The 101030-nt window shown below is 43.2% G+C and overlaps 1 long non-coding RNA gene across 8 annotated transcripts; it reads left to right on the top strand.

The window, feature by feature from the left end:
* Positions 1–977: 977 nt before the first annotated feature.
* Positions 978–56051, top strand: LOC132208381 (uncharacterized). 8 transcript variants are annotated; one of them, XR_009444462.1, is made up of 9 exons: positions 978–1094; positions 5616–5735; positions 6477–6570; positions 7045–8950; positions 24835–24893; positions 31028–31113; positions 36700–36857; positions 54374–54480; positions 54902–56051. It is a non-coding gene; the product is annotated as an uncharacterized LOC132208381 (long non-coding RNA). The 8 variants fall into 8 exon arrangements; XR_009444459.1 differs by having other exon boundaries at positions 5616–5933; XR_009444463.1 differs by lacking the exon at positions 6477–6570.
* The last annotated feature ends 44979 nt before the right edge of the window (positions 56052–101030 follow it).

Raw genomic sequence — 101030 nt, 5'->3', positions numbered from 1 at the left:
CCATTACTTCTTGGTCTATCGACTGTATGCTATCCTGGACTGTATCTTCTGTCAGGGGATCTATGAATCTGAAACTGTCACAGCTGTGACTTCTTTCCTTTGCTGTTCCTTATCTCTACCCAAACTGATTGCCTATTTTGCCTGGGAGCCAGTTGGCTGGTTTGTAATTCAGAGTGATACCAACAGCCTGGGATCCGACACTGTCTGAAGTTAATGAAGGAATCTTCTTCTCAACCTCTCTCCTCATCTGAGGTGCGGTAACCTTCAATTTAAACCACCTCCAGTTATATCTCTCGACTGTGAGAGCAGACCTGTGGTCTCATCTGGGACTATAGTGACTTTGAATCTCCAAACCAAGATAATTTCTCACCAATGTATTGATCTCATCTTTGACACAAGACAAAAAAACAAACAAATTAAACCCAATGAGATGAATTTTGGATCACTGGATTACATGGCATAATTGGACAACGAAATGCACTATTGTTAAAATAATTAGGAATTCAACCAGAAAGGCCACTAATGTGAATCCTGGATCTGTGTATCATTTGAAATTATTTAATTGGATAGTTTCAGTATTTGGCCACAAGATGGAGAAATCTGCTGAGGTGATGTACCCAGAAGATAGAAAGATGATAGAAATGTTTGGAGAGATATGGGCCAAGCACAGGCAGGTGGAACTAGTTCAGTTTGGGATTGTGATCAGCAAAGGCTGGTTGGACCAAAGGATCTGTTTTCATGCTGTATGACTCTATGAAACTCAAGCTTAATTGTCCGAAACTCACATTCAGACATATCTAACCTTGATCATAATCTTACAGAAAGATAGCCGACTTTATCCCTCAGAGTTGCAGACTCTTCAATTTTACATCCTCAAAGACATTTAGCAGGAATAGCATGGATTATAGAGTGAGTTGAGTAGATTGGTTCATTATTAATTCTTAACTAAATTTGATTTATTTTACATTTTTAGACAACATCAGGTGAAGATGTGCGTGATTTCACCAAGGTGCTGAAAAATAACTTCAGATCAAAGAAATACTTTGCCAAACATCCTCGCTTGGGTTATTTACCACTACAAACAGTCCTAGAAGGTGAGAACCTTGAGATGTAAGTTTATTGATGTGAGATTTACTAATGTATCAATGCCCATTTGGGAGTTGACAAATATTGCAGCATTATTCGCTCTGCAGCTGAGCAGGAGAGTGAGGTTGTCCATTTGCGCCGATATCAGAAGTACACAATACAAGAACAAGAGGGGCTTAACTGATATCATTGGTCCTCTCGCCTTCAAAACAGTGTAGTTACTCAGAGTGCATCTGCTGTGGACTTGTTGATACTGTCACTAACGTGCAACCTTCCTTGATATCTTTCTCTGTCCTCCAGTTCTGTCTTTTAAAAACTACAATCAATTACCCTCTCCTTAAAAGGAAAGAACCTTTGGCTGAACAGAGAACAAAGAACAGTACAGGCCCTTCGGCCCACGATGTTGTGCCGACCTATTATCCCACTCAGATCAAACTACCCTGCATACCCTTCATTTTACTATCCTTCATGTGCCGATCCAAGAGTTGTTTAAAAGTCTTGAAATGTATCTGACTGCACTACCACTGCTAGCAGCGCATTCCACACACCCGCCACTCTCTGTGTAAAGAACCTACCTCTGACATCTCCCCTATTCCTTCCTCCAGTCACCTTAAAATTTCTCCCCCTCGTAATAGTCATTTCTGCCCTGGGAAACAAAATCTGACTATCCACTCCAGCTATGCCTCTCATCATCTTGCATACCTCTATCAAGTCACCTCTCATTCTTCTTTGCTCCAATGGAAAAAGTCCTCGCCCCCTCAATGTTTCATCATAAGACCTGCCGTCCATTCCATGCAGCATCCTGCTAAATCTCCTCTACACCCTCTCTAAAGCTTCCACATCCTTCCTATAATGAAGCAACCAGAATTGAACTCAATGTTCCAAGCGCTGCTCCATCCCCACAAACTAATGCTCGATTCCAAATCCCTTTTCTCTTGATGCTTTAAATTCAATGCTGTCTTTCGTGTAATTTCATATTTGAATTCACTGGTCCTGAGCCGCTCGCGGCGATGTGCCCCCGCGGTCCTGCTACAGTGCTTTGAGATGGAAACAAACATGACTGATGAAGGTCCACCAGTTGATGTAGTACGTTTAGATTTCAAAAAAGCATTTGATAAATTACAACTCATAAGGTGACTCAAAAGAAAGCAGCCCATGAGTTCAAGGGTAGTATATTAGGATGGACAGAGGACTGCATCGCAAACAGAAGTAGAGAAGGGGCAGCAGGATGGTAACTTATAACTGGTGTCCGGCCACAGGGTCCCTGCTGCGGAGGCCGTACACCTAATGTTCCCTGGGTTGATTTTGGAAATGGAGGAGGGGATTGCCATGCTTAGGAATGTTGGGCGGATGGGATTTATAAGATTGAAAGAAATCTTATTTTTTCAGCATTTAAGATTCTTAAGAGGCTTGATAGTGTATATCCGTAGAGAATGCTCCCATTTGTGAAATATTTTATGACCACAGAGGCCACATTTTCATATTGGTTGCCTGTTAATTCAGGGGAAGAATTACTTCTTTCAGGTGGTAGCAATCTATTCAACACTTTAGCAGAGAAGGTTTTCGAGGTAATGCCATCAATTATATGCTAGGCTGAGATGGCCAGTTTAATTTTCAAATCAAGAAACAACAATAATGAGAAAAGGGTAGTTTTCACAGTGGAAGCTACTTCAAGGATCCCCTTATCCCTGTATTCTTTAGTAATGAATTAAATACATCACTACCACACCATCACTACCATTACAGAAGTAGTAGTAGACAATCTAATGGAGTGAAAGCAGATTAGACTCTTTGCCCTGATGGTTTACTTTCTATGATTCCAAACAAAGGAGCTTCAGAGTTGGTGTATGCATTGATTGTAATTTCTGAAAAAGGTTTCGATTCTCAAGAAGCATCTGAGGGCTGGAAAACTGCCGATGTGACATCCCTATTTAAAAAGGAGAAAGGCAAATTGTTGGAAATATGTGGCAATCAACTGTGAAGAAAATAATAGCAGGACATTTGGAAAATCAGAATCTAATCAAACAGAATCACCATAGCCTGACGAAAGAGAAATTATGTCTGGCTAATTTGTTTGGGTTTTTGGAGGAAGTCCCAACCAGAATTAGTAGAGGAAAACCAGTAAATGTGTTGTATTTGGACTTTGAGCAAGCATTTGAGAATGTACTCAAAAGTAATAAGCTAAGAGCTGAGGTTTTGAAGGTAGTATATTGCTATGGATCAGTATGCTTTGCATGGCCAGGAAGGAGAGATCACATCTACAGTGAAATGCACCAAGTGAATAGATATTTTGGGGAATTTGGTGGCCATGTGGTAAGTCAGTGCAGAGGGTAAGAGGTGCTATTTGCTTGCTTTTTTTGCCTGATAGTTGGTAAGCTTTTTTTTTGAGACAGGGCAAATTGAAGCCAGAAGCGGGGACCCAGAAGGTGAACCCGGTTCATTGGTTGGTGATAGCTACTGGTTTAAGAATCTATTATCGGTAACTTTCAGATTGAAAGTAAATCGGAGAAATATATACAGGCTACAAACTAATGTTTTGAAATCAAATTAAGATATAAGTAATTGAAATGGAGATGCCGGGCCAATGATGATTTAAACCTACATGACGGGGGAGTGGTCAGACACCATACTCCAGCTCAGGGTTGATGAACTGGAATCTCAGTTTCGACCAATCAACAAATCATGCGGGGGAGAGTTACCAGGGAATGCTCTGTTTCCGGAGGCAGTCACACACCTTAGATTAACTACCTGAAGCTCGGTCAGTGGCCAGGGACGTGAGACTGTGACTAAGAACAGGGCAGGTGGAAGGATCCAGGATGTCGTGCAGAAGGAACCTTGGCCTTTGATCTTATCGAACAGGTTTGAGATTCTTTCTTCCTGTGTGGATGAGAGGTCAGGGTATATGGAAGATGAGTAAACTGACTATAGCACGGTGGTACAGGGGGACATTCAAGAGGGGATAAAAAGTGAAATGTAGTTATAATCAGAGGTAGTATAGTTAGGAGAATGAACATTGTTGGTTGTGACTAGGATCGAGAGTCTCGAAAGTAGTGTTGCCTGCCTGGCGCCCAGGTTTAGGATATTCCGTCTTGGCTACCAAGGAATTTGAAGTGGGAGGTGTAGAAATCCAGCTATCGTGGTGGACACAGGTACCATTGATATGGAAGAAAGAGGAAAGAGGTTCTGCTGAGGGATTACAAGCACTGAGGTGCTGAGTGAGAAGGCAGAACCAAAAGGTAATAATCTCGGGATTCTTATCTGAGCAATTTGGCACGGTGTGAACAAAACTGAAGATGTAAATGCATTGTTCAAATGATGGCATGGCAGAAATGTGTTTGAATTCATGGGACATTGGCATTGGTATGGGGAAGGAGGGAGTTGTTCCGGTGGCATAGGCTTGATGAGAATCATATTGGGACAAATATCCTGGCAAAAGACATAGCTAGGTCTGGGGTAGGGCATCAAAGTGAAAAGTGTGGAGCGGGTGAGTCCAGTTGCATGGAAAATTATGGAAAAAGTTAGAAGCTAGTAAGTGCTCAGCAAAGTTTCCAGAGCAAGTAATAGGACAAAAAGTATGGAAATAGTCAGGAGTCTCATTTCAGGTGCAGCAGATAAGAAGGGTGGCCGTAAATGCCAGACTGAAGGTCTTTTATTTAATTGTAGGGAGTGTATAAAACAAAGTGAATGAGTTTGTGGTGCAGATGGAAATTGACAGATGTATTGTTCTGGGTATCACAGACATGTGGTTGTAAGGGGATAAGTGTTGGGAACTAAATATCCAATGATACATGTCCTATAGAAAGAACAGACAAATGGACAGAGATGCCAGGGTTGGCTTGTGAGTAAGAAATGGGGCAGCGCTGAAGGAACCACAGGTCTTGAGCTTGTTTATTAATGACTTGGAGGAAGAGGTGAATGTGCTGTGGCTAAATTTTTAGATGACTCAAAAATATTTGGAAAGACAAGGCATGGAACAGAAACAGAGATTTACCAGGATGTTACTTGGATTGGAATGTATTAGCTTTCAGGAGGGCTTGGTGGAAATGTTGTATAATAATAAATGTAATGAGATCAACCATGATCTCACCGAATGGTGGAGGAAATTCAATGGGCCAAATGACTTGTTGAGTGAGTCTTGTTGTTTGACAATGAATTCGTAAAGGTGTTTGTTTTTGTCTCTTGGATGAGATGTAAAAATGAAATGTGTACGCTTCCTTTTCATCTGGCAATAAATAATCGTTCTGAACGATTTCCATTGACTAGTGGCAATCTGACAAGCATCACGATGTAAAGAGATTCTTAGCTTCTTTTTAATTGTAAAGTTATTCTCTGGAATTAATTAAGCATATATTATTTGCATCTCAGGAATTATATTCATCACTGCATCTCAAAAAGTACTCTGTTGTATGATAACAGCATTTTAAAGAACACTCTTCAATGGTTGTGATTTTCAGTTGCCATAACACACATTAAATTACATTGTTGGCCAATCTGTCCATGATTATTTCATTGTCTTACATTTCAAACAGACGAGGAAATATTAGTGATGCAATGAAGAGTTTGATGATAAAATATAATTACTGTTACGGTTTCCTCTTGGACGAAATATTCTCATCAAATTGACTGGTCAAGGAAATGGGACACTGACTGTGAGTACTTTGAGTGTTTAAGTGATTCCTAAAATGAAAATTATGACCTTGATTTCTCTTGCATGCAGATATGAAGAGACTATTTTAAAAATCCTCTCGGTTCGTGGTTCAGGCATAAAGGTGTCACATGTATATTTATGTATATACATGTACATGTGTAATCTGAAAAGAAAATGACGATAAATCACTTGTTACAAGGTGAGAATGAGTTATCCAGATAGTAAGAACTGCCAAAGTTGGTGTCTGAGATAACACATTGTGGAGCTGGGGGAAAGCAGGCAGCATCAGAGGCTCAAGAAAGTTGATGTTTTGGGTCAGGACCCTTCCTCCAAAATGGAGGGTGGACGGGAGCTCAGAAACAAATAGTGTGGAGAGGGAGGAGGTGCTGGGGAAGGTAGGTGGGATGGTGATAAATGAGTACTATCCAGATTGGAACAGATTTACCCCAGAAGGTATTGAATACAAGTTCCAAATCACTCTCAAAATCCTAGTGACCATTCATGTTTTTTTTGTCTGTGTGTTTCAGTAATTGCATGTCAGTTTGAATGGTTCATTGAGAGTGAGGAACCTATGGACTCACACACACCAACATGGAATTTAATTCAAAGAGTGACTCCTCTTCAAAGTACTTAATCGCTTTTAAAATCTTGACCATTTCTGCTGTCTAGTTAAACAAGTGTAGCTGAATACTGCTTCAATAGGAATTAGTGTTTAATAGGAACATATTTGTGAAACTTACAGTTCCTCAAGCTTTAGCATAAACTGGTGGAGACTTTCGGCGCTTGCAAAAAGGCTCACCTCTCTGTTAATACTGAAGGAAAATTGGAGTTTAAAAGTAAGTTCACCCGGTGTCAGGGAATGAAATGTTAATGTTGACTTGAATATAATTTTTAAAAAAGTAATATATTTGTGTAGCACTAAACTCAAATTAAAATTTGGATATGCCAGTTGACTCCTGTTTGACACTGGATGGAATGGCGGTGACATCAGATTCAGTGATGATTGAGAATCTAAAGAATATGAGGATAAGATTTAAAATCCAAATATCATTGAACTCTTCAAGAAATGTATTACTGGAAAAGGGGGAAAGCATGTATGTCTATTAGAATTGAATACACTCTGAAGGCGGTGGCACAGATGAAACAGACCTGTGTGCTAAAACTTATCACAAATTTCACATTGAATGGAACAGTTTAAACAGGCTGGAGGAAGCAGACATGCCAGCGCAAACTTTTGAATTTGTGCATTCTGTTCATAAACATCAGCAAAATTGTGGGAACCTGTTTATTCTTTCTCTTTTATTGCACAGAACCATACGATTACACTAATTTTGATGAGGAATTTAAAGATTATGAGCCCCGTCCGTTTGACCCGCAGTTTGGCACCATAGGTTGGCACGATCTTCGTTCGAGAAGGAAGAGGGATGTTCCAGACACAGAAAATCGTCAAACCATTTACTACAAAGTCTGTTTCTGCTTAGTATTAATTAATGCAGTTAACATTTTCAGATCGACATGATTGCAGAATGGAGTCAATAAAACAAATTCCATCTGATATTCAACATAAATTTTAAGTTTAGAATAACAAGCTCACAAGAGCTTGGTTTTAGATATCACTTGGGACCACAGACTAACAGACAAAGGAACAAAGCAAAACGACTCTGCGATTTGATGTAGAAACTCCTGACTCCGAAGCCTGCAGCCGCCCTCCAATTCTCAAGTCAGAAGTGTGCCAATGATGGTGCAGATCCAACAACACTGGAAACGATCTTGAGTCTAGACCAAAGCAGCCCCTTGATTGGCACCGTATCCATTCTCTCCACAACCAACTCCAAGACACAATAATGTGTCCATATACAAGATGCACTGCCACATTTTTTTCCAACTATTCTTACACCCGCCTTTCCAGACTTAGAAAACTCATCTTCAAGGTCAAGGACATCAGACATGGTAGCACTAATCCCAGTAAAAATCACCTCCAAGCTACTCTCAAACTTATTTGGAAATGAATGATTGTTCCTGAGTCAATATTAGTAATCTCTTTTGGAACAGCATTGTGGGTCTGTGTACAGCAACATGAAGCTGTTCAAGAAGTCAATTTGTGCTGGACAATCAGCAACAGCTATGTCTCATTAAAGAATAAATAAATCGGAAAGAAATCCATCTGAGAGTCACAAGCAAATGGGTAACTTTTTTTTGTTCACTCTGCAGCTCGTGGGCTATTACCAATTTTGACAATGACAAATGAAGCTTTTGTTTGGTTTGCTATTGATAGCAGCTGTCCACAAAATAAAAACAATTGGCATCAGAGATAATGGGAACTGCAGATGCTGGAGAATCCAAGATTACAAAGTGTGGAGCTGGATGAACACAGCAGGCCAAGCAGTATCTCAGGAGCACAAAAGCTGACGTTTCGGGCCTCGACCCTTCATCAGAAAAGAGGGAGGAGGAGAGGGCTCTGAAAGAAATAGGGAGAGGGGAAGGCAGATTGAAGATGGATAGAGGGGAAGATAGGTGCAGAGGAGACAGACAAGCAATAAGGAAGGAGAGGATCAAATATCAAGGTAGGCTAGCTAGTCATATCAGAAATCATAGTAACGGCTTCTTTCAATACATAAGAAACAAACGTGAGGCAAAAGTAGACACTGGGCCACTCCAAATTGATGCTGGAAGGCAAGTGGTGGGAGATAAGGAAGTAGCTGAAGAACTTAATAAGTACTTTGCGTCAGTCTTCACAGTGGAAGACATGAGTAATATGCCAACAATTAGGGAGAGCCAGGGGGCAGAGCTGAGGATGGTAGGAATTACAAAAGAGCAAGTGCTAAAAGGTCTAAAAATTGATAAATCTCCTGGCCCCAATGGGCTATATCCTAGAGTTCTGAACAAGGTGGCTGAGGAAATAGCAGAGGCTTTGGCTATGATCTTTCAAAAGTCAGTGTAGTTTTTTTTTGAGTGCGAGCAGCAGCGGAGGCAAGACGGACCCGGAAGACTGCAGCTAAGGTAAAGCAGTTTATTTTGAAAATTACTTACCGATAGCGGGCAGCGGTGTTTTTCCTCTTTCAGAGAAGGAGCGGGAGCAGCAGAGGAAGTGACGAGGACCAGAGGGGCAGCCGGGAAGGAAAGCAGTGAGTATAAATACTCACCCTTCGACGCCAACGGCCATTATGAGTGCGAGCAGCAGCAGAGGCAAGATGGACCCGGAAGACTGCAGCTAAGGTAAAGCAGTTTATTTTTAAAATTACTTACCGGTAGCGGGCAGCGGTGTTTTTCCTCTTTCAGAGAAGGAGCGGGAGCAGCAGAGGAAGTGACGAGGACCAGAGGGGCAGCCGGGAAGGAAAGCAGTGACCATATATATCAGCAAGGCGTGTTAGGGAAATGGAGCTGGAGCTGGATGAACTACGGATCATTCGGGAGGCAGAGGGGGTAATTGAGAGGAGTTACCGGGAGTTGGTCACTCCTAAGGCTCAGGACGAGGATAGATGGGTTACAGTTAGGGGGAGGAAAGGGGACAGACAGACAGTGCAGAGATCCCCTGTGGGCATTCCCCTCAGCAATAAGTATACCATTTTGGATACTGCTGGGGGGGATGACCTACCAGAGGAAAGCCATAGTAGTCAGTTCTCTGGCACTGAGCCTGACACTGTGACAAAGAAGGGAAGGGGGCAGAATAGAAAAGTACTCGTGGTAGGGGACTCGATAGTTAGGGGAATCGACAGGAGATTTTGTGGGCAAGATCGGGATTCCCGGAAGGTATGTTGCCTCCCTGGTGCCAGGGTCCGGGACGTCTCCGATCGGGTGTATAAAGTTCTAAAAGGGGAGGGCGAACAGCCAGAAATCGTGTTACATATTGGCACAAATGATATAGCCAGAAATAGGTTTGAGGATATAAAAAGTGATTTCAGGGAGTTAGGATGGAAGCTGCAGAGCAGGACGAACAGAGTAGTGTTCTCTGGTTTACTACCGGTGCCACGAGATAGCGAGGTGAGGAACAGGGAGCGGGCGCAGCTGAACACGTGGCTTCGCAGCTGGTGTAGGAGGGAGGGCTTCAGATATGTTGATAATTGGGATGCCTTCTGGGGAAGGTGGGACCTGTACAAGAAGGACGGGTTGCATCTGAACTGGAAGGGGACCAATGTCCTGGGTGGAAGGTTTGCTCGAGTAGTTCGAGAGGGTTTAAACTAGTATGGCAGGGGGGTGGGAACCTGAGCTGTATACCAGAGGTGAGCATTGATGCAGGTGAGGCAGTAGCAAGAGGTAGACCAGCTAGTGGGAAGGATTTTCCTGGGAAGGAACCAAGGAATCGGTTAAAGTGTGTTTGCTTTAATGCAAGGAGTATCAGGAATAAAAGTGATGAACTTAGAACATGGATCAGTACCTGGTGCTATGATGTTGTGGCCATAACAGAGACATGGGTTTCTCATGGGCAGGAATGGTTGCTGGATCTTCCAGGGTTTAGAACATTTAAAAAGAATAGGGAGGGGGGAAAAAGAGGAGGGGGTGTAGCACTACTAATCAGAGAGGGTATCACAGCTACAGAAGCTTCCTTTGTCGAGGAAGATCTGCCTACTGAGTCAGTATGGGTGGAAATTAGGAACAGCAAGGGAGTAGTCACCTCGTTAGGGGTTTACTACAGGCCCCCCAATAGCAGCAGGGAGATTGAAGAAAGCATAGGTCGACAGATTTTGGAAAAGTGTGCACGCAGTAGGGTTGTTGTAATGGGTGACTTTAACTTTCCTAATATTGATTGGAACCTCCTTCGAGCAGAAGATTTGAATGGAGCTGTTTTTGTAAGGTGTGTTCAGGAGGGTTTCCTAACGCAGTACGTTGACAGGCCGACGAGGGGAGAGGCCATTCTAGACTTGGTGCTCGGAAACGAGCCGGGGCAGGTATCAGATCTTGTGGTGGGAGAGCATTTTGGTGATAGTGACCATAACTGCCTCACGTTCTAGATAGCTATGGAGAAGGAGAGGATTAGGCAAAATGGGAGGATATTTAATTGGGGAAGAGGAAACTATGATGCGATTAGACATGAGTTAGGAAGCATGGACTGGGAGCAGTTGTTCCATGGTAAGGGAACTATAGACATGTGGAGACGGTTTAAGGAACAGTTGTTGGGAGTGATGAGTAAATATGTCCCTCTGAGACAGGCAAGAAGGGGTAAGATTAAGGAACCTTGGATGACGAGAGCGGTGGAGCTTCTAGTGAAAAGGAAGAAGGTAGCTTACATAAGGTGGAGGAAGCTAGGGTCAAGTTCAGCTAGAGAGGATTACATGCAGGCAAGGAAGGAGCTCAAAAATGGTCTGAGGAGAGCCAGGAGGGGGCACGAGAAAGGCTTGGCAGAAGGAATCCGGGAAAACACAAAGGCATTTTACACTTACGTGAGGAATAAGAGAATGGTCAAAGAAAGAGTAGGGCAGATCAGGGATAGCATAGGGAACTTGTGTGTGGAGCCTGAGGAGGTAGGGGAAGCCCTAAATGAGTTTTTTGCTTCTGTCTTTACGAAAGAAACGAACTTTGTAGTGAATGAAACCTTTGAAGAGCAGGTGTGCATGCTGGAATGGATAGAGATAGACGAAGCTGATGTGCTGAAAATTTTGTCAAACATTAAGATTGACAAGTCGCCAGGCCCGGATCAGATTTGTCCTCGGCTGCTTTGGGAAGCGAGAAATGCAATTGCTTCGCCACTTGCGAAGATCTTTGCATCCTCGCTCTCCACTGGAGTCGTACCTGAGGACTGGAGAGAGGCAAATGTAATTCCTCTCTTCAAGAAAGGAAATAGGGAAATCCCCGGCAATTATAGACCGGTAAGTCTCACGTCTGTCATCTGCAAGGTGTTAGAAAGGATTCTGAGGGATAAGATTTATGACCATCTGGAAGAGCATGGCTTGATCAAATACAGTCAACACGGCTTTGTGAGGGGTAGGTCATGCCTTACAAACCTTATCGAGTTTTTTGAGGATGTGACTAGAAAAGTTGATGAGGGTCGAGCTGTGGATGTGGTGTATATGGACTTCAGTAAGGCATTTGATAAGGTTCCCCATGATAGGCTCATTCAGAAGGTCAGGAGGAATGGGATACAGGGGAACTTAGCTGCTTGGATACAGAATTGGCTGGCCAACAGAAGACAGCGAGTGGTAGTAGAAGGAAAATATTCTGCCTGGAAGTCAGTGGTGAGTGGAGTTCCACAGGGCTCTGTCCTTGGGCCTCCACTGTTTGTAATTTTTATTAGTGACTTGGACGAGGGAATTGAAGGATGGGTCAGCAAGTTTGCAGACGACACAAAGGTCGGAGGTGTCGTTGACAGTGTAGAGGGCTGTTGTAGGCTGCAGCGGGACATTGACAGGATGCAGAGATGGGCTGAGAGGTGGCAGATGGAGTTCAACCTGGATAAATGCGAGGTGATGCATTTTGGAAGGTTGAATTCGAAAGCTGAGTACAGGATTAAGGACAGGATTCTTGGCAGCGTGGAGGAACAGAGGGATCTTGGTGTGCAGATACATAGATCCCTTAAAATGGCCACCCAAGTGGACAGGGTTGTTAAGAAAGCATATGGTGTTTTGGCTTTCATTAACAGGGGGATTGAGTTTAAGAGTCGTGAGATCTTGTTGCAGCTCTATAAAACTTTGGTTAGACCGCACTTGGAATACTGCGTCCAGTTCTGGGCGCCCTATTATAGGAAAGATGTGGATGCTTTGGAGAGGGTTCAGAGGAGGTTTACCAGGATGCTGCCTGGACTGGAGGGCTTATCTTATGAAGAGAGGTTGACTGAGCTCGGTCTCTTTTCATTGGAGAAAAGGAGGAGGAGAGGAGATCTAATTGAGGTATACAAGATAATGAGAGGCATAGATAGAGTTGATAGCCAGAGGCTATTTCCCAGGGCAGAAATGGCTAGCACGAGGGGTCATAGTTTTAAGCTGGTTGGTGGAAAGTATAGAGGGGATGTCAGAGGCAGGTTCTTTCCGCAGAGAGTTGTGAGAGCATGGAATGCGTTGCCAGCAGCAGTTGTGGAAGCAAGGTCATTGGGGTCATTTAAGAGACTGCTGGACATGTATATGGTCACAGAAATTTGAGGGTGCATACATGAGGATCAATGGTCGGCACAACATTGTGGGCTGAAGGGCCTGTTCTGTGCTGTACTGTTCTATGTTCTATGTTCTATGTTCGGAAAATTGCTGTTGTAACTCCCTTGTTTAAGAAAGGATCAAGGCAAAAGATGGAAAATTACAGGCCGATTAGCTTGACCTCGGTAGTTGATTAAAATTCTTGAATCATTGTCAAGGATGAGATTTCGAAATTCCTGGAAGTGCAGGGTCAAATTAGAACAAGTCAGCATGGATTTAGTCAGGGGAGGTCGTGCCTGAAAAACCTGTTAGGATTCTTTGAAGAGGTAACAGGTATGTTAGACCAGGGAAACCCAGCAGATGTTATCTATCAAGACTTCCAACAGGCCTTTGATAAGGTGTCTCACAGGAGGCTGCTGAGCAACGTGAGGGCCCATGGTGTTCGAGGTGAGATACTGGCCTGGATTGAGGATTGGCTGTCTGACAGAAGGCAGAGAGTTGGGATTAAGGGCTCTTTTTCAGAATGGCAACCAGTGACGATTGGTGTCCCGCAGGGTTCAGTGGTGGGGCCGCTGCTGTTCACCTTATATGTTAATGATCTGGATGAAGGGACTGGGGGCATTCTGGCGAAGTTTTCCGATGATACGAAGATAGGTAGACAGGCAGGTAGTACTGAGGAGGTGGAGAGGCGGCAGTAAGATTTAGACAGTTTAGGAGAGTGCTCCAGGAAATGGCTGATGAAATTCAATGTGAGTAAATGTGAGGTTTTTCACTTTGGTAAAAAGAATACAGGCATGGAATATTTTCTAAATGGTGAGAAAATTCGTAAAACAGAAGTACAAAGGGATCTGGAATTCTTGGTCCAGGATTCTCTAAAAGTTAACTTGCAGGTAGAGTCCATGATTAAGAAAGCGAATGTAATGTTGTTGTTTATCTCAAGAGGGTTGGAATTTCGAAGCAGTGATGTGCTTCTGAGGCTTTATAAAGGTCTAGTTAGGCCCCTTTGAGAATACCGTGTCCAATGTTGGGCCCCACACCTCAGAAAGGACATACTGGCCCTGGAGCGTGTCCAGCGGAGATTCACACGGATGATCCCTGGAATGGTAGGTTTGACATACGATGAACGGCTAAGGATCCTGGGATTGTACTCATTAGAGCTGAGAAGGTTGAGGGGAGATCTAATAGAAACTTACGAGATAATGTGTGGCTTAGAAGGGGTGGACGCTAGGAAGTTGTTTCTGTTAGGCCAGGAGACTAGGACCCGTGGGCACAGCCTTAAAATTAGAGGGGGTAAATTTAAAACGGAAATGAGACGACTTTTCTGAAGACAGAGAGTGGCGGGCTTGTGAAATTCATTGCCACGGAGTGCAGTGGGGGCCGGGACGTTGGATGCCTTCAAGGCAGAGATCAACAAATTCTTGATCTCACAGGAATCAAGGGCGACGGGGAGCGTGCAGTGAAGTGGAGTTGAAATGCCCATGAGCCATGATTTAAATGGCGGAGTGGACTTGATGGGTCGAATGGCCCTACTTACACTCATATCTTATGGTCTTAAGTTAAAGGGTCGGACATGAAGCCAATCGAGGTGAGTGTAGGTGGGGAGAGGTCAGTCTGGGGAGGACAGACAGGTCAAGGGGGCGGGAAGCGGTTAGTAGGTCAGGAATGGGGGTTTGGCTTGAGCTGGGAGGAGGGGATCGGGGAGAGGAAGAGCAGATTAGGAACGTGGGGACGAGCTGGGCTGGTTTTGGGATGCAGTGGTGGGAGGGGAGATTTTGAAGCTTGTGAAGTCCACATTGATACCATTGGGCTGCAGAGTTCCCAAGCCTCAGTTAAGGAAGGACAATAAACACTGGTCAGTCATACATCAAACAAAAAAAGTTTATTTTTAAAAGAAAATAGGATGCATCTGTCAATCAAGTGGCCAAGTATTATCGAGTTTTGAGAAGATTTTTAGCTCAGGGTTGAGGTTTTGGATGTAAGATTGCTCACTGAGCTGGAAGGTTAGTTTTCAGATGATTCGTCACCATTCCAGGCAAAATCATCAGTGAGCCTCCAGTGAAGCGCTGGTGTTCGGTCCCGCTTTCTATTCAAGTGTTTAGGTTTCCTTGTGTTGGTCATGTTATTTCCTGTTCTTTTTCTCCGAGGATGGTGGATGGATTTGGAGCCAATGTGTTCTCCCTAGTATAGTTTGTGTATGGAATGAACTGCCAGAGGAGTGCCAGAGGCTATTATAATCACAGTATTTAAAAGTCACCTGCATGGACACATGAATAGGAAGGGTCTGGAGGGATATGGGCAACATGCTGGCAAATGGAACTAGTCATTTACGATATCTGGTTGGCATGGAGGAGTTGGACTGAAGGGTCTGTTTCCCTGCTGCACAACTCTACGACTCTGTCTTTGTCTCTTTGTGTCTCTCTCTCTCGCCCTCGCTCCCCCCTCCCATTTTCTCAAAAACCCACCCCTCGCCACACCCACAATCTCTGTCTCTCCATCTCTGTGTGTGCCTCACTCTGTGTCTACGTCTCTCTGTTGTCTTGTCTCTGCCACCTCGCTGTGCACTTCTGTCTCTCTTTCTTTCTCTTTCACTCTGTCTCTTGTGTGTGTGTGTGTGTGTGTGTGTGTGTGTGCGCGTGCGCGCGCGCGCTCCTCTCTGTCTCTCGTCTTGTCTCTGCCTCCCTCTGTGTGTGCTCTGCCGTTCTCTCTCCGTCTCTCCCTGTGAACTTCTCCCTCTCCCCTGCCCCCGCCCCCGGCGCTCTGTCTTTCTCTGTGTCTCTCTTCCTCTCGCCGTGTGTTTATCTATCCGTGCATCTCCACCCGCTCAGCAGGGAGCATTGAGTTTTTTTTTAAAAGTTTAAAAATCTGTTTAAACCCAACCCATCCGCAATCAGACTGCATTTCTAATTCTCTCTCTCACACACACAGTCTGTCTCTTTCTCCCTCTCAGTCAATCCCCTTCCTCTCCTGTTCCTACTCACGCCTTTCCCCCCCCCTCTGCCTCGGTGACGAGTCCGCTGTCTGGAACCCTTTTCCCGGGAGGGGACTGAGGACCCAGCTGTTCTGCATCGGGATCAGCGTACCACGATCCCGGACCCCTACAGCCTCCGGCATGACCACTGGGCGAGGAGCAGGCATCCAGGCTGCTGGAAAGCTCGCTGCTCAGTGGCTCGGCCCTGCGCCGCCTTGGCCGGGAGCGGGGATCCGAGCTGGGAGAAGGCCTCTTCGCCCGGCTCCTGGGCACAGCTACCTGCCTGAACACTAAAATGTGTGGCTGGATGAACACAGCAGGCCAAGATCTTGGATTCTCCAGCATCTGCAGTTCCCACTATCTCTGGTACCTGCCTGAACAGCTGCCTGGCACCGAACCCACCCTCTCTCCTCCCCTCCTCTCTCCCTGCCCCCTCCTCCCTTCCCTACCCGCCCCTCCTCCTTCCCCCCCAACCCCCTCCTCCTACCCCCCTGCCCCGTCCTCCTGCTCCCTCCCTCCATTCATCCATTCCTTCCTCCTGTCAGTCCTCGCTCCCTCCCTCCAGCCATCCATTCCTCCCTCGCTCGGTCCCTCCAGCCATCCATTTGTCCCTCGCTCCAGCCGTCGCACCCTCCCTCCCTCACTCCAGTCAGTCAAAACAACAAAGAAAATTACAGCACAGGAACAGGCTCTTCAGCCCTCCAAGCCTGCGCCGACCAAGATCCTCTGTCTGACCAGTCACCTATTTTCTCACGGTCTGTGTCCATTTGCTCCCTGCCCGTCCGTGTACCTGTCCAAATATATCTTAAAAGATGCTAGTGTGTCTGCGTCGCCCACCTCTGCTGGCAGGTGCCCACCAACCTCTGTGTAAAGAACTTGCCATGCATATCTCCCCTAAATTTTCCTCCTCTCGTCCACGTCCTTTTGGTAATGGACACAGTACTCTAAATGTGGCCGAACCACAGTCCTATACAACTGCAACATGACCTGCCAACTCTTGTACTCAATACCCTGTCCAATGAAGGAAAGCATGCCATATGCCGCCTTGACCACCCTATTGACCTGCATTGTCACTTTCAGGGAACAATGGACCTGAACACCCAGATCTCTCTGTTCATCAATTTCCCCCAAAACTTTTCCATTTACTGTTTCGTTTGCCCTTGAATTTGATCTTCCAAAATGCATCACCTCGCATTTGCCTGGATTGAACTCCATCTGCCATTTATCTGCCCAACTCTCCAGTCTATCTCTGTTCTGTTGTAATCTCTGATAGTCCCCTTCACTGTCTGCTTCTCCATTCCTCCCTTGTAGTGCAATTAGGCAAGACTTAGGAGGCATAGAATGGGTTAGCAAAATGCAGGGGATGGGGACAATTGAATTGTGGAGCTGGTTTAAGGAACAGATATTGCGTGTCCTTGAGAGGTACGTCCCTGTCAGGCAGGGAGGAAGCGATCAGCTAAGGGAACCGTGGTTTACTAAAAAAATTGTATCTCTTGTTCAGCAGAAGAGGGAGGCTGATGTGACGATGAGACCAGTTGGTTCAGATGAGGTGATGGAGAGCTACAGATTAGCTAGGGAGGATTTAAAGAGAGAGTTAAGAAGAGCAAGGAGGGTACATGAGCAGACATTGGCAGGTAAATAAAGGAGAGCCCTAAAGCTCTCTATAGGTATGTGAGGAATAAGAGGATGACTGGGCTAGGCAAAGGGCCAGTCAAAGACAGAAGTGGGAAGTTGTGTGTGGACGCTGTGGAGATTGGAGAGGTGCTAAATGAATACTTCTCATCTGTTTTCACTGAGCGACAGGAGAATATTGCAGAGGAGGTGACTGAGTTAGAGGCTACTAGAATTGCAAAGGTTACGGTTAGTAAGGAGGAAGTGTTATCAATTCGACAACGTGTGAAGGTAGATAAAACCCCTGGGCCTGATGGGATTTTTCCGAGGATTGTCTGGGAAGCTAGGGAGGAGGTGGTGGAGCCTTTGGCCTTGATCTTGGAGTCCTCATTGTCTACAGGTTTAGTACCAGAGGACTGGAGAAGTGCAAATGTTGTGCCCTTGTTCAAGAGGGGCAGTAAGAATGACCCAGGCAATTAAAGACCTGTGAGCCTTGCGTCTGTTGTAGGAAAAATTTTGGAAAGGATTATAAGAGATAGGATTTATAATCATCTAGAAAGCAACAATGTGATTGGAGATAGTCAACATGGATTTGTCAAGGGCAGGTCGTGTCTCACAAACTTCATTGGTCACCTTCTCAAAAAACTCAATCATGTGGATGAGAGTCGGGCAGTTGGCGTGGTGTACATGGACTTCAGTAAAGCCTTTGATAAGTTTCCCCATGGTAGGCTATTGGAGAAAATACAGAGGCACGGGATTGAGGGAGATTTAGCCATTTGGATTAGAAACTAGCTTTCACTAAGAAGGCAATGAGTGGTGGTTGATGGAAAATATTCAGCCTGGAGTCTGATTACTCGTGGTGTGTCTCAAGGATCTGTTTTGAGACTACTGCTGTTGTCATTTTTATAAATGACTTGGATGCAGGCATTGGTGGATGGGTTAGTAAGTTTGCAGATGACACTAAAGACAATGGAGTGGTGGACATTGTGGAGGAATGTTGCAGGTTGCAGGGAGACTTGGATAAACTGCAAAATTGGGCCGAAAGGTGGCAAATGGAGATTAATACGGATAAATGTGAGGTGATTCACTTTGGGAGGAATAATAGGAAGGCAGGACACCGGGTCAACAGAAAGATTCTTGGTAGTGGAGATGAACAGAGGGATCTTGGTGTCCATGTACATAGGTTCCTGAAAACTGCCCCCCAGGTTGATAGTGCTGTTCAGAAGTCTGATGGTGTTTTAGGTTGCATTGGTAGAGGGATTGAGTTGCGGAGACGTGATGTCATTCTGCAACTCTACAAAACGCTAGTGCGGCCTCGCTTTGAATATTGCATGGTCGCTCCATTACAGGAAGGATGTGGAATCGTTGCAACAGGTGCAGAGGAGATTTACCAGGATGTTGCCTGGTCTGGAGCGAAGGTCTTATGAAGAAAGGCTGAGGAACTTGGGTGTGTTCTCATTGGAGAGAAGGAGGCTGAGAGGGGATTTAGTAGAGACATACAAGATGGTCAGTGGATTAGATAGGGTGCACAGTGAGAGTCTTTTTCCGAGGATGATGACTTCAGCTGGTACAAGGGGGCACAGCTACACATTGAGGGGTGATGGATTTAAGACAGATGTCAGAGGCAAGTTCTTTCCTCAGAGAGTGGTACGGGGGTGGAATGCTCTGCCTGCCAATGTAGTTAACTCAGCCACATGAAGGGCATTTAAACAGCCCTTGGATAAGCATATGGATGCTGATGGGATAGTGTAGGGGAATGGGCTTAGATTAGTTCACAGGTCAGCGCAACATGGATGGCCAAAGGGCCTGTTCTGCGCTGTGTTGTTCCATGTACTATTACAGTTCACAGATCACATTTAACACTAAAATGAGTGGTAGAGTAAAGAGGATAATGAAAATCTGCAGATGGACACAAAGTTTAAATGAATGGACAAGGGTCTTGCAGATGGAGTGCAATGATGGTAAATGTGAGGCTGTCCATTTTGGTAGCAATTAGGGCAAAATGGAGTATTACTTAAATGGTGAAAAATTGTAGCATGCTGCTATGCAGAGGGAGCTGGGCAACCTTGTGTATGAATCACAGAACGTTTGCAGATGCAGCTGGTAATTGAGGCAACAAATGGAATAGTGTCCCTTATAGTTCGAGTGATGCAGTTTAAAAATCGGGAGGGGATGCTCCAGTTGTATAGGGTGCTGGTAAAGCTTGATGTAGAGTAGTTTGTACAGTTTTAGTCTCCTCACTTTAAAAAGGATGTGCTGGCACTGGAGGGGGTGCAAAGGAGCTTCACAAGAATGATTCCAGAATTGAAAATGTTGCTGTATGGGGAGAGATTGAGGAGACTAGGATTGCACTCACTGAAACTTCGAAGAATGAGGGGTGTTCTAATAGCAACTTTTAAAATGATGAAAGAAATAGATAGGAAAGAAACACGGAAGTTGTTTCCACTGATGGGTGAAATTACAACTGGGGGGCACAGCCTCAAAATAAGGGTGAACAGATTTAAGACTGAGTTGAGGATGAGCTGCTTCATCCAAAGGGTTGTGAATCTGTGGAATTCTCTGCTCAGTGAAACAGTTGAGGTTCCCTGATTGAATGTTTTAAAGGCCAAGACAGGTAGATCTTTGAACAGGAAAGGAATTGAGGGTTATGGTGAATGGCGGCTAAGTGGAGCTGAGTCCACACAAAGATCAGCCATGACCTTATTGAATGGCAGAGTGAGCTGAAAGAGACAGATGACCTACTCCTGCTTTATTTCTTATGTCCGTATGTCCTTAGATTGCCATCCTTGTCATTCCTCCTTCCCTGGAATAGGCCAGTTCTGAATGCTGATCAGTAGGTCTTTCAATAACTCCCGCGTATCAAATGTCGACTTGTTCAATAAAAGCTCCTCCCAATGAATACTGCTCAGCTCCTACCTAATACTCCTTCCCCCAATTTAGTAGCTTCCCACAAGTTCCTGATTGTTCATAGCTATTTTAAAATGTAAGGAGAGGCGATCACCCCGTTTGAAGAAGCTCCTGGTTCAGTGTTTTTCCCCATGTGGGAGTCAGCTACAGGTTTTCTTGTTCCAAGATTGGGGAGGAAATAGCCCAGTGGTGGTATTGCTGGACTGTTAATTCAGAGACTGAGATAACATTCTGGGGACCTGTGTTCAAATCACAGCACAGCAGATGGTGGAATTTGAATTGAACATAAAAGAAAATCATGAATGAAGAATTTAATGATGACCATGAAATCATTGCCAAATGTCAGAAAAACCCAACTGCTTCACTGATGCCCTTTAGGAAAGCAAACTGCCATCCTTACGTGGTCTGGCCTACTTGTGACTGCAGACCCACAGCCATATGATTGACTCTGAACTGTCCCCTGGGCAACGAGGGATGGACAATAAACACTGCGTAGCTAGTGATGTCCTCCTCCCATTAACAAATAAATAAAATTGGATTCTACATCTTCTGATTGAAGATTGTTTCTTATTCTCACAGTAATTTCATCGCTTACAGTCAGTTTCCCTCCTGCCTGTCTTTTTTGAATGTCACGTAGCCCTGCACATTTACCTCCAGTGTTGATCTCCTTAGAACCATGTCTTTGTAATAGCTCTCAAATCATGCCCGTCAACCTGTATGTGTGCTCTTAATTTGTTGATTTTGTTCTGAATACAATGAGCACGCAAGCAAAGAGCCATTAATTTTGCTTTATAACTTTATTTGACCTCTTGACATTATTTACAGCTGTTTTCTGTTTCTACATGCTGTCTTTTCCAGTCCCATGCTGAGTATTGTTATCCCAATAGTTCTTTAATGTCAGTGTGTGTGTATTCCTGGGCGAATACGCTCATGTGGTCTACGGAGTTGTGGAGGTCGCAGTTCTAGGACAGCCATTTCATAGGCCTACGCTGCAGGTTAGAAGAAAAGACAATCTTTTGCTCTGAGCTCTGCAAACCAGGGCGATGTCAAAAAGGAAACAAGGTCAAAAGAATTTCAACAAGAATCTCAAAATTAACTGCTGAATTCATATCAGCATTACAGGGATCGCCCAACTTAGTGGCCACAACATCCCACTTTCTATTCTTCACAAACAATCCAAATTCTGAACTATCCGTATCCCTCTTAACTTTTATGTTTTTTGAGCTAATTTCTTGTGTCTAACTTGTGCATATTTGTGGTGCCTTATGACTTCTTGCGTTTAGCAATTGATAAACTCACTCTCTCTTGAATTGAGTAAAACCTAGGTTTATAGGATCCCCAGTGTGGAAACAGGCCATTCAGTTCCACAAGTCCACAGCAACCCTACAAAGAGCATCCCACCCAGACCCATCCCCATTCCCTACTCTATCCCTGTCAGCCTGCATTTCCAATGGCGAATATACCTAACCTACACGTATGTGGGCAATGTGGGTAATTCAGCATTCCCAATCCGCCTAACCTACATGTTTCTGGACTGGTCAAAACAATGATTCGATATGAATTAGTTAGAATGCAGCTGTTGACTGTCATCTTCCATCCCTGTGTTGGAGCGAGATTTAACATTCAAGATCAAAAATGAAACACTTGAACAAGATAGTTCAAATTGCGGTTGTTGACTTGCTCGCCGAGTTGGCTTGTTTTCATTCAGACGTTTCGTCACCATGATCAATGACATCATCACTAGAGCCTCCAACAAAACAATGTTACTCTACTCTGTCTGGAATTTATACTGTCCGGTCTGTTACCATGAGTACTGTCACTTCCGGTTTTGATCTATATGGGTTTGTATGTGGGGGCCCAATTGTATCTGCTTGTTGGTTGCATTATGGGTGGAGAATCACGCCTCTCATACAAAACTGGGACATGGTAACCATAGTAGCCCAAGCCAAGCATAGACATGCAGAGGAATCCTAGAGGCATGGTTCTCAACCCATTCTCCAGCCTCACATTCTTGGTCTCTTCTATTTGAATATGATCACTCAACCATATCCTTTATGACAAACAACAGAGTCTTACATCACAAAATCTTCAGACAGGACTGTCCAGACAGATCCACTTGAACTCATGATATCATCTTTTGCTGGAGGGTTTCCGAAATGTCTACATTCTTCCTCACCTGAGCATCCTTGCGTTCGTGGTTGACAGAGATCTCAGCCATGTCCAACCCATGTCCTACACTTTGGCCTCACCCCTGATGAGGTTCCCTGGTCCTCAATGACCAACCCATCAATATCCACATCGAGAAGAACATCAGCCACGATTTCTAACAAGATCCCACCACCAGGCATATATTCCCCTCCCCTCTCTTGTCAGCCTTCCGCAGGGACCATTCCATCGGGACACCTCGATCCACTCCTTATCCATTCCCAACAGCTCCCCATAACCCAACAGCACTTTCCATGCCACCACAGAAGGCATAACATCTGCCCATTTACTTCCTCCCGCTTCACTATCCAAGGCTTCCAGGGGAAGCAGCGATTTACCCACACTTCACTCAATCTAGTCTACTGTATTCACTGCTCTCAATATGGTCTCCCTCTGCATTGGGGAGACGAAACACAGACTGACCAACCGCTTGGCAGAACACCTTTTTTCTGGCCGTAAGAATGGCCCCAGGTTTCCAATTGCCTGTCACTTGAGCGCCCCATCATGATCCCTGTCCAAAATCTCTGTCTCAGGCTTGCTGCAGTGCTCCAGTGAGTGCAAGCTAACACCTCCGCTCGGTTCGCAGTAAACAGCAGCACCTCACAGTCGCGAACGGTTTTAGCTCCCCCTCCCATTCCTTAGACGACATGCCCATCATGGGCCTCCTGCAGTGCCACAATGATGCCACCCGAAGGGTGCAGGAACAGCAACTCATATTCCACTTGGGAACGCTGCAGCCCAATGGTATCGATGTGAACTTCACAAGCTTCAAAATCTCCCCTCCCGCCACTGCATCCCAAAACGAGCCCAGCTTGTCCCGCCTCCCTAACCTGTTCTTCCTCTCACCTATCCTCTCCTCCCACCTCACGCTGCACCTCCATTTCACACCAACTGACCTCATCCCGTCTCCTTGACCTGTCTGTCCTCCCTGGACTGACCTATCCTCTCCCGACCTTCCCACCCATACTCTCCTCTCCACCTATCTTCTTTTCTCTCCATCTTCGGTCCACCTCCCCCTCTCTCGCTATTTATTTCAGAACTCTCTCCCCCTCCCCCTTTTCTGATGAAAGGTCTCGGCCCAACATGTCAGCTTTTGTGCTCCTGAGATGCTGATTGGCCTGCTGTGTTCATCCAGCTTCACACTTTGTTATCTTGGATTCTCCAGCATCTGCAGTTCCCTTTGTCTCTGAATAAAGGAGAAGGTAGGTGAAGAGGAGACAGACAGGTTAAAGAGGCGGCGGATAGAGCCAGTAAAGATGAGTGTATGTGGGCAGTTAGGGAGGGGATCGGTCAGTCCAGGGAGGACGACCAGGCCAAGGGGGTGGAGCTGAGGCTGGTAGGTAGGAGATGGGGGTAGGGCTTGAGGTGGGAGAGTGGATAGGTGGGAGGAATGACAGGTTAGGGAGGTGGGGATGAGCTGCGCTGGTTTTGGGATGTAGGTGGGGAGGGGAAATTTTGAAGCTTGTGAAGTCCACACTGGTACAATTAGGCTGCAGGGTTCCCAAGCAAAATAAGTGGTACTGTTCCTGCAACCTTTGAGTGGCATTGTTGTGGCACTGCAGGAGGCCCAGGATGGGCAGATGGAATTATGGTGTTGAAGGTGGAGATGTGCTCAATAAGTAGGAGCTTGACGTAGATGCCCTTGTTATCTGGACGTTCCAGAGATGTGTGTAAAGCCAAGGAGAGGGCATCTGCCATGGATCTGCTGCATCAGTAGGTGAATTGCAGTGGATCAAGGTAATGTGGGAGGCTGGAGTTGATGTGGCCCATGACCAACCTCTCAAAGCACTTCATAGTCATAAATATGGATGTCAGAGCCACTGGGCAGTAGTCATTGAGGCTTTTGAAAAAAATTGCTGACATTCAGTGCGGGGATCTTAAAGCATTAGCACGAACATCAGAAAATTGGAGAAGCCTCGAGCATATGAGCACAGGTAGCTGAGGGTAGGGAGGGCGTGAATTACAGAAATCAAAGAGGGCAAGATACAGAGAGAGAGAGAGAGACAGAGATCATAGTGAACAAATGATTGGCCTGGTAGGCAGTGGAAAATACATGATTTTCCATGGAACATGCAGATATCTTCGAAAAACAGGACATTGAGTTTTGGAAATTAGTGTTATAGTTGATTTGGAGTGAACCAAGTTACTGTTCAGTTTGGTTGTGGCTTTTGATGAAGGGATGGTCCAACTGAGATTGAAATTGGAGGAAGATTTCAGGATTTTTTCATGTTCTTGTCTTTCTGTTATGCCCCGAGGTAAAAAGCATTGGAGATGCTGTTAATTTTTTGCACGGCGAGCTGCAGAATATTAACCAGTCTCACACCATTGCCATCACCTTGCCCTTGCAGATGCGGATAAAGTTCTCCAAGCTGACAGAAATTGAAAGCACTCGCATCCTGTGACGATGGTAAGTTTACTTTCTTAAAAAAAAATGCTTGCAGCTTAATTGGCATAATAAAGAGCACAGGGGCTCTGGTTAACACTGCTGCCTCATGGCACCAACAACTTGGGTTCAATTCCGCCCTTAGGTCACTGTCTGTGTGGAGTTTGCACATTGTCCATGTGTCTGCATGGGTTTTCTCCGGGTGCTCGAGTTTCCTCCCACGGTGAAAAGATGTGCAAGTTAGGTGGATTGGCCATGCTAAATTTCCCAAGGTGTTCAGTGATGTGTAGGTTAGGTGAGTTATAGGTGGATGGGTCTGGGTGGGAAGCTTTGAGGGGCAGTGTGGACGTGTTGGGCTGACGGACCTGTTTCCACACTGTAAGGATTCCCTGAATCATGATTCTATCATTTTACTGAGCGCAAAGGTACAATATTAGCCGGTCATATTTGTCTCACCTCTTTACACATTGACAAGAAAGCTTTAATTTCAGTTTCTATGCATTTGCAACGTGTCTGCTGTCTCTAACCAGGCTGACTATATCTCCTTCTCTAATGCGCATCTCCTGTCCCCTAACACCAAGAGGTGACACTTGCTTTTCGTTTCGTACAATCAGTAAAACAATAGCCTCCATATTACAGCCAGCGGCTTCTCTTAATGCTCACACACGGTTCTTTTTTTCCTCCAGGTATTGACCACTCATCATTTCTTATTCCTCATCTCATCTCTCTCTCATGCTCTCTCTCTCTCTCATGCTCTCTCTCTCTCTCATGCTCTCTCTCTCTCTCATGCTCTCCCTCTCTCTCATGCTCTCCCTCTCTCCCTCTCTCCCTCTCTCCCTCTCTCCCTCTCTCCCTCTCTCCCTCTCTCCCTCTCTCCCTCTCTCCCTCTCTCCCTCTCTCCCTCTCTCCCTCCCTCTCTCCCTGTCATTATCTCTCCTCTCCCTGTTATCCCCCATCACTTGACTCACAGGCACAAACAGAAGAATGGAAGGCTGGTTTGCATAATGGACTATGCTGTGTTCACGACTCTGTAGTTTCTTATGACCTGAGGATGAGCTGTTGCCAAACCATGCCGTGATAGGTTGCTTTCTATGGTACATCAATAATTGTTGTCCTTGTGGACACACTGAATTGCCTTAGCCTCTTGGGGAAATAGAGACATTGGTGTGCTTTTTTGCCCATTGTGACGATCTGGGTGGACCAGGAGAGATCGTTGGTGATCAACACTCTCAACTATCTCCACCTCAGCAACATCTCTCTCACTGTCTGATGCAGGCGTGCTCACACTCACATTCTGTCGCCCATTCTGTCTGTCTGTCTGTCTCTCTCTCCCTCATTGCCCATCTCTCTCGCTCTGTCTGTCGCGCGCTCGCTCTCTCCAATTCTGCCTGGAAGAAGAAAGGCAAGAGCCATAATAAATAGGGATTGTTCAGCTAGAGGAACCATGCTGTGATATGCATCCAGATAGGATGCTTTCTCTGGTACATCAATGAAAGTTGTCCTTGTGGACACACCAAACTGCCTTAGCCCCCTGGCAAGTAGAGACAAATGGTGTGCTTTTTTGCTCATTGCAACGATCTGGGTGGACCAGATTTTTCACAGTCGTACCTGTGACTCCATTGTGGCATATTAACCAGGTCAACAATGTCATTAAGGGGATCCTGAAGGAGGAGGACCGTAAGACACAGCTCGATGTACACATTGGTAAGATGAGTGATTTGGTTTGGGGTAACGCTTGCACCAAGCGTTCTGAGAGCTAGGCAGTGGATTAAATAGCAGGACCTGTAAAGTTGTAATCTCTGGATTATTCCTGGTGCCACATGCTGAGAAGGCAAGAAAAAGGGGAAGAAAACAGATGAATGCTTGGCTCAAGTGTTTGTGTTGGGGGAGGGATTTAGACTCCTGGATCTGAAGGAGAATTTGTGAGGATGGTATGTCCTCTACAAGTGGGCTGGTCTGCAGCTGAAGCAGAAAGGAACCAAAATCCTTGCACAAGGGTTTGCTAATGTTGTGAGGAATTTAAGCTATCGGCCTTGCAAGCAGTGGGCAGTTGAAGAGCAGGGAATTCACTGAGGGGTGAGAAGCTAATAAAATAATAATTATATTCTGGGATTTCAACTGCACAACATTAATTGAGATTAGATAAAAGTTTGACTTGGGAAATAATTCTTTAAATACATTTGATAGATTATTTTACATGAACATGGAGATGAGCTTGTAAGGGACAGTGCAATGCTGGACCTATTTCTGGGACACAAAGCCAGTGTTCCTTTGGCCCTCGATGTTGCGCCGACCTGTGAACTAATCTTAACCCATCCCCCAACACTATCCCATCATCATCCATATGCTTATCCAAGGACTGTTTAAATGCCCCCAATGTGGCTGAGTGAACTACATCAGCAGGCAGGGCGATCCTTACCGCTCTCTGACTAAAGAACCTGCCTTTGACATCTATCTCAAATCTATTATCCCTCAATGCGTAGCTCTGCCCCCTCAGACAAGCTGATGCCATCATCCTCAGAAAAAGGCTCTCACTGTCCACACTATCTAGTCCACTGATCATCTTGTATGTCTCTATTAAATCCCCTCTGAACCTCCTTCTCTCCAATGAGAACAGACCTAAGACCCTCAGCCTTTCTTCCTCACGGTTCTTCACGGTTACAAATGTTAGTGCTGGAGAATGACATGTATAATGCGCACAATATGAACATCATCCAGTTAATGTCAAGGAATAAACGGCCAGATGTTGAATAAAATTTTGTGACCGTCAATCTCGTAGAGTCATACAGCATAGAAACACCATATCTATGCCTACCAACAAACACCAAACTGCACTAATCTCATTTATCTACACTTGGTCCAGAGCCTACTTTGACCTAGCATTTTAAATGCTCATCCCAGATGCTTTTTAAATGTTGAGAATACCTGCCTCTACTGCCCTCTCAGGCAGCGTGCTCCATACGTCTACCAGTTTTGACATGAAAAAGCTTTTCCTCAGACTTCCTCACCTTAAACTTGTGCCATCTGGTTTCATCCTCACCTTAACCTTGTGCCATCTGGTCTTAGACACATGTGCCCTGGGGAAAGGATTCTCACAATGTATTCTGCCTGTGCCTGTCATAATTTTCTATGCCTCAATCAGATCAGAGGAATTGAGTATAAGAGCAAAGTGGTCCTTCTGCAGCTGTACAGGGCCCTGGTGAGACCACACCTGGAATACTGTGTGCAGTTTTAGTCTCCCAATTTGAGGAATGACATTCTTGCTATTGAGGGAGTGCAGCGTAGGTTCACAAGGTCAATTCCCGGAATGGCGGGACTATCATATGTTGAAAGATTGGAGCGACTGGGCTTGTGTCCTCTCGAGTTTAGAAGGATGAGAGGGGATCTGATTTAGACGGATAGGATTATGAATGGATTGGACACTGTGGAGGCAGGAAGCATTTTTCTGCTGATGGGTGAGTCCAAGAGGGAGAGAGAAAACAGGAAATTGTAGACCGGTTAGACTGATGTCAGTAGTGGGAACGATGCTGGAGTGAATTATAAAAGATGAAATTACAACTCATTTGGATAGCCGTGACAGGATAGGTCAGAGTCAGCATGGATTTACAAAGGGGAAATTGTGCTTGACGAATCTTCTGGAATTTTTTGAGTATGTAACTATGAATATAGACAAGGGAGAACCAGTGGATGTAGTGAACCTGGACTTTAAGAAAGCCTTTGATAAAGTCCCACATTGGAGACTAGTGAGCAAAGTCAGGGCACATGTTATTGGGGGCAAAATACTGACTTGGATTATAAATTGGCTGGCTGACAGGAAACAAAGAGTCGTGATGAACGGGTCCCTTTCGGAATGGCAGGCAGTGGCCAGTGGGGTACCACAAGGTTCGGTGCTGGGACCACAGCTGTTTACAATATCCATTAATGATAGAGATGAAGGCATTAAAAGTAATCTTAGCAAATTTTCCAATGACACAAAGCTGGGTGGCAGTGTGAAATGTGAGGAGGATGTTATGAGAATACAGGATGACTTGGATTGGCTTGGTGAGTGGACGGATGGCTGACAGATGCAGTTTAATGTTAATAAATGTGTGGTTATCCACTTTTTTGGTAGCAAGAACAGGAAGGCAGATTACTATCTCAATGGAGTCAAGTTGGTAAAGGGGAAGTACAATGTGATCTTGGTGTTCTTGTACATTAGTCAATGAAAGCAAGCATGCAGGTACAGCAGACAGTGAAGAAAGCCAATGGCATGCTGGCCTTCATAACAAGAGGAATTGAGTATAGGAGCAAAGACGTCCTTCTGCAGCTGTACAGGGACCTAGCTTAGAAGGATGAGAGGGGGTCTGATTGAGATGCAGAAGATTATTAAAGGATTGGACACTCTGGAGGCAGGAAGCATGTTTCCGCTGATGGGTGAGTCCAGAACCAGAGGTTCTGTTTAAAAATAAGGGGTAGGCCATTTAGAACAGAGTTGAGGAAAACCTTCTTCACTCAGAGAGTGGTGGATATATGGAATGCTCAGCCCCAGAAGGCTGTGGAGGCCAAGTCTCTGGATCGTTTCAAGAAAAAGATGGATCGATCTCTTCAAGATAGTGGAATCAAGGGTTATGGGGATAAGGCAGGGACAGGATACGGTTTGTGGATGATCAGTCATGATTATAATGAATGGTGGTGCTGGCTTGAAGGGCCGAATGGCCTACTCCTGCACCTGTTGTCTGTTGTAAAAGTTAATTGTAGAAGAATGATTAAGATGGTCCCATATATATGGTGTTGGCAGCTGGTTCACATTGGGAAAACAACATGGTTGATCTTGATTCTACTCCTACTTGTTACACAGAAGCCTCTTCGAGCAACAATTCTTGAATGCCACAATGATGCCACCCGAAGGTTGCAGGAACAGCAACTCATATTCAGCTTGGGAACCCTGCAGCCCAATGGTATCAATGTGGACTTCACCAGCTTCAAAATCTCCCCTTCCCCCACCGCATCCTAAAACCAGCCCAGTTCGTCCCCTCCCCCCACTGCACCACACAACCAGCCCAGCTCTTCCGCTCCACCCACTGCATCCCAAAACCAGTCCAACCTGTCTCTGCCTCCCTAACCTGTTCTTCCTCTCACCCATCCCTTCCTCCCACCCCAAGCTGCACCTCCATCTCCTACCTACTAACCTCATGCCACCTCCTTGACCTGCCCGTCTTCCCTGGACTGACCTATCCCCTCCCTACCTCCCCACCTATACTCTCCTCTCCACAAACTATCTTCTTTTCTCTCCATCTTCGGTCCGCCTCCCCCTCTCTCCCTATTTATTCCAGAACCCTCACCCCATTCCCCTCTCTGATGAAGGGTCTAGGCCCAAAACGTCAGCTTTTGTGCTCCTGAGATGCTGCTGGGCCTGCTGTGTTCATCCAGCCTCACATTTTATTATTCTTGAATGTTGATGGGACGTTGAAATGCAGGTAGATTATCGTGATCACTTGTTGAAAATGGATAGCAGCTAGTAGTTCTCTTTCGTCTCAACTAGTGACCAGTAGGCAATGGTCCAACAGTACCTAACCCAGAGGCCACAAGCTCCCCTGAGACATGATGTTAGTTGAGCCTCATGAATAACTACCTGCAGATGGACTATCTGTAGATTAAACATGGTATTAAATCTCACATATACTGCTCTCAACCGTTTTAATCAAAGTGTTTATCACTCGTTGCATAGAAACAGATCACAAAACTGAAATGGCATATGCACAAATACCAACATACAAGTTCTATATAGTGGCATTTTGTTTAAAGTTGTATTTGTAAAATAAAAGGGTGAAATATTAACTTTCACAAATCATATTAACATGCTGTAGAAATCTGTGGAAGTGAGAAATTTGTTTTTTGATTCAATACATGTCTGACAAATGACAATTCAAAGAGATCTTTGTTTCAGCTGGAGTGGGTTGTGGAGTCAACCTCATCAGGGGCATTTAAGTGACTATTTGACAGGCATATGGGTGATAATACAAGATAGGGGTGGAGGTTAGATAGACCTGAGGTTTAGGGTAAAAGTTCAGCACAGCATCATGGGCTGAAGGGCCTGTACTGTTCTATGTTCTATGTATCTTATGCTGTATTCAAATAAGTAAAGTCAGTCAGTGACATTCTGTAACTTCCTTTTCCAGGGGTAGGAGTGGAAGAATCAGAGTGTTTCTTTGAAAATTGGCTTGATGTGTCTGTCCAAGGGTCATCTGGAGGAAAAAATACAAGTGTAAGTACTAAATCTATCATTGCTGATACACATGTAAACTGTAGATTTAACTGTACGTAAACTTTGTTTAACAAACTAGCCCACTCAATAAACTGACAAAAATTACACACCAGATGTTTACTGTATTCTCATCATCTCTGTGATGTCTGGTGAGGGTGCAAGTGAGAAGGCTCCCTGCCAGTAAGTTTGAGTTAAGGCGAAGTTGCATCATTACTGAAGTTATTTATGCTGTAAATGAAGGAGAACAGTAATGTGTATATCCCATGCATTATGTTCCTGTTATTGAGTGTGTGTTTTTTGTGTGTGTGGACCTATTGATCAACTGGAATTTTTGATTATTCAGCCCATTCCTGGTACCACGGGTACTGTTTAACAAAAGGTTTGCTGTCTTAGTATATTTCTCTATTTAGTCACTGCCACTATTAATGTTAAGTTATAGCGTGGTCTTTGCAGAATCTGCACAGTGCATTCCTGCTGGATAAATGATGCACTACATCTGTCTGATGCCATTGCTTCTCAACGACACCATCTTAGCAGCTGTTTTTGTTACCAATAATGTTTTCATCATTAGAATACTTGGAAAATATTCAGAAGTGCTGTATGACTCTACTGCTCACTTGCAGCAGTGATAACACTTAATGTGAGGTCATGTTTTTCCCCATTTGATGTTCTATTGTCAACAATGTATCTCACAACTAATGGGCATATTTCATTGAAACCTGGTCTGTACAGGTATGGTCCAAGGAAGAACTGATTAGTTTTTGACAGATCTAGATTTATTTCTCTATTTTTTAAAAACATCAGTTAAAATTTGTTGTATAGGCAAATGATCATCTTTCTAGAATATTGTTGATTGATTTAGAATGTTGTGGATTGTGACAGCCCTGATAGTAGAATTTTTCATAACTATCAAAATATGAGCAGAATTTTCAGAGCAGATTATCAAATTGGCCTGAAGCTTTCTCAGTGAGATGGAAGCTTTTAATAAAAGGATTTATTTTGTCGGCCTTGCATTTACAAAGAATCAGTCAAGTGGAGAAATGTCTCAAAGAAAAGCTGTGTAATTGTAGAGTCATGGATGTTTGTTGCACAGGAGGAGGCCGTGCGGTCTGTCGTTACTGCACTACTCAACAAAGATCTGTCTACATTGAACTCACATGGCATTTATTTCCTTTTTGATTGTTTGACCCATAGCCCTGGAGCCTACAGCAACACAAGTGATTATCTAAATACTGCTTAAATATTCAGACACTTTCTGAATCAGCCACACTTTCAGTCAGTGAGTTCATGTCAACTAATGGAAAAAGCAGCTTCCAGTTATCCTTTCTATGCCCTTCAAAATCTTAAACACCTTTTACCAGGTCCCCTTGTCTGCTCCAATCTTGTCATCAGTCAGATGGGCAGGTCAGTGGCAGATTGATATAGCCTGAAGAAGGAATAAGATAAGAGAGTACTTAATGTGGCAAAGCCTGTCGTGCCCGATGGAGGTCAGCTACAGCAGTCAGCAGTGAAGTCCACTGGCAAGGATGGGCGGGTTTTAGCCCAGCGCAGGGAATACAAACCATCACGGGGGAAGCCTCGTTCAGAGTGTCTGCAAACTCGTGGCTTAGGAAAGGACTGTAATAGAACATAGAACAGAACAGAACAGTACAGCACAGAACAGGCCCTTCAGCCCACAATGTTGTGCCGACCATTGATCCTCATGTATGCACCCTCAAATTTCTGTGACCATATGCATGTCCAGCAGTCTCTTAAATGACCCCAATGACCTTGCTTCCACAACTGCTGCTGGCAACGCATTCCATGCTCTCACAACTCTCTGTGTAAAGAACCCGCCTCTGACATCCCCTCTATACTTTCCACCAACCAGCTTAAAACTATGACCCCTCATGTTAGCCATTTCTGCCCTGGGAAATAGTCTCTGGCTATCAACTCTATCTATGCCTCTCATTATCTTGTATACCTCAATTAGGTCCCCTCTCCTCCTCCTTTTCTCCAATGAAAAGAGACCGAGCTCAGTCAACCTCTCTTCATAAGATAAGCCCTCCAGTCCAGGCAGCATCCTGGTAAACCTCTTCTGAACCCTCTCCAAAGCATCCACATCTTTCCTATAATAGGGCGCCCAGAACTGGACGCAGTATTCCAAGTGCGGTCTAACCAAAGTTTTATAGAGCTGCAACAAGATCTCATGACTCTTAAACTCAATCTCCCTGTTAATGAAAGCCAAAACACCATATGCTTTCTTAACAACCCTGTCCACTTGGGTGGCCATTTTAAGGGATCTATGTATCTGCACACCAAGATCCCTCTGTTCCTCCACACTGCCAAGAATCCTATCCTTAATCCTTTACTCAGCTTTCAAATTCGACCTTCCAAAATGCATCACCTCGCATTTATCCAGGTTGAACTCCATCTGCCACCTCTCAGCCCATCTCTGCATCCTGTCAATGTCCCGCTGCAGCCTACAACAGCCCTCTACACTGTCAACGACACCTCCGACCTTTGTGTCGTCTGCAAACTTGCTGACCCATCCTTCAATCCCCTCATCCAAGTCATTAATAAAAATTACAAACAGTAGAGGCCCAAGGACAGAGCCCTGTGGAACCCCACTCACCACTGACTTCCAGGCAGAATATTTTCCTTCTACTACCACTCGCTGTCTTCTGTTGGCCAGCCAATTCTGTATCCAAGCAGCTAAGTTCCCCTGTATCCCATTCCTCCTGACCTTCTGAATGAGCCTACCATGGGGAACCTTATCAAATGCCTTGCTGAAGTCCATATACATCACATCGACAGCTCGACCCTCATCAACTTTTCTAGTCACATCCTCAAAAAACTCGATAAGTTTTGTGAGACATGACCTACCCCTCACAAAGCCGTGTTGACTGTATTTGATCAAGCCATGCTCTTCCAGATGGTCGTAAATCCTATCCCTCAGAATCCTTTCTCACACCTTGCAGACGACAGACGTGAGACTTACTGGTCTGTAATTGCCGGAGATTTCCCTATTTCCTTTCTTGAAGAGAGGAATTACATTTGCCTCCCTCCAGTCCTCAGGTACGACTCCAGTGGAGAGTGATGTTTGACTTTTTAAACTTTTGTTTTTATTCTTCTACTGTTATACTAAGAAGACTGTAGTGCTGAATTTTTTAACTTATTCATTTATTTTTATCACATGGAGCATGGAACGGTACAGCACAGTACAGGCCCTTCAGCCCACGATGTTGTGCCGAACTTTTACCCTAATCCTGTGGTCAATCTAACCTCCGCCCCTACCTTATACTATCATCCATGTGCTTGTCTAATAGCCGATGAAATGCCCCTATTGAGGCTGACTCCACTCCCCTCTCCGGCATTGCATTCCACTCCCCTACGACTCTGAGTAAAGAAGGATGGATAAATTTTCTACTTCTGCAACTAAAATTGCGTACCAAGGTACTTTGTACCTGAGATGGCACCGTCTAAGGCAACTTTGTACTCTTTTCTTTGTACTCTTGTACCCTGTATTGAATGCATGTGATAATAAAATCTCACTCTAATGCATAGCAGGACACTGGGAAGCTTAGAGGAGAAAAGGGACCCTGGAGTGCTTGTTCATGAATTCCTGAAGGGGTCAGGTCAGGCTAGTAAGGGTTGTTACAAAGACATATGGGACACCTCCCTTTATCAGTTGTGGCATAAATTGTAAGAGTGGGAAAGTCACTTTGGAGTTGTTTAAAAGTTTGGTTAGGCCACAGCTGGAGTCGTGTGTGGCATTTTGGTCACCACCCATTAGGAAGGATGTAATTGCACTGGAGGGAATGAAAAGGATGTTGCATGTGTTGGAGCATTTTAGCTGTGAAGAAAGACTGGAAAAAATCACATTATTTTCTGTGAAGCAGAGAAGGTTTGGTGGGTGAATGGAGGTCCTGACAGAGGCATATAAGATTATGAGAGGTATAGATGGGTTGAATAGAAAGCATTGTTTGCCTTAGTTAAAGCATCAATAACAATAGAGCATAATTTTAAAGAGAAAGACGGGAATATTGAGGAGGTTTGAGGAAAATCGTTTTCATCCAGAGTGTGGTGAAGGTCTGGAGCGCATTGCCTGGGCGGGAAGTTGAAACAGGAAACCTCACAACCTTTGAAAAGTACTTGGATGAGCAGTTGACATGTCGTAATATTTAAGAGAATGGTCTCGTGTGTAAAAATGCGACTAGTATATGTTGCAGTGTATTTTTAGAGGTACAGCCTTAGTGGGCCATAGGACCTCTTCTGTACTATATGATTCCATGACAACCCCCAGCCCAGGCAGCTGGTTTTTTCAGTCATCTCCAGGATTACACCCTTCATAGTGTGATCCCTTGCGTTGTTCGCCGTCCCAAGTTCATTAGCTCACACTTTTCCTGGTTGAGTTCAATTGCTGTGCTCAGCTGACCAGTCTGTTGATCTCCTCCTGAAGTTTATTCTTCCTGTCTGTCAACCAATTTTGGATCCAGTGTGCCACTTTGCCTTTGATCCCATGGCTGTTATTTACATGGCCATTCCATCGATATCCTCCTCACTAAATTAGCCATTCGCTAGCAATACAGTCATACATCCTGTGTTTAAGCCCAAATGATGAATTAACTTGACAAATTTCAAGGGTCCTTGTGGAAAGCCCTGCACAACCCCACTCAAAGCAAACATCCTGTCAAATAGATATCCCTCTACCATCAATCACCCTGTGCTCTCTGCCACAGCCAGTTTTGGCTCCAGTGTGCCTCTTTGCCTTTGATCCCATGGCTGTTGTTTTCTTGCTCAATCTGCCAAGGGGGACTTTACTAAGCCCACATCAAATGCATAATGTGACCTCATCTTAACAAATCCATAGTGTTTATCCCTGATTATTTCTTGCAAGTACATTCTACCCCTAAGAATGCCTCTTTATAGCTTCACCAGTGCTGAGATTATTCTGACTGGCCTTTAATTTCCTGGTCTGTTCCTCTCTCCGTTTATTAATAGTGGGACAATGTTAATAGTGTTTCATTACTTCACGTGTGATTGACAAGGGTTTGAAAATTGCTGCCAGCGGCCCAGATATCTCCTCCCTCACTTCCCCCGCTAGCTGGTATACGTTTCAGTTCGCCCTGTAGATGTATCCACTTTTAAAGTTGCTCAACCAGCTGCATCTCCCTGTATCTTAACCTCTGATGCTCCGAGGTCCTCTGCCCTGATATCTTACTTGCAGTGTCCTTTTCCATTGTAAAGATTGACACAAAATATTCATTGAGGACCGTGCCGATGTTTTCCAGGTCCACACAAAGATTACCTCTGTGAAATGAACGAGGAGCTATTAGAGAGGTTTGAGATTTACAATCAAGAAAGAAATTGACAAAATGACTTCCTTGGAGAATCAGACAACATACATTGTCCATTGTTGTAAACAAACAGAAGTTTTTGTTTCCACAGTTGTTTGCAAATAGCCAATCAAGATCATAAAAATAATGTTTTAAGATGATTTACAAAGCAAGGCAATTGAGGAAGATGTATTGGATGTATTGAACTCTCAACTACCTCCCTTAAGTTTAGGAATGTCAGTATTTTTCTTCTGGATAACTTTTGCAGATATCTTCAAACAAGTAGCTGAACCCACAGATTTATGTGACCAACGAAGCCTGAGCCTTTTGCTTCACGATGCAGTCCAGATCCCTCGGCAGCTGGGTGAGGTAGCTTCATTTGGAGGCAGCACCATTGAACCAAGTGTCCGCAGTTGCTTCCAACATGTAAGTGTGCTCTGCACCAATTCATAATGTCAAGCGGGTCTACTTGCCAGTATGAATTTTGAGCTCATTTTCGTTTTGTTCACCTGCACATCTGCCAATGTGGTATATCGTATCCATTGCACCCGGTGTGGCCTCCGCTACATTGGGGAAACCAAGCAGAGGCTTAGGAACCACTTTGCAGAACACCTCCGCTTGGTTCGCAACAAACAACTGCACCTCCCAGTCGCGAACCATTTCAACTACCCCTCTCATTCCTCAGACGACATGTCCATCATGGGCCTCCTGCAGTGCCACAATGATGCCACCCGAAGGTTGCTGGAACAGCAACTCATATTCCGCTTGGAAACCCTGCAGCCCAATGGTATCAATGTGGACTTCACAAGCTTCAAAATCTCCCCTTCCCCCACTGCATCCCAAAACCAGCCCAGTTCTTCCCCTCCCCCAACTGCATCTCAAAACCAGCCCAGCCTGTTTCTGCTTCCCTAACTTGTTCTTCCTCCCACCCATCCCTTCCTCCCATCTCAAGCTGCACCTCCTTTTCCTACCTACTAACCTCATCCCACCTCCTTGACCTGTCTGTCTTCCCTGGACTGACCTATCCCCTCCCTACCTCCCCACCTGTACACTCCTGTCTACCTATCTTCTTTTTTATCCATCTTCGGTCCGCCTCCCCCTCTCTCCTTATTTATTCCAGTTCCCTCTCCCCATGCCCCTCTCTGATGAAGGGTCTAGGCCCGAAACGTCAGCTTTTGTGCTCCTGAGATGCTGCTTGGCCTGCTGTGTTCATCCAGCTCCACACTTTGTTATCTTGCACTATTGATATGGACTGGTTTGTCACTAGAATTTATTACCCAGGCAAAGTGTGTCACGACTTCAGTTGATCTGAGCTCTTAACAGCAGGTGGAGCCTCAAGTTAATGCCTCTTCTGAATGCTGGCATCTCCGACAATCCAAATTCCTCAGTACTTCATTGAAGTATTACCCTAAAAATTATGCTTAAATATAAATTACAGCTTGAAGCCATAACCTTCTAATTTATTGTTGAGAGCTCTACTAGTTTATAACAGAACTAGAACAGACCTGGAATGGATACGGGATGGTTTTCTTGAGCAATATGTTGAGGAACCAACTGGAAAGCAGTGCATCTAAGACTGGGTGCTGTGTAATGAGAAGGGAATCATTGCCAATCTAGCTGTGCAAGATTTCTTCAAGATGAGTGGCCGCAACATGATAGAATTTTTTCAATCAAGATGGAGAGTGTGAGAGTTGACTTGGAGACCAGGGTGCTGCATCTTAATAATGAAAGCTGAAGATATGAGGCATGAAATTAGCCTTGATAGATCACAAAGAGTTGCTTAAAGGGATGACAGTGGATAGGCAATGGCAAACATTTAAGGAGCACGTGGGCGGACTACAACAACTGTTTATTCCTGTCTGGCATGAAAGCAAAATGGGTAAGAGGACCAATCCATGACTTAACAAAGGCAATTAGCGATAGTATCTGATCCATGGAAACAACATTTGAGGATTGGCAGCATAGTAGAATTTAGCAAAGAAGGACCAAGGGATTGATTAAGAAGGGGTAAATGCAGTAAAGTAAGCATACAGGGAACATAAAGACTGACAGAGTTTCTATAGATACGTGAAGAGAAAGAGACTGGTAAAGACAAATGTTAGGAAGGGGGTTGACCAGTCAAGGGAAGACAGACAGGTCAAGGAGGCAGGGCTGACGCTGGTAGGTAGGAGGTGGGGTGGGGTTAGGGTGTAACCCTAACCCGAACTCTCACCCTAATCTCCACCCCACCTCCTACCTACCAGCATCATCCCCTCCTCCTTGACCTGTCTGTCTTCCCTTGACTGATGAACCTCCATCATAACTCCCCAACAACACTCACCTTTACTGGCTCCAGCACCGCCTCTTTGATCTGTCTCCACCTATCTTCTCCTCTATCCATCTTCTATCCACCTCCCCTTCTCTCTTTATTTATTTCAGAATCCCGTTCCCCTCCCCCATTTCTGAAAAAGGGCCCAAACCCGAAACGTCATCTTTCCTGCTCCTCTGATACCGCTTGGCCAGCTGTGTTCATCCGGCTCCACACCTTGTTATCTCAGATTCTCCAGCATTGGCAGTTCCTCCCGTCTCTGAAATGGTCTGTTGGCCTTCGTTCCGAGAGGTTTCGAGTACAGAAGCCAGAATGTGGTGTTGCAGTTACGCAGCACCTTGGTGAAGCCGCACCTAAAATAGTGTGTGCAGTTTTGTGCTCCTTTTCTGCGGAAGGATGCTGTTGCTCTCATAGTTTATCAGTGCAGCGCATGTTTATCAGCCTGTTTCCCGGAATGGCAGGTCTGATGTATGATCAGAGATTGACTCGGTTAGGATTGTTCTCGCTGGAATTCAAATGAATGAGGTGACTTATAAAATTCGAACAGGACTGGACAGGATAGATGCAGTTCCCAGTGGTGGGTGTGTCCAGAACCAGGGGTCACAGTATGAGGATTCAGGATAGACGATTTCGGAGGTATTTCTTCACCCAAAGAATGGTGAGTCCGTGGAAATCATTACCAAAGCAAGCAGTTCATGTCAAAACATTGAACGTATTCAAGATATGGCTAGATATAACACTTGGGGTGAATGGGATCAAGTGTTATGGAGAGAAAGCAGGATTAGGCTGTTGAGTTGGATGATCAGTCATGATCATGAAGAATGGTGGAGCAGGCTCAAAGAGCCATTTGGCCTCCTCCCTCCTCCTAGCTTCCATGTTTACAATAGTCACTCTCTGAAATGCAAAGCTTGAGCAATTGTGCAACTTTGAACTGGGTGCTGGTAGTTTGGTCAGTAACGAAGTTAGGTAAGGCTCGGCAGGACAGTGCTCATTGTTGTTTCTAACATTTTCACCGTGCAGGACTTAGTCCTTGCTCTGCTTCAAGCGAAGAAGTGAGCTAATTGGAGATATCTACAACTTGTTAAGGTTCCAAAGGTTTAAAGTGATGTGGGGATGTGTGGTATTGCTCATAAAGTACATCATGAAGATAAATAAGATAAAAGATAAAAGAATGACGAGAGTAAGATGAGGGCCAATCAAGGACAGTAGTGGGAAGTTGTGTGTGGAGTCAGAGGGGATAGGGGAAGCACTAATTGAATATTTTTTGACAGTATTCACTCTGGAAAACGACAATGTTGTCGAGGAGAATACTGAGATACAGGCTACTCGACTAGCGTTTTGTACAGTCACGGGATTTATAGGGATTGACTTCCGGAGCCATGATGTCATGCTCCAACTGTACAAAATGCTAGTGCAGCCTCATTTGGAATATTGCGTGCAGTTCTGGTCGCCCCATGACAGGAAGGATGTTGAAGCATTGGAAAAGGTGCAGAGGAGATTTACCAGGATGCAGCCTGGTCTGGAGCACAGGCCCTATGAAGAAAGGCTGAGAGACTTGGGTCTGTTCTCATTGGAGAAAAGGAGGCTAAGGGGGGATTTAATAGAGACATATAAGATGATCAGAAAATTAGATATTGTGGACAGTGAGAGTCTTTTTCAGAGGATGATGATTTCAGCTTGTACAAGGGGGCATAGCTACAAATTGAGGGGTGATAGATTTAAGACAGATGTCAGAGGCAGGTTCTTTACTCAGAGAGTGCTATGGGCGTGGAATGCCCCGCATGCCAAAGTAGTTAACTCAGCCACATTAGGGGCATTTCAACAGTCCTTGGATAAGCATATGGATAATGATGGGATTGTGTCAGGGGAGGGGCTTAGATTAGTTCACAGGTTGGCGCAACGTCGAGGGCCGAAGGGCCTGTTCTGTGCCGTATTGTTCTATGTTCTATGTTCTATAATGGATATCACAAGTAGATGACTGATGTGTATACTGTGCATTGTCAAATGGTTCAAATTTTAGAACTGAAAAGTGCCTGGTCTACCTCAAATTGCCATGGAAAACCAAAGCTTCTCAAAAGTTTGAGCTTAAGCAAGTAATTCATGCTGCTGCTGTATAGTGGTTATGTGAATGGTATTTTCCCCTAGCAGGATGCTGTTGTCAGTCCAAAAATAATCCTCATTGCATTGACCAACATTGTCTATGAAATTTGCAGCCAGTATTATGCCAGACATATAGGTCATATATGATAATGATTGGCCGACTGAAAACTGCTTGTTTGTAATGAGCAGAGCACACCGCACCGGCACGTGTGAGATGCTTTCTCTTTTCCACAACCAAGGACCCCAACATGGTTCGCAGAACTTTCACTTTGATCCATTTCACAAAATTCGGCCCTCATCCATTCCACCTATCCCAGAATCATAAATTCTCCTTATTCTCAGCTTGTCCCTCCATCAACCTCTGCGTTCAGCAGATTATCTTCCAGCATCTTCACCAGTATCCCCTTTCAGCATTCCAAAGTGACCATTTCCTCAGTCACCAAGCAAGGTCCCAAATACACTTGTAAAGTGAAACAGCGATTTACCCGTACTTCATCTGTTCAAACATACAGGTATATTCAATTTTTCCAGTGTTTTCTCTGCAAAGGGGAAATGATACATTGATTAGGTGATTATCCTGCGGTACACCCTCATTCAGTCCACAAGAGTGGACTTGTCAACCACACGACATGTTTTTCTTCTCGTATAAATTATTCCAATTGTTTGAAATATCATGTTCTTGCGTTTGTTCCATTGGGTGTAAGACAAAACTGCTTTGGTAATAAAAGTCTCTCTGAAATGAAAGACACAAATGTAAGGTATTTCCGGCTGGTAGACAGGAGGTCGGAAAACTCCCAAAAATTCTCAAGGGAATGCTTGTGATGAGGTGGAGGGTAGAAGAAATTATGTTACGAAACATTATTTTTTGCAAAAGCTTGGTAACACAATGGTAATTTTTTTTAAAAAAATCAAAGGTTGTGTCCAGAAGAGGTGTGAATAGCTACATAGGCATCTGAATGCAAAAAGGGATACAGGAGCAAGATGGAAGCGTAGGTTCTGATCTAAATTGGTTGAACTTAATATTGGACCAGAAGGCTAGAAAGTGACAAGACAGATGATGAAGTCTTGTTCCTCAAACTTGTATTAAGGTTGTTGACTAATTGATTGATTTATTGTCACGTGTACCAAAGTAGAGTGAAAATCTTTATTTATGAGTGGTACAGGCAGATCATAGTAAGTGAAGGATATACAGATGAAAATGACAGAGGCATGCAGGTTACATTGAACAGAGCATGCGCTCAGTGAGATCAATGTTAGCAAGATCAGCGTTATTTCAGGCTAGAGAGTCTATTTATCAGTCTGATAACAACTGGGAAGAAGCTGTTCCTAAAACTGTTGGTGTGCATGTGTTCAGGCTTCTGTACCTGGTGCCTGATGGAAGAGGATGTAGGAGATCATTACGTAGGTGCGATGGGTCTTTGGTGATGCTGGCTACCTTTCCGCAGCAGTGAGCCATGTAAATGGAGTCCTTGGATGAGAGGTTGGCTTCCGTGATGATCTGGGCTGTGCACACCCGCTTCTGTAGTTTCTCAGTCCTGGGCAGAATAGTTGCCATACCAGGCCATTATACACTTGGACAATGTGCTTTTAATGGTGCATCTGTAGAAATTGGTCAGGCCAAATTTCCTGAGCCGCCCGAGGAAGGAGAGGCATTGTTGTGCCGCCTTGACCAACGTATTTTCGTGGAAAGTCCAGGACGGGTTGTTGATTATCGTCATACCGGGGAACTTGACACGCTCCACCCTCTCAACCTCAGTTCCATTGATATACATCAGGGCGTGTTCTCCTCCTGTCTTTTGAAATCAGTGATCAGTTCTTTAGTTTTGCCGACATCGAGAGAGAGGTTGTTCTCTGCACCACGTCACCAAACCCTTTGCCTCCCTTCTGTATTTTGATTCATTGTTAGATATCCATCCCACTGCAGTGGTGTCGTCAGTTAACTTGCAGATGGCGTTAATTTGGAATTTGGCAACACAGTCATGGGTGCACAAGGAGTGCAGTAGGGGGCTGAGGAAACATCCTTAGAGGGCACTAGTGTTATTGTGGAGGAGGGGCAGTTACCTATCTTCACTGTGGTTTTGGGTCAGAAAGTTAAGGATCCAGTAGCAGAGGGCAGAGCAGAAACCTAGGTCATAGAGTTTTGAGATCAGTCTGGAGGGGATAATAGTGTTGAAGGTGGAGCTGCAGTCAATGAGCAGGATTCCTACATAGCTCATTGTGCACATTTCTGCCAACGACATCGGTAGAAAGAGGGTTCACTGAATCCCTACAGTGTAGAAACATTCAGCCCAACAGGTCCACACCTACCCCTGCAAGGCTAACAAACCTGGTAGCTATGGACAATTTAGTGTGGTCAATCCACCTAATTTGCACATCTTTGGACTGTGGTAGGAAACTGGAGCACCTAGCGAAAACCCTCACAGACATGGGGAGAATGTGTAAACGAAGAGTCACCCAAGGGTGGAATTGAGCCCAGGTCCCTGGTACTGTGAGGCAGTAGTGCCAACCACTGCACCACCTTGTTGCCCTTGAGACTTTCTCCAAGGCTACCCTTGTGTCTTAAGGGACTCTTTTCCCCCCATTCTCACTAACACATTTATTATGTCGTACAATCCCGTAGCAGCAATATCTTTTAGAGTGTGGGAAGAAATGGGAGTAACTGGAGGAAACTCAAACAGTCATGGGGAGAATGCGCAAACTCCACACAGACAGTTGTCCACAACTGGAATCGATCCTGGGGCCCTGTCACTGTAAGGCAGTGGTGCTAACCACTCAGCCACTGTGCTGTGGCATTTAGGTCCTGCAAAATGAGTACAAGAACTAGAATGATGAATATTCAACCTTTCGCACAAAAAGTTGGTCAGAGCTAGGACTCATACTAATCACTGTAACACTGTTTCTGAGACAACAAGGTGGAGAGCTGGATGGACACAGCAGGACAAGCAGCATCAGAGGAGTAGGAAAGCTGATGTTTCTGAAGAAGGGTCTAGGCCCGAAACGTCAGCTTTCCTACTCCTCTGATGCTGCTTGGCCTGCTGTGTTCATCCAGTTGTACACCTCGTTAACTCCGATTCTCCAGCATGTGCAGTTCCTGCTATCTCTCCAGAACACTTTTTGTTTTGTTCACAGCAATGACAGAACACAGTTTGAGAGAAAATAATGCAGCCATATACACAACATTGATGAAAGATACTTTCTCATTTCCAAATGTTAAGGAAAGCGTTGTATGAAAATTATATTCTGTCACAGAATTTGGACACACTCTGGTTTCTTCCTGTGTTGCCTAAAACGTATGCCATGTTTTTCGACCTTTGATTTCTCAGCATTTCTTCTTCTTTTGTAATGTAGTGCTGGAGGGAAACCATAATCCCAGATTGTAAGTGCTTTGAGGTTCAACATTGTCTGAGAACCCCCTCACTGTCTCTGAATACCCAAACTGATCAATAATAATCATCCTAATTGTCTGTCTTGACCTTACTGCAGCATTGCTTATTGTGTCACTGGCGGGTGACAGATCACATTGACATTTCACATCATGAAAGTAGCTGCATGAATATTTGTATTCTTGGTTCTACATTAGTGAGTTTTTGTTGCAACGTTTTGGTCTGGAAGTAAGAGGCATCTCAAAGAATGTGCTATCTGTGCTTTTGTGGAATCTGCTTTTGTACTTTGACTTTGGGTTAAGCAATGTAACATGTCCTTGCTGATTTTCCATATTTAATTCAATTAGAATTTCATTGACTCTAGGTTTTACTCTTGAAATATGATGAATGAGCAGAAGGCTATTCAGTCCATTGAGTCTGCCACTCAATGAGATCATAAAATACTGATATTCCTCGATACCACTTTCCTGCCGTTTCCCTATAGCGTTTCATTCCCATACTGTTAAAAATACTCCAGTCTGAGCATCTTAACTTTTGTACATCCCTCTGCAGGCAGTCTGGCAGTCTCATCACTTGTCTTCCATACCTATTTTTGTGTTTTCTGTAAGCTCAGTAATAGTACATTCACTTTCATCACTATGTCATTAATATTTATTCGCAACAAGAATGGCCGTGGCATTGATCCGTATGGCAGTTCACTTTTTACAGCTTGCCAACCTGGAAATGACTCCCCCTGTACCAAATGTCTGTTCTCTATTATTTGGTCAATCCCCTATCCATGTTAATATATTTCCCCAAAACTATGTGGTCTTATTAAAAGTCTTATCTGCTTGAAGTGTGATTATTTTTACAAATACCTTTTTGAATGTCACACCCTTTTATTTGTACTACTTGTAATCTCCTCATGGAATTCTTATAAATCTGTCATGCACAATTTCCTGTTTATCAAGCCGTAGTGACTGTGATTGTATTACGTATTTTAAGTGCTCTGCAATTACATCTTTTCTGATAGGCTCTTGCATTTTCCAATAACAGACATTAAGCTAACTGGCCAGTAGTTATCTTTTTTGTCTCCTTTCCTTTCTAAAATAAAGGTACTAGTCATAGCATCCCTGCAGCATGAGAGCAGGCCACTTGGCCCATTGTGTCCAAACTGACTCTCGGAAGAGCATGGCACCCAGATTCAACCAGCTGCCCAGCCCCTGCAACCTTGCATTTCCCATGGCTAATCCACCTAATCTGTGCATGTTTGGATTGTGGGAAGAGACCGGAGCAGCTCGAAGAAACCCACACAGACACGGGGATAAGGTGCAGATTCCTCACAGAAAATCACCTGTGGATGGGATTGAATCCAGGTCCCTGCCACTGTGAAACAGCATGCTACTCACTGAGCCACCATACTGCCCTGTGGGGCACTGGGACTTTTTGAAAAGCCAAGGATACTGGAGAGATTGTGATCAGTGCATCAACTATCACTATAGCTATTACTTTTAATATCCTGGGATGCAGCACTTCGGGCCCAGGGGACCTAATGGTCTTTAACCCAGTTAGTTTCCCTCATATCTTTTCTTTAGGGATAGTTGCTGTTTTATATCCTGTCCTATCATTTGCCCTTTGATTATGCAGGAATTTTGGAACACTGTCAGTGTCTTTTACTGTGACTGTATTCATTTGTGGGACATGTGTGTCACTGCCTGGCCAGTATTTCTTGCCCATCCTGAGTTGCCTCTTGAGAAGGTGATGGTGAGCTGCCTTCTTGAACCACTGCATTCTTCCTGCTGTGGGTTGACCCACAGCGCTATTAGGGAGGGAATTCCGGGATTTTGAGGGGAAGGAATGGCAATGTATTTCCAAGTCAAGATGGTGAGGGACTTGGAGGCGGTGGTGTTCCCATATGTCTGCTGCCCTTGTCCTTCTGGATGGAAGTGGTCTTGGGTTTAGAAGGTGCTGTCTGAGGAGCATTGGTGAATTTTTGCAGTGCATCTTGTAGTTAGTACCCACCGCTGCTACTGAGCATTGCAGATGGAGGGAGTGGATACTTGTAGATGTTGTACTGGCTGCTTTGTCCTGGATGGTGTCAAGCTTCTTGAGTGTTGATGGAGCTGCACTCATCCAGGCAAGTGGGGAGTGTTCCATCGCACTCCTGACTTGTGCCTTTTAGATGGCGGACAGGCTTTGAGGAGTCAGGGGGTGAGTTATTTGATGTGATATTCCCAGCATCTGGCCTCCTCATGTGGCCACTATCTTAATGTGATGACCAGTTGAGTTTCTGGTCAATGGTAACGCCCAGCTGACAGTGAGGGATTCATTGATGGTAACACTCTTGAATGTCAAGAGATGGTCAGAGCCTGGCATTTGTGTGGCGCAAATGTCACTTGGCACTTGTCAGCCCAAGCCTGGATATTGTCCGGATCTTGTTGCACGTGAACTTGGACTGCTTCAGTGTCTGAGAAGTCAAATGGTGCTGAACATTGTGCAAACATCAGCGAACATCCCCACTTCTGACCTTATGATGGCGGGAAGGTCATTGATGAAGTAGCCGAAGATGGTTGGGCCGAGGACACTACCCTGAGGAACTCCTGCAGAGATCTTCTGGAGCTGAAATGATTGACTGCCAGCAACCACAACCACCTTCCCATGTGTCAGGTATAACTCCAACCACCGGTGAGTTTGCCTGTGAAACTCATTGATTCCCATTTTGCTAGGGCACCTTGATGCCACACTCGGTCAGATGCAGCCTTGATGTGAAGGGTTGTCGCTCTCACTTCAGCTCTGGAATTCAGCTCTTTTGTCCACGTTTGAACCAAGGCTGTGATGGGGTCAGGAGCTGAGTGGCCACGGCAGAACCCAAACTGGGCGTAACTGAGTAGGTTATTTCTGAGCAGGTGCTGCCTGATAGCACTGTTGATCACACCTTCCATCACTTTACTGATGATTGAGAGTAGACTAATGGAGCAGTAATTGGCTGGCCTGGTTTTGTCCTGCTTTTTCTGTACAGGACATACTTGGGCAATTTTCTACATTGTCAGGTAGATACCAGTGTTGAAACAAACTAGAACAGCTTGGCTCAGGCAGCAGCAAGTTCTGGAGCACAAATCTTCAGTACTGTTGCTGGAATGTTGCCAGGACCCATAGCCTTTGCAGTATCCAGTGTCCCTAACCATTTCTTGATATCACATGGAGTGAATTGAATTGACAGAAGACTGGTATCTGCAATAGTGGGGATCACTGGAGGAGGCCGAGTTTGATCACCCATTCAGCGCTTGTGGCTAAAGATTTCTGCAAATGCTTCAGCCTCATGTTTTGCACTGATGTGCTTGGTTCTTCCATCGTTGAGGATGGGGACATTTGTGGTGCCTCCTCCTCCTCCAGTGAGTTGTTTAATTGTCCATTGCCATTCATGACTGGATGTGGCAGGGCTGCAGAACTTACATCAGATCCATGGTGAGATTGATTAGCTCTGCCTATCACTTGCTGCTTTCGCTATTTGGCATGCAAGTAGTCCTGTTTGGTGGCTTCACCAAGTTGATTCCTCATCTTCAGGTAAGCCTGGTGCTGCTCCTGGCATGCCCTCCTGCACTCTCCATTAAACCAGGATTGATGGTAACGGTTGAGTGAGGGACATACTGAGCCACGAAGGTTGTAGATTGTGCTAGAGTTCAATTCTGCTGCTGTTGATGGCCCACAGCACCTCATGGATGCCCAGCCTTGAGTTGCTAGATCTATGTGAAGTCTGTCCCATTTACTGCAGTGATAGTGCCACACACATGATGGAGGTTGTTCTCAATGTGATGGCGGGACGTTGTTCCACAAGGACTGTGCGATGGTCACTCTTACTGATACTGACATGGACAGATGCAACTGCAGCTGGCAGATTAGTAAGGATGAGGTCAAGTATGTTTTTCCCTCTTGTTGGCTCCCTCACCACGTGCCGCAAACCCAGTCTGGCAGCTGTGTCCTTTAGGATCTGACCAGCTCGATCAGTAGCACTGGTGCTGAGCTACTCTTAGCAGTGGATATTGAAATCCCCCACCCAGAATACATTTTGTGCCCTTGCCATCCTCAGTGCTTCCTCTAAGTGTTGTTCAACATTGCAGAGTACTGATTCAGCAGCTGAGGGAGGACGGTACGTGGTAATCGGCAAGAGCTTTCCTTGGCCATGTTTAACTTGAAGCCATGAGGCTTCATGGGGTCCAGAGTCAATGCTGAGGCCTCCTAGAGCAACACTGTCCTGACTGTACACCACTGTGCCACCACCTCTGCTGGGTCTGTCCTGCCGGTGAGAGAGGACATATCCAGGGATGGTGATGGTGATGGTGGAGTCTGGGACATTGTGTGAAAGATATTATGACTGTGTCAGACTGTTGATTAACTAATCTGTGAGACAGTTCTCCCAATTTTGGCACGAACCCCAAGATGTTAGTGAGGAGGACTTTGCATGGTTGACAGGGCAGTTTCTGCCATTGTCTTTTCTGGTGCCTAGGTCAATGCTGTGTGATTTATCCAGTTTCATTTCTTTGAGTCTAAGTAGTGGTTGGTCCAACTGAGTGGCTTGCGAGGCCATTTTAGAGGGCAGTTGAGAGTCAAGCTCATTGCTGTGGTCTGGAGTCATATGTGGGCCAGACCAGGTGAGGTTGGCAGATTTCCTCCCTTGAAGGACATTAGTGACAATGGATTCATGGTGATCGGTAGATTCTTAAGTCCAGACTTCTTTTAAAAATTAAACTTCCACCATCGAACCCAGGTCCCCAGAACATTTTCTGGGTTTCTGGATTAATAGGTTAATGATAATACCAGTAGGCCTTGAGGACTCATGCAAAGAATTTATTTAACTCTTCAGCCATTTCCTGGTTCCCCAATATTATTTCTCCAACCTCATTCTCTTAGGGGCTTGTATTAACTTTGGCCTGTCCTCCTTTCTATATATTTAACAAAGTTCCAGTTGCCTGTCCTGATATTATTTGCAAGTCCATCCTCAAAGTTTACCTAATCCCCTTCTTTTTTTGGTTGTTTTCTGCCTTTTAAGAATTTCTCGATCCTCTGGCTTGTGATTAATCTTTGCAACATTATATCTATTCTTTCTTTCCATTTGATAAAAGGATCCCTTTGCCTTGTCATGTAGGATAATACGATACAATGTTTTGTTTGTCTTTTCTTGCAATACAGAGTTTTTATAGAACATTACAGCATAGTACAGGCCCTTCGGACCTTGATGTTGTGCTGACCTGTCATACTGATCTTAAGCCCATCTAACCTACACTATTCCATGTGCGTCCATATGCTTGTCCAATGACGACTTAAATGCTCCTAAAGTTGGCGAATCTACCACCGTTGCAGGCAAAGCGTTCCATTCCCTTACTACTCTCTGAGTAAAGAAACTACCTCTGACATCTGTCCTATATCTTTCACCCCTCAATTTAAAGCTGTGCCCCCTCGTGCTCGCTGTCACCATCCTAGGAAAAAGGCTCTCCCTATCCACCCTATCTAACCCTCTGATTATTTGATATGTTTCAATTAAGTCACCTCTCAACCTTCTTCTCTCTAATGAAAACAGCCTCAAGTCCCTCAGCCTTTCCTCGTAAGACCTTCCCTCCATACCACGCAACCTCCTCGTAAATCTGCTCTGCACCCTTTCCAAAGCTTCCACATCCTTCTTATAATGCGGTGACCAGAAATGTACACAATACTCCAAGTGCGGCCACACCAGAGTTTTGTACAGCTCCACCATAACCTCTTGGTTCCGGAACTCGATCCCTCTATTAATAAAAGCTAAAACACTGTATGCCTTCTTAACAGCCCTGTCAACCTGGGTGGCAACTTTCAAGGATCTGTGTATATGGACACCGAGATCTCTCTGCTCATCTACACTGCTAAGAATCTTACCATTAGCCCTGTACTTTGCCTTCCGGTTACTCCTACCAAAGTGCATCACCTCACACTTGTCTGCATTAAACTCCATTTGCCACCTCTCAGCCCAGCTCTGCAGCTTATCTATGTCTCTCTGCAACCTACAGCATCCTTCATCACTATCCACAACTCCACCGACCATAGTGTCATCTGCAAATTTACTAACCCATCCTTCTGCGCCCTCATCCAGGTCATTTATAAAAATGACAAACAGCAGTGGACCCAACACCGACCCTTGCGGTACACCACTAGTAACTGGTCTCCAGGATGAACATTTCCCATCAACTACCACCTTCTGTCTTCTTTCAGCAAGCCAATTTCCAATCCAAACTGCTATATCTCCCACAATTCCCTTCCTCCACATTTTGTACAATAGCCTATTGTGGGGAACCTTATCGAACCTTGCCGAAATCCATATACACCACATCAAACGGTTTACTCTCATCTACCTGTTTGGTCACCTTCTCAAAGAACTCAATAAGGTTTCTGAGGCACGACCTTCCCTTCATAAAATCACATAATACACCAACTTTGGATGCTTGTATGCTTGCTTGTTTGCTGATCAAAATTAAATAAGTGAAACAATTGCACTGAGGTCACCAATCAGCCAGCACATGACCCTTCCTGTGCATTGGCTGCATGGTTACAAGGAGGAAGAATCAAGTGTCTGGTTCAGCTCAGTGAGACAGAAGCTGTATATTTTGGAAGTTTTGGATTTGACCTTTGAACAGGACAGTTCCATTTATGTATCTAAGTTATATTTATTCACTGTTTCACAGTGGAAGGACACAGTGGAAGGATGGCAAAATGGTCAACTCAAGGATGAATCTTGGGGATGTTTACTAATAATTGCACAGTGTTTAGCATCAACAGCAAGATGTCGATAATACTCGGGCTTGAACTGATGAGTGCCAAATAATGTTTGCACCACAGAGGTGCCAGGCAATGATCATCTCTAACAAGAGAGAATCTCACCATCTTCCTTTGTTGAGTTTCAACACTGAAATTCTGTTATCAACTTCATGGGCGTTACTACTGACTTGAACCTGCATGAGATAAGCCATATAAATACTGTGGCTACAAGAGCACGTCTGGGAATCATGTGGTTAGTATCTCCTCTCGTTTCTCCCCAAAGCTTGTCCATCTCTGACAAGGCAAAGTTGGGAGTGTGATGGAATATGATTGCCTGGATGCCGCAGCTCCAGTAACACTCAAGAAGCTTGATGCCATCCATGCTTGATTGGCACCATTTCCATCACCTCAACATTGATGTTTGTCTACTGCTGATAGACAATGGGGGCATTGTGTACCATCTACAAAATGCACTGCAATAACTCATCTGACAGCAGTTCCCACTGGAAAAACAAGGGTAGTTCACCTGTATTGGGTACGTGTGACTGCAATAAATCAAATAAATCAGATCAAATGCTGGGCCAGAATCCTGGCCATCCCTATCTATCAGCCTTGTGCAGGGTATCTATCCCAGATGAACACTTGCGGTCCATGAAGTTAGTTCAGTGCCTTTGCAACAGTGATAATGTGTGACCAATGTATGCTGGCCTTGCGCAGGACCAACATAGAGCCATACAAATGATATAAACCAGAAGGGAGCCATTCAGCCATCTTTGTCCATACTGACCCATAGACATCTGATGCCTTTTTTAATCCCAAATTGTTACAAACGTACATGGACCTGCAGCACTTAAAGTGCAGATCCAGGTACTTCTTAAAAGAGTTTAGAATCTCTTAGTCCAACACCAATTCAGGCAGCAAATTCCTGACACCCATCACCCTCTGCATAAAACGGATTTTCCCACATCCCCTCTAACCCTTCTGCCACTTAGCTTGACTCTGTAACTGCTGATTTTTGAATTCTCTGCCAAGGGAAGCAGCTTCCTCCTGTCTACACTAACTCTACCCTATCTCTGCCCTTCACTGTTTTGTATACCTCAATCATGTCATCCCTCAGACTTTTCTGTTCCAAGGAAAACAGCCTCATATTTACAATTCTCCAGCTTTGGCAATATTTGAGTAAATCTTTTCTGCACTGTCTCCAGAGTTATTATATACTTCCTGGATTGTGATGAACACAACTGCACACACTACTCCAGTTGTGGCATCATCAGTATCTTGTACAGTTTTATCATGATGTCCTTACTTTGGTAATCTACACTTTTCCCAATGAGGCAAAGCATTCCCTGTGCCTTCATCAGAACATTACTGACCTGTAGTGCTACCTTTAGGAACCTGTTCACTTCCATGCTTAGATCCCCCACTTCATCTACCCCTCTCAGTATGTTCCTATTTATTGTGTATTCCCTTTATGTCCTCATGAAAAGCAATGCATCACACTTGTCAGAGTTGTGCTCCATCTGTTGCTTTCCTGCCTTCTCCGCCAACCCATCTAATATCATTTTGGAACTTGGAGCTATCCTCTGTCCTAGCCACCTTACATCCAATTTTTCAGTTGTCTGCCAATTTACCAATTGTGCCCCCCATGTTCAAGTCTGAATCGTTCATCTATAAAATAAATTAAAGGGGCCCCAAAATCAAGCCCTGTGAAACACCAATGGAAATTGCTTTCTGTTCATAAGCACAGCCATGAACAATTACCCTTGTTTCCTGCCACTAAGCCGATTAGTCAACACATTACTCCGTATCCCATGACCCATGAGCTTTCACTTTTTTGCACTTCTCAGGTGGGACGTTATCAATTGCTTTGCTAAAATCCATGTCGACAAATTCATTGCGCAACCCTCATCGATCCTCCTTGCCACTTTCTTAAAGAATTCAACTAAATTTGTAAGTAATGACCTTACCTTGACAAAGCCGTGCTGACTATCCATGACTAGTCCATGCCTTTCTCAGTTAGTTTATTTGATCTCTCAGATCGATTTTAAAATTTTCCCACCACTAACGTAAGACAAGCAGGCTTTTAATTGTTTGGCATTTCCTTCGTACCCTTTATAAACAATGGAACCACATTTATATTCCTTCTCTAATTGATTTAAAACAAAATTTGCCCTGAGGATGATTAGTTTAGTCTTGCATGTGCTGGTGCTACCCTCCTAATGGAGGAAGGGGGACTTTTCATCCAAATTCCCTACTTGTTTCCTTTGTTTTAATTTTCTTTTCTTGTAAATATTTCACCCAGTTCCCTTTTAAGTGAAGCACTAGATTTTGCTTGAATAATCACTTGCAGTAAAAGCATTCCCTATTCCATTATATGGAAACTTTTCCTCTAACTTTCCCATCATTGTTGTGTGAACAAATCCTGGCCTGAATCACAAGAAACAAACTGTGTCTCTTCAGAATTTTTTTTTGTTTGTTAGGGGTCTTATCTCATGAAAAAACAAAAATCAAGCTCTGTTTTTCTGAAACTGGAACAGCAACATTAGAAGCTGCAAGTTCTTCAGTATGTTTGGGAGATCTAGAGTGAATTGTCCCGGAAACCAGATGTTCCACAACATGGTTCTGTGCTCGTGACCATTGGCCTTGAGATTGGTCTCATCTGTCCAGTATTGGAGAATCAGCCTTTGCCTGCTAGAATAGACCAATCATAAAGTCACCAATTGTAAGAGATGCAGTGTTTACCTTCCCTGCATTTGACCTTACTATTGAAATTTTTTTTACAATTATGTGGCTTCTGTCAGATTCTAGTAACTATTTGGAGCCACAGGTGAGAGCTGGTGAAGGTGAGGATGAACCCAGCATGAGCTGCTCAAAAAAAAAGTGAATCAAACAATTTTTTTTGCCCTCTCTCTTAGTCACTCCAAATCCTCTTGAAGCATCTTTGTATCTTCCTCTCAATTCTCATTTCCAACCAGTGATGTGATTTGTCAGTCACGGTGTTTTTCTGTAAATATGCCCATCTTCATCCTTTGTCCCCATCCACAGATTAGCACATTTAATATGAAGAACATAATATGAAAAACATATAGACCACATCAGATGAATTTCCCTCTTCAATACTTCTGATATCTGATAAATAGAGGCCTTCTAATGGGCATTAACATGTTGTGTCAGCATTGCTTGACTGTTGCTTAAGGTTGCGGTGGTAATTAGTCTTTCTGCATTAAATGTACTTTCAATATTAGAAACTTAAGTGATTGACTACTTCATTGGAACCTAATACAATTATCAGTGTTTTTTTTTGACAGTGCTGATTGATTGGATTTACTAAATGGAAATGTACAGTGTTGCTTTCAAATGGTGATAATTTCTCAATGGAATTTCACGTGCAGGCACTCAGACATGAACTAATGGATAAGGAGGAGACAATCATAACTGCTTTGGATTCAGCCCATAGAAGGGCCAGAGGAGCCGCGCTGACACCTTCATGTTTAAACAGGTCAGCCACTTCATCTATTGCAGGAACAACCACTTTTCTGCAGAACACTTGGCTTTATAGAGGAGTAAGATTTTAGAAATAAAGTAATGCTAAGCTGGAGAGTGAGAAATAATGCAGGGACTCGTATGTTATTTAAAGAAACATGTTACAGCGCATGACAGAAGATTCTGTGACAGTTACTTAGAATTGTTTGTTGTGGGAACAATTGAAAATGTTTCCACTCACCTAGTGATCGTGGTAACTTCAAATTATTAGAAAATTTATAGATCAGCATCTTGAAATATGTTTTTGTTCATTTTCACAAAACGTTACATGACTTTACGTTCTGCAATGTGTTCTTAATTACCATATTCAAAAGCAAAAAGCATGTGTTTACTGTCCTACCATATTTTGGTGATGTATTGATGTGTCTCATTTTCAGAGGACACTTTTCTGCGTGCCACGAGATGTATATCAGCCATACCAAAATGCTGCCTTTGCCTGAGACAGGGAAGATCAACTGACTTTGGGGAAATGGAGAATCATTCATGAATCCAGTTACTTTCTGATCTGACAGCTTTGTGGCATCTGAATGGATAACAATTTGATCTGGTAATCTCAATTGATAGAGTGCAAATGTGTAGTGATGCATTTTGGGAGCTCTGGTAAGTGAAAGATGTTCACAATGACTAGTAGATCCCTAGAGAGCACTGAGAAACAAAGGGACCTTGATGTCCAAAAGCAAGAGTTCATGCCCTCTGCTTCTGGCCTTTCAGGCAAAGTTGGATCCAACACTCCACTGAGTCTTAGATCCCATGAGCTCTTGTTTTGTTGACCAGTCTGCTATCACTGACCTTATCAAAAACATATAGACCACATCAGATGAATTTCCCTCTTCAACACTTCTGATATCTCCTCAATAAAAATTAGATAAAATTTGCAAACCATGGCATTACCTCAACAAAGCCATGCTGACTATCCCCGAACATTCCATGTTTCTCCAAGTGCAGCGACATTTTGTCCCTTAAAATTCTTTCTGATAACTTCCCTACCACCAAGGTTAGACTGGCTTGTAACTTCTGGATCTGTCCTTTCTTCTTTTATATAAAAGTATGAGCGGTCCTCTGGCACCTTAGCTGTGGCCAGAAATGACTTGAAAAATCTTTGCCAGGACCTTTTGATATCTCCTCCCCTGCTTCATAAAGTCATGCAGTATAGAAACAGGCTCACTTGATCAACATCAATGCCAACTAACAAACATCAAACTACTGATCCCATTTACCTGCACTGAGTCATTACCTGCCATACCCTGGCCCTTTAAATGCTCATCTGTTGCTTCTTTAATATTGCAAGCGTATCTGCCTTCTCCACCTTGTCAAGCAGCATATTACATGTTTGTATCACTTTTGGTGAAAACACTTGCCTCAGATCCCCTCTAAATAGCTGACAGTTTACCTGAAATCTATGCCCCCTGACTTAAACTCGTCTACTGGTTCTCACAATCAATCTATGCCTCTCATAATTTTGTATACGTCGATCAGATTTCCCCTCAGCCTCCTCTGCTGCATGGAAAACGCAATTAGCCTACCAGTTTCTCCTCATATAACTTGCATTCAATCACAAAACAACACCCTGAAACATATACTATCAACCAACCTGGCCAACATCTCTGTCTCCGGCTTGCTACAGTGTTCCAGTGAAGCCCAGCACAAGCAGACAGAACAACACCTCATTTTCTACTTGGGGACCTGACAGCCCTCCAGACTTAACATTGAGTTCTGCAATGTTAGGGCCTAAACTCTCCCATATCCCAGCGCCCCCACCCCACACACCAACCCTCTGCTCTCAGTAACACTGTCTGCCCGTCACAGGGCCCTCACCCCCTCCTCTAAGTAATACTGCCCGTCACAGGGCCCTCGCCCCCCCCCCCCTCTCAGTAACACTGCCCGTCACAGGGCCCTCGCCCCCCCCTCTCAGTAACACTGCCCGTCACAGGGACATCACCCCCTCCTCTCAGTAATACTGCCCGTCACAGGGCCCTCGCGCCCCCCTCTCAGTAACACTGCCCGTCACAGGGACATCACCCACTCCTCTCAGTAATACTGCTTGCCATAGGGCCCTCACCTGCCCCTCTCAGTTATGCACTGACTGACTGTCACAGGGCCCTCACCCCCTCCTCTCAGTAACACACTCCGTCACAGTGCCCTCAGACTGTCACAGAGCGCTCACCGCTCCGCTCAGTCACACTGCCATATACAGGGCCCTCACGTGCTCCTCTCAGTAACACTGCCTGTCACAGAACCCTCACGCGATCCTTTCAGTAACACTGCCCATCACAGGGACCTTACCCGCTCCTTTCAGTAACACTGCCTGTCACAGGGACCTTACCCGCTCCTCTCAGTAACACTGCCTGTCACAGGGCCCTCACCCGCTCCTTTCAATAACACTGCCCGTCACAGGGACCTTACCTGCTCCTCTCAGTAACACTGCCCGTCACAGGGACCTTACCTGCTCCTCTCAGTAACACTGACTGTCACAGGGCCCTCACCCGCTCCTCTGTTACACTGACTGACTGTCACAGGGCCCTCACCCACTCGTCTCAGTAACACTGACTGATTGGAAAGGGCGCTCACCCACTCCTCTCAGTAACATCCCCTGACTGTCACTGGGCCCTCACCCGCTCCTCTCAGTAACACTGCCCGTCACAGCGCCCTCACCCACTCCTCTAAGTAACACAACTGTCACAGAGCCCTCACCCACTCCTCTCAGTAATACTGTCTGCCACAGGGCCCTCACCCCCTCCTCTCTTTAACACACTCCGCCACCGTGCCCTCACCCCCTCCTTTCAGTAACACTGCCAGTCACAGGGTGCTCACCCGTTGCCCTCAGTAACACTGACAGACTGTCACAGGGCCCTCACCCGCTCCTCTCAGTAACACTGCCCGTCACAGGGACCTTAGCCATTCCTCTGAGTAAGACTGCCTGTCGCAGGGCCCTCACCCACTCCTCTCAGTAACACGGCCCGTCACAGGGCCCTCAACTGCTCCTCTTGGTAACTCTGACTATCTCCCGGCCTTAAACCCCTCCTCTCAGAATCACTGACTGAATGTCACAGGCCTCTCACTCCCTCCTCTCAGTAACACTGCCTGTCACAGAGCCCTCATCCGCTGTTCTGAGTAACACTGGCTGACTGTCACAGTGCCCTTACCTTGCCCACTTATCTGAATTAGAGACAATATCAATGTGGTTGCTTTATCAAGAACAAATACGGAGAGAAATTAATGTCACAATCAAAGTGAACTTGATTAGTAAGAGAATGTGATGGAATGTCTTTATTTATTTAATATAAGTATGTTATTACTGATTTTATGACCTGAAGTCACAGCCGTATTCAATCAGCTTCACTGTCTATATTTGCAACTCATTGACATAAAGTATTTAGTGACGTTCAAAATTGATCCCAATGTTTCCTAATCAGATTTTTTGAAAAGCCAGTGCCAGACTTTGTGAATAACAATACCTGACACCAGGTTCATAGCTAAAACAAAAGATTTTACAGTTTATGAACAATATAGTATCTTTTTTAAAAAAAGTTAAGCAAAAAGGTATTCTGACGAACGCCTATGACTTAAACATCATCTTTTTTGATTCTAGCCCCAATTCTAGCAAAGACAGAAAGACAGACAAACAGATTATAATTAAGGAATGTATCAAAGAGAAAAAACTAAATCAAGTGTAACTGGCCAGTTTACTTAACCAGACTGCATGATCTTTAAAATGGAAAGAACTGTGGATGCTGCAAATCAGGAACAAAAACAAAGCTGCTGGAAAAGCTCAGCAGGTCCAGCAGCATCTGTGAAGGAAAAAAAGAAGTAAGATTTCAGATCTGTTAACCCTTCTTCTGATCAGGTCTGAGGAAGGGCCACCAGATCTGACATCGTACCTCTTTTTTGCCTTCACAGATGTTTTCAGACCTGCTGAGCTTTTCCAGAAATTTTGTTTTTGTCCATCATCTAAAATCTCACAGTCAGATGAGATTGTATGTTAAGTTAAAATCTGAACAATCTACAGATGCTGTAAATCAGAAACAAAAACAGAAGTTGCTGTAAAAAACCAGCAGATCTGGCAGCATCTATGGAGAGAAAACAGAGTTAACATTTTGGGTCGTATTACCCTTCCTCAGAATTCCTTATTTCTAAGTGTCACAGGATCTGAAACGTTAATTCTAACTTCTGTCCATAGATGCTGCCAGACTCGCTGAGCATTTCCAGTAATTTCTGAGCTTCTGTCTTGGTTTCTGAAAACATTGAGCTATGCAAATACCTTTCAGTAGGCTTTGGGGGATATTTAATTATTACTTGTAACAGAGGACCTCTTAACTTAGAATAAGTTGATAATGGGAGGACAACCAGTTGGCAATCAAATCTCTGTCCTGTAGCTTTTGCAGGGACAATCCTTCTGATTTAAAGACAGTTCAATATTGGTTTCTCTTTGCTAATGACTCATCAATAGAGTTTTCTTGGAAGAAGAATTGACCTGCAATTAACATCCAGACCTAGCCTCATAAACAAATATCAAATTGTTTCTTCTTTTTTCACATAAGCTGCTGCTCACAGTCCAAAGGTCACTCTCAGCTCACAGTTCACAGCTCCAAACCAAAAATGATAATGAACTTAAGTACTAGGAGGAGTAAGACAATTCAGCTCCTTGAGCCCCGCTGTTTGATATGATTGTGGTTGATCTTATCTCTGCTGCAACTTCAGTTTCCTACCTGCTCTCCATAATTCTTGAACCCATTATGAACTCAAAAATCGTTCTATCTCCTCTTCAAATTTGCTCAATGTCACAGCCCTCCAATGCCTTCTCAGGGAGTGAATTCCAGAGATTCATGACCCTTCCAGTGTAGAAATTTTTCATCATCCCTTTAAACCTTCTTTCCCTATGCTAAAACTATGACCTCTTGTTCTATTGCCCGCATGAGGAACCATCCTTTCCACGTCAACTTTATCAATCTGCTTGAACATATTATATCCCTCAATTAGATCCCTTCTCATTGTTCTGAACACCTGAGAATGTAGGCCGAAACTACTCTGTCTGTCTTAAGACGCATTCTCGTCTCTGGAATCATCCTGGTGAACCTCCACTGGACTGCCTCCAATACAATGACATCTCTCCTTAAGTAAGGAGACCAGAACTGTACACAGGGCTCCAGGTGTGGACTCACTAATGCCTTGCATAGTTGCAGCGACCTTCTTTTGTATTTGTATACTCTCTTTCTTGAGCAACAAATGCCAAAATTCCATTTCCCTGCCTTAATACCTGCTGTACCTGCTTACTGAGTTTCTGTGATTCATAAAACTAAAAAAAATGAAGGTTTCAATGCTGTTAAAATGAAATCCATCCAAGTAAAATTAAAATAATGATAAGAGGACATTAATAGAAAATGAAAACATTTTTCTCTCTCTGGAGAGCAATATTGAACAGGCTTCACATAATAATGTTATTTGTGAGCTTGGATTCTATACTGGAGGAATGCTGCGCAAGTTTTAAGTTTGAATTGTCCACCTATACCGTGTGTAGTGAGAAGGACAAGACGTGGGTTTTAATCTAATAATTTTCTGTGTTCTTCTGTTATAAATATACATAGGCATCCGTTTGTGAGCATTTTCAGTAATTGAATACCACAGTAAAGAGAACGAAAATTTATCTCACCCTGGAATCTGAATTGTCCAGTATCACCATCAACTGGGATCATAACACTTGTCATTTCAAAGGCCAAACCTGATATTACCACTCGATTCCTCAACTAAAATGGAATTTGATTCATTCAGTTGTCATACATGAATGACCTTGATAGTGTGTTGTAAATTATAAAGTGAAACAAAATAGCCCTTCACCATTTTTCTTGTAAAGCAAATCCATCATATTCGATTGTTGTAGTGGTATAAAACACTAGTAAGTCACACATTGCAAAGTCCTCCTGAATGTGAGCCAGACATTTACATAGATCTGTGGTTAACCTCAAGAGGCAACCCAATCTTGTATTTGTTTCCTTTTTAGGCCACTTTTCTGACAACAAAGACTTCACCAGTCTCCTTAAACAGCTGAGATCAGACTAATTACAAAGCTCTATTTTGTCCATAACCTACCCTTGATCAATGCTAAAGAAGATACACTAGCATTTAAATAAAATTGTATTTATAGAGTCAGAGAGTGATACAACACGAAACAGACCTTTCAGTCCAATTAGTCCATGCTGACCATAATCCCAAACTAAAGTAGTCCTGCCTGCCTCCTGCGCTCGGCCATATCCCTCCATTCATGTACTTACCTGGATGTCTTTTAAATAGTGAAACTGTACCCGCATCCACCAATTCTTCTGGAAGTTCATTCCACATATGAACAATCCTCTGTATAAAAATATTGCCCCTCGTTTCCTTTTTAAATCTTTCTCCTCTCATCTTAAAACTATGCCCCATAGTTTTGAAATCCTCCACAGTAGGGAAAAGACATTTGGCGTTCACCTTATCTAGATCCCTCATTATTTTATAAACATTCATCGGGTGACCCCGAAACCTCCTAAGATGCAGTGAAAAAAGCCCCAGTCTATTCTCACCTTAAATCTCAAAACCTCCATTTCTGGCAACATCCTGGTAATTCTTTTCTGAACCCTCTCCAGCTTAATAATATCCTTCCTTGAACACCGACCAGAATTGGACACAACAGTTTAGAAGAGGCCTCACCAATATCCTGTACAACTTCAACATGGCATTCCAACTCTTCTCCTCAAAGGTCTGAGTCATGAAACACCTTCTTAACTACCGAAAGAACTACAGATGCTGTAAATCGCGAACAAAAACAAAGTTGCTGTCAAATCTCAGGAAGTCTGGCAGCTTCTTTGAAGGAAAAAACAAAGTTAACGTTTCGGGTCTGGTGACCTTTCCTCAAAACTGGCATTTCCCCTCTTTGCTGTCCACTGTACCACCGATTTTGGTATCATCTGCAAACTTACTAACCAGGCCTTCTATATCCTCATCTAAATCATTTATATAAATGACAACCAAAAGCAGACCCAGCAATGATCCCTGTGGAACACCGCTGGCAACAGGCCTCCAGTATGGAAAACTTCCTTGCATCACCACTCTCCATCTCCTGCCTTTTATCCAATTTTGTTTAGTTTCTACTTAATTAATATTCCAGTAATAAACATCCCTGATGAGCTGCGGAACGGTCACCGCACCCGAAACGTTAACGCTGTTTTTGTTTTCCATCACAGATGTTGCCAGACCCGGTGAGCTATTCCAGCAACTTTGTTTTAGTTCCTGATGAGCTGCGACTTTGTACTTGACTGATTTCCAACATCAAAAGTTCTAAAGGTTGGAAGAGATTGGTTTACCTTGACTTCCTAGCTTGAAAATGTGCCTTTTATGCAAAGAAACTGTACTCTGGGACAGTGGTTTTTCAGATTTACCTGCAGGTCCAGCTGTGAATCGGAGTTGAAGTAGTTGCAAGCACTGATGAATAGGCAGCTATTTAGCCTCTGGATGGAATCCTGTGGAAGCGACGAGGGTCTAGGTCATTGACTCGAGAACTGATGAGGGAACGGCTTGCCCCAACCAGCTTCCCTTCAGGGGAACGCCAGCCTCAGGTCGCTCCCCTCAAGGGGTATGTCATCCTGACCTTGCTCCTCTCATGCGTAGGCAGCTACATCTTTCTCCCCTCTGGCACATAATAGACCGGTGGAAAACCTGGTGGGATGTCACTTTCCATGAGCGGTTGGCTAACCAGAACCCAGCATGTGTACTAAGCAGCAGTGTCACTTGGGAGGTGATGATCTCTGTTACCATTGGCAACCAACCTACGATTATTGCTCGATCTCGGACCAGGATTGAGTGAAACACCATTAGCACGCCACTTCCCCTTCTTGATGTTGCACATTGAATGCCTTTGAAAGCCTGTTACATTTCTTAATGGTGACTCCCCTGCCCACTGTTGACTCAATACCAGTTGTTGTGGGATGATGTATGTGTACGTCAGTTGCTCAATTGGGGACTTTAACTCGCAATGAAGTTGGGAAGTTATGCACAAGTCTTCTCACCATGGATTTAATCTGGCTCTAAGCAGAATTGTAGGTGGTGCCATCCTTCCACCTGATTAAATGTCCTCTATTTTCAAACTTGCCACAAGGGAAAGTACAAAATCCCGCTGTTTTTGTTATCAATTCATGGTTTTTAATTTTGCAATCAGTGTCGTAAGCAGCAGATTAGTTCAGTCCTTGTGAAATTGAAGGCAATGCAACACTTTAATTGGTCACTTTTTAACATGGCAGGTTCTCAGACTGAGGAAATGGTGAATGTTGTTGATCTTTAATGCAATATAATGGAGGAGAGAAAAATCTGGACTATAGAGCCCACAGGAAGAAAATTATAATCTGTCAGTGCTGCCTCCATTAGAACAATGCCAAGTAAATACCCGTCCCCATATCGAACAATAGAAGTTTCCTGCATATCAGAACATACCCATTGAGTGGGGAACTGATGAATAATGCAGGAGCACCATCGGATTGAAATACTTTTATTCTAAGAATTTCAGAACATGCTGGGATTTTTATAGCAAGCAATACTTGTGATGGAATATTCTTTTAATGTCAAAATGCTGCAACAGTTTGGAAGAACCAATATTAAATGGATATTATTGCAGATAATATATGTGAATTAAATAAAATTGTTTGCTTAAAGTATTTTGTAATTCGAATTGAATGTCGCATTTTTGTATCTTAGTTGTCTTCTGTTTCTAATTTTTCTTATTTTTATAGAGCAGGTATTGTCCTGGTCACTTGTAATGCTGCCAATTCAAGATTAACTACATGGATGGTCTCTATCAGTTGCTTAATCCCCGATGTCAGTTTGCAATCCTGAATCCAAGATTGTCACTTCATCTTTCAATTCTGTGTATAATCAAAGTCTGAGATCAACAGCTTTCATTTTACTATCTGGAAGTCAATCAGTGCAGATTTTGTTTGTAAACAAGCGTTCTGTATGTAAAACTGCTTCGTTTAATTAGATTAGTTAGTTAAGATTCATTTTAATGAAATGAATCATAACTAAGCTTCATCTCTTCCTCATTCTGATTCTGAACACATGGTATGTCACGCAATGGCAATTCAATTTTGCATTGGTGCCGGTTCAAACCATGTGTTTTCCAACTACAGATTGATACAGATGAAATTGTACCATTTCCTTTTTAGTACCATTCTCACCATACAGTGTTTCTGTTCATTACGTTTCTGTGCACAGTTCTGAACCAGTCCCCTTGCCCCTGAGCTTGCCAAATGTCTCAATGTTGTCATGACATTGTCAAAGAATTCATTCCTTGGTAGATTCAGAGATAAATTAATGTAACCTAGTATGTGTTAATGCCTCTGCTGTAATCGGGCGAAACACTCAGGCCATTGTCTTAATTTTTCTCTCTTGTATTTATATTGAAATGTTGACCATGCCATTTGCTCCACTTACTGGGATTGGACTTGTTACAGAAGTGCTGAACGTCAACTTGCCAAATACAATTGGATGAAAAGTATGAGGCCAATCAGTCTCTTGAAACACTTTCTCTATGCAATCAACATAACAACATTCATTGACAATGAAAAATTACGTACGTGCTTCAGAAGATTAGATTTGAAACAGAGATTTGTGAATATGAATGGAGCTATATATGTCCCCATCTCAGGCACCAACCTCAAGTTCACCTGGACTATCTACAACACCTCTGTCACCTTCCTGGACCTCTCAGTCTCCATCTCAGGTAACCACCCAGAAACCGATATCCATTTCAAGCCCACCGACTCCCACAGCTACTTAGAATACACCACCTCCCACCCACCTTCCTGCAAAAATTCCATCCCCTATTCCCAATTCCTTCACCTCCGCCTCATCTGCTCCCAGGATGAGGCATTCCATTCCCGTACACGTCAGATGTCCTTGTTTTTCAACGACCGCAACCCCCCACCCCCCCACCCAACCACACACAGTGGTCAAGAACCATGTCTCCCACATTTCCTGCAACTCATCCCTCACACCTCATCCCCGCAATAAGCACCAAAAGAGAACCCCCTCATCCTCTCATACCACCCTACCAACCTCTGGATACAACGCATCATCCTCCAACACTTCCACCATCTGCAATCTGACCTCACCACCAAAGACATTTTTCCATCCCCACCCTTGTCTACTTTCTGGAGAGACCACTCTCTCCATGACTCCCTTGTTGGCTCCACGCTTCCCTCCAACCCCACCACACCCGACATTTTCCCTGCAACTGCAGGAAGTGCTACACGTGCCCCCATACCTCCTCCCTCACCCCCATCCCAGGCCCCAAGAAGACTTTCCACATCAAGCAGATGTTCAACTGCACATCTACCAATCTGGTATACTGCATCCGCTGTACCCGTTGTGGACTCCTCAACATCGGGGAAACCAAGGAGAGACTTAAGTGTTCTGCAAAGCAGTCCCTATGCTCGGTTCACAACAAACAACTGCACCTCCCAGTCGCGAACAATTTCAACTTCCCCTCCTATTCCTTCGACGACATGTCCATCCTGGGCCTCCTGCAGTGCCACAACAATGCCACCCGAAGGTTGCAGCAACAGCAACTCATATTCTGCTTGGGAACCCTGCAGCCCAATAATATCAATGTGGATTTCACAAGCTTCAAAATCTCCCCTCCCCCTACTGCATCCCAAAACAAGCCCAGCTCGTCCCCGCCTCCCTCACCTGTTCTTTCTCTCACCTATCCCCTCCTCCCACCTCAAACCACACCCCCATTTCCTTCCTACTAACCTCACCCCTTGACCTGTCCATCCTCCCCGGACTGTCCTATCCTCTCCCTACCACCCCACCCACACTCACCTCTACTAGCTCCACCTCTTCAACTTGTCTGTCTCCTCTCCAACTATCTTCCCCTCTATCCATCTTCGATCCACCTCCCCCTCTCTCCCTATTTAGTTCAGAATCCTCTCCCCCTCCCCCTTTTCTGATGAGGGGTCTCGGCCCAACATGTAAGCTTTTGAGCTCCTAAGATGCTGCTTGGCCTGTTGCGTTCATCCAGCTGCACACTTTGTTATCTCTATATCTCGTAACAACCTCATTGAGTGAGTTCTAGAGCGAATTGTGCAGGGTAGACTTAGGGTTTATCATTCTAACTTGCCAGTCCTGAAAGATGAAACTTGGTTTGTGTTGGATGTTTGTTTTAATAGCTATGAAAGATATCCTGAAAGGATATGTCAAATCTTTTGTTGAGAATTTTACCCATTTAGTCGCTCTAATCTTTTTCCTTTTTTAAAGTTTCCTTGGTAGTCATAAATTTCAAATATCTGCACAATTTTATTTGGCTTTGTATTGGTTCTCTGAGATTTTCTGTTAATGGCTCCATGACCTGCTAGCTCATTACAGAATTTATCATTGATGTGCCTGTAACAAAATCTTTAGTCTTATACTATATATTCCCAATTTCAGGATAAAGTCCAGAGAGACCTTTTAAAGGAAAGGGGTTTCGAAAGAAAACTTCAGTTCCAACGATCAAAGTCATGAATAGTTGATAAATTATTTGCATTTCATATTTCCAGAACCTAACCCGGAAGAGAGAGCCCAGAGAATTGCCAAAGCTGTCCTCAAACAGTCAACAGAAGTGAAGGAAAATTGGGAGCAATTGAAAATCCATGCAAGCAACTGGCAGAAACAGGTGGAAAAGGCATTGGAGAAACTTCAAGAACTGCAGAAAGCTCTGGATGATCTTGAGGCTCGTGATAACAGCTGAGGGGGTCCACACTGATTGGCAACCTGTGGGTGACCTGCTTAGTGACTCATTGCAGGATCACATTGATAAAACCAAAATAAGTGCAATTACATTGCACTTCACTTATGAACAGATGTAACTGCAATGTTGTATCGAGACGATCAGTAATATGAGTACTTAAGTAATATTGATTGAATGGTTGTTAACTTAATTTGAAAATTAAAACTTAGTTGAGCATGCCTTCTGATGATATCACATCGGTAATATTAGTATAATTGAGGATTCTATTAGTCAGTGACATCAGCTGAGTTATCTGCTTGTTGCTATGTTATCAGGATTAAAGGTAAAGTCTTAGCACGCCATTTGGCGACTCCTTAGAGAGAGACAACTGGTTATGATTTAACCTGAAGATCACCATGCCTCGGGCAAGTAGAGGGGTTGAGGCAAAGATCCTTTGTGGTAAGCTCACTGGTGTGGCAATTGAGCCCTCTCTGCAGGGCATCACTTTGCATCACAAACCAACCGTTCAGCCAACTGAATTTGAATGGAGCTTAGGATTGTAGAGTAATCCATGCAATTGTATTTTTTTGAATGAATGTTTCTAACTGGGACTCTCTCACTGGCAAACTTTTTAAAAGCCAGCTCAGCCATACAGGTTAGATGAGTTCCTGATCTCAGCTGAATTTTTTGATCTGGGGTGGGTCAGCGTTAGGAGTTCAGTGATTGGAATGAATTCTCATTAAATTAGCGAGAGGGATACTACACGTGAATAGACCGATGTTTTGAAAAGAGGATGAGATACGAGCAAAAGTTTAATTGATGGAGAAGACCAGCCACAATCATCATCAACGGTGGAGCAGGCTTGAGCAGCCATGCAACATTGTGCTGCCGCTATTTGACTTGCTCCGTGAAGAGGAAGGAAAAGGGTCAAAGTTTCAAAAATGCTGAAGACCACATCATTCTACAACCTCAAAATTTGATTGTGTTCAGCATATTATCACTACTGGTACCCCTCTTTCCTGGTCTATCATCTCAGCAGCTCTACTCTGCCCAAAAGCTGGTTACCAGTGACATTTTTGAAGGCTCTTCCCAAGTCTGAAAATCATTTTTGTTACGTAGAATCAGAGTTGGCGTGTGGAAGGAGGTCTTCTGGCATATCATAGCTCTTTGAAATAACTCCCCAATTCATCCCTGTCTGCTGTGCAATGTCTTCAACCACTTTATATCTCTTTAATGGAGGCAAAGTTTTGAAGGCATCTGAAAGGAGTATTAACGATCCCAGAATACAACTGAGCCTTATTAAGTTCTTAGTTCTGATGATCAAGAGCTTGATCAAAGAGGATTGTTTTAAAAAGTGCCTTAAAAGAGGAAAGGTACAGCGGCGAAGAGGTGGAGGAAGTCTCTTGTTGGGTTTGAAGCCTACACAATTAAATGTTTGACAACCAGTAGTGGGCCATTTAAAATCAAGAGTGGGCAAGAGGACATAATTAGACGAGTGCAGATATCCTGAAGTATGGTTGGACTGGTGGAGATTACCAAAATAGCGATAGGCGTAGCCAAGGAACGATGTGTAAACAAAAATGAGAATTTAATAAATTTACTGTTAATAGTATCAGTGAGTTAGAAAGTACGGAGAATAGGATTTGTTTCAAGATGAGACTCAGGCAGTGGAGTTTTAGATGACCTCATAACACTCTTGGTCACCTGTAGAGAGTTATTATCTGACACTCCACTCAAGCCAATTCTATGATCTTTTGATCTTTCTGCTTATAAATTGTGTGTCTGTATGGTCACCTCACTAACTGCACCTGGTGAAGGTGGCTGCACTCCAAAAGCTTGTGTGATTTCAAATGAACCAGTTGGACGACAAGCTGGTGTCATGTGACTTCTGACTTCAAACAGTTATAGAATATGTTTTCAATCCTACCTTGACTTGATAATAAGACATCTTCCTAAAATTTATAAAATGAGAAGTATGTCTAACCCTGAGCCTTAGAGTGTTTTAGATGCCATGGGCAAATGTGGGACTCCAGCAGGGAATGCATTGGAATTGTCAGGTCCAGAAGTGAAGTAGTTCCAGATGAAGGTTTCACTGCTAATGAGCCAAGACAAGAGACAGGTAGAGAGTATTAAAAAGATGTAAAGAGACAGCTTTAGGGATTGCATGAATGTGTGGTCGGACCACAAACAGTGGTCTTCCCAGTTTTAAATTGTTGTCTCCACATCGTTCCGCAACTTCATGTTCTGTTCAAAGGGCATTACTGACAAGAACGCAGAAGTTAGCTTGTCAATATATCTTGATTTTTCCACCATGTTCTCCAATTATGAACACCACATGTGCACTGTACAAAGTGAACCATTCAAACCTTAAAAGGAAATGTTCAAATTGTGGAATATAAAGTTAAATTTATTTTATTGAAAATTTAAATAAATTACATGAGGGTTTGACCAAGACCGAAAGGAATTAGATGGAACACCAGCTGAATAAAACAAGCAGTAGTAAGGTGGTATTAGCTGGATGTTCCTGAAGAAAGAGAACGCAGCCAACCTTTCTTCCATAAGGGGGATTAATTGTGTGGTGTCAGACACAGTTCCTTCTGTCTTTACTGTCTGACTGTACTATGGTTGTAATATTTCCTTTTTAAAAGGCTCAGGGTTAGACATATTTCTCATTTTATAAATTTTAGGAAGTTGTCTTATTATCAAGTCAAGGTAGGATTGAAAACATATTCTATAACTGTTTGAAGTCAGAAGTCACATGACACCAGTTTGTCGTCCAACAGGCTCATTTCAAGTCACACAAGCTTTTGGAGTGCAGCCCCTTCATCAGGTGCAGTTAGTGAGGTGACCACACAGACACACAGTTTATAAGCAGAAAGATCAAAAGATCATAGAATTGGCCTGAGTGGAGTGTCAGATAATAACTCTCTACAGGTGACCAAGAGTGTTAGAGGCAAGTAAAGTGTTTATGAAGTCAATGTCAGTGCTGTGCTGTCATGATAATCGGGCAGCGCAACAGGAATGTACAAAAGGTGACATCTCAGGTCAGACTCTGACTTGTAGTTTAGAGGCTTGTGTTCAGAATCTGTCTTAGAGTTTTAAGCTTTATTTCCAAAGCAGGAATTTATAAGATACCACACTGACTGTAACTACAAGTTGTGTGTTTCTTCAACAAAACATCTGCAAATAAACAGACATCCTGGATGAAGACTTATTATCTGACACTCCACTCACACCAGTTGTATGATCTTTTGATCTGTTTGCTTATAAATTGAGTGTCTGTGTGTTTTCCTCTCTGACTGCACCTGATGAAGGGACTGCATTCCAAAAGCTTGTGTGATTTCAAATAAACCTGTCAGATTATAACCTGATGCCATGTGGCTTCTGACTTTGTCCATCCCAGTCCAACACCAGCACCTCCATATTGTAAGTGTTTGGAACTAAGTCAGTGCAACAGGTATATGTCGAACATTTGACTTCGGAAGGATGCCTCGTGTCGACAAATTCATTAATAACAAAGGATTTCTCCATTATGCCATCTATTGTAACATGCTACGTCTCACAGTCATAATGAAAGGATGCCCACTTCAATTTAGCAGCGCCAAGAACAGTTATGGACATTTTTAGCATGGGAGGAGGCCATTCAGCCTATTTTATCTGTACCAGCTCTCTCCCAGAGCAACAAAATTAATCCTTTTCTCGAACTCATTCCACCTATTTCACAGAATTGAAATATATAGGTACATACTTAGGACATTTTAACATCAAGTGAGCAGTTCTCGCACTTCACCTTGTCACTAAAAATTGAAAACGTGACTTACAAAGAGAGAGTTTATTTTGTTCTGTTGTGATGATGAAGAAGATGCAAGTCAAAGTGCTGGAACTGGCCTCTTGAACTTAGAAACTTTTAAATGTATATAAAATGAATTCTGTGCGCATCTACTAAAAGCAGCTTTATGGAAGGAAAAGGGTACCAAAGAAGATTTGGTGTATTGTACTTTACCCTATTATACTCCAACCTGTGAAAACAGAACTCTACGACTGTGAGTGTTGCGTTCTGAGAGGTTGCTATCTTGTTTGAATTTACATTGCTCAGTAGAGGCCTATTTTCCCAACAGCAAAATTGGTAATCCAGAAAGAAATGGATATTGGTTTCTCGCATTTGTTAGCTCTAAGTGTCTGTGTAAAGTTTGAGTACAGTTTCCTTCTGTACAGGTGCTTAACCTGCTTTTACAGTTTGAACATTTATTATGCTAATGAAAATTTTTTGAATGGTTTCACCTCCAGTTTTCTTCTTTATGCCTATTTGGTATTTTTTCAGGGTAAGGATGACCTGCAAAATCTGACATTGGGTTTTGAAAGACATCAGCCTTTATTTTAGAGAGATAATGGGAACTGCAGATGCTCGAGAATGCGAGATAACAACGTGTGGAGCTGGATGAACACAGCAGGCCAAGCAGCATCTCAGGAGCCCAAAATCTGACGTTTCGGGCCTCGACCCTTCATCAGAAAAGGGGGAGGTGGAGAGGGTTCTGAAATAAATAGGGAGAGGGGGGAGGCGAATTGAAGATGGATAGAGGAGAAGATGGTGGAGAGGAGAGTATGGGTGGGGAGGTAGGGAGGGGTTAGGTCAGTCTGGGGAGGCCGGACAGGTCAAGGGGGCGGGATGAGGTTCGTAGGTAAGAAATGGGGGTGCAGCATGAGGTGGGGGGTGCAGATAGGTGAGAGGAAGAATAGGTTAGGGAGGCAGGGACGAGCTGGGCTGATTTTGGGATGCAGTGGGAGGATGGGAGATTTTGAAGCTTGTGAAATCCACATTGATACCATTGGGCTGCAGGGTTCCCAAGCGGACGATGAGTTGCTGTTCCTGCAGCCTTCGGGTGGCATCATTATGGCACTGCAGGAGGCCCAGGATGGACATGTCATCTAAGGATTGGGAGGGGGAGTTGAAATGGTTCGTGACAGGGAGGTGCAGTTGTTTCTTGCAAACTGAGCATAGGTGTTCTGCAATGCAGTCCCCAAGCCTCCGCATCGTTTCCCCAATGCAGAGGAAGCCACAACGGGTACAGCGGATGTTTTGGATGTTTCTTAAGCATTGATTTTCATTCAAAGTTGGTTGGATTTTGCTGAAGCAATAGACATAACTCACTCTGACGTAGACAATGCCAGAGATAACATTTCGGGTCCTGTGACCCTTCCTCAGATCTCACTCTTCACTGATGCTGCCAGACCTGCTGAGCTTTTCCAGCAACTTCTGCTTTTGTTCCTGATTTACAGTGCCCACAGTTCTTTTGTTTTTTATGACACAGACAAAACTTGATCTCTGCAGGTAGCATGATGCTGCATTCTCCAACTTCCCTGTCTTTTTGTGATGTAATATTGTCTTTTTAGGGCAGAAGTGGCTTTTTTTTTGTTTGTTTTAACTTCTGCACATACTTTCTTTGCAGGTTAAAAGTCTATACCTTTTTCAGTTCACTGCAGTGCTGCATAATGAAGACATTCAACATTCTTTTTTTAAAAAAGCAGAAAATCAGTGTTGTTTGTTTTCCAAAATGTGATGTGCAAGTGCAACACTTAACAGTGTGTTCATCAAACTATTGTTTCCTTTGATCTTTGTGTTGCAGAAATTTCTAGAACCATTTCATATATATTTTTCTTGATATATTTTAGCAGCTTTCCTGGAGCAAGTCTGTTTTCCTCAGGATGAGATGACTTTCAGACATACTTCCTTTATTGTGAGATTTAATTGGGGTAAACTGAGGAGGATTTTTATTCACTGAGACACACATGACTATATATTGAAAGCATTGGAAAATGCATCCTGTGAGGACTGTCATGTTATCTGGTGTTTGTACCAGGCTTTCTGATTAACTGCAAGTGATTAAGGATGCTAATGGATGCTATATGTTATTACAAAAGGAAATGAACGTACAAGTAAGGATTTTGTGCCACAGTTACACATAGCATTGAAGCCGTACCTCAATTATGGCATATAATATAAGTTGCCTCATTTAAGGAGGCAGTTCAGATTTAGGTTTACAAGAACAATACTTGCAATTAATGGGTTGTCTTATGAAGTAAGATCAGAAGGACTGGGAAGGAATTAGAAGGACCTCCTCACCTATACTCTCCTCTCTACCTATCTTCTTTTCTCTCTATCTTCAGTCTGCCTCCCCCTCTCTCCCTATTTATTCCAGTTCCCTCCCCCCATCCCCCTCTCTGATGAAGGGTCTAGGCCCGAGACATCAGCTTTTGAGCTCCTGAGATGCTGCTTGGCCTGCTGTGTTCATCCAGCTCCACACTTTGTTATCTTAGAAGGACTGGACTTGTTTTTGCTGAAATTGAGAAGAGTAAGGAGGTGATTTCCTTGAACAATATATGATTCTGAATGGTCTTCACAAGGAATATGTAGAAAGATTTTTCCTATACTTTGGCGAGCGCAGAACGAGGGACACATGCAAAATTTGAAGTTGCCACTCAAGGACAGATGAGCAGAGCATTTTTTCTCTCATCGACACTGTTACTTTTAGCTCGAAATCTTCATTAATTGAATGTCATTTCCAGCAGATGCTTTTGTATTTTGTATTTAATATTAGGATGTTAGTTTTAACTTAATTTCTTATTAACATTTAATCATTAATTTCAGGATGTTTCTCAGATTTTATATGCTTCCTCTCCATTAGGCTTTTAAAGAAGAAATTGCCCCAGTGAAACAAGAAGTCAAAATATTAAATGATCTGGCCAATCAGTTATCTCCACTTGATGTCTCTTTATCTCCAAGGATTTCTCATCAGCTTGATGACCGAAATATGAGGTGGAAATTCATACAGGTAACAGTGAAAACATTTTCAAAGCCAGCCAATCTGTTGTAGAAAGCATGTACAAATAATTTGGCTTCAAACAGATGAGCAAGATAAAGAACCCTTTCAATTTAAGCAAGCAATTAATATTTTATTATCATGGTTTATAAAGTTATTCAATTTTATAATATTTCTTTTTCAAAAATACAATGTTCTGGTCTGCAGTCTGCACTTTAGAATGTATTCGCAAAACAAAATCCAAATAGTGAGAGATGTGAGCATCCAAACCACAGTCTGAAATGGTTCAGGACTGGACAATTTGAATATATTCAGGATGAAGCTGCAGGTAGCAGATATTTTTCCCGATCCATCTAAAAGAATTTGGAATTGGAACATTGTGATAACTGCTGTGCACTTCAGTATTATGTATTGTTTCATATATTTTAAGTCCCTGAGAAAGACAAACTTTAATGAATTACAACAAAGATATACTTGATGCATTGAAGGGAAGAACAACATAAAATTTTATGAACTGCATGTATTTCTTTCAATTGAGCAGATTTTGATTGATGTCAGCAAAGTAGTACATGAAAATTTCCTTTATCCCATAAAGCCTCATGAAATGTTTTATTGAGCAAATTATTTCAGTCTTGTTCTGTGTCAGTAGCTCGCTTGGCCATGTAGCACAATAAAACTCCTTACTGGTTCTAGAAAGCAGACAAAAACATAAGAAATAGCACCAGGATCTGGATGTTCTACCTCTCGACCCTGCCTCACCATCCTATAAGAACATGGCTGACCGCCCCAGGATTCAACTCCTCTTCCATACCAGCTTCTCAGAGCCCTCAACTTCTCTATTTCAAAAATCTTATCGACCACCTTCTTTAAATACTTTCAGTGATCTACCTTTCACAATTCTCTTGTATTCTAAACAATCACTACCTGCTGAAAGAAGAAATTCCTTTGCATCTCAGGTTTCAATAAATGTTCCCTTCTTCTGTAACTATGTCGCTGAGTTTGAGATTTCCACACTAATGGAAACATTGTCTTCACATCTAGCCTGTCAAGCCCTCTCAAAATTTTGTGTTTCAGTAAGATCACCCCTCATTCTTCTAAACTTGAATGAATAAAGACCTTCTGTGTAACCATTCTTGATAAATCATGATCCGATGAATCAGCCCGGTGAATCTCTTTTGAACTGCTTCCCATGGCTGTGTATTCTTTCTTGTATTTCTCCAAGTGTGACCTCCTCAATAGCCTGATCAGTTGCAAAAAAGCTTCCCCATTTTTGAACTAAAACCTCCTTACAATAAAGGCCAAAATTCCATTTGCCTTCTAAATTACTTGCATCACCATAATCATGGCTCACACCAACTCCAACCTACCAAAATGCTTTGATCCTCTGCAATTCACCTACCACTGCAACAGGTCTACAGCTGATCCCTGGCCTGACAGTCATCCTTGGAATGTCTGGATAACAAGGATACCTACATCAGGCTGTTACTTATTGATCAGAGCTCCACCTTCCACACTGTAATTCCAAACAAACTCCTCTCTGAACTCTGAGACCTCGGCCTCAGCATCCCTCTGTGTAACAGGATTCTCGACTTCCTGACCCAGAGACCGCAATCAGTAAGGATAGGTGACAACACTTCCTCCACCGTAAGCCTCAACGCCGGTGCCCAGCAAAGCTGCATACTCAGGCCCCTACTCTATACTCCTTATGCAATCATGACTGTGTGGTCCCAACTCTATTTATAATTTTGCTGATGACGCTTCCATTGTCGGTCGGACCTCAAACACCAATAAGTCAGATTACAGGAAAAACAATTGAGTGCTTGCTGGCATGATGGAAAGATAACAGTCTCTCCATCAACATAAGCAAAATGAAGGAGCTGGTCATTGATTTCAGGAAGCTTCTGTCTGCAGCAATGGTGCTGAAGTGGAGATGGTTGACAGTGTCAAGTTCCTGGGAATGTTGCTCACCAACAATCTGTCCTGGTCTACCCATGTCGACGCAATGGTCAAGGTGGCTAAGGAAATTCAGCATGTCCATGAGGACCCTATCTATTTTTGTAGATGCATCCTATCTGGATGCATCACTGTGTGGTATGGCAGTTGCTGTTCCCAAGACTGCAAGAAGCTGAAGAGAATCATGAGCACAGCCCAATCCGTCACGCAAACTAGCCTTCCATCCATTGACTCCATCGACACTTCCCACTGCCTTGGGAAAACAACCAACATAATCAAAATACCCCCTCACTCTGGTTATACTCTCTTCCGTCCTCTTCTGTCAGGCAGAGGACATCAGTTTGAAAACGCGTACAAATAGATTTAAGAACAGCCTCTATTCTGTTGTGACTTTTGAACGGACCTCTCAAATGTTAATTCTGATCTCTCTCTATCAGCATCTTCTCTGTGGCTGTAACACTGTATTCTGCACGTTGTACGGTATGATTTGCCTCTACAGCATGCAAATCAACACTTTTCACAGTATCTGAGTACATGTGACAGCAATAAATCAATCAGTCACCTGCATGCTAGTATGTGTTTCATGGACTACAGCATCCAAGTCCCCTAACCTGCAATTTTTTAGAGTCTTCCCCCTATTTAAGTAATAGTCTGTCTTTTGATTCTTCCTACCAAAGTGTACTTTCCTACATTAAACTCTATCTGCCAACTTTTTCCGACTTGCTCAACCTGTCTATCCCCTTGCAGATTCTTTGTCCTCATGAGAACATTCCCTCCCACTATTTTTGTAGCATCAGCAAATTTGGATGGATTTATGCCTTGTCCCCTCCTCTCAGTTATGAATGTAGATAGTAAATAATTGTAGTCCTCGGACTGATCCGTGTGGCACTCCACGAGTTATGGCTTTCTGGCCTGATAAAGATGGTGGTTAGAAAATAATTGGCTGAACCATTGAAATGAAAAATGTGAAAAAAATATGCATTTTCGTTGTTTGTGAAATTGTCAAATTGTTGATAAAATATAAATATTACTGTAGTTCTTGATGAATACAGTTTATCATTGAGCTTTATGAAAATTCTGAATATAGTTCATGATTTATGATAGCATCAGTTTTCATGCATCTTTATCTGAGAATTCAGATTTTTTTGTCAAAAATTGTGCTGTGCCACACATGATATTTGCTAAATCTGTCCTGTCCCAGCAGTTCAACTTGTTCAGTTTTGACATTACTTTTGTAAGGACCCCACAGTTGAGCTACCTTGCGTTGATAGCTCACTACACACTTCTTGCAGTAAAACAAATGCTCCTCAGACCAAACTTTGGAACCCCGCCCACGGCCGACAGAACCCCGCCCATGGCCAACGACCTCATTGCTCCGCCCACAACCTCCACAGCCAGCAACCCCAGAGGAGACAGCCACACCGAGCCCTGCCGCATCTTCACCATCCCCCCGGACCTCCCACTGACTGAGGACGAACGGTCAGTCCTTAGTAAGGGGCTCACCTTTGTCCCCCTACAACCACACATCAACGAATACTAGTCACAGTTGGACATAGAGCAGTTTTTCCGCCGTCTTCGCCTCCATGCCTACTTCTTCAACCGGGAACCTAACCCTCCCTCCACTGACCCCTTCACCCGCTTCCAACACAAGTCCTCCTCCTGGACACCACCCCCAGGCCTCCTACCCTCCCTCAACCTCTTCATTTCCAACTGCCGTCGAGACATTAACCGCCTCAACCTCTCCACCCCTCTCACCCACTCCAACCTCTCCCCCGCAGAACGGGCAGCCCTCCGCTCCCTCCACTCCAACCCCAACCTCACCATCAAACCCACAGACAAGGGTGGCGCAGTGGTAGTATGGCGCACTGACCTCTACATCGCCGAGGCCAGACGCCAACTCTCCGACACCACCTCCTACCGCCCCCTCGATCATGACCCCACACCCGAGCACCAAACCATCATCTCCAACACCATTCACGACCTCATCACCTCAGGGGACCTCCCACCCACAGCCTCCAACCTCATTGTTCCCCAACCCCGCACGGCCCGTTTCTATCTCCTTCCCAAAATCCACAAACCTGCCTGCCCTGGTCGACCCATCGTGTCAGCCTGCTTCTGCCCCACCGAACTCATCTCCACCTATCTGGACTCCATTTTATCCCCTTTGGTCCAGGAACTCCCCACCTACGTCCGTGACACCACCCACGCCCTCCACCTCCTCCAGGACTTCCAATTCCCTGGCCCCCAACACCTCATATTCACCATGGACGTCCAGTCCCTATACACCTGCATTCCACATGCAGATGGCCTCAAGGCCCCCGCTTCTTCCGGTCCCGCAGGCCCGACCAATCCCCCTCCACCGACACTCTCATCCGCCTAGCTGAACTCGTCCTCACCCTCAACAACTTCTCTTTTGACTCCTCCCACTTCCTACAGACTAAGGGGGTGGCCATGGGCACCTGCATGGGCCCCAGCTATGCCTGCCTCTTTGTAGGTTACGTGGAACAGTCCCTCTTCCGCACCTACACAGGCCCCAAACCCCACCTCTTCCTCCGGTACATTGATGACTGTATCGGCGCCGCCTCTTGCTCCCCAGAGGAGCTCAAACAGTTCATCCACTTCACCAACACCTTCCACCCCAACCTTCAGTTCACCTGTGCCATCTACAGCACATCCCTCACCTTCCTGGACCTCTCAGTCTCCATCTCAGGCAACCAGCTTGTAACTGATGTCCATTTCAAGCCCACTGACTCCCACAGCTACCTAGAATACACCTCCTCCCACCCACCCTCCTGCAAAAATTCCATCCCCTATTCCCAATTCCTCCGCCTCCGCCGCATCTGCTCCCATGATAAGACATTCCACTCCCGCACATCCCAGATGTCTAAGTTCTTCAAGGACCGCAACTTTCCCCCCACAGTGATCGAGAATGCCCTTGACCGCATCTCCCGTATTTCCCGCTACACATCCCTCACACCCCGCCCCCGCCACAACCGCCCTAAGAGGATCCCCCTCATTCTCACACACCCCCCTACCAACCTCCGGATACAACGCATCACCCTCCGACACTTTTGCCATTTACAATCCGACCCCACCACCCAAGACATTTTTCCATCCCCACCCCTGTCTGCTTTCCGGAGAGACAACTCTCTCCGTGACTCCCTTGTTCGCTCCACACTGCCCTCCCTCTCAACTTATGACGGTGAGTTCACTGCAATGCTTATTTCAGTGAGAGAAGCAATTCAGAAGACAAAAATATCAACTTCACCAAACCACTCAACTTTTGATGCTGAGTTCACTGAAGTGCGTATTTCAGTGAGATAAGCAGTTCAGAAGACTAAAATCTCAACTTCACCAAACGATTCAACTGTCGATGCTGGGTTCACTGAAGTGCTTATTTCAGTGCGATAAAGCCCATCAGAAGACCAAAATCTAAACTTCACCAAACCACTCAACTTTCGATGCTGGGTTCACTGAAGTGCTTATTTCAGTGAGATAAGCACTTCAAAAAGACAAAATCCCAACCTCACCAAACGACTCAACTTTGATGCTGTATTTACCAAAATGCATATAACAGTGAGATAAGCACTTCAGAAGGACAAAATCTCAACTTCACCAAACCACTCAACTTTTGATGCTGGATTCACTGAATTGCTTATTTCAGTGAGATAAGCATGTCAGAAGACCCAACTCTCAACTTCACAAAACGACTCAACTTTTGATGCTTGTTTCACTGAAACGCTTATTTCAGTGATCTAACGACTTCAGAAGACCAAAATCTCAACTTCACCAAACCACTCAACTTTTGATGCTGAGTCCACTGACGTGCTTATTTCAGTGAGATAAGCACTTCAGAAGGCCAAAATCTCAACTTTACCAATGACTCAACTTTTAATGCTGGTTTCACTGAAATGCTTATTTCAGTGAGATAGGCACGAAGGAAGAGAAAAATCTGAACTTCACTAAACGACTCAACTTTGATCCTGTATTTACCCAAATGCATATTACAGTGAGATAAGCACTTCAGAAGACCAAAATCTCAACTTCACCAAACCACTCAACTTTTGATGCTGAGTCCGCTGACGTGCTTATTTCAGTGAGATAAGCACTTCAGAAGGCCAAAATCTCAACTTTACCAATGACTCAACTTTTAATGCTGGTTTCACTGAAATGCTTATTTCAGTGAGATAGGCACGAAGGAAGAGAAAAATCTGAACTTCACTAAACGACTCAACTTTGATCCTGTATTTACCCAAATGCATATTACAGTGAGATAAGCACTTCAGAAGACCAAAATCTCAACTTCACCAAATGACTCAAATTTTGATGCTGGTTTGCCTGAAATGGCTATTTCAGTGAGATAAAACTTCAGAAGACCAATATCTCAGCTTCAACAAACTTTCGATGCTGCTTTGACTGAAATGCTTACTACAGCGAGATAAGCACTTCAGAAGGCCAAAATATGAACTTCACCAAACGACTCAACTTCTGATGCTTGGTTCACTGAAGTGCTTATTTTAGTGAGAGAAGCACTTCAGAAGGCCAAAATCTCAACTTGACCAAACCACTCAAGTTTTGATGCAGGTTCGAGTGAAACGCCTATTTCATTGAGATAAGCACTTCAAAATAGCAAAATCTCATCATCAAGAAACGACTCACCTTTTGATGCTGGTTTCACTGAAATGCTCAGTTCAGTGAGATAAGCAATTCAGAAGACCAAATTCTCAACTTCACCAAACCACTCAAATTTCGAAGCTGGGTTAAATGAAGTGCTTATTTCAGCGAGATAAGCACTTCAAAAGGCCAAAATCTCAACTTCACCAAACGACTCAACTTTCGATGCTGGGTTCACTGAAGTGCTTCTTTCAGTCAGATAAGCACTTCAGAAGACCAAAATCTAAACCTCACCAAACCACTCAACTTTCAATGTTGGCTTCACTGAAGTGCTTATTTCAGCGATATAAGCACATCAAAAAGACAAAATCCCAACCTCACCAAACGACTCAACATTTGATGCTGGTTTCACTGAAATGTTTCTTTCAGTGAAAATAAGGACTTCAGAAGACCAAAATCTGAAATTCACGAAACGACTCAAGTTCTGATGCTGGATTTACCCAAATGCTTATTTCAGTGAGATAAGCACTTCAGAAGACCAAAATCTAAACTTCACCAAACCACTCAATTTTCGATGCTAGGTTGACTGAAGTGCTTATTTCAGAGAGCTAACCACTTCACAATGCCAAAATCCCAACTTCACCAAACGACTCAACTATTGATGCTGGTTTCACTGAATTGCTTATTACAGTCAGATAAGCACTTCAGAAGACCAAAATCTGAACTTCACCAAACCACTCAAATTTCGAGATAATGGGAACTGCAGACGCTGGTGATTCCAAGATAATAAAATGTGAGGCTGGATGAACACAGCAGGCCAAGCAGCATCTCAGGAGCACAAAAGCTGACGTTTTGGGCCTAGACCCTTCATCTGATGTGCTTTTGTGCTCCTGAGATGCTGCTTGGCCTGCTGTGTTCATCCAGCCTCACATTTTATTAACTCAAATTTCGATGTTGTTTTCAATGAAGTGCTTATTTCAGTGAGATAAGCAATTCAGAAGACCAAAATCTAAACTTCACCAAACCACTCAAATTTTGATGTTGTTTTCAATGAAGTGCTTATCTCTGTGAGATAAGCTCTTCAGAAGGCCAAAATCCCAACCTCACCAAACCACCCAACTTTCAATGCTGGTTTCACTGAAGTGCTTATTTCAGTGAGACAAGCACTTCAGAAGACCAAAATCTCAACATCACAAAACCACTCAACTTTCGATGCTGGGTTGACTGAAGTGCTTATTTCAGAGAGATAACCACTTCAGAATGCCAAAATCCCAACCTCACCAAATGACTCAACTATTGATGCTGGTTTCACTGAAATGCTTCTTTCAGTCAGATAAGCACTTCAGAAGGCCAAAATCTCAACTTCACCAAACCACTCAAATTTCGATGCTGGGTTGACTGAAGTGCTTATTTCAGAGAGATAACCACTTCAGAATGCCAAAATCCCAACTTCACCAAACGACGCAACTTTTGATGCTGGTTTCACTGAATTGCTCATTCCAGTGTGATAAGCACATCAGAAGTCCAATATCTCATCTTCACTAAACCACCCTACTTTTGATCCTGGATTTACCCAAATGCTTATTTCAGTGAGATAAGCACTTCAGAAGACCAAAATCTAAACTTCAGCAAACCACTCAAATTTCGATGTGGTTTCAATGAAGTGCTTACCTCTGTGAGATAAGCTCTTCAGAAGGCCAAAATCCCAACTTCACCAAACCACAAAACTTATGATGCCTTGTTCACTGAAGAGCTTATTTCAGAGAGATAAGCACTTCAGAATGCCAAAATCCCAACCTCACCAAACGACTCAAGTTTTGATGCTGGTTTCACTGAATTGCTTATTTCATTGAGATAAGCATTTCAGATGGCTAAAACCTCACCTTCACAAAACCACTCATCTTACGATGCTGGGCTCACTGCAGTGCGTATTTCAGCGAGGTAAGCACTGAAGAATGCCAAAATCCCAAGTTCACAAAACCACTCAACTTTCGATTCTGAGCTCACTGCAGTGCTTATTTCAGCGAGATATGCACTTCAGAAGGCCAAAATCCCAACCTCAAAAAACGACTCAACTTTTGATGCTGGTTTCACTGAAATGCTTCTTTGAGTCAGATATGCACATCAGAAGGCAAAAATCTCAACCTCACCAAACCACCCAACTTTCGATCCTGGACTTTCCCAAATGTTTATTTCAGTGAGACAAGCACTTCAGAAGACCAAAATCTCAACATCACCAAACCACTCAACTTTCGATGCTGTGTGCACTGAAGTGCTTATTTCAGTGAGATAAGCACTTCAGAAGACCAAAATCTAAACTTCAAAAAACCACCCAACTTTCAATGCTGTGTTCACTGAAGTGCTTATTTCAGTGAGATAAGCACTTCAGAAGTCCAAAATCTCAACATCACAAAACCACTCAAATTTCGATGCTGGGTTCACTGAAGTGCTTATTTCAGTGAGATAAGCACTTCAGAAGACCAAAAACTCAACTTCACAAAACCACTCAACTTCGATGCTGGGCTCACTGCAGTGCTTAATTCAGTGAGATAAGCACTTCAGAATGCCAAAATCCCAACCTCACCAAACGACTCAACTTTTAATACTGGTTTCACTGAAATGCTTCTTTCAGTCAGATATGCACATCAGAAGGCCAAAATCTCAACTTCACCAAACCACACAACTTTCGATCCTGGATTTACCCAAATGCTTATTTCAGTGAGACAAGCACTTCAGAAGACCAAAATCTCAACATCACCAAACCACTCAAATTTCGATGCTGTGTTCACTGAAATGCTTATTTCAGTGAGATAAGCACTTCAGAAGACCAAAATCTAAACTTCAAAAAACCACCCAACTTTCAATGCTGCGTTCACTGAAGTGCTTATTTCAGTGAGATAAGCACTTCAGAAGACCAAAATCTCAACATCACAAAACCACTCAAATTTCGATGCTGTGTTCACTGAAGTGCTTATTTCAGTGAGATAAGCACTTCAGAGGACCAAAAACTCAACTTCACAAAACCACTCAACTTTCGATGCTGGGCTCACTGCAGTGCTTAATTCAGTGAGATAAGCACTTCAGTGAGATAAGCACTTCAGAATGCCAAAATCCCAAACTCACCAAACGAATCAAGTTTTGATGCTGGTTTCACTGAAATGCTTCTTTCAGTCAGATAGCACTTCAGAAGACCAAAATCTAAACTTCACCAAACCACTCAACTTTCGATGCTGTGCTCACTGAAGTGCTCATTTCAGCGAGATAAGCACTTCAGAATGTCAAAATCCCAACCTCACAAACGACTCAACTTTTGATGCTGGTTTCACTGAAATGCTTCTTTCAGTCAGATAAGCACTTCAATTGGACCAAATCTCAACTTCAGTAAACCACCCAACTTTCGATCCTGGATGTACCCAAATGCTTATTTGAGTGAGATATGCACTTCAGAAGGCCAAAATCTCAACCTCAACAAACGACTCAACTTTTGATGCTGGTTTCACTGAAATGCTTCTTTGAGTCAGATATGCACATCAGAAGGCAAAAATCTCAACCTCACCAAACCACCCAACTTTCGATCCTGGACTTTCCCAAATGCTTATTTCAGTGCGATATGCACTTCAGAAGACCAAAATCTAAACTTCACCAAACCACTCAACTTTTGATGCTCAGTTCACTGAAGTGCTTATTTCAGTGAGATAAGCACTTCAGAAGTCAAAAATCCCAACTTCACCAAACCACAAACCTTATGATGCTGGGTTCACTGAAGAGCGTATATCAGTCAGATGAGCACTTCCGAAGACCAAAATCTAAACTTCACCAAACCACTCAACTTTCGATGCTGGGTTCACTGAAGTGCTTATTTCAGAGAGATAAGCACTTCAGAATGCCAAAATCCAATTCCCCGCAAACGACTCAACTTTTGATCCTGGTTTCACTGAAATGCTTCTTTCAGTCAGATAAGCACTTCAAAAAACCAAATTCTCTACTTCACAAAACCAACCAACTTTCGATCCTGGATTTACCCAAATACTTATTTCAGTGAGTTAAGCACTTCAGAAGGCCAAAATCTCAACTTCACCCAACCACTCAACATTTGATGCTGGGTTTCACTGAATTGCTTCTTTTAGTGAGATAAGCACTTCAGAAGGCCAAAATCTCAACTTCACAAAACCACTCAACTTTCGATGCTGGGCTCACTGCACTGCTTATTTCAGCGAGATAAGCACTTCAGAATGCCAAATTCTCAACCTCACCAAACGACTCAACTTTTGATGCTGGTTTCACTGAAATGCTTCTTTCAGTCAGATAAGCACTTCAGAAGGCCAAATTCTCAACTTCACAAAACCACCCAACTTTCGATCCTGGATGTACCCAAATGCTTATTTCAGTGAGATAAGCACTTTAGAAGTCCAAAATCCCAACTTCACCAAACCACAAAACTTATGATGCTGGGTTCACTGAAGAGCTTATTTCAGTCAGATAAGCACTTCAGTTGGCCAAAATCACAACTTCACAAAACCACATATCTTTCGATGCTGAGTTCAATGAAGTGCTTATTTCAGCGATATAAGCACTTCACTATGCCAAAATCGCAACCTCACCAAGCGACTCCACTTTTGATGCTGGTTTCACTGAAATGCTTCTATGAGTAAGATATGCACATCAGAAGGCCAAAATCGCAACTTCACCAAACCACCCAACTTTCCATCCTGGATTTAACCAAATGCTTACTTCAGTGAGATAAGCACATCAGAAGGCCAAAATCTAAACTTCATCAAAACACTCAACTTTCGATGCTGGGTTCACTGAAGTGCTTATTTCAGAGAGAATAAGCACTTCAGAATGCCAAAATCCCAACCTCACCAAACGACTCATCATTTGATGCTGGTTTCACTGAATTGTTTATTTCAGTCAGATAAGCACTTCAGAAGGCCAAAATCTCAACTTCACAGAACCACTCAACTTTCGATGCTGGGCTCACTGCACTGCTTATTTCAGCGAGATCAGCACTTCAGAATGCCAAAATCCCAACCTCACCAAACGACTCAACTTTTTATGCTAATTTCACTGAAATGCTTCTTTCAGTCAGATGTGCACATCAGAAGGCCAAAATCTAAACTGCACCAAACCACCCAACTTTCGATCCTGGATTTACACAAATGCTTATTTCAGTGAGATAAACAGTTCAGAAGACCAAAATCTAAACTTCACCAAACCACTCAACTTTCGATGCTGTGTGCACTGAAGTGCTTATTTCAGTGAGATAAGCACTTCAGAAGACCAAAATCTAAACTTCAAAAAACCACCCAACTTTCAATGCTGTGTTCACTGAAGTGCTTATTTCAGTGAGATAAGCACTTCAGAAGTCCAAAATCTCAACATCACAAAACCACTCAAATTTCGATGCTGGGTTCACTGAAGTGCTTATTTCAGTGAGATAAGCACTTCAGAAGACCAAAAACTCAACTTCACAAAACCACTCAACTTCGATGCTGGGCTCACTGCAGTGCTTAATTCAGTGAGATAAGCACTTCAGAATGCCAAAATCCCAACCTCACCAAACGACTCAACTTTTAATACTGGTTTCACTGAAATGCTTCTTTCAGTCAGATATGCACATCAGAAGGCCAAAATCTCAACTTCACCAAACCACACAACTTTCGATCCTGGATTTACCCAAATGCTTATTTCAGTGAGACAAGCACTTCAGAAGACCAAAATCTCAACATCACCAAACCACTCAAATTTCGATGCTGTGTTCACTGAAATGCTTATTTCAGTGAGATAAGCACTTCAGAAGACCAAAATCTAAACTTCAAAAAACCACCCAACTTTCAATGCTGCGTTCACTGAAGTGCTTATTTCAGTGAGATAAGCACTTCAGAAGACCAAAATCTCAACATCACAAAACCACTCAAATTTCGATGCTGTGTTCACTGAAGTGCTTATTTCAGTGAGATAAGCACTTCAGAGGACCAAAAACTCAACTTCACAAAACCACTCAACTTTCGATGCTGGGCTCACTGCAGTGCTTAATTCAGTGAGATAAGCACTTCAGTGAGATAAGCACTTCAGAATGCCAAAATCCCAAACTCACCAAACGAATCAAGTTTTGATGCTGGTTTCACTGAAATGCTTCTTTCAGTCAGATAGCACTTCAGAAGACCAAAATCTAAACTTCACCAAACCACTCAACTTTCGATGCTGTGCTCACTGAAGTGCTCATTTCAGCGAGATAAGCACTTCAGAATGTCAAAATCCCAACCTCACAAACGACTCAACTTTTGATGCTGGTTTCACTGAAATGCTTCTTTCAGTCAGATAAGCACTTCAATTGGACCAAATCTCAACTTCAGTAAACCACCCAACTTTCGATCCTGGATGTACCCAAATGCTTATTTGAGTGAGATATGCACTTCAGAAGGCCAAAATCTCAACCTCAACAAACGACTCAACTTTTGATGCTGGTTTCACTGAAATGCTTCTTTGAGTCAGATATGCACATCAGAAGGCAAAAATCTCAACCTCACCAAACCACCCAACTTTCGATCCTGGACTTTCCCAAATGCTTATTTCAGTGCGATATGCACTTCAGAAGACCAAAATCTAAACTTCACCAAACCACTCAACTTTTGATGCTCAGTTCACTGAAGTGCTTATTTCAGTGAGATAAGCACTTCAGAAGTCAAAAATCCCAACTTCACCAAACCACAAACCTTATGATGCTGGGTTCACTGAAGAGCGTATATCAGTCAGATGAGCACTTCCGAAGACCAAAATCTAAACTTCACCAAACCACTCAACTTTCGATGCTGGGTTCACTGAAGTGCTTATTTCAGAGAGATAAGCACTTCAGAATGCCAAAATCCAATTCCCCGCAAACGACTCAACTTTTGATCCTGGTTTCACTGAAATGCTTCTTTCAGTCAGATAAGCACTTCAAAAAACCAAATTCTCTACTTCACAAAACCAACCAACTTTCGATCCTGGATTTACCCAAATACTTATTTCAGTGAGTTAAGCACTTCAGAAGGCCAAAATCTCAACTTCACCCAACCACTCAACATTTGATGCTGGGTTTCACTGAATTGCTTCTTTTAGTGAGATAAGCACTTCAGAAGGCCAAAATCTCAACTTCACAAAACCACTCAACTTTCGATGCTGGGCTCACTGCACTGCTTATTTCAGCGAGATAAGCACTTCAGAATGCCAAATTCTCAACCTCACCAAACGACTCAACTTTTGATGCTGGTTTCACTGAAATGCTTCTTTCAGTCAGATAAGCACTTCAGAAGGCCAAATTCTCAACTTCACAAAACCACCCAACTTCCGATCCTGGATGTACCCAAATGCTTATTTCAGTGAGATAAGCACTTTAGAAGTCCAAAATCCCAACTTCACCAAACCACAAAACTTATGATGCTGGGTTCACTGAAGAGCTTATTTCAGTCAGATAAGCACTTCAGTTGGCCAAAATCACAACTTCACAAAACCACATATCTTTCGATGCTGAGTTCAATGAAGTGCTTATTTCAGCGATATAAGCACTTCACTATGCCAAAATCGCAACCTCACCAAGCGACTCCACTTTTGATGCTGGTTTCACTGAAATGCTTCTATGAGTAAGATATGCACATCAGAAGGCCAAAATCGCAACTTCACCAAACCACCCAACTTTCCATCCTGGATTTAACCAAATGCTTACTTCAGTGAGATAAGCACATCAGAAGGCCAAAATCTAAACTTCATCAAAACACTCAACTTTCGATGCTGGGTTCACTGAAGTGCTTATTTCAGAGAGAATAAGCACTTCAGAATGCCAAAATCCCAACCTCACCAAACGACTCATCATTTGATGCTGGTTTCACTGAATTGTTTATTTCAGTCAGATAAGCACTTCAGAAGGCCAAAATCTCAACTTCACAGAACCACTCAACTTTCGATGCTGGGCTCACTGCACTGCTTATTTCAGCGAGATCAGCACTTCAGAATGCCAAAATCCCAACCTCACCAAACGACTCAACTTTTTATGCTAATTTCACTGAAATGCTTCTTTCAGTCAGATGTGCACATCAGAAGGCCAAAATCTAAACTGCACCAAACCACCCAACTTTCGATCCTGGATTTACACAAATGCTTATTTCAGTGAGATAAACAGTTCAGAAGACCAAAATCTAAACTTCACCAAACCACTCAACTTTCGATGCTGGATTCACTGAAGTGCTTATTTCAGTGAGATTAGCACTTCAGAAGTCCAAAATCCCAACATCACCAAACCACAAAACTTATGATGCCTTGTTCACTGAAGAGCTTATTTGAGTCAGATAAGCACTTCAGAAGGCCAAAATCACAATTTCACAAAACATTACATCTTTCGATGCTGTGTTCACTGAAGTGCTTATTTCAGAGAGATAAGCACTTCAGAAAACCAACATCCCAACCTCACCAAACGACTCAAGTTTTGATGCTGGTTTCACTGAAATGCTTCTTTCAGTCAGATATGCACATCAGAAGTCCGAAATCTCAACTTCACCAAACCACCCAACTTTCGATCCTGGATTTACACAAACACTTATTTCAGTGGGAGATAAGCACTTCAGAAGGCCAAAATCTCAACTTCAGTAAACCACCCAACTTTCGATCCTGGATTCACCCAAATGCTTATTTCAGTGAGATAAGCACTTTAGAAGTCCAAAATCCCAACTTCACCAAACCACAAAACTTATGATGCTGGGTTCACTGAAGAGCTTATTTCAGTCAGATAAGCACTTCAGTTGGCCAAAATCACAACTTCACAAAACCACATATCTTTCGATGCTGAGTTCAATGAAGTGCTTATTTCAGCGATATAAGCACTTCACTATGCCAAAATCGCAACCTCACCAAGCGACTCCACTTTTGATGCTGGTTTCACTGAAATGCTTCTATGAGTAAGATATGCACATCAGAAGGCCAAAATCGCAACTTCACCAAACCACCCAACTTTCCATCCTGGATTTAACCAAATGCTTACTTCAGTGAGATAAGCACATCAGAAGGCCAAAATCTAAACTTCATCAAAACACTCAACTTTCGATGCTGGGTTCACTGAAGTGCTTATTTCAGAGAGAATAAGCACTTCAGAATGCCAAAATCCCAACCTCACCAAACGACTCATCATTTGATGCTGGTTTCACTGAATTGTTTATTTCAGTCAGATAAGCACTTCAGAAGGCCAAAATCTCAACTTCACAGAACCACTCAACTTTCGATGCTGGGCTCACTGCACTGCTTATTTCAGCGAGATCAGCACTTCAGAATGCCAAAATCCCAACCTCACCAAACGACTCAACTTTTTATGCTAATTTCACTGAAATGCTTCTTTCAGTCAGATGTGCACATCAGAAGGCCAAAATCTAAACTGCACCAAACCACCCAACTTTCGATCCTGGATTTACACAAATGCTTATTTCAGTGAGATAAACAGTTCAGAAGACCAAAATCTAAACTTCACCAAACCACTCAACTTTCGATGCTGGATTCACTGAAGTGCTTATTTCAGTGAGATTAGCACTTCAGAAGTCCAAAATCCCAACATCACCAAACCACAAAACTTATGATGCCTTGTTCACTGAAGAGCTTATTTGAGTCAGATAAGCACTTCAGAAGGCCAAAATCACAACTTCACAAAACATTACATCTTTCGATGCTGTGTTCACTGAAGTGCTTATTTCAGAGAGATAAGCACTTCAGAAAACCAACATCCCAACCTCACCAAACGACTCAAGTTTTGATGCTGGTTTCACTGAAATGCTTCTTTCAGTCAGATATGCACATCAGAAGTCCGAAATCTCAACTTCACCAAACCACCCAACTTTCGATCCTGGATTTACACAAACACTTATTTCAGTGGGAGATAAGCACTTCAGAAGGCCAAAATCTCAACTTCAGTAAACCACCCAACTTTCGATCCTGGATTCACCCAAATGCTTATTTCAGTGAGATATGCACTTCAGAAGACCAAAATCTGAACTTCACCAAACCACAAACCTTATGATGTTCACTGAAGAGCGTATATCAGTCAGATAAGCACTTCCGAAGACAAAATCTAAACTTCACCAAACCACTCAACTTTCGATGTTGAGTTCACTGAAGTGCTTATTTCAGAGAGATAAGCACTTCAGAATGCCGAAATCCCAACCTACCCAAACGACTCAACTTTTGACACTGGTTTCACTGAAGTGCTTATTTCAGAGAGATAAGCACTTCAGCATTGCCAAAATCTCAACTTCACAAAACCAACCAACTTTCGATCCTGGATTTACCCAAATACTTATTTCAGTGAGATAAGCACTTCAGAACACCAAAATCTCAACTTCACCCAACCACTCAACATTTGATGCTGGTTTCACTGAATGGCTTATTTCAGTGAGATAAGCACTTCAGAAGGCCAAAATCTCAACTTCACAAAACCACTCAACTTTCGATGCTGGGCTCACTGCAGTGTTTATTTCAGCGAGATAAGCACTTTAGAATGCCAAAATCTCAACCTCACCAAACGACTCAACTTTTGATGCTGGTTTCACTGAAAAGCTTCTTTCAGTCAGATAAGCAAATCAGAAGGCCAAATTCTCAACTTCACAAAACCACCCAACTTTCGATCCTGGATTTACCGAAATACTTATTTCAGTGAGATAAGCACATCAGAAGACCAAAATCGAAACATCACCAAACCACTCAACTTTCGATGTTGGATTCACTGAAGTGCTTATTTCAGTGAGATAAGCACTTCAGAAGTCCAAAATCCCAACTTCACCAAACCACAAAACTTATGATGCCTTGTTCACTGAAGAGCTTATTTCAGAGAGATAAGCACTTCAGAATGCCAAAATCCCAACCTCACCAAACGACTCAAGTTTTGATGCTGGTTTCACTGAATTGCTTATTTCATTGAGATAAGCATTTCAGATGGCCAAAACCTCACCTTCACAAAACCACTCATCTTACGATGCTGGGCTCACTGCAGTGCTTATTTCAGCGAGGTAAGCACTGAAGAATGCCAAAATCCCAGGTTCACAAAACCACTCAACTTTCGAATCTGAGCTCACTGCAGTGCTTATTTCAGCGAGATAAGCACTTCAGAAAGCCAAAATCCCAACCTCAAAAAACGACTCAACTTTTGATGCTGGTTTCACTGAAATGCTTCTTTCAGTCAGATAAGCACTTCAATTGGCACAAGTCTCAACTTCAGTAAACCACTCAACTTTCGATCCTGGATTTACCCAAATGCTTATTTGAGTGAGATATGCACTTCAGAAGGCCAAAATCTCAACCTCAACAAACGACTCAACTTTTGATGCTGGTTTCACTGAAATGCTTCTTCGAGTCAGATATGCACATCAGAAGGCAAAAATCTCAACCTCACCAAACCACCCAACTTTCGATCCTGGACTTTCCCAAATGTTTATTTCAGTGAGACAAGCACTTCAGAAGACCAAAATCTCAACATCACCAAACCACTCAACTTTCGATGCTGTGTGCACTGAAGTGCTTATTTCAGTGAGATAAGCACTTCAGAAGACCAAAATCTAAACTTCACCAAACCACACAACTTTCAATGCTGGTTTCACTGAAGTGCTTATTTCAGTGAGACAAGCACTTCAGAAGACCAAAATCTCAACATCACAAAACCACTCAACTTTCGATGCTGGGCTCACTGCAGTGCTTATTTCAGTGAGATAAGCACTTCAGAATGCCAAAATCCCAACCTCACCAAACGACTCAACTTTAGATACTGGTTTCACTGAAATGCTTCATTCAGTCAGATATGCACATCAGAAGGACAAAATCTCAACTTCACCAAACCACACAACTTTCGATCCTGGATTTACCCAAATGCTTATTTCAGTGAGACAAGCACTTCCGAAGACCAAAATCTCAACATCACCAAACCACTCAACTTTCGATGCTGTGTTCACTGAAATGCTTATTTCAGTGAGATAAGCACTTCAGAAGACCAAAATCTAAACTTCAAAAAACCACCCAACTTTCAATGCTGTGTTCACTGAAGTGCTTATTTCAGTGAGATAAGCACTTCAGAAGACCAAAATCTCAACATCACAAAACCACTCAAATTTCGATGCTGGGTTCACTGAAGTGCTCATTTCAGCGAGATAAGCACTTCAGAATGTCAAAATCCCAACCTCACAAACGACTCAACTTTTGATGCTGGTTTCACTGAAATGCTTCTTTCAGTCAGATAAGCACTTCAATTGGACCAAATCTCAACTTCAGTAATCCACCCAACTTTCGATCCTGGATGTACCCAAATGCTTATTTGAGTGAGATATGCACTTCAGAAGGCCAAAATCTCAACCTCAACAAACGACTCAACTTTTGATGCTGGTTTCACTGAAATGCTTCTTTGAGTCAGATATGCACATCAGAAGGCAAAAATCTCAACCTCACCAAACCACCCAACTTTCGATCCTGGACTTTCCCAAATGCTTATTTCAGTGCGATATGCACTTCAGAAGACCAAAATCTAAACTTCACCAAACCGCTCAACTTTTGATGCTCAGTTCACTGAAGTGCTTATTTCAGTGAGATAAGCACTTCAGAAGTCAAAAATCCCAACTTCACCAAACCACAAACCTTATGATGCTGGGTTCACTGAAGAGCGTATATCAGTCAGATGAGCACTTCCGAAGACCAAAATCTAAACTTCACCAAACCACTCAACTTTCGATGCTGGGTTCACTGAAGTGCTTATTTCAGAGAGATAAGCACTTCAGAATGCCAAAATCCAATTCCCCGCAAACGACTCAACTTTTGATCCTGGTTTCACTGAAATGCTTCTTTCAGTCAGATAAGCACTTCAAAAAACCAAATTCTCTACTTCACAAAACCAACCAACTTTCGATCCTGGATTTACCCAAATACTTATTTCAGTGAGATAAGCACTTCAGAAGGCCAAAATCTCAACTTCACAAAACCACTCAACTTTCGATGCTGGGCTCACTGCACTGCTTATTTCAGCGAGATAAGCACTTCAGAATGCCAAATTCTCAACCTCACCAAACGACTCAACTTTTGATGCTGGTTTCACTGAAATGCTTCTTTCAGTCAGATAAGCACTTCAGAAGGCCAAATTCTCAACTTCACAAAACCACCCAACTTTCGATCCTGGATGTACCCAAATGCTTATTTCAGTGAGATATGCACTTCAGAAGGCCAAAATCTCAACTTCACAGAACCACTCAACTTTTGATGCTGGGTTCACTGAATTGCTTATTTCAGCGAGATAAGCACTTCAGAATGCCAAAATCTCAACCTCACCAAATGACTCAACTTTTGATGCTGGTTTCACTGAAATGCTTCTTTCAGTCAGATGTGCACATCAGAAGGCCAAAATCTAAACTGCACCAAACCACCCAACTTTCGATCCTGGATTTACACAAATGCTTATTTCAGTGAGATAAACAGTTCAGAAGACCAAAATCTAAACTTCACCAAACCACTCAACTTTCGATGCTGGATTCACTGAAGTGCTTATTTCAGAGAGATAAGCACTTCAGCATTGCCAAAATCTCAACTTCACAAAACCAACCAACTTTCGATCCTGGATTTACCCAAATACTTATTTCAGTGAGATAAGCACTTCAGAACACCAAAATCTCAACTTCACCCAACCACTCAACATTTGATGCTGGTTTCACTGAATGGCTTATTTCAGTGAGATAAGCACTTCAGAAGGCCAAAATCTCAACTTCACAAAACCACTCAACTTTCGATGCTGGGCTCACTGCAGTGTTTATTTCAGCGAGATAAGCACTTTAGAATGCCAAAATCTCAACCTCACCAAACGACTCAACTTTTGATGCTGGTTTCACTGAAAAGCTTCTTTCAGTCAGATAAGCAAATCAGAAGGCCAAATTCTCAACTTCACAAAACCACCCAACTTTCGATCCTGGATTTACCGAAATACTTATTTCAGTGAGATAAGCACATCAGAAGACCAAAATCGAAACATCACCAAACCACTCAACTTTCGATGTTGGATTCACTGAAGTGCTTATTTCAGTGAGATAAGCACTTCAGAAGTCCAAAATCCCAACTTCACCAAACCACAAAACTTATGATGCCTTGTTCACTGAAGAGCTTATTTCAGAGAGATAAGCACTTCAGAATGCCAAAATCCCAACCTCACCAAACGACTCAAGTTTTGATGCTGGTTTCACTGAATTGCTTATTTCATTGAGATAAGCATTTCAGATGGCCAAAACCTCACCTTCACAAAACCACTCATCTTACGATGCTGGGCTCACTGCAGTGCTTATTTCAGCGAGGTAAGCACTGAAGAATGCCAAAATCCCAGGTTCACAAAACCACTCAACTTTCGAATCTGAGCTCACTGCAGTGCTTATTTCAGCGAGATAAGCACTTCAGAAAGCCAAAATCCCAACCTCAAAAAACGACTCAACTTTTGATGCTGGTTTCACTGAAATGCTTCTTTCAGTCAGATAAGCACTTCAATTGGCACAAGTCTCAACTTCAGTAAACCACTCAACTTTCGATCCTGGATTTACCCAAATGCTTATTTGAGTGAGATATGCACTTCAGAAGGCCAAAATCTCAACCTCAACAAACGACTCAACTTTTGATGCTGGTTTCACTGAAATGCTTCTTCGAGTCAGATATGCACATCAGAAGGCAAAAATCTCAACCTCACCAAACCACCCAACTTTCGATCCTGGACTTTCCCAAATGTTTATTTCAGTGAGACAAGCACTTCAGAAGACCAAAATCTCAACATCACCAAACCACTCAACTTTCGATGCTGTGTGCACTGAAGTGCTTATTTCAGTGAGATAAGCACTTCAGAAGACCAAAATCTAAACTTCACCAAACCACACAACTTTCAATGCTGGTTTCACTGAAGTGCTTATTTCAGTGAGACAAGCACTTCAGAAGACCAAAATCTCAACATCACAAAACCACTCAACTTTCGATGCTGGGCTCACTGCAGTGCTTATTTCAGTGAGATAAGCACTTCAGAATGCCAAAATCCCAACCTCACCAAACGACTCAACTTTAGATACTGGTTTCACTGAAATGCTTCATTCAGTCAGATATGCACATCAGAAGGACAAAATCTCAACTTCACCAAACCACACAACTTTCGATCCTGGATTTACCCAAATGCTTATTTCAGTGAGACAAGCACTTCCGAAGACCAAAATCTCAACATCACCAAACCACTCAACTTTCGATGCTGTGTTCACTGAAATGCTTATTTCAGTGAGATAAGCACTTCAGAAGACCAAAATCTAAACTTCAAAAAACCACCCAACTTTCAATGCTGTGTTCACTGAAGTGCTTATTTCAGTGAGATAAGCACTTCAGAAGACCAAAATCTCAACATCACAAAACCACTCAAATTTCGATGCTGGGTTCACTGAAGTGCTCATTTCAGCGAGATAAGCACTTCAGAATGTCAAAATCCCAACCTCACAAACGACTCAACTTTTGATGCTGGTTTCACTGAAATGCTTCTTTCAGTCAGATAAGCACTTCAATTGGACCAAATCTCAACTTCAGTAATCCACCCAACTTTCGATCCTGGATGTACCCAAATGCTTATTTGAGTGAGATATGCACTTCAGAAGGCCAAAATCTCAACCTCAACAAACGACTCAACTTTTGATGCTGGTTTCACTGAAATGCTTCTTTGAGTCAGATATGCACATCAGAAGGCAAAAATCTCAACCTCACCAAACCACCCAACTTTCGATCCTGGACTTTCCCAAATGCTTATTTCAGTGCGATATGCACTTCAGAAGACCAAAATCTAAACTTCACCAAACCGCTCAACTTTTGATGCTCAGTTCACTGAAGTGCTTATTTCAGTGAGATAAGCACTTCAGAAGTCAAAAATCCCAACTTCACCAAACCACAAACCTTATGATGCTGGGTTCACTGAAGAGCGTATATCAGTCAGATGAGCACTTCCGAAGACCAAAATCTAAACTTCACCAAACCACTCAACTTTCGATGCTGGGTTCACTGAAGTGCTTATTTCAGAGAGATAAGCACTTCAGAATGCCAAAATCCAATTCCCCGCAAACGACTCAACTTTTGATCCTGGTTTCACTGAAATGCTTCTTTCAGTCAGATAAGCACTTCAAAAAACCAAATTCTCTACTTCACAAAACCAACCAACTTTCGATCCTGGATTTACCCAAATACTTATTTCAGTGAGATAAGCACTTCAGAAGGCCAAAATCTCAACTTCACAAAACCACTCAACTTTCGATGCTGGGCTCACTGCACTGCTTATTTCAGCGAGATAAGCACTTCAGAATGCCAAATTCTCAACCTCACCAAACGACTCAACTTTTGATGCTGGTTTCACTGAAATGCTTCTTTCAGTCAGATAAGCACTTCAGAAGGCCAAATTCTCAACTTCACAAAACCACCCAACTTTCGATCCTGGATGTACCCAAATGCTTATTTCAGTGAGATATGCACTTCAGAAGGCCAAAATCTCAACTTCACAGAACCACTCAACTTTTGATGCTGGGTTCACTGAATTGCTTATTTCAGCGAGATAAGCACTTCAGAATGCCAAAATCTCAACCTCACCAAATGACTCAACTTTTGATGCTGGTTTCACTGAAATGCTTCTTTCAGTCAGATGTGCACATCAGAAGGCCAAAATCTAAACTGCACCAAACCACCCAACTTTCGATCCTGGATTTACACAAATGCTTATTTCAGTGAGATAAACAGTTCAGAAGACCAAAATCTAAACTTCACCAAACCACTCAACTTTCGATGCTGGATTCACTGAAGTGCTTATTTCAGAGAGATAAGCACTTCAGCATTGCCAAAATCTCAACTTCACAAAACCAACCAACTTTCGATCCTGGATTTACCCAAATACTTATTTCAGTGAGATAAGCACTTCAGAACACCAAAATCTCAACTTCACCCAACCACTCAACATTTGATGCTGGTTTCACTGAATGGCTTATTTCAGTGAGATAAGCACTTCAGAAGGCCAAAATCTCAACTTCACAAAACCACTCAACTTTCGATGCTGGGCTCACTGCAGTGTTTATTTCAGCGAGATAAGCACTTTAGAATGCCAAAATCTCAACCTCACCAAACGACTCAACTTTTGATGCTGGTTTCACTGAAAAGCTTCTTTCAGTCAGATAAGCAAATCAGAAGGCCAAATTCTCAACTTCACAAAACCACCCAACTTTCGATCCTGGATTTACCGAAATACTTATTTCAGTGAGATAAGCACATCAGAAGACCAAAATCGAAACATCACCAAACCACTCAACTTTCGATGTTGGATTCACTGAAGTGCTTATTTCAGTGAGATAAGCACTTCAGAAGTCCAAAATCCCAACTTCACCAAACCACAAAACTTATGATGCCTTGTTCACTGAAGAGCTTATTTCAGAGAGATAAGCACTTCAGAATGCCAAAATCCCAACCTCACCAAACGACTCAAGTTTTGATGCTGGTTTCACTGAATTGCTTATTTCATTGAGATAAGCATTTCAGATGGCCAAAACCTCACCTTCACAAAACCACTCATCTTACGATGCTGGGCTCACTGCAGTGCTTATTTCAGCGAGGTAAGCACTGAAGAATGCCAAAATCCCAGGTTCACAAAACCACTCAACTTTCGAATCTGAGCTCACTGCAGTGCTTATTTCAGCGAGATAAGCACTTCAGAAAGCCAAAATCCCAACCTCAAAAAACGACTCAACTTTTGATGCTGGTTTCACTGAAATGCTTCTTTCAGTCAGATAAGCACTTCAATTGGCACAAGTCTCAACTTCAGTAAACCACTCAACTTTCGATCCTGGATTTACCCAAATGCTTATTTGAGTGAGATATGCACTTCAGAAGGCCAAAATCTCAACCTCAACAAACGACTCAACTTTTGATGCTGGTTTCACTGAAATGCTTCTTCGAGTCAGATATGCACATCAGAAGGCAAAAATCTCAACCTCACCAAACCACCCAACTTTCGATCCTGGACTTTCCCAAATGTTTATTTCAGTGAGACAAGCACTTCAGAAGACCAAAATCTCAACATCACCAAACCACTCAACTTTCGATGCTGTGTGCACTGAAGTGCTTATTTCAGTGAGATAAGCACTTCAGAAGACCAAAATCTAAACTTCACCAAACCACACAACTTTCAATGCTGGTTTCACTGAAGTGCTTATTTCAGTGAGACAAGCACTTCAGAAGACCAAAATCTCAACATCACAAAACCACTCAACTTTCGATGCTGGGCTCACTGCAGTGCTTATTTCAGTGAGATAAGCACTTCAGAATGCCAAAATCCCAACCTCACCAAACGACTCAACTTTAGATACTGGTTTCACTGAAATGCTTCATTCAGTCAGATATGCACATCAGAAGGACAAAATCTCAACTTCACCAAACCACACAACTTTCGATCCTGGATTTACCCAAATGCTTATTTCAGTGAGACAAGCACTTCCGAAGACCAAAATCTCAACATCACCAAACCACTCAACTTTCGATGCTGTGTTCACTGAAATGCTTATTTCAGTGAGATAAGCACTTCAGAAGACCAAAATCTAAACTTCAAAAAACCACCCAACTTTCAATGCTGTGTTCACTGAAGTGCTTATTTCAGTGAGATAAGCACTTCAGAAGACCAAAATCTCAACATCACAAAACCACTCAAATTTCGATGCTGGGTTCACTGAAGTGCTCATTTCAGCGAGATAAGCACTTCAGAATGTCAAAATCCCAACCTCACAAACGACTCAACTTTTGATGCTGGTTTCACTGAAATGCTTCTTTCAGTCAGATAAGCACTTCAATTGGACCAAATCTCAACTTCAGTAATCCACCCAACTTTCGATCCTGGATGTACCCAAATGCTTATTTGAGTGAGATATGCACTTCAGAAGGCCAAAATCTCAACCTCAACAAACGACTCAACTTTTGATGCTGGTTTCACTGAAATGCTTCTTTGAGTCAGATATGCACATCAGAAGGCAAAAATCTCAACCTCACCAAACCACCCAACTTTCGATCCTGGACTTTCCCAAATGCTTATTTCAGTGCGATATGCACTTCAGAAGACCAAAATCTAAACTTCACCAAACCGCTCAACTTTTGATGCTCAGTTCACTGAAGTGCTTATTTCAGTGAGATAAGCACTTCAGAAGTCAAAAATCCCAACTTCACCAAACCACAAACCTTATGATGCTGGGTTCACTGAAGAGCGTATATCAGTCAGATGAGCACTTCCGAAGACCAAAATCTAAACTTCACCAAACCACTCAACTTTCGATGCTGGGTTCACTGAAGTGCTTATTTCAGAGAGATAAGCACTTCAGAATGCCAAAATCCAATTCCCCGCAAACGACTCAACTTTTGATCCTGGTTTCACTGAAATGCTTCTTTCAGTCAGATAAGCACTTCAAAAAACCAAATTCTCTACTTCACAAAACCAACCAACTTTCGATCCTGGATTTACCCAAATACTTATTTCAGTGAGATAAGCACTTCAGAAGGCCAAAATCTCAACTTCACAAAACCACTCAACTTTCGATGCTGGGCTCACTGCACTGCTTATTTCAGCGAGATAAGCACTTCAGAATGCCAAATTCTCAACCTCACCAAACGACTCAACTTTTGATGCTGGTTTCACTGAAATGCTTCTTTCAGTCAGATAAGCACTTCAGAAGGCCAAATTCTCAACTTCACAAAACCACCCAACTTTCGATCCTGGATGTACCCAAATGCTTATTTCAGTGAGATATGCACTTCAGAAGGCCAAAATCTCAACTTCACAGAACCACTCAACTTTTGATGCTGGGTTCACTGAATTGCTTATTTCAGCGAGATAAGCACTTCAGAATGCCAAAATCTCAACCTCACCAAATGACTCAACTTTTGATGCTGGTTTCACTGAAATGCTTCTTTCAGTCAGATGTGCACATCAGAAGGCCAAAATCTAAACTGCACCAAACCACCCAACTTTCGATCCTGGATTTACACAAATGCTTATTTCAGTGAGATAAACAGTTCAGAAGACCAAAATCTAAACTTCACCAAACCACTCAACTTTCGATGCTGGATTCACTGAAGTGCTTATTTCAGTGAGATTAGCACTTCAGAAGTCCAAAATCCCAACATCACCAAACCACAAAACTTATGATGCCTTGTTCACTGAAGAGCTTATTTGAGTCAGATAAGCACTTCAGAAGGCCAAAATCACAACTTCACAAAACATTACATCTTTCGATGCTGTGTTCACTGAAGTGCTTATTTCAGAGAGATAAGCACTTCAGAAAACCAACATCCCAACCTCACCAAACGACTCAAGTTTTGATGCTGGTTTCACTGAAATGCTTCTTTCAGTCAGATATGCACATCAGAAGTCCGAAATCTCAACTTCACCAAACCACCCAACTTTCGATCCTGGATTTACACAAACACTTATTTCAGTGGGAGATAAGCACTTCAGAAGGCCAAAATCTCAACTTCAGTAAACCACCCAACTTTCGATCCTGGATTCACCCAAATGCTTATTTCAGTGAGATATGCACTTCAGAAGACCAAAATCTGAACTTCACCAAACCACAAACCTTATGATAATGGGTTCACTGAAGAGCGTATATCAGTCAGATAAGCACTTCCGAAGACAAAATCTAAACTTCACCAAACCACTCAACTTTCGATGTTGAGTTCACTGAAGTGCTTATTTCAGAGAGATAAGCACTTCAGAATGCCGAAATCCCAACCTACCCAAACGACTCAACTTTTGACACTGGTTTCACTGAAGTGCTTATTTCAGAGAGATAAGCACTTCAGCATGCCAAAATCTCAACTTCACAAAACCAACCAACTTTCGATCCTGGATTTACCCAAATACTTATTTCAGTGAGATAAGCACTTCAGAACACCAAAATCTCAACTTCACCCAACCACTCAACATTTGATGCTGGTTTCACTGAATGGCTTATTTCAGTGAGATAAGCACTTCAGAAGGCCAAAATCTCAACTTCACAAAACCACTCAACTTTCGATGCTGGGCTCACTGCAGTGTTTATTTCAGCGAGATAAGCACTTTAGAATGCCAAAATCTCAACCTCACCAAACGACTCAACTTTTGATGCTGGTTTCACTGAAAAGCTTCTTTCAGTCAGATAAGCAAATCAGAAGGCCAAATTCTCAACTTCACAAAACCACCCAACTTTCGATCCTGGATTTACCGAAATACTTATTTCAGTGAGATAAGCACATCAGAAGACCAAAATCGAAACATCACCAAACCACTCAACTTTCGATGTTGGATTCACTGAAGTGCTTATTTCAGTGAGATAAGCACTTCAGAAGTCC

This window comes from Stegostoma tigrinum, unplaced genomic scaffold, assembly GCF_030684315.1.
Source record: "Stegostoma tigrinum isolate sSteTig4 unplaced genomic scaffold, sSteTig4.hap1 scaffold_375, whole genome shotgun sequence".
In the NCBI taxonomy this organism is placed as follows: domain Eukaryota; kingdom Metazoa; phylum Chordata; class Chondrichthyes; order Orectolobiformes; family Stegostomatidae; genus Stegostoma; species Stegostoma tigrinum.
This window is presented reverse-complemented; position numbering and strand designations above follow the sequence as displayed.